The sequence below is a fragment of the Sarcophilus harrisii genome, chromosome X (assembly GCF_902635505.1).
Source record: "Sarcophilus harrisii chromosome X, mSarHar1.11, whole genome shotgun sequence".
Taxonomy (NCBI): Eukaryota; Metazoa; Chordata; class Mammalia; order Dasyuromorphia; family Dasyuridae; genus Sarcophilus; species Sarcophilus harrisii.
The window spans coordinates 53,814,995-53,936,185 of NC_045432.1; the positions used below are offsets into that span (position 1 = coordinate 53,814,995).

The 121,191-nt window shown below is 40.5% G+C and overlaps 1 protein-coding gene across 7 annotated transcripts; it reads right to left on the minus strand.

The window, feature by feature from the left end:
• Positions 1-60,066: 60,066 nt before the first annotated feature.
• ZNF185 (zinc finger protein 185 with LIM domain) lies at positions 60,067-117,946 on the minus strand. 7 transcript variants are annotated; one of them, XM_031944479.1, is made up of 25 exons: positions 117,824-117,945; positions 110,337-110,474; positions 93,677-93,749; positions 92,665-92,785; positions 91,912-91,977; positions 89,448-89,486; positions 88,563-88,637; positions 87,241-87,333; positions 85,530-85,613; positions 85,229-85,270; positions 84,893-84,976; positions 83,724-83,816; positions 79,873-79,965; positions 78,885-78,983; positions 77,420-77,506; positions 76,937-77,035; positions 75,531-75,629; positions 71,967-72,062; positions 71,580-71,669; positions 69,075-69,161; positions 68,683-68,880; positions 67,746-67,850; positions 63,591-63,693; positions 61,484-61,582; positions 60,140-60,300 (listed from the first exon to the last, which is right to left on the minus strand). In XM_031944479.1, the coding sequence occupies exons 3-24, from the start codon at positions 93,702-93,704 to the stop codon at positions 61,484-61,486; spliced, it is 1,980 nt and encodes a 659-aa protein (XP_031800339.1). In that variant the 5' UTR covers positions 93,705-93,749; positions 110,337-110,474; positions 117,824-117,945; the 3' UTR covers positions 60,140-60,300. The 7 variants fall into 7 exon arrangements, with proteins under 7 accessions (XP_031800342.1, XP_031800339.1, XP_031800340.1 ...); XM_031944480.1 differs by having other exon boundaries at positions 93,677-93,861; XM_031944482.1 differs by lacking the exon at positions 63,591-63,693 and having other exon boundaries at positions 60,067-60,300; positions 117,824-117,946.
• Positions 117,947-121,191: the final 3,245 nt, after the last annotated feature.

Below are 121,191 nucleotides of genomic sequence, written 5' to 3' on the forward strand. Positions count from 1 at the left end.
CTTCCTTCCTTCCTTCCTTCCTTCCTTCCTTCCTTCCTTCCTTCCTTCCTTCCTTCCTTCCTTCCTTCTTCTTCTTCCTCTCTCTCTCTCCTTCTCTCTCTCTCTCTCTCTCTCTCTCTGTTCTCTCCTCTCTCTGTCTCTCTCTCTCTCTCTCTCTTCTCTGTCTGTTCTCTCTCTCTGTTCTCTCTCTGTCTCTCTCTCTCTCTCTTCTCTGTCTCTCTCTGTCTCTGTTCTCTCTCTCTCTGTCTCTCTCTCTCTGTCTGTCTGTCTCTCTCATCTCTCTCTCTGTCTCTCTCTCTGTGTCTCTGTCTGTCTCTCTGTCTGTCTATCTGTCTCTCTCTATTTCTCTCTGTTTCTCTCTCTCTCTGTGTCATTCTCTCTCTCTCTCTCTCTCTCTCTTCTGCTGCCTCTCTCTCTCTAGCTGTTTCTCTCTCTCTCTGTGTGTCTCTCTGTCTGTCTCTCTCTCTCTCTCTTCTGATTTTTGTTTGTTCGTAGTCTCTGTCCCTGTTCTTCTGTCTTGTCCTCTCGTCTGTCTCGTCTCTCTCTCTCTCTCTCTTCTCTTTGTCTCTCTCTCTTCTTCTTCTCATTTCTCTCTCTCTCTCTTCTCTCTCTCTCTATCTCTCTCTTCTCTCTCCTTCATCTCTCTCTCTCTCTTCTCTCTTTCTATCTCTTCTGTCTCTCTATTTCTTCTCTCTTCTGTCTCTCTATTTCTCTCTTCTCTCTCTCTCTGTATCTCCTCTTTTCTCTCTCTCTCTGCTCTCTTCTTCTCTCTCTTCTCTCTACTCTCTCTTCTCTCTTCTCTCTCTCTTATCCTCTCTCTCTCTGTTTTCTTCTATCTCTGTTTCTCTCTACTGTCTTCTTCTCTCTCTCTCTCTTCTGTCTCTGTGTCTGTCTTCTATCTCTCTTCTACTCTCTCTCTCTGCTTTCTCTCTTCTTCTGCTCTCTCTTCTCTGTCTTCTCTTTCTTCTATCTTCCTCTTCTCTCTCTTCTGTCTCTCTCTGTCCTTGTCTGTCTCTCTCTTCTCTCTCCTGTTTCGTTCTCTGTCCCTCTCTCTCTGTCTCTCTCTCTCTCTGCTGTCTCTCTCTTCTCTCTGTGTTCTCTCTGTCTGTCTGTCTCTCTCTCTGTCTTCTATCTCTGTGTGTTGTCTCTGTCTCTCTTGTCTCTCGTGTTCTCTCTGTTCTCTTTCTCTCTCTGTCTCTCTCTCTTCATTTGCAGTCTTAGTACTTCTCAGTCACTCTAAAATATCTAATCTCTGAGGCCACATTTGAATTCAGTTCCTGTGAATTCCAAGCCAGATGTTCTATCCACTGCTGCCCTCTGGCATCTTTGTATTTGATCCTGGAGCATGAGTCCTGCTTTCAGTTTGAGTTAGATGAGGTACATTTCTCGATTTCATATAACTATTGTCTTCCTAATGCAGTTGAGGTAGAAGGATTTCTGACCTGTTTTCAGTTCTTTGAACCTCCATCTTTGAACAAAGTCCTCAGTCGTCTCTGGAGGTCCTTCATATCTCTACTTGGTATTTTCTATCATGTAGTCTGAATATTTTCTTCCTTCTTGCAGACTAATTATGTGTGTGTGTATGTGTGTGATGTTCAGACCTGAACTTTAGGAAAATCATTTTTTAGTGGCTGACTGGAGGATAGATTGGAGTAGGGGAGAGACTTGAGACAGGTGACCCACCCGCAGCTATTGAAATAATCAAAGCACAAGGTGATGAGGGACTGCACCAGAGTGGGGGTAATTTCAGAGGAGAGAAAGGGACACATTTGAGAAATATTGCAAAATTGACAGGCCTTGACAACAGTTTGGATATGAGGGAGGAAGGTGAGACATAGTGAGGAATTCAGAATGTAAGGTGATATGCTTGCAGGAGTGGGAGGATGGTGTTGCTCTTCAGAGTAATAGGGAACATAGAAGGTAGGAAGGGTATGGAGGAAAGATAATGAGTTCTGTTCTGGACATGTTAAGTTTAAGAAGTCTACCGGACATCCCATTTGAAGTGTTTGAAAGGCAGTTAGAGATGTGCATTTAGAAGTCAACAGAAAGGCTTCTGGAGGATAAGTAGATTTGAGAATCATCCGCATAGAGCCAAAAATTAAATCCATGGGAGCTGATGAGATTACTAACTAAGAAAGTCTATAGGAGAAAAGAGCCCAGAACAGAAACCTGAGGGACACTTACAGGTAGACAGCATAATCTGGATGTGGTTCTGGCAAAGGAGATGGAAGAACTTTCCCACAGGTGGGAGGAGAACTAGGAAAGAGGAATAGCCTGGAAACTTAGAAAGAAGAGAGTATCAAATAGGAGAGAATGATCAGTGAAGTAAGAGAAGTCAAGGAAACGGAGAATTGTGACAAAGACGTTGGATTTGGGAATCAAGAGGAGTAGCACAATGAAGTAAGAAGTCAGATTATAAGGGGTTAAGAAGAGATAGAGAAAGGAGAGAATGTGTGTTGTTGCCGTAGGCCTTTTCAAGGAGTTTAGCCATAAAGGAGGAGAGTTAGGGGAATGGAAGAATCAAATGAGGGTGGGTTTTTTTGTTTGTTTTTCAGGATGAGGTAAATACGAGCATGTTTGTAGGCAGTGAGGAATGAACCAGTAGGCAGGAAGAGATTGAGGATAAGTGACAGTGAGGATGACAGAGGGGGCAGTCTGTTGCAGACAATAGGATGGAATGAGATCAATTGAGCAGGTAGAGGGGTCAGTCTTGGTAAGGAGTGAGGCTTCCTCTTTAAGTGACACAGGACTGAAGGAAGAGACAGTGGAAGAAGGAATCTGAGTGAAATGAGCAGAGGAAGAGGAAAGAAGAGGAAGCTTATGGAAATAGCCTTAATTTAGAGGCCACCTGGAGGACCCTCATTTTATAGAGATGGATCCTGGGGTACAGGAAACTGAAGTGATTTACCATAAGCCTCACAGGTAGGAAGGAGTAGAGCTAGCATTGGAACCCAAGTGCTCTTACTCAGAATGAAAAGACTAGAGGTTCATAAACCCTTTAAAAGCTTGAAGGTATTTGTGTTATCTGTTTTTACTTGAAAGGTTGAAAATGGGCAGTTTTCTTTAAATTTGCATCTTATGAATGGGCCTCGAGAACCCTGGGGAATGAGGACCCTTTCCTGCAAATGTTCAGGTGTAGACTACTTGTTACCCTAATGCAGTTGAGGTAGAAGGATTTCTGATCTGTTTTCAGGTCTGCCATCCTCTGTCTTTCAATATAGTCCTCAATCTCTTTTCGTGGTCCCTCGTATTCTTTAAATGTTTGGTAGAATTCACTTGTAAATCCATTTGGCCCTGGAGATTTTTTCTTAGAAAGTTCATTAATAGCTTGTTCAGTTTCTTTTTCTAAAATGGGATAATTTAAGTAATTTATTTCCTCCTCTGTTAATCTGGGCAATCTACATTTTTGTAAGTATTCTAGATGGTGGATTTAAACAGAATGGAAGAGAGGGATTTATGCACTTGAGTATCTGATCTACACAGATGGTAGTCATTGGAAGCAAAAACTTAACGGGTCAGTTTGGTGAAGGCATCTGAAATCTTCATAGGGATCGATTCAAAGCCTCCCATGTGGCCTAAGATGGCCTAAAATGATGGTTGCCATGGAAACAGACATGCCAGATCTTTCCTTTGATGAGAGTCCTTTCCAGTCTCCTTCCTCATACTTCCAAAAGTTTCTGTTCCCATGGTTCCACCTTCTTGACTCTCCATCCTCTATCTTAGTTCTTTCCTTCACTCTTTTCGTCGTTGAAATTTTTTTTACAGTTATGGTAGTAATTAATATTTGTATTCCACTTTACAAGTACAAAGAATTTCGCATAATCTCACTTGATGTTCACAACTCTATACAGCAGTTAAGGTAAATTGTTTTAAAATTTTTTATCTCATTTTTTTGTTGTTGTTGATACCTTTTATTTTCAATGTAACAAATTTCTGATATATTCTCTCTCCCTTCCCTACATAGAGAACTATCCATTGAGCAAAGGTTAAAAAAGATAAAGAAACCAGAATATATGAGAATAAATGAGAATTTCACACCCACAATTCCCCACCTCTTCTGTGAGGGGAGAGAGGTACATTTGCTCAACCCTTTTCTGAGACCAACCTCAATAAAGTTCCTAGTCCCCTTTCTCTACCTTCCTGAATAAGTTGCAAAATGCTTTTCCGATGTTATCTTACTTGATAGTCAAAACAACAGCCCTATGAGATGAATTTTGCTGTTGTCAACCCTTCTACAGATGGGAAAATTGAATGCTTTGGATCAGACAGCTTGTCAGTATGTGCTGTGGGATTAGAAGTCAGATTGCCCTGACTCTAGTAAGCAGTAGTATGCTTGTCAGTTGAAATGAGTTTATTATGCTGTACTGATATAGTCATTAAAAGCTCAGCCTGAGACTATGGGAGGCACTCAGGCCAGTGACATAATCTGTGGGCAAACAGAGGAAATGCAGGTGAGATGGGAATAACATTACAGTAGTTTGCCGTGGGAGTTGTTGAGACCTCAGTAGAGGAAACCTTAGAACAAACTGTGAAATATATATGTGTATATCTGGCACACCTGCTTCCCCATCCCCATACCTCAGTAAATCATACTGGCCCCCTTTACCCTATTCTCCCATCAACACTAACTCAGTAACTTTTACATGTTCGTTAATGGCAACATATAAAGTTCTCACAACACTTTCATTAAGCTTAGAGTATAAGAGGAGGCATGATTTTTGAACAAAAAGTTTAATGAAAAATAATGCATGGCAAACTCTTGCTGTATCAGAAAGGGAAGAAGGAAGGTTACCTGCCATTCTTACATAAAACTGTACTCATCTACCAGTTATATCTTCTGCATGATGCTACCTTGACATTAATTTTGCTTTCATACTAATGAGTTTATGTTTTTGAAAACATAGTTTGATCACTCCTACCACAAAAGCCAAGAAATTGTTGAAAATGTCATAGTATCAGTATGCTCTGGAAGAGACATGCAGTTACTTAAAATATTTGGTTATCTTCTCGTTTACTTTCTCACATGATTGTTATTTTTCCTTCATTGTTTTTGTTCGGCCTCTTTCACTTTGCATCATTTCAATGAATTTTTTCCATATTTGTTTTTCCTCACACTTGTTAATCTTAAATGGATTATAGTATTACCTTACATGAATATACCACAATTTATTTAACCATTTCCCTATCACTTCTGTTTAGCTCAATTTCTTGGCAAATTTTCCCTTATATTGATCTGAAATCTACCTCCTTATAGCTTTTATCCACTACCCCTAGTTCTGTCCCTCAAAGCCAAACAATGTCTTAAAGACAGCTATCATTGCCTACCCCACCCCCAATTCTCTCTAATCTAGATTAAATATTCCAACTTCCTTCAACTAGTCCTTCCTTGTATGGTGTTGTTTTGAGTTCTCTCATCCTTCTGCTTATCTTCTTCTTGGGGGCATTCCAGCCTGTCAGTGTTTTGATTGATCTTTGATCTCATCAATGTTTATGCTTCTCCAACAATGCAAATTGTGGAATCTTTTTAATATCTTTCTTAAAATGTAGAATCCAGACCTGAACATGACAATCTAGTTGTGGCCTGGCAAGCAGTGTACAATATGCCCACTACTTACTTTATTCAGGACATTGTCTTTTCATTGTTTCAACCTAAGACCACATTCCTGTTTAGTAGAAGGCCAGGCCTGAGATTTTTGTTTGTTTGTTTGTTTTTTGGGTTTTTTTGGCAGAGCCAATTGGGGTTAAGTGACTTGCCCAGGGACACACAGCTAGAAAGTGTTAAGTGTCTGAGGTCAAATTTGAATCCTAGGGTTAGCGCTTCAGGGCTAGTGCTCTATCCACTACACCAACTAGCTTCCCCCATCTTTTTCTTTTCTTCTTTCACATGAACTGCTTTCTAGTCTTGCATAATTTCAGACTAGTTACTGAAAAGAGAATGACCACAGAGGAAGAGCAACAAAAGCCCCAGGAGACAGCAAGCTTCAGTGAGAGCATCTCATTGGGAAGGGGGGATGCAGGAAAATTCCCTACAACAAGGAGGGGATGTGGGAAAACTGGGACATTGATGCATTGTTGGTGGAGTTGTGAACGAATCCAACCATTCTGGAGAGTAGTTTGGAACTATGCTCAAAAAGTTATCAAACTGTGCATACCCTTTGATCCAGCAGTGTTACTACTGGGCTTATATCCCAAAGAGATTATAAAGAAGGGAAAGGGACCTATATGTGCACGAATGTTTGTGGCAGCCCTTTTTGTAGTGGCTAGAAACTGGAAACTGAATGGATGTCCATCAGTTGGAGAATGGCTGAATAAATTGTGGTATATGAAAATTATGGAATATTACTGTTCTGTAAGAAATGACCAACAGGATGATTTCAGAAAGGCCTGGAGAGACTTATACGAACTGATGCTGAGTGAAAGGCAGGACCAGGAGATCATTATATACTTCAACAACAATACTAGATGATGACCAGTTCTGATGGATCAGGCCATCCTCAGCAACAAGATCAACCAAATCATTTCTAATGGAGCAGTAATGAATGAACTAGCTATACCCAGAAAAGAACTCTGGGAGATGACTAAAACCATTACATTGAATTCCCTAATCCCTATATTTATGCACCTGCATTTTTGATTTCCTTCATGCTTAATTGTACAATAATTCAGAGTCTGATTCTTTTTGTACAGCAAAATAACGTTTGTCATGTATACTTATTATGTATCTAAGTTATATTTTAATATATTTAAATCTACTGGTCATCCTGCCATTTAGGGAGGTGGGGTAAGAGGTAAGAAAAATTGGAACAAGAGGTTTGGCAATTGTTAATGCTGTAAAGTTACCCATGTATATATCCTGTAAATAAAAGGCTATTAAATAAAAAAAAAATAAAAATAAAAAAAAAATAAAGAAGGGAAAGGGACCTATATGTGCACGAATGTTTGTGGCAGCCCTTTTTTGTAGTGGCTAGAAACTGGAAACTGAATGGATGTCCATCAGTTGGAGAATGGCTAATAAATTGTGGTATATGAATATTATGGAATATTACTGTTCTGTAAGAAATGACCAACAGGATGATTTCAGAAAGGCCTGGAGAGACTTACACGAACTGATGCTGAGTGAAATGAGCAGGACCAGGAGATCATTATATACTTCAACAACAATATTATATGATGACCAGTTCTGATGGATCTGGCCATCCTCAGCAACGAGATCAACCAAATCATTTCCAATGGAGCAGTAATGAACTGAACAGCTACGCTGAGAAAGAACTCTGGGAGATGACTAAAACATACATTGAATTCTAATCCCTATATTTATGCCACCTGCATTTTTGATTTCCTTCACAAGCTAATTGTACAATATTTCAGAGTCTGATTCTTTTTGTACAGCAAAATAACGTTTTGGTCATGTATACTTATTGTGTATCTAATTTATATTTTAATGTATTTAACATCTACTGGTCATCCTGCCATCTAGGGGAGAGCGTGGCGGGGTAAGAGGTGAAAAATTGGAACAAGAGGTTTGGCAATTGTTAATGCTGTAAAGTTACCCATGCATATAACCTGTAAATAAAAGGTTATTAAATAAAAATTAAAAAAAAAAAAGAAAATTCCCTACAAGATATAGAAGGGAAATATGAGAGTATGTGATCTTCAGCTTCTTTGTTTCAGTCTCTAAGAAGATTCCTCATATTGCTCATATGTGGGCACATTTCTCTAATCCCAACAAACTACATAAAATTGCTTCTCCCTTTTGTACTTTCCTTAGAAAATCCCAGAAGTCTCAGCATTTCCTGACATGCAAGAAAAACTTTAGATAATATCCATTCACTCTCTTCAACCTAATCTTTCTCTGCTGTCTATCCCTTATTCCTCTCTTCTATGAGCAAGGGTATGCTGGCAAATGTTTTGGCTGTACGACACTTTTAATTTTAAGTTTAATCTTCACTATTAATATTTTTTTCTATCCTGCTTATGGGGTATAAAAATGCTCCGTATCTCCCAATTCCAGACCCAGACCTAGATCTTACTCTATCTAGCCTAATACTATGCTCTCTTCTCTTTGCTTTTGTTCATGTTATTTTGATTTATTTTTTACTCTTAATGTCACTAACATTTCTTTTTTATTATTTTTAATTTTTATAATAGCCTTTTATTTTTCAAAATACATGCAACAATAGTTTTCAACATTCACCCTTGCAAAACCTTGTGTTCCAAATTTTTCTCCCTTTCTTCCTCCCTCCCCTCTCCCCTAATCAGCAAGTAATCCAGTATAGGTTAACATGTGCAATTCTTCTAAACATATTAACACATTTATCATACCGTGTAGGAAAAATCAGATCAAAAGGGGGAAAAATGAGAAAGAAAAAAAAAAAGCAAGCAAACAACACAAAAAGGTGAATCCATATTCAGTCTTCACAGTCCCCTCTCTGGATGCAGATGGGTCTCTTCATTACATGTCTATTGGAATCACCCTGAATCACCTCATTGTTCAAAGTCCATTACAGTTGATCATTACATAATCTTGTTGTTGCTATGTACAAGGTTTTCTTGGTTCTACTCACTTCACTCAACATCAGTTCATCAGTAAATCTCTCCAGACCTTTCTAAAAGCAGCCTGCTGATCATTTCTTAGAGAACAATACTATTCCATTACCTTCATATAATATAACTTATTCAACCATTTCCGAGCTGATGGGCATCCACTTAGTTTCCAGTTCCTTACCACTACAAAAAGGGCTGGTGCAGACATTTTTAATGATCTCTTTGGGATATAAGCCCAGTAGTAACACTGCTGGATCAAAGCGTATGCACAGTTTGATAGCCTTTGGGCATAGTTCCAAATTGTGCTTCAGAATGGTTGGATCAGTTCGCAACTCCCAACAAGAATATATTTGTCACTAACATTTCTACCTGGTAAAGAATAGTAGGAAAAAGAATCACCCTTGTTTTTCTCTTGTATTTTGGGGAAAAGCTTCTAGTGTTTTCTCATCAAAATGATGCTAGCTCTTGGTTTTATATATATATAAAATCATATTAAAAATGGGTCTTTGCTTTATATAATCTGTGCCTTATAAGTTTTTTTAAAGCATAAATGAGTGCTCTAATTTTTCAGACTTTTCTGTCTTCATTAATGTAATCATGTGTTTTTGGATGTTTCTGGTTTTAACATTACTAATTATTTTGGTTAGTTTCTTGAAGTTGAACTATTCTTAGTATAAGCCTGAATAATTTTTGATATGTTGTTACAACACTTTGCCAGGACTTTATTTAAGATTTTGAGTAAATATTTTTTAGTAATTGTTTATATCTTTATGGGTTCCCAGATATTTTATATATTTTATTACAAATGGTTTTTTGATCACTTACTCTTGATTTCTTTTGTTGGTTGTATATAGAAAGGCCAATGATTTTTATGGGTTTTCATTGTATTCTACTACTTTGCTATTTTTTTTTCACTCAGTTAATTTTTTGATCTGAATGACTTGATTTTTCTATATACACAAGCTTATTTCTCAACTTCTTTTTCATAGCTTATTGATTTTGCTCCTAGTGTTAGATTGGAGTAATGTGACTGGGCAACCTTTCTTCAGTCAGACCGCTTCAAATGTTTTTCTAATATTATATATAATATTAGCTCACGGTTAAGGAGATACTTTTAAATCTTACATTTTAAAATAAATGAATGTTGTATTTTAACTTCACATTTGCTGTTAGCCTTGGTTCATGAGATGTTTTTTTTTTTGGTTGAATTGCTTTTTTCTCTTATTTGGAAATGAAGATGATACAAGCTTAGCTGCTCCAGAAAATGCTACATATAGTTGGATATAGATAAGACTTTCTCTTTATCACAGAATCCCTGGGATATATGCATAGTGGGATCCCTGTCAAAAAGTATGGTCATTTTAATCACTTAGCATATTTTCAAATTGCTTTCCAGAATGGTTGGACCAATGCTTAGTTCCACCAATAGTGCATTAGTATCCCTGTCTTTCCTTAACTATTCTACCATTGACTTAGCTTTTGTTTTTATTTTTGCCAATTTATTGAGATAAAACTTTAGAAATGTTTAGATGTGCATTTGTCTTATATGTAATAAGGATCATTATTTCATTTTCTTTTTTAAACTATTTATTGGAGAATAGCTTCTGTTATAATATATTTGTGTAAGTTCCTTATTAATTTTGGATATTAGACCCATATCAGAGATATTTGATGCAAAGATTTGGGGGTTTTTTTGTTACTAATTGACAACTTTTCTTACAGTAGTTGTATTAATTTGATTCATTTGTAACCTTTCTCATTTCATGTAATCAGTTATCTATTCTCTCCAAATTTCTCCATTCAAATTAGTTGTGACACAATTTTTTCAGTCCCTCAGGCTAGAAACCTGTAGCTTTCCCTCCAGTTTCATCTTCAACACTGCAGTGCCAGTGCCAACTAGCCTAGTGATTTTGGCTGAGTAACACAAGCTTAAGGGCATGAAAATTTAAGTGTTAAAAGTATACTCCAACAAGCTAGGTTGAATAATGCATAATACATGTACATGGAACATAAAGTCATATTGCTATATTGTTTATGAAACTGAACTTGGTGGGGTCATTTTTACTGTTCGATACCACCTAACCACATATATGGAAAATCTTAACATTTATTTGCCCTCCCTTTAGTTCTGTCAGTACAGATTTATGATTGCCTTTATAAAGATGATGTGTTTGTCTGACCAAGCTAATACTGAAGCATAAAATGTTTCTTCTTGTGTGTGAGGTTGCTTTTTTAATAAAGTTTCTGTAATTTTTTGTAAGCATATAAAAATTTGAATGAATTTTATTAGTTTATCTTGTATCTTGCAACCTTGCTGATCTCTTATTGCCTCAATTATTTTATTGAAACATTTAGATTTCTAGGTGTACTGTTGTGTTAACTGTCAATGGAAATATTTTGAACTTTGTGTTTTCAGTGTTAATTGCTCATTTTTCATCTTTTATTATAATTGCTAGCAGTACAAAAGTGGTGAAAATGGTACCCTTGTTTTCTGCCTGTTAGTTTCGAGTAGATACTTATTATATTGAATACAAATCTTTTGTAAACGAGCATGAATTTTATCAGTCATTTTCTATATCTATGGATACATCAATTCTTGATTTTTAAGGTTTTTTAAATGTGTGGATGTATGCATGTGTAAAATCTTTAGTCATTTTTTTCTTATATTCAATCAGCTTTGCATGCCTAGTTTAAATCTTGTTTGGCCAGGATGAATAATTTTTAAAAGTTATACTGTTATATTTTCTTAACTACAATTTTATTTAGTATTTTTGCATCTTTAGTCATTAAGGGATTCTTTTCTATGATTTTTTTTTAGTATTACATTTTCAAAATCATATTAAAGATATTGGGTAGCCTTCAGTCTCTTATCACATGAATAATCTATATTTTAAAGTAATTATTTTCCCCTTAAAAGTATAAAAACATTTACTTGTGAACCCATATAGTACAGGTTTTTATTTTTTGAGCTTTGGATTAAACTTGGAATGGACCTTGGAGATTTGGTCAGTTGAACAAACATTCCAACTTTCTCATTTAAAGAACAGGAAACTGAGAGCTAGAGAGATGAAGTAGCACACAAGTTTGATTTGTCTAATTTTTATCTCTGAGATATGCCCATTTTGGTTCTCAATTTCCTATTGTGATAATTTGTTAAGTTATAGTTTTGCAAATAATTCTCAATTTCTTTTTTTTCTTTTTTTATTATAGCTTTTTATTTACAAGATATATGCCTGGGTAATTTTTCAGCATTGACAAATGCAAAACCTTTTGTTCCAATTTTTCCTCTCCTTCCCCTCACCCCCTCCCCCAGATAGCAGGTCGACCAATACATGTTAAATATGTTAAAGTATAAGTTAAATACAATATATCTATACATATCCATACAGTTATTTTGCTGCACAAGAAGAATCAAACTTTGAAATAATGTACAATTAACCTGTGAAGGAAATCAAAAATGCAGGTGGACAAAAATAGAAGGATTAGGAATGCTATATAGTGGTTCACACTCATTTCCCAGAGTTCTTTCTCTGGATGTAGCTGGTTCTATTCATTACTACTCTATTGGAACTGATCTGGTTCATCTCATTGTTGAAAAGAGCCATGTCCATCAGAATTGATCATCATATAGTATTGTTGTTGAAGTATATAATGATCTCCTGGTCATGCTCATTTCACTCAGCATCAGTTCCTGTAAGTCTCTCCAGGCCTTTCAGAAATCATCCTGCTGGTCATGTCTTTTTTTTTAAATTATAGCTTTTTATTTACAAGGTATATGCATGGGTAATTTTACAGCATTGACAATTGCCAAACCTTTTGTTCCAATTTTTCCCCTCCTTCCCCCCATCCCTTCCCCCTGATGACAGGTTGATCAATGCATGTTAAATATGTTAAAGTATAAATGAAATACAATATAAGCATACATGTCCTAACAGTTATTTTGCTGTACAAAAAGAATCGGACTTTGAAATTAGCCTGTGAAGGAAATCAAAAATGCAGGTGGACAAAAATATAGGGATTGGGAATTCTATGTCATGGTTCATAGTCATCTCCCAGAGTTCTTTCACTGGGTGTAGCTGGTTCAGTTCATTACTGCTCTATTGGAACTGATTTGGTTCATCTCATTGCTGGAGAGAGCCACATCCATCAGAATTGATCATCATATAGTATTGTTGTTGAAGTATCTCATGATCTCCTGGTCCTGCTCATTTCACTCCTGCTGGTCATTTCTTACAGAACAATAATACTCCATAACATTCATATATCACAATTTATTCAGCCATTCACCAATTGAGGGGCATCCACTCAGTTTGCAGTTTCTGGCTTGTGGAGGTCTTCCTGGAGGCAGCCTTAGTCTCAGTTGAAATAAATAATTACTCCAAAATCGCAGCCAGCTGGTAAAAATGCAAACATTTATTTCTCCTTCCAGATTAGCCTGGTTAGTTCAGAGACCTATCTCTCTGCCTGGCTCCAAGAGATCTTGCAGCTTTGTCCTTGGCTTCTGCCTCTGCTTTCTTCAGCCTCCAGCCAGCACCAAGTTGGAAGATGCAATGAATCTCTCTGTACCTCCAGTCAGTTCCACCAGAAGAAGTAACTTCAAGCTTCAAAAGCTCCCTATATTTATGTGATCTCCCAAAGGTTAACTCCACCTTCTGGAGGGAGAGGGATTCTGGGTTATCTCCCAGAGTGCTCTCTGGCCCTAAGAACTTCAAGGGAGGTGTGAATTCAGACTAAGCCCTACATGTGTGAACTCCATTGAGTACTTAGATTCTTATGCGCTCTCTAAAAGTGTGAACACAAGCATTGTTCAATCAGTTCCACTTAGTACCTAGTTTCAAGTTCTGGCCCAAAATATCTTCTTCTAAGATCAAATCAACTCCAATGTCTTAACACTTTGTAAAGATTCCAACACTGGCCACTACAAAGAGGGCTGCCACAAACATTCTTGCACATACAGGTCCCTTTTCCTTCTTTAAGATCTCTTTGGAATATAAGCCCAGTAGAAACACTGCTGGATCAAAGGGTATGCACAGTTTGATAACTTTTTGAGCATAGTTCCAAATTGCTCTCCAGAATGGCTGGGATGTATTCACAGTTCCACCAACAATGTATCAGTGTCCCAGTTTTCCCACATCCCCTCCAACATTCAGCATTATCTTTCCCTGTCATTCTATCCAATCTGAGAGGTGTGTAGTGGTATCTCAGAGTTGTTTTAATTTGCATTTCTCTGATTAATAATGACTTGGAGCATGTTTTCATATGGCTAGAAATAGTTTCAATTTCTTCATCTGAGAATTGTCTCTTCTTATCCTTTGACCATTTATCAATTGGAGAATGGCTTGATTTCTTATAAATTAGAGTCAATTCTATATATATTTTGGAAATGAGGCCTTTATCAGAATCTTTGACTGTAAAAATGTTTTCCCAGTAATAATTCTCAATTTCAATGAAGTTATTTAATTTTTATGTATGTATATGTTTATACATATGTATAAACTCTGATCACGATCTTGATTTGTTTTTGTTGTGATCTATCCTAATTGACTTCAAATTTTGGTGATTTGCATTTTCTCTTTCCTCTTTTGATTGTTCTCTAATAGTTCATGCATTTTATTGGTCTTAAAATAAGAATCATTTAAACACTTAATTATGATACTTCATTTTAAAATCAACTTGTGTTCTTTCTTTTGTAATTGTGAAAACAGAAGTTGAATCTATGCCTTCTCAACTACAAATTAAGCACTCTTTTTACTATATGACTCACTTTTCTAATGTCTTCTTTTTATTTTTTTATATATCTTTTCATTTTTCAAAATACATGCAAAGATAATTTTCAACATTCACTCCTGAAAAACCTTTTGTTCCAAATTTTTCTCTCTTTCTCCCCTCCCCACCTCTTCCCTCTCCTGGACAGCAAGTAATCCAATATAGGTTAAACATGTGCAGTTCTTCTAAACATATTTCCACATTTATCATGCTGTACAAGAAAAATCAGATCAAAAGGGAAAAAAATAAGAAAAAAAACAAGCAAACAAACAACAACAACAACAAAAAGATGAAAATACTATGCTGTGATCCACATTTAGTCTCTATAGTCCTTTCTCTGGATGCAAGTGGCTCTGTCCATCATAAGGCTATTGGAATTGGCCTGAATCACCTCATTGTTGAAAAGAGCCAACTCCCAGTTGATCATCACATAATCTTGTTGCTATGTACGATGTTTTCTTGCTTCTATTGACTTCACTTAGCATTAGTTCATGTAAGTTTTTTCAGACTTTTTTGAAATCATCCTGCTGATCATTTCTTATAGAACAATAATATTCCATGACATTCAGACACCATAACTTATTCAGCCATTTCCCAGCTGATGAATATCTACTCAGTTTCTAGTTTCTTGCCACTATAAAAAGGCCTCCTCTAAAATTTTTGTACATATAGATTCTTTTCCCTTTTTAATGATCTCTTTGGGATACAGATCTAGTAGAGACACATCTGAATGAAAGGGTATCACAATTTGATAGCCCTTTGGGCATAGTTACATATTGCTCTCCAGAATGATTGGATCAGTTCATAACTGCACCAACAGTGTATTAGTATCCCAGTTTTCCCTCCACATTTATCATTTTCTTTTCCTGTCATCTTTGCCAATCTGAGTGGTATGAAGTGGTACCTCATAGTTGTCTTAATTTGCATTTCTCTAATAGTGATTTGGAGGATTTTTTTCATATGACTAAAAATGGCTTTAATTTCTTCTTCTGAAAATTGTCTGTCTATATTTTTTGACTATTTGTCAATTGGTGAATGGCTTGTATTCTTATAAATTTGATTCAATTTTCTATATACTTTAGAAATGAGGCTTTTCTGATATCTTCTTTAACCAAATTATTATTTACTGGGTTGCTGTTTTTTAATTTCCTTGTAGTCTTTTATTTTTGTTATTCAGGTTATTGTTTATTTTTAATGGTATCACATTACAGTTTAGAAATTCATTGTGTATAATTTACCATGGATTTCTCTGTGCCCAAGTATTTAACAAATTTATGTGGAAATTCTCTAAAATCGTGTGTTTTTTTTTGCTTCATAAAGTTAATTCTCTCTGTATATCTATTATTTTTAGTTTTTAAAAAGGGTAGCATTTTAGGCCAGTGACTTCTTTATTATTAGTCTCTTTATTTGATTAGCCACATTCTGGTAATGATGAGTTGAAAGTCACCAACTGTTGCATTTTTATCTACTTATTTTCCTATTAACCCTTTTATGAATTTAGCTATCATTGTTTGTTATATGGAAATTAGATTTTATTAACTATCCATTATTTATTGTTCTTTTTACCATTATATAACAGTTTAGTTCCTTTTATGCTTAATATTAATTTTATTGGGTGCCAAATTATACTTTATTTCATGTTCATCCTTAGATACTCTTGGTATGGCTTTGCATAGGTCTCTTACTATGCTTTCTTTAAATTTGTTTTATCTTACACTGCTTCTCTTTGATTTATGAGGCAATACTGCTCATAAACCATAACTTTTATTCTCTGTAAAATCTCACAAATGAGTAAATATTCAAAAGAAAGATTGTCTGTCTTCCATATTTCTCAACTTATCAAGTAAGACAAGTGTTCGCTAAGATGCTTTTTATTTATTTATTTATAGCAATTGATCTACACTGGTTAAACTTATATTTGAAATTATTATATTATAGATGGTGGCTGTGCTTTCTACTAACCATGTCTCATTTGTTATGATCAGTAATTTCTTTGAATAGCCAGAATTGCTTTCTTTTGATTGCAATGCTATCTTTTCCTCATTTTTAGTGTTTTGTATTTCTACTCATTTTTATCTTTTTTCTAATAAGTCCATGGTCTGACTGAACAAACAGCTGATTCAGTAATTATTTCCACTTCAGTAACAAGTCATCTTCTGGCTGTTAAAATATAATGAATTTCATTTTTTGGAAGTTTCTTGGTGTTTGCATGTCAAGTACCTTTTCACCCCAAATAAATCCCTCTTCCTAATTTTCTATTTTTTCCCAGAACACAGTGATTCTTTCAGTCACCGAAATTCACAATCTCAGAACTGTCCTTGACTCTTTCCTCTCCCTTATCTGTCACCATTCATCAGTTGTCTATTATTCTACAATGTCTCACACCTGTCCTTTCTTCACTCATATAGGTTCCATCCTAATTCAAGCTCTCATTCCCTCTTGTCTGAACTACTGTCATAGCCTCCAAATTGGACTCTTTTCCTCCAGCTTCTTCCCTTTATAATTCATTTTCCACATAGCTATCAAAACAATAATCCTAAAAACACAGATCTCACCATGTCACTCCCCTGCTCAGAAAACTCCAGTGGCTCCCTTTTACCCCTGAGGTAAAATACAAATTCTTCATCTTGACGTTTAAAGCCCTTCACAATCTGGTTCTACCTTACATTTCTTTATTAGCCATTATTCTCTTTTACACTCTGCACTTCAGCCAAATTAACAACTCGTTATTCATTGTATAAGACATTCCAACCTTGTATTTTCTGTAGCTTTGCACAGACTGTCCCCAGGGGCCTAGAATATATTCCCTCTTCACCTTTACCTCTTGACATTCCTTTTTTCAAACCTCAGCTCACCTTCTACATGAGACTTTCCCAAATGTCTACCCCTTCCATTGCCTCCAACCCTAGCTACTAGTCCCTCCCCTCCCCATAAAATGATCATGTATTTACATTGTATGTGCTTGCATATATACATGTTGTGTTCCCCAATAGAATATGTGCTTTTTTGAGGGCAAGGAATATTTCATTTTGGTTTATATCTCCAGCATTTGCCATAATGAGTGATATACTGGATGCTCAATAAATGCTTGTTGACTGATTGATTCTGATTCTTTTCTTTCTTTTTTTGCAAATTCTTTTTTTCTTTTTCTTTTTTATAATAATAGATTTTTCTTTTTCAAAATACATATAAAAATAGTTTTCAACATTCATCCTTGTAAAACCTCATGTTACAAATTTTTCTCTTCTCCCCTATACAGCAGGTTAAACATGTGTAATTCTTCTAAACATATTTTTACATTTATCATGCTGCACAAGAAAACTGATTTTTTTCTTGAAGGAAGAATTCATGAAGTGTATCCTTGATGGGGCTTCTGTGTAGTCTACCAATCTTTGGAGGTTCTCATCCCTTATTCCTAATTCCAATATATCTCTTCTCTTCCTCACTTATTCTCACCTTTGCATTGAAATCACTGAGTAAAAAAGTGTAGGTTGACTTAACTTTGAGAAAGTTAATGAACACTTCATAGAATTTCTCTATCTTTCAATCTTCTGTGCCTATACTGCAATTAGTTTTTTTTTTTGCAAATATCTTTTGTGAGTACCACAATAGGAAATATCCAAATGTTTCATGAAATATTTATTATTTTTGAGTAAGAAATACACCCAATTCCACCATCTTTCATTTGCCTAAGGATAACCTGTGATTTATCTTTCTACTTAACCATAACTTCCTTCTTTCTCTGTCAATGATGATTCAGATTCTGTATTTCTATGTTCACTAGTTGATCTCTGGACAAGGATTTTGTATTTAGAATGCTACCAACTAAGCCAAAGTTTATAGAAAATCTTAGAACTTTGTAATTTTTATTGCCCTCTGCCACGATTTTACTGCTTTGCCAATGTTACTGTTTTGTGGTTTTTTTTTTTTTTTTTTGGCATCCCCTATGCTTATCATGGTACACGGCAAATAACAGGAGCTTAATAAATGCTAGTTGATTAACTGACTGTCACTGCAGAGGTCAGTGAAGTCTAGAGGCCTGAAAATCATTTTACATTCTTCTTAATTCCAAAAAATTCATTACACTGTGCCCATCCCACTGTAAATGACCGAGACTAGTCCACAGGAAGTAGTTTTAATCTGTTGCCAAAATAATGCTCAAAGTCTTCCCAGAGTAATAAAATAGGTCAGAGAATACATTCTACTGACAAAGCCTTCAAAAACCCAGGACCACTTTGAGTACTTGTAACCCATTTTATATCATAAACACTTTAAGATTTTTTTGAAAAATATGTCAGCAGAGAGCCTAGTTCAATCATCCTCTGTTCATAAATATCAGGTAAGACATAAAACACAGCAATGTGTTTTATAAAGATGTTTGTCACTGTCATGGAGGACTAAACTGAAGGAGTATTCCATATGGATAGAGAGGTCTTCCAGATTCTTCATTTTGAAAATGGCATCTTGTTGGTTGTAGTGGGTTTAGGAACATCATAGACCCTCCTGAAATATGTCAGTAACCATTCACTGGCTTTCCTGAATGACCATCCCTATAAGAAAAATTGTAGTTCAGGGAGTTTGGCTGTCGTCCAGATTATGACATACAGTTCTATTGACATTTCATCATTAGTCCACATATACAAATACACACATTTAGACTTACGTATATTCACATACACACACTCACACACATACACACACCCCTTGAACATAAACCATAAGTGCATTAATTGGTTTCAGAATTAAACAAGAAGAGGAGGAGGAAAATTAGATGTATTGCCTTTAGGAGATTGCAAAGCTCATTTAATAACCCCAAACTTTTCCTCAGAAGCAATGGTTAGAAGCAACAAGTAGATTTCTATACTAAGCGAAAGGGAAGAACAGAGATGGTTTCTTAATCTAAATTTGCTATTTCTCTCAGTGGACACTTAATACTTACTTAAACTGAATTGACAACAGGACATGATAGCTGTCTCTAAATATCTGAAAAGCTGTCATGGGGAAGAGTGAGTAAATACTTGTTTTATCTATTTCCTGACAGCAAGGCTGAGACTTCTAGATGGTAGACCAATAGGAAAATGATTCTGGGCCAACATAAGGAAGGCGTTTTATAACAGAACTGTCCAAAGGGAAAATGAGTTCTTTCTAAGTTAATAGACATGCTTTACAATTCAAGTAAGGATCTGGTGACCATCTATCAGGGATAATATGGAAGAGATTCTTTTCTAGGGTTAGAGTGTTTGTTTTTAATAAAGTATTAGAGATTTATTAACCATAGAAAAAGCAGCAAATATATCAGAAATGTTAAACATTTTAACCAAAATGAATTCTAGTGATAATAGAAGAGACACTAAGCTGAGAATTAGTAGAAGTGGTGTAAGCTACTGATTGTTTATCAAAAAAAAAAAATAAAAGAATTGATTTCCTTCAGAGGTTTGAAACAAAGATATAGAGAGATTTGTGTTCTTTATGTGATAAGTATGTCTGTATACTCACACAGTACATGTTCGTTGGTTGGTTGTTGTCCTTCATTCTCGAAGAGGACCAATGACATCACTGTGTTGGGGTCAAGATGCAGTATGTCCAACTGTGGCATCTGACCAATCTGGTCAATATGAACTCAGAATGCTCTACCTCAAGTTGGGCACAAATAGTCCATATGAACGTTTGGGGTGGATTCTCTAAATTTGTGCACTTCACATCTCTTTTGAGCTATGGCAATTCTGCTTTGCACATAGAGCACAGTACCTTCTCTGGTGAGGGCACGTCACATCCTGTGCCAATGTCTCCCATGTCATGTGATCAGTTATCAAGTTCTTTAGAGAAGTGGATATGGTGGAATAGTAGATATAGAGATGGCCTTGGGGTCAAGAAGGCCTGAGTTCAAGTTTTACTTCTGGAACATACTGGCTAGGTAACTTTAAGCATGTCACTTTTAACCTCTCAGTGTTCTAGGAAACTCTATATAGCTTATATTAAAAGTTGCAGAGCAGACACTGATCTGTATTGACAGATGATAGTTTCTTCTCAAGTGGTTTGTCATACCAATGAAATGACCTATCCTGGCAACAACAACAACAACAAAAACATACGTGTTCTCCAAAGGAATTATAGTTCTAGAGCAGCTAGAATGTATAGTAGAAGGAATGCTGAATCTAGAGTCAGGAAGACTAGGGCTGAAAGCCCTTTTCCCGTACCAGCAAGTGTAGCATTAAATAAGCCAGTCAACCTCCCCAAGTCCCCATATTCTAGTCTGTAAAATAGCAATAACTCTGCCCAAAGTACCCACCTTATGAGACAATCCCTGCAAAGCGCTTCCTCCACAGAAGCCAAAGCACTTACCAAATGACAGCTGTTAGCACTATTACTATAGCTGCTTAAAGTCTTCTCAAGATCTCAACTCTTAATTTCCTGTGATTCTTTGAAATCTAAGAACTGCAAGTAACCTGTCTGCTGATTCTACATTAGCCTGAAGCAGATTATAGACATATTAATTTTTTCTGAGGTCAGCCCTGCCAACTCTGGCTTTTGAGGCCTCCAGCATTTTGCTTTACCTGGAGCTTTCAAATCAGCTGAGGTTGAAAGGTATATATCAAATGGTTTTAGCCCACATCTTTAAATTCAGATGGGGAATTTCTCAAAATATGGATGGGATTCAGGACCCCATTTGGTACCATTTCCTGTTGTTGGAGTCTCCCTAGGTGATACAACAGATGTATACCACTCATTGGAAGAGTTAGGAAGTGAAGGATTTGCTTTTGACTAAAAAGATGAACAGATTCAAGTGAAGATGCTTGGCCATAGGCCAGACCTATCTTCAGTGTTTAGAAAGTTTCTAGACTTTGATTCTTGGAAATTTTTCAAAGTAAGTCCAGGTGAAGCTTCCTCCACATTCATTATATTTCTAGGATTACTCTGTAAAGTAGTTAGTGTTGGAATGAAGAGCTAAGTGAAGCTTATATATACTAAAGACTATAACTTCTGATTTCCCATAGTCATAAGAATTCATTCCAGCATGGGTTCTCCAATGTTTCCTGAGGTGTGTACTCTGGCTGAAGGCTTTTCCATGTTCACTCCATTCACAAGGCTTACTTTTTTTCTTTTTTTAAATAATTATAACTTTCTATTGACGGAGCCCATGCCTGGGTAATTTTTTTACGACATTATCCCTTGTACTCACTTCTGTTCCGATTTTTCCTCTCCCTCCCTCCACCCCCTCCCCCAGATGGTAAGCAGTCCTATACATGTTAAATATGTTACAGTATATCCTAGATACAATATTTGTGTGCAGAACCGAACAGTTTTCTTGTTGCACAGGAAGAATTGGATTCAGAAGGTAAAAATAACCAGGAAGAAAAACAAAAATGGAAACAGTTTACATTCATTTCCCAGTGTTCTTTCTTTGGGTGTGGCTGCTTCTGTCCATCACTGATCAATTAGAACTGAGTTAGATCTTCTCTTTGTCGAAGAAATCCACCTCCATCAGAATATGTCCTCATACAGGTATTGTTGAAGTGTATAATGATCTCCTGGTTCTGCTTATTTCACTTAACATCAGTTCATTTAAGTCTCTCCAAGCACAAGGCTTCCTTTCAATATGACTTCTGTCATGGTTAGTAGAGGATGAGCTCTGGGAGAAGATTCTTCTACACATACCATATCAATATGAGTTATCTCCAATATGAATCCCCTGATGTTTGTAAGGAATAAATTCTAACTGAAGGCTTTCCCTTAATTACACTGATTACTTTCATTAGGATTTCTTTTCAGTATTTGAGAGGCAGTGTGGTAAATTATATAGAATGCCTCAGTTTCCTCATTTGTAAAATGAGGATAATAAGGATCAAATGAGATAATTTAAGTTAAATGCTAAATAAATGTCTATCATTGGTTATTCTTGATTGTAATTCTTGGTTGCCTTCTGGAATATTATATTATGAGCCCTCCATTTCTTTATAATGGGGGCTACTAAATCTTATGTGATCCTGACTATGGCACCATTGGCATTTGAATTATTTGTTTCTGACTGCTTTCAGTATTTTTTTTTCCTTGACTGGAATTTGGCCATAATATTTGGGAAGTTTCCATTTGGGGATTTCTTTCAGGAGGTGACCAGTGGATTCTTTCAGTTTCTACCTTACTCTCTGGTTCTAAGATATCTAATTTCTAAGATATTTTTTATAATTTCTTGATATAATTTCCTGGGCTCTTCTTTTGGTTCATTGGGTTGAGTTAGTCCAATGATTCTTAAATTATCTCTCCTTGATCTATTTTTCAAGTAAATTATTTTTCCCATGAGAAAGTTCACATTTTTTTCTGTCATTTTAGTCTTTTGACTTTGTTTTATTATTTCTTGATGTTTTGTAGAGTCATTAGCTTCCATTTGATCAATTCTAATTTTTAGGGAGTTTTTTTTTTTAGTAATGTTGAATACTTCTTTTATAAAACTGATAATTCTCTTTTCAAAACTTTCTTGCATAGATCTCATTTTCTGTTTTTTCCTCTATAGCTCTTATTTGGTTTTTAGAGTATTTTTTTTTTGTTCTTAAAAAAAATCCCCAAAACCTCTTTAACTCTTCTAGGAAATCTTGTTGGACTTGCATCCATTCTGCATTTTTCTTTGAGATTTTGTGTGTAAATGTTTTCAAGTCATTGTCTTTTCTCTCTGTGTTTTGAGCTTCCCTGTCATCATAGTATCTATTTTTGGTTGGGTTCATTATTCCGGTCTACTTCTGAACTTTGGACTTTACATTAGACTTGGGTTCTGTTCACCTTTGGGGGAGATGTCTGACTTGAGTTTCTATATTTTTATGTCTTTGTGCTGTTTTTACAGCTCAGTCTAGGAGCCTGCAAGTTTTTGGTGGTTCCAAGGTGATATGATTTGGTGAGAGGTTTGTTCACTGCCCTCCTGGTATATATGAGCTCTACAAATTCCTGACCAAAGTTTGAGTCTATTGGCTTGTATGTGGTTGAGTTTCCATAGAGTGTTGCTGGACTCAGTCACAGTTAGCCTGTTGGGAGGTTCTGCAGATTTGCAATGAACTGTTTTACTCAGGTTAAATGTTAGCCCACTGAGTCCCACTTCTGCTCTTGGGCTCAGAGTCACATTTAGTTCAGAGCTCAAACTAAGCTAAGGCAAAACTTAACTCTAAGTTTTTGGAACTTATTCTTTGCTCTGTGCACTGTGACCTGAAATTAAATAAGGAGTGATAGAGCTGCCAGTGTTGGTTCAAGGAGATCTCTTTTGGCCCCAGTGTTTCCAGCCCTGGTGTTTGATCACAGCCTTTTTACCTTTCCTGGGCACTAGAATGTTCCCCCTTGCTGGTTTCCTGCATCCTGTGCTACTGCTTCCATTACTTTTGTGCTGTGTTCCTGGCCAGCCCCCACCCCAGTGTATGCAGGCTTCTCTATCTTTCAAAGCTATCCTGTGCTGGAAAATGATTCACAGTGACTTTTTCTTGGCTTCCCTCATCAGAAATTGGTATAGTGCAAAACTAGGTTGTTCTGGGAGGGGGGGAGGTATGTTAGTAAGCTTGGCAAAAATGCTGAACCTCATTCTACCATCTTAACTTTACTCCCCCCTTCCCCCCAATTCTTGAATTTTCAATGAGTGAGGAAGAGGAAGATAGAAGGAGATAATATGGAACAGAAAATAAACTAAAATTGAATTTCAAAAATATCTACTCTTGTTATTAGGATTCTTACAAGGTGCTGTCATTGGAATTGATAAGAGACAATGATTATGTAAATACTTACTATAATTCCACAAGATTCACACCTTTAAGAGAGCATATATAAGGAGGAGCTTTCAGGGCCAAAGAACAGAAGCCCACTAGAAGCTCTGAGCCTCAGCCAGGGTTCAGTCAAGGAGATTCACAAGCCAGAGAAGGCAGTTTAAGCTCTCGGAAGCAAGGAGAGAGGCCTCTATTAAAGCTAACCAGGCCCCAGGAAAAGAGACAAGACTTTGAAGGAGAAAATAAAGGATTTGGACTTTAACTCCTGGTTGCATTTGGGGTGATTACATTGAACTGAAAGGACGACTGCCTCCAGAAGCCCCCCAAGAAACCTGCTCCCAGAGAACATTATATTTTAGAGAAGAACATTACAGTTATTATAAATGATTTGATGGTTGGGTAGAGCTGGAAAGGGCCTTAGAGGTAATCTAGTCTAGCTCCTTATTCTATAATTCAGGAAACTGAGGTCCAGAGAGGTTAAATGATGTGGAGATTAAAAGAATCCCTCCTACAATAAGAGAAACTGAGGCAGAGGTTTGAGCCAATGACATTTTATTAAAGGGTGCATGGTCCCTGCTAATGAAGTGGATCTCAGATCTTCCTCACGATCTGAGATGTCACCTCTTTCCATTTATAGGGCTAGCCATAAGGCTAGGCCATAAATATAGTCATTTATAGGGCTAAATGTCCAGTCATTCCAGAACAGCTATGCCAAATATAGAATAATTCCACTGATTAAGCACTATGTCAGCAGGGTCACAATGTGGGTGAAGCAAAGAATATCTTCACATGAGATAGGTTTCTCCTTAATTTGGGTAGGAGGAAATGGTATAAGCCATCACAGTCAGTAACCTGAGTGGTCATAAGATGGTCATTTGCTCCTATGGGACAATGATTGGTCTGGAGAAACACAAATGTTTTAGGGGATTTTCCATGTAGTTTTCACCTCTGCCAAGTTGGGCTTGGTCATCATTACAAGGCAAAACAAGGGCAGAGGACCTTTAGCTAACTTCCTGTAGTTAAGCAAGTGAACTTTGAATCTGCAGCCTGGGGCCTTAACTCAAATTGATTAATATTGATTAATATTTTGTAATAGAGTAGGTGTCCAAAATGAATTATTTCTCTCAGTGACTTGACCAAAGTTGGTAATTAGTAATTATCTAAGGCAGAATTTTGAACTCAGATCTTCTAGGATCTTAGTCCAGTGCTCTATCTACTATTTGGCCTACTCTATTTCTTATCTGGGCTGTTGCATCCCTTGCTCCTTTAGCTCACCTTACTGGCACAGATTTAGTACAGGAATGCAATCAGCTTAGCCCAATGCATATTCAAGAGATCCATCAGCCTTCTCCTTTCTGGTGGTGGAGATTTCAGATGTAAACTACCAAACGTGGCCTTCTTGCATTTTTATTGGCTGTTTTCCATGCCTAGCAAGCTTTCCTTCTTCCCTTCTTCAATTCTCTGGCTTGTTTCATGTCTCAGCTAAAATCTGACCTTTTCTGGAAAGGAAGCCTTTCCTGATTTCTGCAATACTCTTCCCCTCCTGCTCAATTTAATGCTTTCTCTCTGAGATTACCTCCATTTTATCTTGTCTATAACTTGTGTGTACATTGCTGTTTGCATGGTGTGTCTCCCCCATTAGAATGTGAGCTCCTTGAGGTCAGGGACTGTTTTTTCTTTCTTTGTATCCCCAGCACTTAGGAGAGTGCCTGGCACATAAAAAGCAGGTAATAAATGAGTATTGGCAATTGACCAACTGATCCATTGGAGCAGATGAGTTCATTGAGAAACATGTGTAGAGAAAAGAGAAGGGAAGAGACCTGAATCAAGTTTTGGTGAACACCCATGCCATATATTGGTCCAGCAAAAGACCTAATTTTAGCCAGGTTAGAGGAGAACAGAAGCCAGTGGAGGAAAGGGGAAGAGCTGGGGAGAAACTCGAAGATGGAATATGAAGATGACGGAGTCAAAGGTAGAGGACAGTTATATAGTTGAAATGGTCAGTCATAGCCAGGGCTGTACTTTTTATTTTCAAGGTGTACTCAAGTGGGCAAAATTTATATGTGATTCAGATAAAACATGCAAACTGAAGAGACTCCTCACTCTTCAATGAACTACAACCCAACAGTGAGGATATATAGATTTGCTTCTCGTGGAGGCGTCAGATAGCATCTACCTACCACCAGCTAAGGTCACTCAAGGGCTGGGATACTGAAACTTCTGATCCTTTATCCTTCCCCATATTTGGGGATTGGATGTGCAGGATTTTTGCCAAACATTTCTATGAATTGTTCAAGGGGAACCAGTGGATTTCTATATCTGTTTCTTTAAAATCAGCTACTCTTCCATTGCTTAGGAGACAGCATGGCAATCTAGTCTGTGGTCAATTGGAGCTCTTGCATAATCGAAGCAAATCAAATTCATGATCTTATAGAGTAACTTGGTTGTGTTCAAAACTAACTCTTCCAGCCCTCAACCAGCTCCCTACATACCCAATGCCCATATGAGCCTGATGGACTTGTGAGAATGCTGGAATGAAAAGTCTGAAGTTCAGTGTCATAGTAAAGATGAAGAGAACAGATTTAAGAAAAATGGGGCAGAGGAAAAAAATTTGAAGAACTGGAAATTATGATCATACAAGAGACATTTCAACATTTTAAGCCATAGAAGTTTATGAGTGATGATGAGATCAGAGGCATGGCCATCCCTTTGGATGGCTGAGTCATGAGAGGGGAGAAGCTGATATTTTGGGAATCCAGGGTGTTTGGGTGTTTATGGCTTCTTAGTAAACACGGCATACCTAGGAGAAGTCGAGACAGTAAACACTTTTTTATTCAGTACCTGCTGTGTACTATGCATTGTGTTAAGTGCTGGAAAAAGAGCACATAATACTGAAGAAGGTAGCCAGGGCAGCTGCTTCTTCTTTTGTTTGTACCAGTAGGCACATGTAACCTGTATTGAATTGCTTACTTTTTCAATGAAGCAGGGTGGGGAGGAAGGAAGGGTGAGAATCTGGAACTCAAAGTTTTAAAAGTGAACATTAAAAATTGTTTTTACATGTAACTGGGGAAAAATAAATAATATAATAAATAAAAAGAATACTTGTAAATGTAAAGAGTGAAATGAAGTTGAGGATGAAAGTGAGTTTTATAACAGTAAACATGTTTTCTGGAGAGTTTGATGGAACTGGAGAGCAAAGAGGACACAAATTCTGGAGGAGTGGGGCTGAGATGACTAGAGATGAGAGCCTAGAGTAAGGGAAGAGTGATTTTCTTCTGTGTAGGTAGATGTTGATTCTTGTTCACGGGGATAAAGGAAATGGGGTTTGCCTGCCACAGTATAGAAGGAAAACCAGTTGATCCTCCCCCGCTCCAATCCCAGCCTTCCCCCTTCTCTTACCTCCTGCTCCCTATGATGACTGAATACAGCAGTAATGCAGGGGCTGTAATGCTAGCTTTCCTGACTAGCCACCCCAAATTCGGGAGCTGGGGGCCTAGGCAGCAGGGATTTATCTTAATGAATAAAGGACTATTATTCCTGGTTATACTGAATTCAAGGTGGCACCAACCCCATAGTTGCCTTACATGATGGTATACACATTAAGAAAACTTAGAATAAGCTATATCTACCTTATAGTTTTTAGTTCCCAGAATCATAGATGTGCCTTGGCACCATGAGACACAAGATTTCTGAAAGATACTTTTCCCCTTCTAAGAGGCTTTCTCCTGATTTTGGTTCTCTGAAAAAGCTTGGGATCTGTCTTATTTCTGAGATAAAATGATTATAGATGATCACTAAAGAGAATAAGTCTGAAAAAGCTAGGGTGAATTCATGAGAATTGGACACCAGCTTTATCACTTCATTCCAAGACAGCAAAGGATGAGCCATAGGAGATGGGAGATGTAAGACACCCCATTGCTGAATAATAACCTCCTTGCTTTAAACTTCAGCCAACTGACTTGGATCACTTAGTGACTCTACTTGTTCCTGATGTTAGTGTATCCTCTCTTTACAATAAATTTCATGATCTTCAAAGGATATCATCCCTACACAGATGAACTCACTCTAATCTCTATTATCTATTTATAAAATTTGATTTCATGTTTAATATGATTGTCCATGTATAATCCTTATCAGATTGCTTGCTATTTTGAGGATGGGGAGGAAAGGGAGGGAAGGAGAAAAATGGAAGTCAAAATCTTATAAAAGTTGAATGTTGAAAACTAAAATGATTTAAAAACCAGATCTAAACAAAAAAAATTCCATTTTATTTCCACAAGAACCTTAAAGATATACTTGCTTTTCAGTTCTACAGCTACTTCTGCTAGACCCTCACTCACCATCACCTTGCTCTTATGACTGTCACAAACCCCCCAACTCTCCACCCCTGTAAATGTATTCTCACTTGAGCCCTTTTCACAAGGAGGCACTGCCTTGGTACAGTTAAAACCTAGGAGTGAACAGATGGATGTATAAATATTTACATTCACTTTATCTATTCTTGTTCAAATATTAAAATACTTATACATGTTAATGTTAGACAAAATTTATCGATAGAAATAAGGAAAGAGAAAATCATGACAAAATGAATGCATGTCATGAATCCAAGTCCTTAATGGCTTTCAAAACAACATTGAAATATAGGAAGAAGGATAAAAAAATCAAACAGTACAAAAGGAAGTCAATGCTCTCCCAGTGGGTCCATCCAGTACTTAGGAAGGGTCACCATGAAAACAGATTAAACAGAGATGGCAATGACCAAGTGAATTGGGCTGGGGTGGGGGGGTGGGGGGAGCTGGAAGTGGTCAGGAGAGAGAAGCTGTTAAGGAATGTATGGCTGAAAGAAGAGGGAAAGAAAAAATGGCTGGTAGGGACTGGGTATGAGGAGGATGATGGTTCATAGCATTATTATTAGAAAAAGGGGTACCCCAAATTACACAAAAATACATAAAATGAACTAGTTCAGAGGGAGCTTGGGTGGGCTCCTGCAGATGTTGTGTCCACAGCTGGTCCTCCTAGTTCTCCCAGGCCCTTGGCTCAGCCTCTTCTGGTTCTTTGTATACCTGGTGATTTGAATTATAAAATGATTAGCCTGAGGGTGGGGAAAGTGGTCAGAAATATTTTTCTAGCTTGAACTGCCTGCAGATCCCTTCCTTCAGTTCTAGACTCAGTGATTGCAAAAGGGAAGTTGTGTTGTAGATCCTTTTTATTCCAGTATTAATGTGCTTTTAAGTTTTGTTTATTAAAACAGTGTTTTAACCTTGAACCTGCTGGATTAATCCAAATTTAGGTATATCCCACAATAACTAGAATTTCTGAACTCAAAAGGTAATTGTAATGTCATAGACATCACTTAGAGATGACTGGAGAATGTTAACTAAAAAGGTATACTTTGTTCAGATAAAAGAAGTGATGAAATAATATTCATACTAGGATAAGTACTGGACCAGTGATTTCATCAACATAAGGAATTTCCAAGTGAGAAAATGACCATTGACAGTTAACACCTTCTCTGCAATTTGCCTACAGTCCCACAGGTCACCCATATCAGAGGTAGGGTTCAAGGTCTTCTAAGCTTTGAGGACAGCTCTCTATCCACTACACCACACTACCTCTCTTAGCCTTGTATTACTGTTATGAAGAAAGAGAATCACTGAAGGGGTGCTGCCTCAGTCAAACTGAGACCTATTGAAAACCTTAGCTTAAAAAGGCTGAGGTCTCCTACTGCATCCGGGGCCATCTCCAGTTATCCTGATCTATATCTGGTCACCAGACATGGCTCCAGAGGAAAAAGTGAGGCTGCTGACTTTGCACAGTCCTCCCTCCATTATATCCAGTTCATTCACTTGTCATGGCATCACTTCCCTGATGACATGGTTATCTTCAAGAATGAAGGACAAACAAAATGAAGAAAGCCACAAAGGAAGGTGGCAGTAGGTGGGATGGGGGACATGATGAAGAGTAGTTGAAGATCAGTGCAAAGACAGTGTTGGACTATATACTATGATAGTTGTAAGTAACATAGTAGTCTGGGAAGTATGTTATACAGTCCTCAGTCACTTGGAGTAAATGGATGAAGAGTTCCAGAAGCACATTATATGAAAATATGCTTGTATGGCTTCACATGCATAACTGACATCATTTCAAGGATGAAGGAGAGGCAGGTGGGAGGGAGAAAATTTGGAACTTAAAATCTTATAATTTTGTTTTTCCAAATACATGTATAGATAGTTTTTAATATTCATTTTTGTAAGACTGTGTTCCAAATTTTTCTTCCTCTCTCCCTTACTTTTCCCCTCCCCAAGACAGCAAGTAATCTGAATTAGATTAAACATGTGCAATCCTTTTAAACGTATTTCCACATCTGTCATGTTTTGCTAAAAAAAATCAGACCAAAAGGGGAAAAAAACATGAGAAAGAAAAGTAAACAAACAAACAAAAACAATGAAAATACTATGTATCGGTCCATATTCAGTCTGCATAGTCCTCTCTCTGGATGTGATTGGCATTTTCCATTCCAAGTCTATTGGAGTTGTCTTGAATGATCACGTTTCTGAGAAGATCCAAGTCCACCACAGTTGATCATCACATAATGTTGCTATTATTGTGTATGCAATATTCTCCTAGTTCTACTCACTTTAGTCAGCATCAGTTCATGTCAGTCTTTTCGGGCTTTTCTGAAATCAGCCCGCTCATCATTTCTTATAGAACAGCAATAGTCCATTACCTTCATATACCATAACATATTCAGCCATTCCCCAACTGATGGGTATCCATTCAATTTCTAGTTCCTTGCCTCCATCAAAAGAGCTGCTACAAATATTTTTGCACATATGGGGTCCTTTTCCCTCTTTTATGATATTTTTGGGATACAGTCCCAGTCATATGCTGCTGGATCAAAGGGTATGCACCGTTTTATAGCGCTTTGGACATAGGAACTCAAAAATTTTTTTAAAATGAATGTCAAAATAATAACTTTCAAAACTTAGGCAAATGCTTTGCAGAATTTTCATTATGTGTGTGTGTGTGTGTGTGTGTGTGTGTGTGTGTGTGTGTGTAAATACCCCAGCATAGAAAAATTAGTAGTGACAGAATAGTGAGTTAGGACTCAACTATTGGGATATTTAATGGAGGTTTCTTTCTGCTCAAGCATAGTACCTGATAAATTCTTGACTTTATAACTGTATTCTTTAAAAGGTGAAGGAAACAATGTGGAGAAGTGCTATTCTGGCCCGGATTCAGATCTATAAGGATGAATTAGCTGCCAAAGTAAAAAATGATTGGAATCTTGAGAGGATGTGACCACACCTTAGAGTCAGTGAGAAGGAGGGCAAAGCTAGGAAAATAGTCTGACACTATCCTTGATATTGAGAGGGCAGATTTCAAAGAATTTAGAGAAAATGAAGGTAGGAGCCTCTTGACTATAGGAGAAAAGGCTAGAGATAGGATTCTCTCAAGAATGAAATTCTGATGAAACAAACAAATAATTTCAGTGAGGAGAGAAAGGAGGAATGATTTAAAGACTTAAATGGGACCAAACAGAGATCTCTGGTCAACTAATTTAGATTTCAAAAAGCCATATACATAGAATGAAGTACAGCATAGTTACATATAGAATGAAATAAAGGGTAGTTAACAGGATGAGCTAGTGTTCAGGAAATAGCCACCAATAGGGTTACACCTAGAATCCTAGGCCACTCTTCTGAGTCCCAATCTGTCAGTGGCAGGGAGCTCCACAGGATTGTTACATTGTATTTTATTATTTTTTTCTAATTAACAAACATTTATTTTCTCTGTTTCCCATCCCTCCCCAATAGAATGATAATTTTTTAAAAAGAAAAGGGAAAATGGTGAAGAGAGCCATCTACACCCACAGAGAGGAATGTGGGAACTGAGTGTGGTTCACAACATAGTATTTTCACTGTTTTTGTTGTTGTTTACTTAAATTTTTTTTGATCTCTCTCTTTTTTTTAATGGTTTGATTTTATTTTTCTTGTGTGGCATGATAATTGTATAAATATATTGGATTTAACATATTTCTACCATGTTTAACATATATTGGACTATTTGCCATCTAGGGGATGGTGTGGGGGAAGGGGGGAAATTGGAACACAAGGTTTTGCAAGGGCTAATGTTTTGAAGATATTTTCCAGTTTGTTGCTTCCCTTCTAATCTTGTTTGCATTAGTTTTGTTTGTACAAAAGCTTTTTAATTTGATGTAATCAAAATTTTCTATTTTGTGATCAATAATGGTTCTCTAGTTCATCTTTGGTCACAAATTTCTTCCTCCTCCACAGGTCTGAGAGATAAACTATCCTATGTTCCTCTAATTTATTTATAATCTCTGTTCTTTATGCCTAAATCATGGACCCATTTTGATCTTATCTTGGTATACGGTGTTAAGTCTGGGTCCATGCCTAATTTCTGCCATACTAATTTCCAGTTATCCCAGCAGTTTTTGTCAAATAATGAATTCTTATCCCAAAAGTTAGGATCTTTGGGTTTGTCAAACACTAGATTGCTATAGTTGACTATTCTGTCTTGTGAACCTAACCTGTTCCATTGATCAACTAATCTATTTCTTAGCCAATACCAAATGGTTTTGGTGACTACTGCTTTATAATATAGTTTTAGATCAGGTACAGCTAGGCCACCTTCATTTGATTTTTTAAAAATTAATTCCCTTGAGATTCTACACTTTTTATTATTCCATATGAATTTTGTTGTTATTTTTTTCTAGATCATTAAAATATTTTCTTGGAAGTCTGATTGGTATAGTACTAAATAAATAAATTAGTTTAGGGAGTATTGTCAGCTTTATTATATTCTCTCGGCCTATCCAAGAGCACTTAATATTTTTCCAATTATTTAAGTCTGACTTTATTTGTGTGGAAAGTTTTTTGTAATTTTGCTCATATAATTCCTGACTTTCCTTTAGTAGATAGATTCCTAAATATTTTATGCTGTCAACAGTTTTTTGAATGGAATTTCTCTTTGTATCTCTTGCTGTTAGATTTTGTTGGTGATGTATAAAAATGCTGAGGATTTATGGGGATTTATTTTATACCCTGCAACTTTGCCAAAGTTATGAATTATTTCTAATAGCTTTTTAGTAGAAACTCTGGGGTTCTCTAAGTATACCATCATATCATCTGCAAAGAGTGATAGTTTGATTTCCTCATTGCCTACTTTAATTCCTTTAATCTCTTTCTCAACTCTTATTGCCAAGGCTAGTGTTTCTAATACAATATTGAATAATGCGCCAAAATGTTTGTGGCAGCCCTGTTTGTAGTGGCTAGAAACTGGAAAATGAATGAATGCCCTTCAATTGGAGAATTGTTGGGTAAATTGTGGTATATGAATGTTATGTAATATTACTGTTCTGTAAGAAATGACCAGCAGGATGAATACAGAGAATCTTGGAGAGACTTACATGAACTGATGCTGAGTGAAGTGAGCAGAACCAGGAGATCATTATATACTTCAACAACGATACTGTATGAAGATGTATTCTGATGGAAGTGGATTTCTTTGACAAAGAGACCTAATTCAGTTTCAACTGATCAATGATGGACAGAAGCAGCTACACCCAAAGAAAGAACACTGGGAAATGAATGCAAACTGTTTGCATTTTTGTTTTTCTTCCCAGGTTATTTTTGCCTTCTGAATCCAGTTCTCCCTGTGCAACAAGAGAACTGTTTGGTTCTGCACACATATATTGTATCTAGGATATACTGTGACATATTCAACATATATAGGACTGCTTGCCATCTAGCGGAGGGGGTGGAGGGAGAGAGGGGAAAAATCGGAACAGAAGTAAGTGCAAGGGATAATGTAAAAAAAATTATTCTGTCATTACCCATGACAGAACATGGGTTCTGTCAATAAAAAATTATTGTAATAAAAAATAAATTTTTTTAAAAAGAGCTAATGTTGAAGAATTGTCCACACATATGTTTTGAAAAATAAATATGTTTTAATAAAAAAATTTTTAAATTTTTAATAAAAAAATTTTTAAAGAAATACAGGCACATATTAGTGTTCCATAAGAAATGACAAAATGGACAGTTTCAGAGAAAACTAGGAAGACTACTATGAATTAATGCAGAATAAAGTGAGCAGTTGCTATGTATAATGATCTCCTGGTTCTGCTGATTTCACTCAGCATCAGCTCATGTAAGTCTCTCCAGGCCTCTCTGAGATCATCCTGCTGGTTGTTTCTTACAGAAATATAATATTCCATCACATTCATATACCATAACTTATTCAGTCATTCTCCAATTGATGGACATCCACTCAGTTTCCAGTTTCTTGCTACTACAAAAAGGGCTGCCCAAACATTTTTGCACACGTGGGTCCATTTCCCTCCTTCAAGATCTCTTTGGGATATAAGCCTAGAAACACTACTGGATCAATGCGTATGCACAATTTGATAACTTTTTGAGCATAATTCCAAATTGCTCTCTAGAATGGTTGGATTAGTTCACTATTCCACCAACAATGTATTAGTATCCCAGTTTTCTCATATCTCCTCCAATATTCATCATTCCTATCATCTTAGCCAATCTGAGAGGTGTTTAGTGATATCTCAGAGTTGTCTTAATTTGCATTTCTCTAATCAATAGTGATTTAGAGTACTCTTTCATATGAATGGAAATAGTTTCAATTTCTTCATCTGAAAATTGTCTGTTCATATCCTTTGACCATTTATCAGTTGGAGAATGGTTTGAATTCTTATAAATTTGAGTCAATTCTCTATATATTTTAGAAATAAAGTCTTTATTAGAACCTTTGTATGTAAAAATGTTTCCCCATTTTATTGCTTCCCTTCTAATCTTGTTTTCATTAGATTTGTTTGTACAAAACCTTTTTAACTTAATATAATCAAAATTATCTAATTTGTGATTAATAATGATCTCCAGTTCTCCTTTGGTCACAAATTCCTTCCTCTTCCACAGATCTGAGAGGTAAACTATCCTATGTTCTAATTTGTTTATAATATCATTCTTTATGTCTAGATCATGAACCCATTTTGACCTTATCTTGGTATAGGGTTTTAGGTATGGGTCAATTGTGCCTGTCTTTCTATAGCCCCTCCAACACTGACTATTCCTATCATTTATCAACTTTACCAATTTGCTCTGTAGCTGGTAGAACTTCAGAATTGTTTTGATTTGCATTTCTTTTATATTTAGTGAATTGGAACATTCCTTCATATGAATGTTAATAGTTTTCAATTCCTTGGGGAACTGTTTATTCATATCCTTTGAATACTCATGTATGTAGAATAGTTTTTGGTCTTATACATTTCTCTTATTTCTTAAATATCTTGGATAGCAGACCCTTATCAGAGATATTAGATACAGTTTTTTTTTAACCAATTGATCTCATGTCCTAGATGTATTAATTTTGTGCAAAAGCTTTTCAATTTCGTGTAATCAATTACCAATTTATTTCATTTATTTATTTATTTATTTATTGCTAAGGCAACTGGGGATAAGTGACTTGCTCAGGATCACATAGCTAGGAAGTGTTAAGTGTCTGAGATCGGATTTGAACTCAGGTCCTCCTGACTTCAGGGCTGGTGCTAGCTGCCCCTCAATTTTCTTTTTTAATTATTTCTAGCCAGAGGTGTGCTGGATCCAGTGCCTACATTCTTGTAAGGACTAATGTTTAAATTTTCAACGTGAGCATTTACACTTAAGTAATCTGACATTAAACTTAATATTAGAATTAGGGTTTTTCTGGAGCGAAAGTCTAGGCTGGTCCTGTTGCTGCTTTCTTGGAGGTATTGAATGTTATGTTATTCCAGGCTCTCAGGGACAGCTCAGGCTGGGGATCTGTAAGGTTTCAGTGGTTTGATGCAGAACAAAGTCAGATTATTGCTCCTCTGGTCTGAGCTCTCCAAGGTCTTGACCTTGTTTTGTTTCTGAGCAATATGAGACAGTCTACTGCTAGATTTAGCTACTATCAGCCATCTAGAAAGCTCTGCTGATTCTGAGCTACAGACCTGCAGACTTCCTTTTGGTCTGAGATTCCTATCCTGGCATGGGTCTGAGTCTGGGACCTCATATTACCTGGGCCATTGAGCACTCCACACACAGGCACTCCTGGCCAGACCTTATCACTAGTGTCCAAAAACCTTTTTATCTCCCTATGCTGACCTGAGCTGGAAAAATGATCCATTCTGAGTTTTTCGTGAATTTTCTCATCAAGATTTGTCTGGTATGTTTTCTACATCTGTTTGGGGAATTTTTGGGGGTGGGAGGAGCTCACTATTCTGTTTTTTGCTACTCTACCACCTTGGCTCTGCTTCTGAGCTTATGCTCCAATGGAGGAGGCAAATCTATATAAAATAACAAATACATAATGAACCTTGTGGCCCACAGCAATTCATCATTCTCACTTCAATGAGTGAGGAAAGAGAGAGAAAAATTTGTTGGTTGTTTTTTCTATATATACTCAATTCATGTTCAGTATCCAATTAAAAGGCTCTTCTTTGTCACACGATAAGCAGTCAGGAAACAATTATAGGATACCTCCGCATGCTCAGAAGTTCACATGGAAGATTTATTGGGCGGAGCATACTGTATATGATCATAAAGATTGAGCTCTACTTGCCCAATCCCTTGTTTCAAATAAAGTCTATATAAAATGATAAGTAATTAAAAACACAGTAAAAGTAACATCTAGGAGGTATTTAAGGATCTCCTATCAAAAGTGCTGGCTTCAATTTGGTGCACTACATTATAGTAAGGACATTAACAAGTTGTAGCACATCCAGCACATTCATATCTGACAGTCACTATCCTCATTTGAATGAGGATAGTGACTGTCAGATATGAATCAGTGGAAAAAACTATGAATGTTTACCCTGGAGAAGACTCAAGGGACATATGATAGCTGTCTTTATTTCAAGGGTTGTTATATGGAAGAGAGGTTAGTATGTTTTATTTGGCATAGAGGACAAAACTCATATTAGTGGGTGAGAATCATTTCTCTTTAGATCCATTGCCAGAACTCCTTGAAACACTCTTCCCATCAATATGTGCTTTTGCACCTGTTCCAAGAGTCTGGTGACCTTGAGCAGTAGTGCATCTTGGCTGATTGGACTCAGCAGTACATTCTTCCAGGTCTTTCTTTGGAAATATGAGGGTAAAACATGAAGAATGAAAATCTATATTGGGACAATTTTAGCTCAAAGGTAAAAATACAAATCATTGTTCATCAAAATGGGATTAGGTTCAATCAGATAGTATTGTGCCTATGGGACTTAGCTTTAGCAGCTCACATTAAATTGAATACAGATCATCTCTAGCAGAAAGGGAGATGGAGTGGTTTAAAATCAGAAGAAAATAATCTTACTGAATAGTGGGGACAGAAGGGGAGACTATAACCTGTAGGTAAAGTATAGTTGGACATACAGGACAGAGCAAGAAGGGTAGATTTCCCAGTATACCCTTGGATGGTTCTTTCTGAGAGATGGTAAAGTTCCTGAATGGTTAAAAATAGCAAAGGTCTGAGCCTGTTGGTCCTCTGAAAGCTGGAGAATGAAAGAGCAGAAGAACAGAAGCCCCACTGAGTTCCTCTCCAAGCCAGGAAAAACAAATCAAAACCCCAAAACCATGTAAGGCCACCCTTCCCAAAATAACAAGCAGGGAAAGAGAACAAGAGAGAAGAGGTAATAAAGCCTGCTCTTATTCTTCAGTTTCCACAACAACAGGGTATATAGATGTCATTGTCACCACTTGCTTTCTGATGGATAGGGACTTGGAGTATGTTTTGTACCATCATAAGACTTCTATTTGTTCATTCTTTCTGAACATTTGTTGCATTACAAATCACATAAATGTACAAGAAAGAATTATAGGTTGGGTATTTCCTAAGGAATGGGGAAAATAGGACATCCTGTGTAGACATTCTGTCTATTATCTTCTAGATTCTGGTGTGGGAATTACAAAGTGACCTTGTGTGGATTTGCTAGACCTAGTTTTTTAAAATCCCATTTTGATCCTGGGTAAAGTTTGATTTTAGAATTGTCATTTCATTCAGGATGATTTCATTGCTATTCAGGGGACATAACTGTTAAGCTTTTAATCAACCCAGCAGATATTGCCCATTTCAAGGTTGGAAAACAATGGGGTCTTGAGAAAGTCTTTCCATTACTTTCCTGAGGTAGGTCTTCTAAATCACCGCTCCTAGATAGTCACCTGTGATTGATCCAGTAGCCAAACATGGCACACAGAGTCATTGTTGAGGCTTCAATTTGACCCACAAGCTCTAGAAGCAATGAAGAGAAGTTGATAAGTCAAATTTCACTCATAATAAGGAAAAACTTCATGATAATGACAGTTTCATAGAGGGAGGGACCTCAGAATCCGACTCCTACCTGAATAAGAACATCTTCTATATCCTACTCAACATATTGTCATCTAGCCTTTGTTGGAAGACCTATTACTATAGGGAACCAATTATGTCCCAAGGTGGGCAGCCTTGAGGTCTTCAAGTGAAGATTGAATGACCATTTCTTCAGGATCAGTAGGAAATGGGAAAAAGAAAAATCCCTGCTTCTGATTGACCAGGGCAGTGACAGTACCTGTCTTAGCATACCTGATACACATTTTAGAGATGTCAACTCCTTACTGAGTGGTCAGATTGTCAATTCCTTTAAATTTCATCTGATTAATCCTCACTCACTGGTCTAGCTATGTGCTTCTTATTCTCTTCTGCTTTTTGACTTTCTGCAGATTTAGTATTTGTGACTCTAGCTTCAATTTGGGATATAACTAGAAACTAGAAGCCCTGTGCATGAGTCAGGAAATGAGACATCTGTTTATCTCCTGTCAGACAAGGCCAAACAAGCCTGAGCATCACAACTTGCCTTGGGCTTTACTGAGAAAATTGTGACCATTCAACTGAAGCTCCCTGTTCTCCCCACTTCTATTAATTCAACCTTTGGGGCTCACTTTTCTCCTTGCACTAGGTTCCCAAGAGGCAAAGTGATCCCTTCTGACAGAGGGGATGGACTCATGATGCAGAATGAGGCATATATTTTTTGGATATGGCCAATTCAGTAATTTATTTTGCTTGCTTAGGGTTTTTCTTTTCTTTTTCTTTTTCTTTTAAAGGCAGGAGGACAGAAGAGGGAGAGAAAAGGTATTTTTAATTAGGAAAAGTTAAAGAAAACCTAAAAAAAGAAAAGATGATCTTTGCCCTTCCAAGTCCAACTCCTCTATCCACGTCCCAGTTCTTGTCTCCTATTTCTGGAGCATTTCCAAACCATGCCACCTGTACTCAGATACTCCTCCTCATCTCCCTTCCATTGAATTCTAGAATTTGCCCAGACTCAGCCCTTCTAAGTGAGCTTTTGCCTTATATGGTCCTGAACCAGGCATTCCACATCCTGGACAATTCCAGATCATACTGCCATGTGTGCCTTCCCCCAATTCTGGTACCCCTTTATGTATTATTTCCCCCTATCAGAACGTAAGCTCCTCAAGGGCAGGAACTGTCTTGCTTGCTTATATTTGAATCCCCAGAAGCACTTAGAATGATATTTGGCACATAGTAAACACTAATAAATGCTTTTTTTATTTATTCATTCATTCATTTGATACTGTTAACTACTCCCTCCTCCTAGACCTAGACATTCTCTCATTCCCAGATTTTGTGACATTATATTCTCTTATTTCTCCTCTTGTCTGCTTGTCCTCAGTCTTACGTACCATCAGGATCTAGAGTCTGGTCCACAAACACTCCCCATCTATGCTAAATGAGCAGGACTGGTGTCATTCTTCCTTCAATTACCAGCCAGAGCCATAAAAAAGCCTCAAAGGGATTGTTTGTTCATCATTTTTATGGCAGGACAAGTATGAGGAAATGGTTTTTGAGGTAAAACTTCACGTGAGTAGGGAACAATTTTTAAGACCTATCATCTATTCATGAGCCCAGATAGGAACTAAGGCTTTGATCCCTGGAAATGGATTTTGACTGGGGAGAGAAACTTCAGGGAGAAAGGAAAGAGTACAAACTTTGTGATATAAGATGACACTTAGGAAGAGAAATTTCTCATTCACTTAGATATCAGGAACATAATGACCATTCTCGTCACTCCTTTAGAAAGGGTAATCTGGAGAAGACAGACTGGAGAGAGAATTCTTCCCATGATGCCAGAGATAAGAAGCAGCCCTTTCATTTCATAGGACCAGAGAGAAAGGCCATGAACATTAGTGGTTGGAGTTCCATTTTCCCCCCAAATATCCAAACTTACTAGTTCTTCAATCGACTCAATTGCCATGACCTATTCCTCTGCTCCATCTCAACTACACAGAGAGATGGTTGATCAGTTTACAGTATCTTCTACATTCAAATCTTTTTTGCTCCATTGTTCCAATTTTTTTCTACCTCCCTCTCTTCCCTCCCTCCTCCCCAAGACAACATGCAAATTGATATACATTATACATGTACAATCACATGTATTTTTTAACACATTTTTTAACACATTTCCATATGAGTCATGTTGGGAAAGAAAAATCAAAACAAAAGGGAAAAACCATGAGAAAATAGCAACAACAAGATGAAAATAGTATGCTTCAATCTACATTCAGTTTCCATAGTTTTTTCTTTGAATGAGGATGGCATTTTTCATCCATACTCTATTGGAATTGTCTTGGATCACTGTATTGTTGAGAAGAGTTAAGTCTATGATAGCTGATCATCACACAATCTTGCTGTTACTGTGTACATGTTTTCCTGGTCCTGCTCATTTCACTCAGCCATTCCCCAATTGATGGACATCCCCTCAATCTCCAATTCCTTGCCACCATAAAAAGAGCTGCTACATTTTTGCACATGTGGGTTTTTCCCCTCTTTTTCTTTTTAAATGTGAATGATTGTATATATTTTTCAAATATGTATAAAAAAATTTTAATGTTTGTTTTTTAAAATTTTGAGTTCCAAATTCTCTTCTCTTCCTCCCTTCCCTTTCTTTGAGAAGGCAAGAAACTTGATCTAGATTATATATGTGCAGTCATGAGAAATATATTTCCATATTAGCCTTGTTGTGAAAGAAAACACAGATCAAAACAAAACAAAACAAAAAAAAAGAAAGTGAGAAAAAGTGTGCTTTGATCTGCATTCAGACTCTATCAGTTATTTCTCTGGGTGTAGATGGCATTTTTCATAAAGTCCAGAATTGTCTTTGATCATTATATTGCTGAGAATAAGTCATTCACAGGTGATCATCATACAGTATTGCTCTTACTATGTACACTATTCTCCTTGTCCTGCTCACTTTATTTTGCATCAGTTAATATAAGTGTTTCAAGGTTTTCTGAAAGCATCCTATGTTGTTATTTCTTATAGTACAATAGTATTCCACCATAATCCTGTACCAAAACTTGTTCAGCCATTCCCTAAATGATGGGCATCCCCTCATTTTCCAATTCTTTGCCACCATAAAAAGCTGCTATAAATATTTTCATACATACAAGTTTTTTCCCTTTTTAAAAAATCTCTTTGGGGTACAGATTTAGTAATGGTATTGCTGGATCAAGCGATATGAAAATTTTTTAGCCCTTTGGGCATAGTTCCAGATTGTTCTCCAGAATGGTTGGATCAGTTCACAACTCCACCAGAGGTGCATTAGTGTCCCAATTTTCCCACATCTTCTCCAACATTTGTAATTTTCTTTTTCTGTCATATTAGGCAATTTAATAGGTGTAATGTAGTAACTCAGAGATGTTTTAATTTCCATTTCTCTAATCAATAGTGTTAGAGGTTTTCTTTTTTTTTTTTATAGGACTATAGATAACTGATTTCTTCATCTGAAAACTGTCATTACAGTCTTTGACCATTAATTAGGAAATGATTTGTATTATTATGAATTTAATTTACTTCTTTATATATTTGAGAAATGAGGCTTTTGTCAGAGAAACTTGTAAATTCTTCCCCTCCCCTCCCCCTGCCTCAGCAATTGTCTGCTTTTTTCCTAATCTTGGCTGCTTTAGTTTTGTTTGTGCAAAATCTTTTTAATTTGATGTAATCAAAATTATTCATTTTATATCCTGTAATGCTCTTTGTATCTTATTTGGTAATAAATTTTTACCTTATCTATTTGCCAGATAAACTATTCTACTTTTCTAACTTGTTTATGATCTCATCACCCTTTATGTCTAAATCATGTACCCATTTTGACCTTATCTTGATATACAGTGTGAAATATTGGTCTAGACCCTAGTTTCCACCAAATTGCTTTCCAGTTTTCTCAGCAACTTTTGCTGAATGGTTAGTTCTTATCTTCAAATCTTGGATTTTTGCATTATCAAACACTATTACTATAGTTTACTAGATAAGATTACTATAGTCATGTGTTACTGTTTATTTTGTGTCCAATCTATTTCACCAATCCATCATTTTACTTCCTAGCTAGGACCAAATTGTTTTGATGATTTCCATTTTGTACTACAGCTTGAGCTCTGGTACTGCTAAACCACCTTCTTTCACATTTTCCCCCCACTAATTCCCTTGATATTCTTGAACTTTTGTTCTTCTAGATGACTTTTGTTATGATTTTTCCTAGCTGTATAAAGTAACTTTTGGTAGTTTGATTGGCATGGCATCAAATAAGTAAATTAATTTAGGTAGAATTGTCATTTTTATTATATTGGCTCAGCCTACCTACGAGCAATTCGTGTTTCTCCAGTTGTTTAAATCTGACTTTGTGTGAAAGTGTGTTCATATAGTTCCTGGGTTTCTCTTGACAGGTAGACTTTTAAGTATTTTATATTGTCTGCAGTTATTTTGAATGTAATATCTCTTTCTATCTCTTGCTACTGGACTTTGTTGGTAATATATAGAAATGCTGATGATTTAGGGGGGATTATTTTTATATCCTGCAACTTTGCTAAACTTATTAATAATTTCAACTAGTTTTTTAGTTGATCCTTTAGGGTTTTCCAACAAGACCATCATATCATTTGCAAAGAATGATAGTTTTACTTCTTAATTGCCTGTTTTAGTTCTTTGATGTCTTTTTCTTTTCTTGCTGCTATAGTTGGCATTTCTAGTATAATATTAAATAATAGTGATGACAATGGGCATCATTGTTTCACTCCTAATGTTATTTGGAAGCCTTCAGCTTATCACTATTACAGATAATATTTATTGATAGTTTTAGATAGAGATACTACGTATCTTAAATACTACTTAATCTTAAAATGTTAAGAAAAGCTCCTAGGAATGAATGTTGCATTTTGTCAAAGCTTTTTCTGTGTTTATTGAGATAATCATATGATTTTTGTTGTATTGTTATTTATATGATCATTTATGCTTATAGTTTTCCTAATTTCTAACTAACTTTGCATTCCTGATATAAATCGTTCCTTGTTATGATATATTGTGGCAATCTCTATACTAATATTTTATTTAAAATTTGTGCATCAATATTTATTAGGAAAATTGGTTTATAGTTTTTTTTCTCTGTTTGAATTTTCCTTAGTTTAGGTATCAGCACCATGTTTGTGTCATAGAAGAATATGATAGGACTCCTTTTAAATTTTTTTTCAAATAGTTTATGTAGTATTAGAATTAATTTTTTTTTTAATGTTTTGTAGAATTTACTGGTGAATCCCTCTGGCCCTGAGGAATTTTTCTTAGGGAGCTCATTAATGGCTTGTTCAATTTCACTATTCTATTTATTCTTCTGGTAGTCTGGGTAATTTATATTTTTGTAAATATTCATTTATAAATTAGATTGTTAGACTTGCTGGAATATAATTGGGCAAAATAGCTACTAATAATTGCCTTCATTTTCTCTTCATTGGTGGTGAATTCATTTTTGATATGAGTAATTTAGTTTTTTCTTAATTTTTTAAAGCAAATTAGCCAATGGTTTATCTATTTTTTTTCATAAAATCAGCTTGTAGTTTTATTTATTAGTTCAATAGTTTTCTTCCAATTTTATTAATCTTTTCTTTGATTTTCAGGATTTCCAATTTGATGTTTAATTGGAGATTAAATTGAGGATTTGTTCTTTTTCTAACTTTTTTTTAGTTGCATGCCTAATTCATTGATATGATCTTTCTCTATTATATTAATGTGAGCATTTAGCCATATATAATTTTGCCTAAGCACTGCTTTGGTTGCATTGCACAAATTTTGGTATGTTGATTCATTATTGTCATTCTCTTTAATAAAATTATTTAATGTTTCTGTGATTTGTTTTTAGATCCATTCGTTCTTTAGGATTAGATTATTTAATTTCTGATTAATTCTTAATCTATGTTTCCATGGTGCTTTATTGAAGGTAATTTTTATTACTTGTGATCTGAAAAGGATACATTTAATATTTCTGCTTTTCTACAGCTGGTTTTCAGGTTTTTATGCCCTGATACATGGTCAATTTTTGTGAAGATGCCATGTACTGCTGAGGAAAAGTTATATTTCTATGCCTATTTTATCACACTTGGCTTTTCTAAAATTCTGTTCATCTCCTTAACCTGTATCTTGCTTTTTTTTTTTTAGCTAGATTTATCTAGCTCTGCAAGGGAAAAATTGAGGTACCCCACTAGTAAAGTTTTACTGCCTATTTCATCCTATAATTCATTCAAGTTTTCCTTTAAGAATTTGAAAGCTATGCCATTTGGTATATATATGTTTAGTATTGATATTACTTCATTGACAACAGCTTATTTTAGCAAAATATCATTTCTCTGCTTATCTCTTTTAATTAGCTCATTTTTTGTTTTGGCTTTGTCTAAGATCATGACTGCTATCCTTGCTTTTTTTTCTTCACCTGAAGCATAATAGATAATTTTACAGCTCCTTACTGTGCTTGTGCCTCTCTGCTACAAGTATGTTTCTTGTAAACACGGTGTAGGATTTTAGTTTTTAATCCACTATGTTATCTGCTTCTGTTTTATGGGTGAGTTCATCCCATTCATAGTTACAGTTATGATTACTGTATATTTTCCTCCAACCTATTTTTCCTCTGTTCATCCTTCTCTCTTTCTCTTCTCACCCAGTCCCTTCTTAAAAGTGTTTTGCTTCTGACCGCCACCTCCATCAGTCCACCCTGTCTTCTATCGCCCTGTTCTCTGGTCTGTGAGTGACCATAAACACCATTTTCTAACCTGGAAATGTGGCCAGGGCTACCTCTCTTGCTCTTGCTACTTTTCGTCCAGGAACTGCAACCTAGAACCAAATATAGGCAGTGCAGTAGGGTCTTGCTCCCAGTGCCAGCAAATGGTCCCCTGTAATTTCCTTCTGATCAATTGTCCTACCCCCTCACCATTTGTGGCCTGAAAACTTCAGATCACTGAAGCAGCCAACCCCATGGCCTGCTGCTGGTTTGTACTTATACCCCAGTGAGATCAACCTTTCCTGATGATCTCTGAATTTAGGGTTAGGATTGTTTCATCTTGATCCATTGTTCGTTCTTCCTCTCCAGAATTTGTTTTCAGGCATTATTTTAACATTGTCTGGAGGGGAATTTGGGAGAGCTCTGATGAGTCTCTGCTTTTCTCCACTATCTTCGCTCCATCTCCTCTTACACTATTTTCTAAACTTCTCCAATCTAACATACAAATTCATCCTCCAACTAAAACCGCTCTGTCCAAAGTTACCATGAGACTGACAGTTTCCTTATTATCTTCATCTTTCTTAACCTCTCTCTAGCCTCCTACCTGTCTTATTGATTTTTTGCACAGATTTTGCTGAATCTTTCTCTAGGTCATGCAATCTAATGGGTCAATGGCTCCAACATTCTGTATCTTGGGCCTTCTCTTTTGTCTTTGTATCTTTTTGCCTAATGATTTTGTCAGCCCCATAGATTTAATTATCATCTCTAGAGCAGATGATTCTCAAGTCAATTTGTCCAGGCCACACTTTTTTTTTTATTGACCTTCAGCCTTGAACCACTGCCTCTTGGATATCTCAACCTGGATGTCCTGTAGACACATCCTTAGACACAACTTTAACATCCAAAACTGAATTCTTTACCTTTCCCCCAAGCTCTTCCCTCTTCCTAGTTTCCCTCTCACTCTCAAGGCAATCACCATCCTCCCAATCATCTAGTCTCAAGCTCTAAATGTCATCTTCTGCTCCTCAATCTCTCCAATCTTCCTTATCTCATCATTTCTACCTTCACAGAATCTTTTCTATTCACTCTCTTCTTTTCTCTGAAACTGCCAGCATTCTGCTCCAGGCCCTTATCAATTTATGCCTGGATTATTACAACTCCAGTTCATCCTCCACTCAACTGTCAAATTAATTTTCTTAAAATATAAATCTGATCACATCACCTCCCCCCCTTTCCCATCCCACCCCCTATTCAGTAAACTTCAATGACTCCCTATTACTTCCAAGACTGAATATCACTACGGGCTGGTACCACTTTTGACTTTCTTAAGCATAGTGCCTGATATATAGTGGGCACTAAATAAGTACTTGTTGATTGACTTTCTTCTCTTTAACACCACTTTTCTCCTCTGTCTCTTAGAAGTATTCTTGATTTTCAGAGTATCGGTGTGAGAATGAAGGGCTGAGCAGTGGGCAAAGCCTGATGCAGGAGGAAAGTTTCCAAGGGGTCCTGTGTGTGTGTGGGGGGGGAGAGGGGATACACATCGGGACAAGGCCAGCAGCACACAAAATAGTAAAACAAGTGAAATCTGCTTTTACTTTTTCTCATCATCTTTCATGTTTAGGCCCATCCTCTTTAGCTTAATGTTCTTATTCTCCTGCCTTCTAGTCCCCTATCCCCTTAGTGCTGACAACGTGCTTTCCTTAAGGGATCCCATGGAATCCATCACCTTAAATCCCTTCTCAGAATCAAAACAGAACAGAATCAGATAGCACTCATTTTAAATGTGCTTGACTGCCAACACTGATATAAATTTGTCAGTGTTACTTCATACTATGCATTGTCTAATTACTGCCTAAAAGACTTTGTCCCCTGTTGAAGTAAGGATTATTTTATCTATTATCTTTGCATCCCCAGTTCTTAGCACAGTACGTGTCACTTAAGGGAACTTAATGAATTCTTGTTGATTGATTAAAGGAATTTCAGGCTTCAGCAAACAGGTAAGGAGATTGGAGGGGAGGTGCTGAAATCATTCTATTCCTACTTGGAGGACTAGCTCAGAAGATAAACCTGCTCAACCAGCTTTACTCCAAGTGGCTTGGGGTTGGGGGGGGGTGGTGGTGGAGAGGAGTGGAAGGCATCAGTAAAGGTAGTGTTCAGTCTTTTCCCTTAACTGAATCCCTACTTTGCTGGGACTGATCTTACTCGTGTATTCTAGCAGCCCCAACTCCTTCAGGATCTTGGAGTCTGGGCTGCCTTACCACAGCTCTGTCTGGCACACCCTATTCCCTCAAAGCTTCCTTGTCTTATGGGAACAAATCTGGCTAACTTCCCATCCCCGCCCCTACCTCACCCCCAACCCCAACAACAGACCTCATTGTTTTAGCTAGTATTTTATTATTTCATCATAAGTCACTTTCCTGCTTGAGAAATGGAAATAGCTTCCCACCTTAAGATCATAGATTTAGAGCTAGAAAGGATTTTGGAGGTCATAGAGAGAAATCCAGAATCTAACCCTCTCATTTTATGGAGGAAGAAACTGGGACCTCAAGAGATGAAGGGCCCTGCCCACTGTGGTATGGTTAATAAAAGGCAGATCCTCTGCCTCCCTGACCAGCATTCTTTCCATTGCAATGTGATTACTATAATCCCTTCACCAGTCATAATGCCCTTGAGTGAATACTAATGCCTTACCAGAGGCATCATTGTGAAGGAGGGTTAACAAAAGAAGCCTCTGGTCCAGCATTGCTTATCTTGGTTACTGGGTGGTTCTCAATGTTCAATACTCAATGATGCAGAAGTATTTTACTAAAATGAGTGAGGTAGATGATGGATGTGTGTGTGTGTGTGTGTGTGTGTGTGTGTATTTAAAGTAGGTCATTATTTATCTCACTTCATCTACTATATATGTATACATACATACATACATATTATATGTGTGTATGTATACATTTCTTTTGCTTCCATTAACAAATACAGGTATTCAAATCAGAGATTCCTAAACTGGGATCTGAACTCATTGTATTTCAATAGGATTGATTTCCTTTGTAATCCTTTACATTTTATTTTATACTTTTAAAAACATAATTCTGGGAAGGGGTTCATAGGCCTCAAAATACTGCCCAAGGGGTCCATAAAGCCTAAGAACCCCTCAAACAGAAGAGTTAGAACTCTTTTGTGGAGGTGGGGGTAAGGTGTAACTCCACTGACCAAGAGGCCTCCCAAAGGGGAGATTCCTCCTAGCAATCTGTAGCTTCTTCCTCATTCCTCCTGGAAGAGGTTTTCTGCTGACTCTTTAATAGCAGTAGTGATCACCACATTGTCTTTGTTTTCTTGAACTTTTTATTTTAAGAAAATTATTATTGACCTTTTTTTTTTACACATTGCTTTCACTTTCCAACCTCCATTCCCCAACAGAATCTTCCCTTTTATCAAAAAAATATGGTTAAGAGGCAGAGGTGAGGAGGGATGAAAGCGTGGCCTAGGAAAAAAGCATTGAGACAGGAGATTGAAAAATCTAGTTTGAGGACCATTTATTAGGAAAATAGAGTGTGTGAAGAGGAGTAATATAAAATAAGACTAGAAGGGGAAGGGGAGGGAATAAGTATTTATTAAGCAACGACTGTATGCCAGGGACTGTGCTAAGTATTTTGCAATTTTTTTTTGTCTCATCTGATTTATACAACAACTTTGTAAAGTAGGTCCTGTTGTTATTCTCATTCTACAGTTGAGTAAACTGAGGCAGACAATGGTTAAGTGACTACACTGCTAGTAAGTTTCTGAGGCTGGATTTGAACTCGGGTTTTCCTGATTTTAGGCCTTGCTCCCCAGCTATCATGTTACATAGAACCAGATGATGGAGGGCTTTAAATGCCAAGTTGAGGAATTTATTCTACATTATAGGGGCGGTAGGCAGCCATTGCAGTTTTTTGAGTAGGGGACTGAAGAGAGATAAAAGACTGGATAAGGTAGGGAAGGGAGGGAAGGGAGGGAAAGGAGCCAAGGAGGACTTAACAGCCTGTGAATCTGAGGAATTGAAAGCATGGTGGTGCTCTTGATAAAAATAGAAAAATTGGTTTGGTTTTTTGGTTCTTAAACAGTGAGTTTTGTTTTGGGCATTCTGAGTGTAAGATGCTTGTGGGTCATTCAAGACACTCACCAGGCAGTTGGCAGTGTGGGAGTAAAGCTTAGGAGAGAAACTAGGGAAGACATTTCAATATGGGAACTGGAAAGATCACTAAAAGCTGGGGAGAACCTTGGAGGCTGTTCCCTGGGAACAGGCTATGGATGCTGATCCAGCAAAGGGGCTCAATCTTATTTTTAAGGTTTATTTTATTAAAGCTTTTTATTTTTCAAAACATATGCATAGATAATTCTGCAACATTAGCCCTTGCAAAACCTTGTGTTCCAGTTTTTCCCCCTCTTCTCCCACCCCCTGACCCTAGATGGCAAGTAGTCCAATATGTTAAACATGATAGAAATATATGTTAAATCCAATATCTGCATACATATTTATACAATTATCTTGCTGTACAAGAAAAATCAAATCAAACCAGAAAAGAAAATGATGAAGAAAATAAAATGCAAGCAAACAACAGAAAGAGTGAGAATGCTATGTTGTGAACCACATTCAGTTCCCACAATCCTCTCTCTGGGTGTATATGGCACTTTTAATCACAATACCATTGGAACTGGCCTGAATTATCTCATTGCTGAAGAGAGCCATGTACATCAGAATGATCATGTAATCTTGCTGTTGTTGTGTACAGTGATCTCCTGGTTCTGCTCATTTCATTTAGCATCAATTCATGTAAGTCTCTGCAGGCCTCTCTGAAATCATCCTGCTGGCCTTTTCTCATAGAACAATAATATTCCATAACATTCATATACCACAATTTATTCAGCCATTTTCCAACTGATGGGCATCCACTCAGTTTCCAGTTTCTAGCCACTATAAATAGAGCTGCCACAAACATTTTTGCACATGTGGGTCCCTTTCCCTCCTTTAAGAATTCTTTGGGGTATTAGCCCAGTACAAACACTGCTGGGTCAAAGGGTATGCGCAATTTAATAACTCTTTGGGCATAGTTCCATATTGCTCTCCAGAATGGTTGGATTCACAGTTCCATCAACAATGTATCAATGTCTCATTTCCCACATCCCCTCCAACATTGTATTATTTTTTCCTGTCATCTTAGCCAATCTGACAGGTGTGTAGTGCTATCTCAGAGTTGCCTTAATTTTCATTTCTCTGATCAATAGTGATTTGGAGCACCTTTTCATATGACTAGAAAGTTTCAATTTCTTCATCTGAAAATTGTCTGTTCATATCCTTTGACATTTATCAATTGGAGAATGCTTTGAATTCTTATAAATTTGAGTTAATTTTTTATATATTGTAGAAATAAGGCCTTTATCAGAACAAAGGGCTCAAATCTTAAACACTTATTAAGTGCTGGTGATATGCTAAGTGCTGGGTGATATACTGAAGGCAAAAGTCTTTAGGAATTCTAAAGCTAATGGGGGAGAGGACATGCAGACAACTATGTACCATAAAATTGCCAAATACAGAATAAAAGGAAATCATCTTCAGAGGAAAGGTACCATGGGCTTGGGAAAGACTTCCTCTAAAAGGCAGAATTTTAGCTGAGATCTGGAGGAAGCAAGTAGGCAGAGATAAGAAGAAAGAGCCTTGTAGGTATAGAGAATGACCTGTGAGAATGTACATGGAGCACCTTGTTTGAGAAACCGTAGGGAGACAGAGTCACAGAGCAGAAAGAATACCAGTTCTGGAATGAGAGATTTGTTGTTCATTCGAGATGTGTCTGACACTTTACACTGCCATTTGGGGTTTTCTTGGCAGGGATACTGGAGTGATTTGCCATTTCCTTCTGCAGTTCATTTGACAGATGAGGAAACTGAGGCAAATAGGGCAAAGTGACTTGCCCAGCATGATGCAGCTAGGAAGTATCCAAACCTGGATTTGAATTCAGAAAGAAGAGTCTTCTTGACTTCAGGCTTAGGATTCGATCCATTGTACTAACTAGGAGAACCTGGGTTCAAATGCTGCCTCTTACACTGTGTACCTTTGGACAAGTCAACCTGTCTGGCCTTTCAATTTTCTTTATTGTAAAATTAGGAGCTTGGCATAGATAGCATCTGAGGTTCCTTTTAACTCTAGAGCCCTGATTCTAGGGAACCAAACTTCTAGCGTGACAAAACATCTACTCTATGGAGAGTTACTAGGAACAAAAAGTCAGTTCTTATAAGAGACATGGGGCCTCAGTCACACAAACCCACCCTAGAGCCCTGCAGAAGGGGCCAAGTGATCTTGGAACATATGAACAGCTGGGTGCTATTGTCAAGCAAGTTAAAATAGCTCAGCCTAGTTAAGCCAACATTCAGCATTACATTCTAGGTAGTTCTGATACAAGTCTTGAGTACCAGTCTCCACTTCCTTGTTCCATCACCTAGGCAAATGAGTGTGGAGATGATCCTGGCCTCAAACCCATCACACAATCTTGACTGGACTCATGTTTTGCCGGTGTGGTTGACTTTGTGACTCTGTCATTCCCCTTAGAATATTTTAACATCATACATGATTCTATCATTTCTAATTTATTCCCCACTTGAACTATGTCACCACCATTCATTAGGTTGGTATTTTTTTTTCATCTAATTTGCATTTGTGATTGTCTGACAGTTTTCTTGAACTCTAATGCACACAGACATGTACGCAGAGGCACACACAGAATTCGGGTCTTTTTCAGTGGTGGCAAGCATACAGATTCTGCCCTGGGACAATAGGAGGGGAGAGCCAGATTAATTCAGGTTTAAATTTGGCTGGTGTGCTATGTGATCTTGCACAAGCTTGAGTTTGGACAAGTCAATGCTTACATACAAGACACTTAATAAATACTAGTTGACTGACAACTTTTGGGTCTGCTTCCCCCTTTATAAAGTAAGGTCTCTTTCAGTTGAAAATCTGTGATCCATCTATTGGATAGAGGAGCAGATAACATAGTGTAGTGGAAAGATGGATGCGGTTCTGAGAACTCCCTGAAAGGGGCTCACAGTCAAGCAGGAACTCCACCAACCCAGAAGCCACGTGAGCCAGGAAGGGATGAGATGACCCCCTCCCCCCCTCGCCTTTCTCTCCCACTGCATCAGGAGGGACCAAGGATTGGCTTGTCCTTGGAGGGCGGAGGGAGAAGAATCAGCAAATCTACTAGCATTTATTGAGCATTTTCTGTTTATCTGAGTTCTGGGAAGAATCTTAGGTGCCCCCGCATCCCCCACGCCCCTCCTGCTTTATGCAGGGTTGAAGGTATGAGAAGGTAGAGGAAGGGGAAAAGGCAGTTCCCCCATGGAAACCTCAGGGAGAACAAAAGACCACATTAAATATTCATAGAGCACATCTACATTACTACCAGGTGTTTTTCACACAGGTGAGCCTCAAAACTACCCTATGCGGCAGATATCCCCATTTTATGAATGGAGATACTGAGGTACAGAGAGGGGAAAGAACTGGCTCTGAGTTACACAGGCACAAAGTGCCTGAGATAGGATGCAAACCTGACTCTCACCTTCAGCGTTCCCGCCCCTCCACCTCCTGGCGGTCATGCCTTTAACTCTCTTTACGTCTTGTCTCCCCCATTCACCCCAACTTCTTTCCTCCAGTTAAATAATTGGCCTCAGGCTCCTCCTAAAGACCCGCCCAGGCTAAGGTGAGAGGATGTTGTGGGTTCTTACGGCATTGAGGTCCCGGAAATGGTGGTGGAACAGGACTACGATTCCCAGAAGCCTCATGGTGCCACCGTTTCGACCTCTGGCCGAAGTTCAATCACGATTTGGGGGACTATGGGAAGTGTAGTCCCGATTGGCGGGCGCCGAGGCTGTGGGATCCCCGGATCGGGGAAACACATTCCCAGGGTGGGTTCTGGGAAACAAAATTTGGGAGTCAGAAGAAAGCTGAGGAGCCAAACTCGGAATCTCCGAGGCTAGCAAGAGGGAAGACAGAATCATTAATTTCTCTCGCGCTTCACCCCAGAGCCGGGGAAACGATGAAGCCAGGATACGTGGGTTGCATGCGCAGCCTCCGAGTTGCGTTCACCCTGGGGGCATGAGGTTTGTGCGCATGTGCGCGAGTCTACGGTTCTTCTTTAGAGGCATAGCTTGGCGGAACGTCATGATGAAAAGGGCCTATGGAAGGGACCTGGGGGGAAACGGGGTATGGTGGCCTTGAGGGAAGAATAAGGGGGCGGGACTTTGTGTACAGTGAGTAGATCCTGGGAGTCTCGAAGTACCTGAGTTCAAGTACCGCCCCTGACGCTTCCTACCTGTGTGAGTTAAGGAGCGAGTCATTTAGCCTCAGTTCCTGCTCAGTAGAAAGGGGAAAGGACCTACTGTGGTAATGCCCTTAGAAAGCTGTGGCCTTAGTGAGCCTAGCGGATCCCTCAGAGAAGAGGGGCGGGGCCCGGCACGCGCTGCTACTCTCCCCATTTCCCCTCGGGGGCAGTCAACAAACATTTAGAGACCAGGAAAGCAGTAATAAGGATGTTCCAAAAGGTGCGGAGGGAGAGGATTCTAAACTAGGGGGACTGCATGGTGCAAAAGCTTGTTCTCAGTGAACCATAAGCCCAACAGGAGCTGCCATTATGATGTGACTACCTCAAACTGTTAACTCAATTGTAGGCTTAATTTATAGGTCTAGAGATCATATGAAGTAATAGTCCCACCCTGCAAAGTGAAGTTGGAGTTTTGTGTGCACAATTCTGATCATCTCATTTTAAAAGGGAGGAGTACAACTGCATTGGATCACATAGAATCATAGTCCTAGTACCGTTAAATGTAGTGATTTGCCCAGGGCAAGACACGTAAGAAGGGAGCATTCCAACTCAGGACTCCAGATTCAGTGCCGGGCTGTAGGTCGTCTAAACAGCCATAACTTAGATACTTAAGGAACTGTGGGTATTTATCTTGAATAGAAAACTGAGGGCTAACAGAACTATAGGACTTAAATAAAGTAGCTTCAATTAGAGAAGAGATTACATGTTTTTCTCAGGGATACTCATTTTGGCTCAGCATATCCGAGAACTTTGTAATAATTCAGCTGGGACGGGCAGCCTTTCAGTAGTGAGCTCCCTGACACCATTTAATCAAGAAGCAGCTAGATAACCTTTCTGTAGAAGGAATCTTTGTAGCACTCGGTCTAAATTGGGACTAGCTGATTTCTAAGGTCTTTTCTGATTCAAACTTTTTAGGATGCAAGGTGGTTTCATTTCCTTTGCCTGTTTCGTGGGGGGATTTCTTTCCCTTTGTTCAGGCTGATTCTGACTGCTTGTGTACTCCGGCAGACCTTTTTTTTTTTTTTTTTTTTAATTTTTTCTGAGGAAGCTTTCTCCTGTAAAATGTCGAGTTTGGATTCAGATGGGGCTTCATCATCTTTTGTATGTCCTGGACTCCTTTGACAGTTTGGTGAAGTCTATTGGACCCCTTCTCAGAATAATGTTTTAAATATATAGAATTATAAAGGAAAGACTTTTATATAGAAATATAGTCTTTTTTTTTTTTTTTGGCAACCAAGATCATAGGCCCCAGGTTAACAAACAACCTTTGGATTGGATGATCTCAAATCACTTGGGTTTTCTCCTGGAAAGACTCTTCAGGAATCATTTGCCTCATGTTAATTCTCACTTACACCCCCCCCCCCTCCTGCAGTACTAGGTGAATCTTTGCTTTTGCATGGGAAATGCCTTTAGCTCACTGTTGTTAGTCATTTCAGCTCTAACTCTTCATTACCTCATTTGGGATTTTCTTGACAAAGATATTGGAGTGGTTTGCCATTTCCTTCTCCAGCTTATTTGAAGCAAGCAGTAAAGTGACTTGCCCAGCATCACACAGCTAGTGTCTGGAGCCAGATTTGAACACCTGGAGATGAGTTTTCCTGATTCTAGGCCTGGCCACTCTGTTCACCCCACCACCTAGCTACCTAGCTGCCCACCACAAAAGTCTATCACAGTCAATTAGCCTTTTTGTCAAAAATAGCAACAGAGACAATAAACCTGAAACCTGAATCTTTATTAGAATTATGATATGTGATTACAGTAAATATAATAAGCAGCAAGCATGTTAAATGAGGGTTCACAGGTGACATTGAACCAGTATAGCAGGTCCTGAAAACAGATAATAGCAATGGAAAAATCGAACTTCAAAACCCCCATCTTGACAAAGACTTGTCCACTTTCTGAACCTGTCTGAAGAGAGCAGAGACCATCAAGAAGACACCAAAGCTCCCTACTCCTTGGCCCACGTGGGCTACTCCTTCTGAAACTTTCCTCCAGGGTAACTGCAAACCTCTTGGTGAGTACAGACAGGGATCTCCAGCAATAATCCTTCTTCCTAAACCATCTCACCCTTTAGCAGGTTAAAAAAATTCTCCAAATGAATCTGCTTATTTCTTCACCGAGGGGGCAGGACTGGGAGAGGAGAAAGTGTGCTGCATTTGGGTCCCTATTCTGAGCTACTCTATCCACCTGTCCTCCCTTCACACTCCTCGGTTCTATCCCCCTTGAAGAATACCCACTCTCACCTCAAGGGAAGTCAAGCTTCTGGGTTAGTACAGTGAAATACAAAATGCTGCGCTCAGTCTATGTCTGTTGTGAAGGGGACTTATCATCCCCTGGTGTGATGGATAACCAGCCAAAATCATGAAGAATTCTTCCCTGGCATGTATTTTCATACATGCTGCTCAGAAGTTGTACTTGCTCTACTATGATATCTTAGAGAAAGGCTGTCTTTCTGTCATGGAGATATAGGAAGCACAGAAATATCAATAAAGACTATGGGGCTCGTTGGCTTCAGGAGAGGCAAGATGTCTTCAGCACTCAGCCCAGGTGGTAATAATAAGTCTTTATGAATTCTGGACCACACTCTTCTCCCTCATCAGGCTTCAACTTACTAGAATCCTTCAGGTTTCTGCATCTACCAACTGTCTACTCTAGATAATTCAAAAAATTAAAAGTAATTTTAAAAAAACTGAATAAAGGAAATTCCAAAGCTAATAAAAGCAGATAATTAAAAAAAAAAAAAAAACAAGACTAATAAAAAAAGCTGGATAATTCAAAATACCAAAGTTAATAAAAAGCTGGATAATACAGAAAATCAAAGCTAATAAAAATTTGGATAATTCAAAATACCAAATTAATAAAAAGTTGGATAATACAAAAAATCAAAGCTAATAAAATGCTGGATAATACCAAAAAACCCAAAGCTAACAAAAAGATAAATGCAAAAAACCAAAACTAATGAAAAATTAAAGAAAAATCCCAAAGCTAATAAAAAGTCAGATAATACAAAATAATCAAAAGTAATAAACATATCACTACCATACTCATCAATTTAAACTGATATGGAAAAACAGGACCTAAAGGCCAAGTTAATCTTCACAGCTCTACATCTGCTATTAGTTCAATCCAAAAATGACTTGCAAACAATCAAAGTTTATAAAAAGCTAGATATATATAATGCAAAAAAACAAAACTAATGAAAAATTAGATAAAGAAAAATCCCAAAGCTAATAAAAATCTGGATAATACAAAATAATTAACAGTAATAAACATAATTGCTACCAAACTCATCGATTTAAATTGATATGAAAAAACAGGACCTAAAGGCCAAGTTAATGTTCACAGTTCTATGTGTTCTGCTCATTAGTTCAGTCCAAAAAGGATTTGCAATCAATCAAAACTAATAAAAAGCTAGATAATGCAAAAAACCAAAACTAATGAAAAATTAAACAAAAATCCCAAAGCTAATAAAATATTAGATAATACACAATAATCAATAATCAAAGGTAATAAACATATCGCTGTTGCTACCATATTCATTGATTTAAACTTATATGAAAAAACAGGACCTAAGGGCCAAATTAATCTTCACAGTTCTGTGTTCTGCTCATTAGTTCAGTCCAAAAAGGATTTGCAATCAATCAAAGCTAATAAAAAGCTAGATAATGCAAAAAACCAAAACTAATGAAAAATTAAAGAAAAATCCAAAGCTAATAAAATATTAGATAATACATAATAATCAATAATCAAAGGTAATAAACATATCGCTGTTGCTACCATATTCATTGATTTAAACTTATATGAAAAAACAGGACCTAAAGGCCAAGTTGATCTTCACAGTTCTATGTGTTCTGCACATTAGTTTAGTCCAAAAAGGACTTGCAATCAATCAAAGCTAATAAAAAGCTAGATAATGTAAAAAAACAAAACTAATAAAAAATTAAAGAAAAATCCCAAAGCTAATAAAATGTTAGCTAATGCACAATCAATAATCAAAGGTAATAAACATATTGTTACCATACTCATCTATTTAAAGTGATAGGCCTATAGGCCAAGTTACTCTTCACTACTCTAAATCTGCTATTAGTTCAATCCAAAAAGGACTAGCAATCAAAGCTAATAAAAAGCTAATTAATGCAAAAAACCAAAACTAATCCAAAAATTAAAGAAAAATCCCATCCCAAAGCTAATAAAAAATCGGATAATCCAAAATAATCAAAGGTAATACATTTATCACTACCATACTCATAGATTTAAACTTATATGAAAAAACAGAACCTAAAGGTCAAGTTAGTCTTCACTACTCTAAATCTGCTATTAGTTCAATCCAAAAAGGACTAGCAATCAAAGCTTATAAAAAGCTAGGTAATGCAAAAAAACAAAACTAATTCAAAAATTAAAGAACAATCCCATCCCAAAGCTAATAAAAAACTAGGTAATACAAAATAATCAAAGGTAATAAACTTATCACCACCATACTCATAGATTTAAACTTATATGAAAAAACAGGACCTAAAGGCCAAGTTAGTCTTCACTACTCTAAATCTGGTTTCATTAGTTCAATCCAAAAAGGACTAGCAATCAAAGCTAATAAAAAAGCTAATTAATGCAAAAAACCAAAAGTAATCCAAAAATTAAAGAAAAATCCCATCCCAAAACTAATAAAAAATTGGATAATCCAAAATAATCAAAGGTAATAAACTTATCACTACCATACTCATAGATTTAAACTTATATGAAAAAACAGGACCTAAAGGCCAAGTTAGTCTTCACTACTCTAAATCTGGTTTCATTAGTTCAATCCAAAAAGGACTAGCAATCAAAGCTAATAAAAAAAGCTAATTAATGCAAAAAACCAAAACTAATCCAAAAATCAAAGAAAAATCCCATCCCAAAGCTAACAAAAAGCTAGATCATGCAGAAAACCAAAACTAATTCAAAAATCAAAGAACAATCCCATCCCAAAGCTAATAAAAAACTAGGTAATACAAAATAATCAAAGGTAATAAACTTATCACTATCTTACTCATAGATTTAAACTTATATGAAAAAACAGGACCTAAAGGTCAAGTTAGTCTTCACTACTCTAAATCTGCTATTAGTTCAATCCAAAAAGGACTAGCAATCAAAGCTAATAAAAAGCTAGATAATGCAAAAAACCAAAAGTAATCCAAAAATTAAAGAAAAATCCCATCCCAAAACTAATAAAAAATTGGATAATCCAAAATAATCAAAGGTAATAAACTTATCACTACCATACTCATAGATTTAAACTTATATGAAAAAACAGGACCTAAAGGCCAAGTTAGTCTTCACTACCTAAATCTGGTATTAGTTCAATCCAAAAGGACTAGCAATCAAAGCTAATAAAAAGCTATAATGCAAAAAACCAAAACTAATCCAAAAATAAAGAAAAGCTAGATCATGCAGAAAACCAAAACTAATTCAAAAATCAAAGAACAATCCCATCCCAAAGCTAATAAAAAACTAGGTAATACAAAATAATCAAAGGTAATAAACTTATCACCACCATACTCATAGATTTAAACTTATATGAAAAAACAGGACCTAAAGGTCAAGTTAGTCTTCACTACTCTAAATCTGCTATTAGTTCAATCCAAAAAGGACTAGCAATCAAAGCTAATAAAAAGCTAGATAATGCAAAAAACCAAAACTAATCCAAAAATTAAAGAAAAATCCCATCCCAAAGCTAATAAAAAACTAGGTAATACAAAATAATCAAAGGTAATAAACTTATCACTACCATACTCATAGATTTAAACTTATATGAAAAAACAGGACCTAAAGGCCAAGTTAGTCTTCACTACTCTAAATCTGGTATTAGTTCAATCCAAAAAGGACTAGCAATAAGCTAACAAAAAGCTAGATCATGCAGAAAACCAAAACTAATTCAAAAATCAAAGAACAATCCCATCCCAAAGCTAATAAAAAACTAGGTAATACAAAATAATCAAAGGTAATAAACTTATCACCACCATACTCATAGATTTAAACTTATATGAAAAAACAGGACCTAAAGGCCAAGTTAGTCTTCACTACTCTAAATCTGCTATTAGTTCAATCCAAAAAGGACTAGCAATCAAAGCTAATAAAAAGCTAGATAATGCAAAAAAACAAAACTAATCCAAAAATTAAAGAAAAATCCCATCCCAAAACTAATAAAAAATTGGATAATCCAAAATAATCAAAGGTAATAAACTTATCACTACCATACTCATAGATTTAAACTTATATGAAAAAACAGGACCTAAAGGCCAAGTTAGTCTTCACTACTCTAAATCTGGTTTAATTAGTTCAATCCAAAAAGGACTAGCAATCAAAGCTTATAAAAAGCTAGGTAATGCAAAAAACCAAAACTAATGAAAAATCAGATGAAGAAAAATCCCAAAGCTAATAAAAAACTAGGTAATACAAAATAATCAAAGGTAATAAAAAGCTGGATAATGCAAAAAATCAAAAGTAATTTTTTAAAAATTGGAAAAAGAAGAAACCCAAAGCTAATAAAAAACTGTATAATATTAAAAAAATCAAAACTAATAAAAATCTGGGTAATCCAAAAAACCAAGGCTAATAAAAAAGCTGGATAATCCAAAAATCAAAGCTAATTAAAATGCTGGATAATATAAAAATCAAAGCTAATAAAAGGCTGGTAAAACTAATTATCTTTGTGGGGCACATTTTCAACTGGGTTAGATGGGAAGAGATAAAGGAAACAACTGGGAATTAGTAATAAGGGGAAACAGTAAAATTGGAGATTTAGGAAGATGGGTCCCCATCTTCATGATGACTCTTAGCAGGCTGATCGAAACTGTAAGAAAAAAGAAGAAAACATGAGATTTGAAATGTGGGCCTAAGAGGAAGCTATTTCTTCCTCTAGTCAACACCAAAGCTCCAGAGCTGAAATGGAATGAATATTGTATACTGGGGGGAGGGGGAGCAGTAGAGGGGAAGATCCAGAAAAGCACCAGACCAGTATTTTATTTAAAACTGCATTCACAAACTGGACCAAACCTTGAAAGCTCACAGAGAAATTCAAATGGCCTCATGGAGGAATGCATGGCATTTCTTAGGACAGTGACCCCATGACTGTACTAAGAGTGCTTTGAATGAAATTGCCTTTGCCTGTCTCATTACTTGTAGAAATAGTTGGGGGCTTTCCCTCACTTAAATGCTGTTCTCTTAGTTTATTTTATTGAGCCATTGTTAATAATCCTTGTTGGGTGATCAATACTTTTCAGTATAGACATCTATGTATGCCGTATAGATGTTGAAAAGTGGGAGTGGTTAAAGCTGATATTGTGTGTGTGTGTGTGTGTGTGTGTGTGCAGACATGTGAGCATATGTTTTAGCTCTGCTATTCTATGATCTATCCCCCAAAAAGGGGAACCTGACCTCAGTTCAAGCTAATCAAGTCATCTTGATCACTTTTTTTTTTTCCTGAGGCAATTGGGGTTAAGCCACTTGCCCAGGGTCACACAGCTAGGAAGTGTTAAGTGTCTGAGATCACATTTGAACTCAGGTCCTCCTGACTTCAGCGCTGGTGCTCTATCTACTGTGCCACCTACTGCCCATAATCACTCATTTTTAATGAAGTATGTGCCAATGGGTATACATACCTACCTCCTCCAGTGGGAAATCCAATCAAAGACCCAGACAAAGGCTTGCTACCCTATAAGCTCATCAAGTTGAATCCAGGACTTCCCAGATTATCCCTTACAGTAAGATTCACTTCAAATGAATGACATGTATACAACCTGAGGAATAGGTACACTATAAACTACTAAGAAAGACTGGGTGGATTTTCTATGAAGGATTTATGGGGAAACATGACCCTGAAACCCATGGAATGAAAAAGTCCAATCAACATAGGCAAAGGGAGCATCTGCACTGATAATGCATTATTCCAGCATCCAAAGTGCTCCCCAAATGACCTCCCAGGAACTTCATGTCCTCATGTTCTGGACCCAAAAAATGGGGAGGGGTAGACTCACCTAGAAGAGTCTTGCATAACACTGGTCACAGTGTATGATTCCCTTATGGATGTACACATGATCCAGCATATTGCCCATTTTCTTCTTGCAAATTCCACACTGCAAATGAGATGAAGAATGACTATGAGGTTAGTGGATATCCAGCCTTATTTTCTATATGAAAATGGTAACTAATCAAATTTTATACCATGTGTTCCACAATCATATTTTTTTTGGAGGGAGTAGAGTTGAAATATTTTTAATGATAAAAAGATGCATCCACCATTTATGTCCTATATTACTGCTGACCCTGGGTTCCTGTAAGAGGTGCCAGATGTAAGTTTTAGAAAGCCCTACCCATCCTGAGCCTGTTATCCAAGAATGAACATATTTAAGTGAAAAGGAGCTAGATTCCCAAGTAGTGGGCCCCCTGAAGCCTCAGCTACTGATAGAGACCAGCTACCAGACCTTTGGGATAGCAGCCACTGATGGAAATCACCCCCCTTTTGAAGTACTGACCATGAAGGGAAGAAAAGGAAAGAAATGAAAGCAGAGGTTTGGGGGCTCAGGGATAGAATACCGTAACATACTGCCCTAGTTAGGTCCTCAGATGGAAGTTCTGTCCTTGCCTCCATGTTATTGGAAAAAAGGGTTGGAAACATTATGTAGTAGCCCAAGGATTTGGGAGTGATTAGCTCCTTGTAGTTGAGCTTCCCCTCACCATTTGATTGAAACATCTCTCATACATCACCATTGACATCTGATCTCCTGATTGTTAAGCCCAAGGTCTTTTGATCAGGTCTATTCCTCCTTTATCTACTCTGTGGTTTTTGACTAGTTGATTCCTTTTGTCTCTTTCTTAGGCTTCAGAAATCACACTCACTATCCTCTTTTGGATCCTCCCCCTTTCTACTTCCTCTGTCTCCATCTCTGCTACTGAATATCATTTTCCTGCCATTGGACTGTGGGTATATCTCAAGGTTCTGGCCTTGGGCTTTAGGGCCTTGCCTTCTGTCTGTCTCTCCTTCTTCCCCATAATCTGGTAGTTAAAATCAATACCATAACTTCACTTCCCACTTATTTTCAGAAAACTCTCAAACCTGAGCTCGTGCCTTGACATCTCTTGTCAGCTCTAGGCCCATATTGTAGTCAAACCAATCTCTCTCTCTATCCCATTGCTTTGGCCAGTCATAGTGATACTTTACCTTGCCTCCTCCTCATCCATTGATTCTCACAGCTCTTTTGCCACATTCAGTCTTCCCAATACCACCACCCTTCTTGAGACCTTCTTTTTAAATCTTCCATATTATTTGATCTGCATCGCCAGTCTCCTTATTCTTTAGTCTAGTCTAACTATACATCAACCCTTCCGTCACTGCACTATGACTATCCCCATGCTCTCAAATTTTGACTTGACATTCATCACCTCCAATGCCAATCTAACCCTGCTCAATTTTTAAGCTTCCAAAGCTCCCTATAATCTATTTAGGGGAGTCTTCCAAATGTCCCCACAAGCCATTTATGTCTTCTTTGCTCATTCTATTCCTTTCAGTTGTTCCTGCTCAAATTCTAAGTTTTTTGGGAAGCTCCCTATCCCCCCTTGCCCAGCTTAGCCTGAATGGCAGCCTCTTCTTGGAGTACTTCAAGTCTGTATCTCACAACCAATCCTGCAGTCATTGCCTAGGTCCTAACTTGTATTTTGATCTTTATTATAGGGAGCTCCTTTCCCCTCAAGGCAAGGACTGTGCTTTTTACTCCTGCAATCTCCACAAGCACCCGAGACACAGGGCTTGATTCATGATTGGTGACTTTCTGAAGTTCTGTACCTCTTGCTCTCATGGCCAATATGATTTGCCCCTATCTGGGCCTCAGTTTCCTTCTCTGTAAAATAAAGATATCTAAATGATTTTGATGGTTCTTTTCAGCTATGACTTTAATGGCTGTAGATCTTGAAAGTTCTAAAACAAATAGTTTGTGGATCTACTTGGGTGTATCTAGTTAGACTAAAGGCCTCAGCTTTGGATAATCTTTGGAATTTGAATAATTACCATGTTTTCTCAATGAGAGGGATGAATAGGAGAAGAAGAAAATGTGGTTTTTTTTTTAAAACAGTAAAAACAATCTTTACCTTGAAGCACCACTCATGGCAGCAGATACCCAAATGCTCCAGAGTAATTTTGGGCCCAGATCTGATCTCTTTGCAACAGTAAGTGCAGGTAGCACCACTTATCCTAGGGACAAGGAGGAAATCTTGGTGAATGGCCAAGAGGTAGGGACAGACAATGCTGGGTTAGATTATTGGCTGCAGATCGTTCAGAATCCTGGGTCCGGCCACAGGCTCAGTGCTAGGATAACAAAATCTACCTACTCTCCCTTCCCCCATTTCAAGATGGCCCGAGGGTAGTATCCTATAGGTGGGCCAGGAATTGGCATAAAAATTTCTAATTGGAGGACCTAGGATTTGCTGGCTCTCCCCAAATCTAGGGATTGATCATAGGGCACCTGAACACACAGTTCTTCTTGGAACCACCCTCTTTCTTCCTGTCCTACTGCCTGTCTAGTTGTACAGCTGCTGGCTGAAGCCTTGGATATTACAACCAACACTGCTGTGCCAGATAGACAGCAGCATTCCACCCAGCTTGAAATCTCTGAAAAGGCATATTTCAGTTCACTCCCTTAAAATAATTTATTAGCTTGTTTTCTCAAGGTTTCCTCTCCAAGGTTAGTCTAGCACCAAAGGCCTTCATTTCACCTTGAGCACTTTTACTGTGCAGATACGGTGACCACTTTTATATATCTATGTCCCATTTACTTATTCACTCTATGAATCATCTCCACTCTTCCTTCCCCTTGAAAGACATAATTCAAAAGAAGCAGGTCGAGGGGTCATCTATTAGGATTCTCAGGTAAAAGACAGGTGAAGACTACTACCCACTCCCAGTGATTAAATAGCTGCCAAGGATACAGCCCAAAGCACTGATAAATGTTTGCAACATTTGTAAGTGCAATTAGCAGTAGCCTAAAGATTTGGTCCATTCTTCTAGCCTGTCAAGTTATTTTGGGATTTCCATTTTGTTAGCTATCATGCCATCCCTCTCTTTCACATATGTCATCTCCAGATTCAGCAAAATATATTTGTATGTGATAGAAGAGTAATAAAACACTCCATTTCTTGGCTTAAAGAATTTTCTTTGGTTGTCTTCCATGCCTGGAACAGTCTCCTTTCTCTACTCCAACTACTGACCTCCTTGGCTTTCTTTAAGTTCTAGCTAAAACCCTACCTTCTTCAGGAAGCCTTCCCCAAATTCTCAATCCCAGTACCTTACTTACTTATTTTCTCTTTATCCTGTATATACTTTGATTTGTGTATGTTTGTTTGCATGTTGTCTCCCTCAGTAGATTATAAGCTCCCTGAGGACAGTGACTGTCTTTTGCCTCACTTTGTAACTCTGGTGCTTAGATTGCCCAGAATAGGAATAAGGACAGAGACCTGTGGCACTTACTTTAGTTCTTATTGGTCACTTGGCTCCTATTAAACCTAAATATGTATTTATGGACCTCTCTGGGAAAGAAGAGGCATGGTGGGGTTAGACAGTTTACTAGATCAGTCAGAAGAAAGGAGAATTCTGGGAGCCAAGGCCCAGGCCTGAGAATCACCATCTTCATAGAAAGAAATCTTATCTTGGTAGACTAAAAAGCTAAAGCATAACACTGCCTGCCCTCCCAGCGATGGGGATTCTGAGAGATACTATACCAATTCTAATCAAGTATTTATCAACCTCCATGGGGATTCTGAGGGATACATATACCAGTTCAAATCAAGCATTTATCAGCCTCCTGCTGGGCACAGATAGTCCCTGCTCTCAAGGGGTTTTATAATCTAAAAGAGGAGATGAAATAAAGGCACCTGTCGTAGCTACAAAACAAGTTGAAAAGGGATGAAAATGCATGAGGATGAAAATGAATGAGGGCTGTAAGCGAGGGTGATGAACTGAAGGAGAGAAGGGTTTTGAACTGGGGAACATCTTAGGAAAGCTTTTTAGAGGAGCTGATATCTCAGACAGGTCTTGATTCAGGAGTTGAATAGGTGGAAATGAAACAGAAAAAGGGAAAGGTGGAGTCCCTTGAGTGAAAGCAAAAGCCCTAGTGTTTTATTCTTCAAGCCAATAGGAATTTAGTGAAGATGTGTGAGTATAGGAGTGGTGCATCCAACTTGTACATTAGCGAGGTGGCCAGATTGGAGAGGAACCAACCTGGAAGCAGAGGGCCAAGCTAAGACATGTAAAAAGGTGCACATTTGGTAAGGAACTGACTGAAGGGTGTTTGAAAGGCAGAAAGTAGATGACTGGTTAGTGCCTCCTCAGGACACCAGAAATCTCAGACAAGGACGTCTGGAAGCTGAAACCCATGAGATTAAAAGGGACTTCTCTTATTTGCTGAAGTGTGAGGGGAGCCTAGCAGATGACAACTCTTAAGCATTTATACATTCCTGCATGAAGAGCATCTCTTTACTACACAAAGAGGCAAAGAACAGAAATGTGGGCCAGAGGACTCAGAGCAAGGAAGAATTGAGAGAAAAGACACACTCTCCCTTGTGCCAACTGTTCTTGGAAGAGCTTGCGCATTTCTTTTTGGGGGTCTAGCAAATGGCATAGATCTTCTCTCTGGAATCCTTTGCTATGATGTCAAGGGTATAACATCCAGCAAAGCACCAAATAAGCAAGGAGCAAATACTCTTGTCAGTTTGGCCCCAACATTCCATCCCCAGTGAGGTGAGAGGAGAAATGAAGAAGTCAGGTTCTGGCACAGGTCCATGAAGAGTGGGCCAGATTGGGAAGTCTGGAAAGCATCTGACCCACCTCTGGATCAAAGAGGCCCAACAGACAGATAGGAGTCTTGACTACTGGGGCAAAGCCAGGGATTAAGATTCTTTCTAACTCAATACTGTTGCAATTGAGTACTTATTACCATTATTTCATCATCACCTTTGTGTTTTGAGACCTCATATTTATTTGCTCTTTTTAAATCTGGTTATAGTTTCAACCTTGGATGTAAATTCTCTCTCTTGGTCTATTAGTTTTGTGAGTATTTAGATTGGCTAAAAAATACAGTTATGTAAAATAGTAAATTTCTTATTGTTGAGCTATACAAATAGAGAGAAACAGACATACACGCGTGCACACACACATACACACAGAGAAATAGAGAGAGAGGTAGAGAGAGAGACAGAGACACTTTGTATAGATTTAGGGATATTGGAACAATTGTTCATTCAGTCTTATCTTAGTTTTAGAGGTGGACAATGTTTTGTCAAATAACTCTTTGATTTTATAGCTCTTATTGCTATAATATTACCCTTTGTATAGTACCTACGTGAATATGTCTACATACTTTTAACTTGTCAGTAGAGTGAAGAAAAGTTAGATTGATCATAGAGATAGCACATTTTGTACAAAACTATTGTTTGGTTGAAATGTTCACATTGCAACCACATTGTTACAATGTTGCCTATTACTACCGTATAAAAATCGATATTGGCTACCTTAGCATCTAATTTTTCTTGGATAAAGTTCCAAGGTGGCATGGGCATTTATTTTGGAAGGCAGTTAGTTGGATGAATGTGCCTCAGTAATATAGAAGGGATCTTCCAAGGTGAATTTGGTGACATGTTTGGAATTAACTGTACAAATTTCTTTAAGCTTTTGAAGCCCTTTAGCTTGCTGTATATAAGTGTTGCATCTGTTTATATGATCTGTGAATGGTGTTCTCTAAGTTTATTTATACGTCTTTGCTATGTTTTCTCTGCAATTGAATTAAAATAATACTAAAAGAGAGAGAAAAAATATTAAAAAATCCCTTCTAGGGGAAGACCAAGTTAAATGATGAAAGACCAAAAGGATACCACGATTTTGCTTTAGAGTAGACTAAAATTGTTCAATCGAGCTGTTAGGTTATGGCTTTTCTTGTATAACCTTTTTTTTTTTTAACCTGGAATAGACCCTGAAGAATTGTCTTGGACAAGAAATAAATTCTCTTCTACTAAGCCTAGCCTAGGTAAGGCCCATGGGCCTGGAACTGAACCAGAGCGTGGATGGACCTTCATGTGGATAAAGCCACCAAAGGGTGTTTCCACTCACTGATCTTGGCAAGGCAGTGAACTAGGCAATAGAAGAAGCTAAAGTATTTGGTTCTAAGAAATCAGCAGGGGAGCCAAAATGGCTAACTTTTCTCCTTCCTTATGCCAGGAGAACAGAGACCCTGACCAGCCCCTCTCCTTTCTTACTTGGCAGAGCTAGCAGGTGGTTCACTGTCTGAGGCTGAAGCACTGTCTCGAGAGCTGGCAGGCATACCGCCCATGGATGGTCTGTCCCCCGTAGCAGAGGCATATCTGAGAAAGAAGGAGAGGCATTTGTGAGCACAGAGACCAGGACTTCCTCAGCACAAGACTTCATAGCAGTAAAAGAGTGAAAGCCTCCACTTGATGATTCTCTGCTGGTTTAAAGATGATAATGGCCACTAAGTCACAGTAATACCATATCATTTGTGGGTAATGACCTCTAGGTTTTACTTGAGGGATTTAAAAATCCTTTTTGAGAGTCTCAATACAAGCTTAGGAAAATACTGCATGGGAACAGTTGCAAGAATGGCCTAACCTCTAAGAACCAAAATAAATGGGGGCATATCTACTCTTCTGGAAGAAGCTATGACTCCTGTTCAGGGTGAGAGACCCTACACTGCCTCAGGGAATCAGCAAAAAGAGCCAGAAAAGAGAATGAGCCACCTGAGCTTCCAAGGCTGCAGAAGGCACCTGGGTTGCCTCTCATAGCAAGGGGGAGATGCCTTGAAAATGTGCCCACTGTACAGCTCTCAAAAACAACAGCACTTTTGCAAGGAGGCACAGCCAGTGACCATTCTCTGGCTCTAGTCCTATGATTTTCTGAGCTTCCAAAATGACCTGCGTCACTCATTGCCCTCAGCAGCTCTGTCTGGGCTCTGAGTCCTGTGGCTACCCAAGACTCACTATAATGATCTAATAAGATCCAACATCCTCTTCTGCTTCCCTGGGCCGTGTGAGAATAACAATATGATAGATAGCAACTACTGCTACAAGTACGAGGTGGGGGAAGAAGCAAGTTCTGGCAAAACATTTTTAGTTAAAAGCAATTGAAACCTACATTTCAGCTATCTTTTGGATTCACCAATCTTGCCTTGCCCCTTACCTTCTGGAGCTGTACTCTTGGTCACTGCCCTTCAGGGGCAGCTGGTGAGCAGAATCTGGAGTGATGACTCGATAGCTACTGTAGTGAATATTTGGATCCGGGCGGGTGTCTCCCTTGGCTCCAGCATGTGCAGTTTTGTCCCATCTGGCCTCCCTGACTATGGTAGTAACACTTCTCTCCTCATAACCAGAAAGAGAGCTAGGAAAGAAGGAAACCATCCATGGAGCCCACACCCCACACTACACTAACATGAATTTAAGATTTAATTTATAAATGAAAACCACTGTCTTCATAGTTTTAAGGTGCATGGAATTTCAAGGAATCCCCTCTTTTACCACTGTTTATTTTGCTGACCATGTGAATAAATAGAATCCCCAAAGTTCCCGGCTAACCTCCTGTGGTCAGATGTCAACATTTCATCCACGCTGGGCAGGGTTCCAAATCTTTGGTCAGTGGAGCCGATAGTGGATGATGCAAATCTACAAAAACAGAACAGGATGTGAGATCCAAAGGGACCTTCGAAGTCATCTAAGCCAACCCTTTCATTATTCCAATGGGAAAACTGAGTCCCAGAAAAGGGAAGGGACTTGGTCAGAAATCACACAGGTTATGGACTAAAGTGTTCATGTAGGCCACTTATTGTTCAGTTGTCTGTCATGTCTGACTCTACATGACACCCTTTGGGGTTTTCTTGGCATTGGAATGGTTTGCCATTTCCTTCTCTAGCTCATTTTGACTTGCGACAGTCACACAGCTAGATTTGATGCTAGATTTGAACTCAGGAAGAGAAGTCTTTCTTACTCTAGGCCAGTAACTCTATGAATGGCAGCACCACCTGGGTTGTATCTAAGCTAACTTCCATCCTAAAAATAATTCCTCTGCTAGTATCTGCAATTGGTGGTCATCCAGTAGTTGGATGGGGACATAAGCAATGCCTTGGCCAGAAATTTTTCTCTCTGGGATCCAAGGCAGGTGGGAAAAGGGGACAATTAGAGGAAGAGACCCCTGGGCATCTCAGTAGCCTGCCCCTGCTTACATAGAGACCTTCGCCTTGGTTGTTTTTCTCTATGGAGGTGCCAACTCATAGACTTGGAAGGAGCTTTGGGCCTGGGAGGTCATAACATCACTTCTGCTCCTAAGTCTTCATGTGAATTCTGGTCAAGTCACATAAATATATATATATATATAGTCTTGAAGTTCTCAGTAGATAGATGTCTCTTTGGGTATATAGCAAAATGGCTAAATAGTATTATGAGAGAGTGCCTCCCTGTAAGCCTCAGTGTCCTTATCTATAACATGGAGGAATTAGACTAGACAATGTCTAAAGTTTAATACGCTGTATGGACTGATCATGTAGATTGGCAGAGTAAAAAGAACACTAGCTTGAAGTTGGAAAACCTGGTTCAAATTCGCTCTGTTACAGCCTCTGTGACCCCAGGCAAGTCAGTTCCCCTCTCTGGGCCTCAATTTCTTCATTTGTAAAGTCAGAGAGTTGGAATGGATGGCATCTAATACCTTTTCTGGCTGTCAGGTTAAAAAGAAGAGTATCTTTCTGGGGAAAGATCCATGCAGGATAATCCTGGGCCACTTTTGCTACATATTACCCTGAAGGCTCTGGACAGATTTTTCTTTTCCTTTCTGGGCCTCAGTCTCCCCATCTCTAAAATGAAGAGTGAGTGTGGGACCAGGTTATCTTAATAAATGTCTTTCCATTCATTCTTTCATCTCTCAAGTCCCTTTTCACTTATTCAGAGGTTCCTCAGCCTAGAGTCCATGAACTTGCTGTTGTTTTTTTAATAACTTGGCACTGTATTTGAATATAGTTTGTCATCCTAGGTGTCATCGGACTTCCAGAGGGGGCCAGGGCATAGGAAAAATTAAGAAGCCTTACATCTAAATACATTTCTGCTCAACTTTAATTCTTTTATGAGAAAGGAGTGCCATCTAGTGTCTGGAAGAACACTTTACACCAGCCTTCTAATTGGCTAATGCAATATGGCAACAATAATAACAAAACAAAACAAAAACCCTTTCATTTCCCACCCCTTTTGTGATTGCTGCTGGAGGAGTTGTCCAAATTGGTGGTCCACGGTGGGGAGGGAGTTGGGGTTACCTAGATATGCAGGAGCCCTGCCTTTAACCCGCCATCTTTTTTCTCTCCTCTCCCTCTCCTTTTCCCTCTCTCTCCCTATCCTTCCCTCCCTTTTTCCCTTCCTCGCACTTCCACATTCAGCAGAACTGAATTCATCAGTGCAAAAAAGGACCTCTCATCCATCATTAGGGATCCTGCCTTTTTCAAGGGCAGGATAGGATATAGGAAGCAGTGAGAAAGGGATATAGGATATAAGGTTAGGCGATAGAAGTCTAGGCTCAGCTCTGATATTTAGATCTGGGTAACTGAACAAGTCTCTTCCCTTCTCTGGACCTCAGTTTCCCCATCTGTAAAATGAGGGAATTGCATTTCCAGCTCATAATGATGAGTCTCTAGGTTACAAACTATTTGACTTCTTTCTTGGTCCCAGGCCAAAAGAGAAGACAGTGGCTAACGTGGAGGGGACCTTCAGACTGGAATGTCCTCCCTTCTCCCCTTGGCCTCCTTCCTACACGAAGCTTTTCCTCATCCCCTCATTTCTCTTGCCCTCTTCCTTTCTAACTCCTTTGGCTTTATTCTGAATATATTTAAAGAAAACAGGCATTCTTGCCAATAGAGTATCTATTTCTTGAGATAGCTTCTTTTTCTATGTGTTCCATCTAGCATTCACAAGGAAGCTAGATGGGCTAAATGACCTCTGAGGTTTCTTGGAGTTCTATGGAGTTGATCCTGTAATCCAGGGCCATATGTTGTTTGTCTCTTCCCCTTCAACTGAGGCCAGTCTTGACAGATCCTCCTTGCTTACCTCCGGGTTTCAGGTGGCAAGAGATCATCTGAGCTGACTGAACTTCCATATCTCTTTTCAGTGGTGGTAACAGTAGAGGCAGAGGAATACCTGCAACCACAGAAACAAAGAACCTCTGAAATGAAAGGAGTCTTTGGAGACCAATTAGTCTCCCTTTCATTCCCTTTCACTTTGTATATGGGACAAACTGAGACCTAGAGAACAGGGACTTGGCTAAAAGCACTCAGATATGGGGAGGCTAGGCCTAGCAACAGGGTTCCCCCCCATTGTAGTGCTCTTTGCTAAGAGAGAAGAGGGCCTATGCATTGTACACTGCACTAGCATCTGAATTCTTCCATCAAAGGTCACCATGAAAGTGGATGGGCCCTCATTATTGTCTTTTCCTACTTGGTAGTGTTCTCTCCAGGCATGCAGTATTGCAGGTTCATGGAACGATCAAACTGGTCTTCTGGAGAAAATATAGCATGTTCTTCTGAGCCATGCCTAGTAAAGACAACAAATTATAGGTTACCTGCCTTAATGCATGGACCTAAGTTCCCCTCAGAGAGACTTAGGAGGAGCTGATGAAAAGCACCTTGCACTAGATGGTTTGGATTCTAGGCTAGAATCTGTAACTAGCTAACTAACTGCAGGAGTCAAATCGTTTCCCTTTTCTGGGCTTTACCTTTTCTCTCTGGAAAATGAGAGGGTTACATCAGAATGGCAAAATTGACAAAATGGGAAAATGATAAATGTTGGAGAGGCTATGGAAAACAGGCACATTGGTGCCCTATTGGTGGAATATGAACCCTAAATTCTAGCCATTCTGGAAAGCAATTTGGAATTATGCCCTGTAAGGTACTGAACTATACACTCTTTGATCAAGCAATACCACTACTAACTAGGCCTACATTCCAACAAGATAAAAAAGGAAAAGGTTCCATATAAATGAAGTGAGCAGAATCAGAAAACAGTTTAAACTATAAATAACTATGTTGCAAGCATAAAAAATTTGGCGAGATTTAAGAATTCTGACCAATGTAATTCAAGAAGATCTATGAAGAATGATACTTAGCTCCTGAAAGAAGAGGTAATGGACTCAAGATGCAAAATAAGATACACTTATGTGGATGTGGTCAGTAATTGGAAAAAATAATTTAATTACAAATTGAAAAAAGAGAAAGAAAGGAACTGTAAATGAAGGGGTTAGCTGGGCTGCTATCTAAGGGCCTTGTAGCTCTAGCATCCTCACAGTTCTCCACCTCTTGGAATGTTTTGACTCATTCAATTCCACTGGCTCCCTATTGCCTCTAGGATGCCATAGCTTTCACAGTCCTTTACAAGCTAGTCCTAAGCTATCATTCTACCTCTTCTTCCAGGCTGTGAGCTGGCCAAAGTGGCCTTCTCTCAGTTCTTCAGTCCTCCAGCTCCCATCTTTGTGCCTTGCCCCATCTGTTCATCCTCATCTCCACCTCACAGAATCAGTCTCTTCCTCAACCACCATTTTCTACTTGAAGCCCTTTCTGATCACCATGATTGCTGCCAGTGTTTTCTCTCCTAAACAAACCCCGCTGTGTTTAAACTAGTATTTGATATTGTTCTGTATATACTTATTTGTATACTTTTATCTCTTGACAGAATGGGAGTTTCTTTAGGTCACTGACTGCTTTTATCTTTGCACCTAGCATATATAGACCAAAGCTCGTGAATAAGTTTCAAGGGGCCTGGGAACTCATTTTTCCATGGCCACATCTTTAAGTGCTGTCTGGCTCTGGGAAAGTAAGGGAGCCAGAGGGTACTCACTACATGTTCACTAGCCACTGACTGAAATATAGCATTATCTTCAATGATTTACAAATATGACTGATAAAGAGTCCTTAGGGGACCTTCAGCAGACTGACTAAACCAAAGGGGCCTAGGACACAAAAAAGTGAAGCATTTCTGGGCTAGACCTTCCCAAAAGGGTGTCGGTTGGTTGATTGATTTTCTGTGTGTTTGGGTGATGGCACCAGGGATCAGGGAGGCTTTACAAACAGACACATATAGTATATTAAGAGGAGAGGGGAAAGGTTGAGGAGATGGAGGCCTGCATTCAGTTTCCCCAGAAGAAAAGAAAGTCATCCCATAATCAAGATAACTGCTCATTTGTAGGTGTCCAAAAAGAAGCTCCTTGTTACTCTAATAGAGACAGAGAACATTAAAGCTGGAATAAACAGACTTGGCTACCATTTTACAGATGGGGAAACTGAAAGCCAGAAAAGGAAAGTAACCTGCCCAGTGTGACACTGCAAGTCTAAGCAGAGCCAGGATTTGAGAAGAAAGTTCTTGAGTCAGGGTCTTGCACTTTTCCTATACTACTACTGGAGTTTTTTCTGAAGCTCATTTAACCATTTACACACGGATGTGATTTACATAACAGAATGGGAAAGTTTTAAGTCCCTTGTAACTGGGAAAGTCTGTTTTCCTTGTGGATCACTTAGCAGAGAGAGGTGTTTTAACAAAGCAAGTACCTGACTATCTGATCAAAGGAGAGCTTTAAGAAATGAGGGCCGTGTACTCCTGTGAACTGGGACATCCTCCTAAGGACCCCTTGCATTGGTATCTCAGGCCCTTGTTTAATGAGTGGTGGGGTTCATGCATCACTTGTGGCATTCAATAATGTATGCAAAGGCCACTTGCCCTCTGTAGGGCTACTTTAGAGCTGCCAGCCCATGAAGTGAACAAGAATTCCCCAAGAAACACGCCTTACATTCCCTGCTAGAGCAATAGAGAGGTACATTCTTTTACCAAGTATAAAACATGGATGGGATCCATTGGCTCCTCATTTAATTCTTCTGGAGGCCCTGGGTAGGAAGTACAAATAACTGGAGGCCACATTCTTATCAAGGAGCAATGCTATGCTTTTTCAAGTTTGCTTTTAAGATGGCTTAGAACCAAAGCACTCTGGGTCAGGCAGAGGTAAATGAGAACAAGCTGACCTTCCCAGGTTCCACTATGGCACTTGCATTCTCTGCTTGAAGTTGGAGCCAAAGGAAAACCTTGAATAGGGCTCTGTGGGGTATGCATGTCAGATCCGATAAAGGGAATGAGACATGAGGACCATGTATTGGGATTACAAATATCTTACTTCTCTCTGGAAATCTATGCTGAATCTTAAAGATCCACTATTTTGAACTATTTTTGAGGAAATCAGCTTTTTCCCTCATGAGAGCTCATCTCTGTATTTCAAGTGGAAATGTACAGTAAAACAATTGGATATGCACATCTCGGACATAAAGATTTTTCTGGCATATAATGGGTTATGTGAGGTCAAGAGGCCCTGGTATAAGATGAGGAAAAAACCTGCTGTACTAGAAGGCATGTGAAACATCAGGAGATACGGTTTTGAGTTCTGGCTTTGCCACAAATTTCATAATACAGGATTATTGTGAGGATCAAATTGGGTAAATATAAAGTGCTTGGCAAACTTCAAAGCACTATAGAAATGCTAACTATGAGGACTGATGATGATGATGGAACTAGTCAAGTCACTTCCCTTCTCTAAGCCTCAGTTTCCCTCATATGTAAAAGGAAAGAGTTTGGAGTTGATGAACTCCAAGGGCTCTTTCTAGCCCCATTGCTCAGTTAAGTATTACTTCCCCCCATTTTGTAGTTTAACAAATCAAGGCACAAGTGGCCTACATAGGGTCACCCAAAGAATCAAGAATGATGGGCAGCCAGCTGGGAAGTGTAATTAACATACTTCTTCCATGTTTCTCCATTTTCTCCATCTGGCTTTAGAAGATGGGACTCTCAGTAGGAAACATTATGAGCAAAATTAGCTATTGTTCATATGGAAAAGGTCTTTTTGACTCTTTGAGGAGCCATTGTGGCTCTAAGGCCACAAGAGAGATCAAATGGTTGTCTGAGGCTAGGAGATCTTGGATCAGTGAAGAGCAGGGTGAGTACTCTCTCATTGTGGGAGTTCCCTACCTTGTTGGATTCCAAAAGGAGGGTCTGTAGTCTCTGGGCACAGGTGGAGCCAAAGGTATCTCTCGAATACCGCCTTCTTGAGGATGTGGATCAGGTCGGCTAAAGACAAGTAAATATGCACCAGATTGACGAATACTTGATTCCTCTAAGGAAGCTTATTTTGTGCCTTAAAGGCTCTGATTCAGAATAGTTATTAGTGAAATGTTTCTCAAAGTAAATATCACTGCCAGCTGGTCTCAGATTGAGTTTCCTTCCAGGGTACACTCATTTCTAAATGCCCTATAGCAAAGTCATCTTCAGATGGCATTAAGATACCACATTCATTTACTGTCTATCCTCCCCAGCCAGTGTCTGGTACTACCTAATTGTTTCTTCCTTTTCTTTCCACTTTGCCTTACAATTAAAGAGGCAGCAGTAATTTGGTGGGCAAAGAGCATTGGAACGGAGTCATTTGCTACTAGATGTGTCCATGGTCAAAAGACATTAAATCATGATGCTTTTCAACATAAATGCAACTTATGGATGATGACCTAAAACAACTGCTCAAAATCATCAGTGATCATAAAAGTAGAAATCAAAACAAGTCTGTGGGTAGGTACCATTTCAAATTCATTGAGTCAGCAAAGGTGCTAAAAAAAAAACGGAAGAACTAATTAATGAGGGCTTTGGGAAGAGAAGCATGCTAATTTAGTGTTAATAGAAGTGTGAATTGATTCAGACATTTTGGAAAACAATTTGGTCCTACAGCTAGAGAGGAAGGTTTTGAACCCAGACTTTCTGATTCTGTGTTCTATCACATTTCATGGGCTTCCAGGTTCTGTCATGAAATGAGACATGAGGGCCCATGTGTCAGGATCACAAATATTTTACTTCTCTCTGGAAATCTATGCTGAATCTTAAAGATCCACTATTTTGAACTATTTTTGAGGAAATCAGCTTGTCTGAAATCCACATACTTGATTTTCCGGTTTAACTTGGAATGCTATTGATGCTCATGAATTTCACAATTAAGGGTATACCTGACTATAAGTCATTGCTGCTGCAAATGCCTGGAAGAATATACTTCCTTCAGAGGATAATGATGTGTACACCTCATGGTTAGAAACTGAGAGCATCCTTACTGTTCTGCTGTCATTGGCCCATGAAGAAAATTGCCACACCGTGATCAGATTGAATGTGAAGTTGACTTATTGTAACAAATAGTCTGCTCTGATGCAAGGAAACCAATTGCGGTAGGAAACAGACACATTTTTCCATCTAAGTTCTAGTCTTGGCTGTCCAGTAGTTTTATTGTTGATCTTGGATAAGTCACTTGCCCTCTGAAAGCCTTTGTTTCTTCTAGAAAAAAACTAGGGGCCTGGACAGGCCAGACTCTACTGAACCTTGGAGTCCTCTGGCCCCCTTACCTTGGTTTGTTGACTTCCACAGGTTGCTGTTTACCAGGGCCCTCATAGTCTTCTCCATGAATGCCACTGAGGAAGTGATCACCATAGCTGAGGATAGGTCTGCATGGGAAAAGAAGAACACTTGAGTCCTTTCAGCAGGATGTGGGGTTAGCTAAAGAAATGCTGAGGTCCATGCTGAAGAATCAGGCTGTGTGGGTTCTGGCAGCAGCGTCCATTTAGGCCTGCTGAGGAATCTGCAAAACAGCCTGCGGTCCACTGTGGAAAAGCTAAGCAAACCAAATGAAGAGTCGACACATTTTCATCGCTTCTGGTCAAAGGCCTTTGTGAAATGTTCTCAGGGCTCTCCTAGGCCTATATCTGTTCTCCTAGTTACTTGCCTGTGGCTGGACTGTTTCATCTGCCCTGTCTTCCCTGCTATGAATGCTACTATATATTAAGGCCAGCACTCACCAGGGAAAGGTCAAGCTCTGGAGCCAGACTTACCCTTTCTTAGAGGGAAGGTCTACTTCATCCAGATCATTTTGTGAACCAGTAGAGCCATGGTTACTGTCAGTTGACCAGGTACTTGCCCTGTTAGAGGCAAAGACCCATTAGAAGCCTCAGGACTCTGCATCTGGTTTTCTCTAACCACAAGTACCCACAGTTAAGACATTAAGCATGAGAAATTAGAGATTGAGTTCCTTGTGGCAGTACTCATGGGTGTCTCAGTTTCCCCATCTGGAAAATTGGGGTCATTCTGGACCCAAGTTCCAATTCACATTTGAAATGTCTGCATCAGCTAAATGCAAGCATGAGAGAGCATCTGGTCACATGAAAATTACAAAGCCAGATTCAGGCTTCAAGACAAAGTCCTAGCAATTAGAGTCCTCTAAAAGAGGAATTCATGATCTGGGGAGGTAATGAGCTCCCTCTCACTGGTGGAGGAAGTCTGAGAATCTTCAAGCAGAGGTTGGAAACCTTTTGTTAGGGCTCTAGTCAGGAATGAGCTGGATAATGTCCCAGGATTCTAGGGGGATAAGCCCTGGGATTCTTGCCAAAAATTGAGCAATCTGAAATTTGATTTGATTGCAAAGCATTTCCTTGTTCCAGGCCCTGGTTTCTCCATCTGTCAAATGAGGGAGATGGACAAGTTTATGTCTAATGATGGTCTCCAACAGCTCTGAAATGCTCAGGTTCTCTCACTCCAAGGTGCAATTTCATCAAGTGTCATGGGCTAGAGTGAAGCCAATCCAGCATTTATTACATGCCAAGTGCCGAGCACTGGGCACCAAGGATAAAAGCAAAACAATCCTTGCTTTCTAGTGGCTCACATTCTTTTTTTTTTTTTTTGGGGGGGGGGGGGGGGAGGACTTTCTGGATAAAAACCATGGACAGAGATACCAAATCTGTATATTGTGATGTGGGGAGGAAGGTACCGGCAATCTGGTATGGCAAGAAAGGTCGCCCCTAGAAAGTAGCATTTGAGCCAAATGGAGTAGACTAGGTCATTCTAAGAGGTAATGATGAAGAGAGAGTGCATTCCAGACAAGCGAGACAGACAGCCAGTGCCATTAAAAAAAACCCAAACAAAAACTCAGCAACAACAAAAAAAGAAACAGAAAATGGAGTGCCACAGATTAGGAATGGTGAGAAGGCTGGTGTGAATGCATTGTAATGTATGTGAAGGAATGTAATGATTAATAAGGTCAAGAAGGTAGATTCTGAGCAGATTGTGAAGGGCTCTAAATACAAAAGTTAATTCATATTTGTTCCAAGTGGTAATAGGGAGTCAGTGGAATTTCTTAAGTAGAGGAATGACAAAAAGCTGTCAACATTTCTGTGAGGAATATCAGCAAGAATGTCCAGAGGCTAGCTCAGAGCAAAGGACATGGTGCGGAGTAGCCCTGAAGCTGGGCGTGAATCCCGGATAACCTAGAAGAGTCAAAGTTTGCCCCCTAAGCCTCAGTACCTGTCAGCCTCATCAGGATAGGTGTCTTTGTCCTCTTCCTCTGTGGGAATATCCTCTTTAGTGCTGGAAATGTTTCTTTCCTTATGTTCCAAAGAAGTTCTAGAGAGGAGACAATTTGTTCAGAAAAGACGCTGCTCTATCTCATGGACATTCATCCTTTCCCAAGGAACTCAAAAGCCCCTCAGAGATTTGTTTAAAGCCTTGGTTTTTAGGTGCTAGTCATCTCCCTCCACTCTGCTCTTCCAATTTCTGCACACACATACACAACACACAACCCTGGGCATGTAACAACACCACTGAAATTTCAGAAGCAGAGGACATAGCATCTGGCAACACACACCTATTTCACATCTGCAGTGTGCTTCCTACAGATCTTTTTAAATAAGTCTCAACCCCTCACCCCCTAATAAGTCTGAGTGATTTTCATAGACAAGAGTCTACTCTGTTGGAGGAGCATAGATACCACAAAAGAAAAGATCAGGGCTCACCAATCCATTTTGTACTAGAAGAAACTGAGAACCAGAAAAGGTAGCATAGCAAATAAGTGACAGAACTGGGAGCATAATCTTGCTTGGTTCCTAGACTCCCAGCCCAGGGTATTTTCCATTCTACTTCCATTGCCTTCTAGGAAAAAAATGACTAATATGCTTGAAAGTGACAACTTCATTGAGACTCCCAGGAGGAATCAACATTATCTTTAACCTGGGAGCTTGACCTGTTAAAGGAACATAATTCTGTGCTGTTAGGCCTCTCTCTCACTGTCCTTGGGGCAGAAGCACATAGCAGGACCTGAGTAGGTATAACTACCTCATTTCCTGAAAAAACACTTTCCATGCTTACACACACACACACACACACACACACACACACACTCACACTCACACACACTCACACATGTGTGTGTCTGTGTGTGTGTGTGTGTGAGAGAGAGAGAGAGAGAGAGAGAGACTGCCAGATCATATCCTCTGCCCAATCCCCATCATTTTACCTCTTCTGACTGGTCTCTGAGGAAAGGTCAAGAAGACTGGATTCCATTTTGGGCTCCTGGGGTAGCAGAGTGTGAGTTTCTTCTTTCTTCGCACTAATGAAGGAAAAAGAAAGTATGATCAGACCCCTCTTCAATCTATCACCAATTATGAATCACTGAGGACCAGCCAACAGAGATTCAGAAGTGGAAGGGACCTCACAAAGGTCCCAGAGACTGAGGGAGAGAAAAGGCCTTGCCCAAGATCATTTAGAAAGGTAGAATCTGAGCTAGGATTCACACCCAGACCTTGGGCCTCAAAATCCATTGCCATGTGGCTTCCCCACTTTTTACTTTGGGGCTAGATGAAAATATGGTACAGAAACTGGCTCTGGGTCTGGAAGCAGAGACTGGGTTCCAATCTTGCCTCTGATTCTTGGGGAAATTGCTTTGTCTCCCCCCCCCCCCAGGCCATATTTTCTCCCCTGTTAAAAAAAAAAGGGATTGGACTAGATGATCTTCCTACTACTATGGGAGTCTAGAGACAGTATTCTGTCTCTATGGCAACAGCTCTGCAGTAGCTACTGGGACTTATCAGGCGACCACAGTTCGATAAAAACATCTATTGAGCCCACTCGGCTCCCTCTGCTCTGATTCTTTCCTTGTCACGTAGCCGCAGCTTTTAATGTGGCTTCCCTGCTGGGGTGAGAACAGGCTGGCCACCCGACAAGAACATCTTGGTCTGCTTGGCAATTACGCTTATTTTTGGAAATGAATAAATTGGCTTTCTGGACCACATCAGCCATATCTGAGTCATTTCCCCAGAGCCTGATCCTTAGCGGGGGAGCTCAGGAAATGAAGTCTTTCTGCCTATCATGCTGAGGGGCCAGCTTCTGCACTAAACATCAGCCTACTGGGGGTCCAGCAGGCCTGGTTAAGCTTTCCTCACCACTATCACCCCTTTAGAGGCCTCTCCCATATTGTTCCTCTTCTTGGGTTTTTTAAATCATATGTGAGGGTGCATGAGGGCAAAGGAACATGGCTATATATGTGGGTAAATGAGGGGGAGCTGTGAGTACATTAAAGGTGTATGTGTGCATGAGGGGCATTGGGTTATGAGAGGTTGTATGAGGGGAACCCAGAAAAGCCTCAAAAATGAGGGGAATAAGAGAAATACACCATATATAAATGTATGACTTTTTAAGTGTGCGCAGGCAACATGTGGCTAGAGAATTAAAGGAGGAGGGAAAGTAATTGCTTCTGCTGGTTTATGTAAGTCGACCATTGTTTAGGTGTGGCAATCATAACTGACTCTCATAAGCCTTTGTTACATGGTTTATAAGCAGCTATGTGAAAAAGTCAGTCCTCCCTTTTTTAAGTGTTTTGGTTGTACTTCACATATGTGCTGGCCTTCTGAGAAGGCAATGGGACAACTGGTACTTTTGGCTTTCCTCTACTCCTCGTCCTCCCAGATACCTTGGTGCCATGATTTTTGCCCAGAGGTAGGATCAGCTCACCAAAAGGATGAGTCTACGTGACATGGTAGCTTAGATTGAGCCTAGATGCATATCTTCAAAGGAGATCAATGGGAGAACCTGGCCTGGTCCCCTAGGATCCTATTTGAGGATCTTTGGTGTTATAGTTCCATCAGCATAAGCATTTGTAAACTCTTACCTTTCTTCTGTCACCCTGAAGGGTATGTTATCAACTATCTAGAGATTTGTGAAATAGCTGTGTGAATTAGACTATGCCTTTTAGGCTAGGGTCCCAGCAAGGGTGGTCTACTTATATTAGAAAGACTGTCCTTAAAGTGCCACTCATTGTGCAAATTGGCAGCAGTCCCCCTCCCCTAAGCCCCCTACAATCCCACTATCTGTCCTAAAATGCATCCCTGGCCAATAGGAGCTAACACTGAAACCATGGCCTCTCCCCTTTTGACAGATTAGGTATGAGTGATCCTTAGAAGGGGCCCCTTGAGAATGAACAGCTCCTCTGATGGGAGATGAAAGCTCCCTGGTGGGGAACTCTCAACAGTATAAGGTGGGTTCCTGATAGTCTGAGGCTAGACCCCCCTCATTGCAAGAAGACATGAATGGTACGGCATTAACCTATAGCACTGACTTAATATTAGCAGGATAGGTGGGTTCCCTCAGTAAGGTTCATCATGCATAGCATTTGAACATTAGTGGGGCCAGAGCAGCCTAGCCTTAATCAGAGCTTAGGACAGGCTTGAAACTGGGCCACAGGATGCCCATCAATTGGGGAATGGCTGAATAAGATATGGTATATGAAGGTAATGGAAGATTATTCTTCTATAAGAAATGACAAGAGGCTAATTTCAGAAAAGCCTGAAAAGACTTACATGAATTGAAGCTGAGTGAAAGTTTTTTTTCCATCCATTTAATCTTTCCTTTTTTTCTTTTTTTATTATTAAAGCTTTTTATTTTAAAAGCATATTCATAAATAATTTCCACACTCATCCTTGCAAAACCTTGCATTCCAAATTTTTCCCTCCCTTCCCCATCCCCCCCAGACAGCAAGTAATCTAATCTGTGTTAAACATGTGCAATTCTTCAATACATATTTCCACAATTATCACATTGCACAAGAAAAATCAGATCAAAAAGAAAAAAATGAGAAAGAAAATAAAATGCAAGCAAACAACAAAAAAAGAGTGAAAACACCATTTGTGATCTACACACAGTCCCCTCTGTCCTTTCTTTGGGGGAAGATGGCTCTTTTCATCACAAGACTGTTGGAACTGGCCTGAATCACCTCATTGTTGAGAAGAGTCGCGTCCATCAGAGTTGATCATTGTATAACATTGCTGTTGCCGTGTATAATGATCTCCTGATTCTATTCACTTCACTTGATGCTGAATAAAGGTAACAGAACTAAGAGAACATTGTACACAGCAACAAGATTATGTCATGATCAACTGTGATGGACACGACTCTTCTCAACAATGGGGTGATTCAATGCAATACCAAAAGATTTGTAATAGAAAGTAATATTCGCATCCAGAGAGAGAACTATGGAGACTGTATGTGGATCAAAGGGTAGTATTTTCACCTTTGTTGTTTGTTTGTTTGTTTGTTTTCTCATGTTTTTCTCCCTTTTGAATTGCCTTTTTTTTGGCATAGCATGATGAATATGGAAATACATTTAGAAGAATTACCCATGTTTAACCTATATTGGATTGCCTGCCATCTAGAGAAGGGTGTTGGGAGGAGGAAGAAAAATTTGGAAGACAAGGTTTTGTAGAGGTGAATGTTGAAAATATATCTTTACATGTATTTGGAAAAATAAAAAAGAAATTTCTTTAAAAAAAAGAAATTGAGCCAGAGGTGAGTTCGAGCCTCAAGTCAAGGGAACCTGGAGCTAGCAGCCATTGGTGAATAGCATCCTGTCTGAAAACATGGAAGGCCAGGAAATCTGGGGAGGGGGCAGAATTCCTGGCAGTCAAGCCTTTTAAGCCTAAGTACCTGGCCTGGGTTAAAAAGGCTCAGGACAAGAAGGTACAATTTGGTCCTCTGACTCTCCCCTTGGCAGAACTTGTGAGGAGGAATAATGAGAACTCAGAGTAGTCATGGGTATCAATCAGAGCAAAAATCAAGATATTCAGGAGGAAGGTACAGGAAGTCTTTTATGCAGGAGCATACCTATGATACTGTGTTCTGTTCTCAGCTTATACTCACCAGCTGGAGAGCTTGGGGTCTGCAGGCAGTCTACAATAACAATTATACTTATAGCCACACTGTAGTTGCCATGCTTTGCTTTCTTTGATCACTATAACCACTCTGGGAGAAGGGGTACTATGGATATTTTATTGCTATTTTAATTTTAGACACAGAGAAACAGAAGAGTTCCTTTACCTGTACTCTTGAACTTTGGGAGTTGAAAAGAGATTCCTGGACACGTTTCCAGACCAAGATGAGGAGCTTGGTCTCTCTCTGCTTGAATCAGAACTATAAGAGATGGAGAGAATATAGAATCAGACCCCCTTAACAAGCCCACATGCAGATGTTGCTGGATCTGGGACTGTGAGAAAGTCCTAAACCATTGAGAGGAGGTAGAGAGGAGGGCTCAGAGGTCAGGAGTGGGGAGAGCCAAAGAGACGGCACTATAAGGAAAGGCTGGGGGTGGGGGGGAACCTTTTTTAATTTCCATTTTTCTTTTTCATTTGTGAATTTAGCAAAGAGCAACAAACACCAAGATTTAAGTATACAAAGAAAAAAATAGAAAAGCATAAACTGTAAATGTCTATTGTGTACAGATTTTTTTAAAGTGTATAAGAATTTGAACATGATAGGAGCAAAACTGCCAAGAAAGGGTGGAAGATTTGAAAAGCTTTTGGTAAAGCCTCTTCTCTAGGGTGAAGGACATGGAGATAAAAAGAGGAGGCCCAGCTGCTTGGGACACTTAGTCTCCATCAGGGGAGAGGAGGCTAGCTTTGGAAGAGGGAACGTGGTGGCAAATCCAGAGCTTTATATGACCCCAAGCAAGGCAGCTAATCTCTTGGGGCTTGTCTAAAAATGAGGGCTTAGGCCAGATGCAGTTGTAAATCCACAAATGCACATTTTCCCCCCAGCATGGTGACTTCATAGGTGTAAGAAGCACCCAGGGAGGGCACCCCTTCTACCAAAACAGGTCTGCACCTCCTTTACAATTTCCCAGTTTCAAGAGTTGCCTGGGCCACTGAGAAGTGGCATGCCTTGGGCAAGAGCAGCTAGAATTGTGGGCCTTGAGCTCAGGATTTTCAGCCTCTAAGGCTTGTTCTCTATCCACCAAGCCAGGCTACCTCTCATGAACTAGACACGGGTAAGAAAATAATTCAGCGCATGGGGGAAGTCAGCCAGAAAAGCCTAATGTTGAAGCCTTTCCCTCTCCTTTGCTGTGCTCTATTCCCGAGGTAGGGGGCTAAGGCTGCTGCCTCAGCAAGAGATAAAAGAATCCTCTCAAGCCTATTGCTTTTAGGGAAACCGAGGCTATCAGGGGAGGTCAGAGCAAAGTGAAACGATCGAAACAAATAGAAAATGACTACCTGGCGAAGTTGAAAAATTGTCTTGCCAAAGATGGCAGCGTCTGACTCTTCTCAGAAGGGACTTCATCCTCTGTGATTTCAACCCTTCAAGGCAATAACACAAAGATATTCTCAGTAAAGAGATGCAAGGGGTCACTGTGCCAGATATCTCCCTAATTTATAATGCTGGTAGTTCCCAGTGAAACCACCCAAGCAACAGCTCCTGCTTTCCTAGGCCAGGAGAGTGCAAGGTCTTCTCTTCTAGCCCACCACCGTCTCAGGGGAGAAAAGCCCAGAGGAGACCTTCTCCTCAGTCCAGGGAAGGAACTGCTAGAATCCTTGTTGCTCAAACCTTACCTCTTAGCCATGTAAGCAGGTGCTGAGTCCTGAGCAGAACTCCTGCCAGAGGGATACAAAGAACAAATTAGATGCTGGCCTGGGGCAGTATAAAATAAAGTGTGTATGACCCAAGACTGCCTCATCCGTTGCTAATCTCCCGATCAAATTCACATCCTTTATAACCTCGCACCCTTTAAGCCAGCCCTGTCCCAGCTCCCAATCTCCACCTCTTGGTCTCTTTCCTCCACCTCCCATTCCTTAGCACAAGGTGTACAGCCCACAGCTCCCTCTCTCCCCTCCTCCTGGGACATGTACTCACTCTGAGTTCTTCTTGGCAGCAGACAGCACATAGGAGCGCCCCCAGGTGGCAGCTCGTGGAAGCTGGCCGGAGGCAGCTTCAGCTCTAGAAGAGCAAGAGTGAGCAGGAGGAAAGGTCAGAGGTCAGGGCTCTGACCATCCCTCCCTCCCCCACTGCACTCCCTTGGGGACATATGGCACATTCTTCTAGCCTGCTCATCTGACTTCTTGCTGCTTAGGGGACATACAGGGTGGCTTATACAGAAGAATAAGGAGTCTTAATTCTTTATCTACTCCATGACAGCACACCTGTGTTTCAATCAAGCAAGCAGGGAGAATGGGGCCCATCACCATTATAACTTGCTAAGACTTGAATTCTTCCTGAGAGAGAAAACTGCCCAGAAACTGGGGGTCATCCCTACAACTCGAGTTCAAATACCCCTTAAGGGTCACCTCTCCCTTTCCAACCATTGCCATGCCAGGCTGGGGGTGCAGGGCTTGTTACGACAAGGAAGCTGAAGCTTAGAGACTTAAGATGACTGGCTTCTGACCCACACACCTAAGAACAGAAGTCTGGGCTTATTCCTAGGTTTCAGACTTCTAGCCCAGGTATTCTTTTCCACCATATCGAGTTCTCTCTCAATCCCATTATGTCCGAATAAAATCAGTCTCATTAGGTGGGAAATTGTTTAGGGGAATGAGAAATGAGAACATAGAACAAGAGAGCCTATAAAGAGGACCCCTCCCCATTGCCCAGATTTTCCCTTTCCACCATTTCTATCACGTTTACACCTTAGTAGTACAATGGGGGAGGGAACCTCCCCTGATTTGGAGTCAGAGCATTTGTTAAGTCTCAGCTTTTCCTTTTACTTTGGGCAGTGCTCCCCAAACCTAGTTTCCTCATCTGTATAACAAGTGGGGAGTCAAACTAGATGACTAGCCCTAAATCTAGGTTTCTGTGAGATCTACCAGATTTTTTAACTGGACCATGATTTCATGAGGAAACTGAAGCAGACAGAGGTTAGGAGATTTGCTGAGGGTCACACAGCTTATAAGTGTTTGAGGTCAAATTTGAACCCAGATATTCCTGACTGTGTGCTCAGCATTTATCCACTGCTCCACATAGTCGACTGCCAGACACCTTTGATAGGTCATCTGATCTGATCTCATTTCACAGAGGAAGAAACTGAGGGGGAAAAGCTTACGTGGCTTGTCCTCTTGACTCCAACCTGGCTGAGCTCTTCGCTGTCCTCTAAACACAATCTTTCATAGACTCTTAAGGCTTGAAAGAACCTTTGAAAATCTAACTCTCCTCATTTTGCAAGTGGAGAAACTAAGGTCCAAAGAGAGGGAGGAAGTTCCTCTTGTAAAATTGGTTTTTATTTTCACTTCCAAATTCTCTCTCACCCATTGAAAATACAAGAAATGCAATACTTATTACACATATGGTCATGCAAAACACATTTCTGCATTAGCATTCATGAGAAAGAAAGGAGAAGAGACAGGAAGAGGGAGACAAAGAAGAGAAGGGAGCTAGAGAGAGAGCCAAAGAGACAGAGAAAGAGACACAGAGACACAGACGGAGAGGAGAGGGAGACCAGAGAGACAGGGAGACAAAATCCTCTAAATGCAGCTGCGCAGCTCATTGTACCACATACCAAGTGACCTCGAGAATGCCTTCTAGCATGGTACACAAGAAAAAGAGAAGAGGGTCATTCCTAAAGCACACTCACATCTTCTTGTTGTATTCATCAGGAATGACTTTATAACCAGAGACCATGTGTCGGGGCAGTTTGCTACTGGCAGATTTCCCTGGAATTATAGAACTGGGAAAGAAAAGCAAACTCAGTTAGTTGGTGCCACACCCAATATATAACCACAGGCCTGTGGAACTGTCCAGGGTCCCAAACATCTGAAATCTTGGCTTAATCAGATCCACAGATGGCTCTAAGAGACTCTTTCCCTACTTCCTCTTTCCTTTTAGACTCGGCAAGGCCCATGGAGGAAAGTACTGAACTCAGCCTTTTGTGAATGGAGGTCTTGGGTTCCCCTGAACCCAGGAGAGTGGGGTACAGGGTTGATGGAATGCCTACTTAAAGCTCTTTCCTGAAGACTTAGTGTGAGATGCCTCTCTAGCCAAACTCACATTGAGGGATATGGTACTTTGTAACCGTATTGTGCTATAGCAGTATGAACTATTCTGCTTGGGGCTCCACTGATATGCTTCAAGGAGGATAGGTGGCTCGCTGGGCCGGAGCTTCAAGCTCCAGCAGGCCTGAGCAATGAAGATAAAGCAACCTGTTTTCTGTGGACCAGCCTTACCTATGTCTGGACAGGCTCCTCACCAGGGGGATGATGGCTAGAGGAGAAACTAGATGGGCCCCAATAACTCAGGAATCCAGCAAACAAATCATTTGTATAAATTGTGGGGGAAAAGCTATCAGCACCAGCAAAGGGAGTTTCTACCTTCTCCATGAATTTTCCATGTGAAGTGCCTTGGGAATCCAAGGCTAGATATCAGCTGTCATTATGGGGATGCTGTGAGGAGCCAACTCAAACAGGTACCTCTAAAATGCTCAGAAGAGGATGCTGGATACAAAGAAGGGTCCCAGACTGAGATCTAGTATCTAGCATAACGTGTGGCACACAGTAGGTGCTTAATAAATGCTTATTAAATGACTGATCGAGCTCCTCGACACTAGCCAACAAAGCTCCCATTTGCATCAGCTATGTGTGTGGAGGGGAGGGGATGAAGAAGGAAGGAAGTGACTGCCTAATTCCTAAAATACAATTAATCTGACTCCACTTAAATTCATTGGGAAAGATCTGTCATATCTCAGCATTCACTAGTCAACTACCCACCTCCCAAGGAGCTGTTGGCTGCTTCCTGTCCTTGCCCCACCACTCCATACTTAACAGTTACTGGCTGAACTGGCAAGAGCCTCTTGGCAGGGCCTGAAAGAGGCCATACTGGCCATGGGCAACAAGACCACTTGGTACTCTTAATATGTGTTCTTTGATGATATTTCTACTTCTTGCCTCCCATCAGACTAACCTTTTGGAAGTTTCCGCAGGTGGGAATTGAGTCTGTGGCAGAGATGTGCTATCGACAGGCTTGGTGAACACGCCCCTGTATGAACCCAAGGAGGAGACATCTCATTAGTACCCAAAGCGATTTAGAATAGTTGGCAGAAGAAATCCATTCAAAGAGAGCACAGCCGAGATGATCCTGGAGGTGGACTGGGACAGGTTTGCCAGAGACACAAAGCCACTCCTTACAGGGGTCGTAAGCGGGTCTGCCCATGCACCAGGATTCTAGAGAAGGCATCTCTTCAAGTTGGACCGAGGTCATATCAAGCCCATTAAGAGGGACCCTCCTTTCCTATGGCATGATATTTTGCCTAGCTCAAGCTAATCTTATGGCCCTGTGGCTGTTACGCTACACCCTGGGGGGATGGTAGGTCTGTCTTGGATCCTTCCATCTCAGGGGTTTTGCTTACAAAAGGAAAACCTCTCTTCTCCAAGTATTCATCATCCTGGAAAGTATCTGCTGAGGCTCTAAGTTGCAGCATAGTCCTTCCTGACCAGCAACCTTGCTCCTAGCTCTGATTTATGAGAAGTTAACTTTCTAGGCCTTGAGGGAGCCTTCTGAGACTCACTCAGACAGACCATTCTGAAACGGGCCTACCACAGACAAGGACCCCAGCCAGGTGGTGAGTGCTATCTTCTTCTAAAGCTCCAAATGTACTTTCTCTGGGTCAGTTACCATAAATTGGACCCTGTTGTTTCCTTTGCCCAAAAATCCCAGATGGAAGATTAGGGACGATCTCACTAAATATACTATCAGTCTCCGGGCTAGAGTCAATCACTGGCCTTGGCAAGAATCCAGAGCCCCACCATTCTCCTAGTTTTTTCAACTCTCCTGACTGTTAATACCCACCTGATAATGTAGCCTGGTGAAGCCTTGGGAGGTGGAGTCCTGCACAGAGAAAGAAAAAACCAAGAAGTCAAGAGGTGCTGGTTTCAACACAACAGAGAGGCCAGGCAAGGATAGTTTTAAAGGCCCCGAAGGAAAAGAGCCACAAAGGCAGGCAGGACAAGGCTCTGTCCTGTAGCCCATACTTGCCCTTGCCATCCCCAGAAGGCAAAGTGATGCATGGGAGGCAGCCTGACACTAATGGAATAAACAGTGCTAGACTGGGAATCAGAAAACTGGGTCATCCGAGAGAACTTGGGCAAATCATGTCTGTTCTAGGTCTCCTTTTCCTCCTCTGTAAAACCAAGGGGGTTTCTAAACAAAGTCAAACTGTACCTAACAGTTAGTTTCCAATATTAGCTTCTTTCTGATTCTTTTAAAATTGAAACAGTTTGTTGGCTATTGCTAAATTCACGATAAAAAAGAATTTTTTAAAGACTGATAACATTTTGTGAGCCTGGATCACAACACATTCATATAGATGTCATAAGAATGGAGAACGAGAGGGTACAGAGACTTTGTGAACTCATTTTACAAATAAGGAAAAGAGGATCAGAAAAGGGAAGAGAATAAGCATTTATATAATACTTACTACAGTAACTGTGCAAAGAACTTTTTTTTTTAATAGATATTTCATCTGATCCTAGATGCTGTTATTAAACCCATTTTATAGTTGAAAAAATTAGGGCAAAGGAAAAGTATAGTAGAACATCCACAATGTTACCTTATGGTTTTCCAAGTCAGTATACAGCCTGCAGGAATCCTGATGCACATCTGGTGGGCTCCGTTTCTAATTTTGACCCCAATAGTGCAAAAGTCCTTTGAGATTCTCAGTCATGCTCTACTTTTAATCTTCCATTGAGGATCCAACTAACATGCTGGAGACCCACTGTTCTCTCCCGGCCTTTTTTTTTTTTTTGGCCTCTTTTTACATCTTGACAATAACCTATGGCGTTCTTGGGCTATCCTCTCTCACTCTAGACTTAGAATCAGAGGGTCCCCTTCTTCCCCTCACCTTCCAGCAGAATCTTAGGCTAAGGGAAAGCTTTGGAACTGGTCCCTGACATAGACAGTAGGACTTAGTGGCAAACTCACTGAACTTGGAGTAAGGCCAATTGATTGACCTGTGCTGTGCACCTTGAACCAACCCCTTCCTCTCTCTGGGTCTGGACTCCCTTAATGGATAGAGTACTGTCTAGAGTAGAGAACCTAGGTTCCAATCACAGCTTGGGTGACCTCAGACAAGTCCCTCAACCTTTCCTTACCCAGAAGTTAGTGAGTTTTGATTACGTGGTCTCTGAAGTCCCTTCCACTCCTAGTTTTCTGATACTTTGAAAATAAAGGGGGTGAATGGATTACTAAGATTTCTTCCAGCTCCAACATTTATGACATGCAGAAGTGAAGAGCTACCCTGAATGGGGCCTATTATCTAGTTCTGGGTGCCTGCTGTTCCTAACTCGAAGGAAAATCATAGTATAATGTCCATATGTTGGGAAGCTCTCAGGACACACAACTGCTGGCCCAAGTTAATAACAGATGTGTTCAACTCTCTCCCAAGGAGCTCTAAGCATTTCCAAGATATTACTATCAGGATGCTTTGCAGGACAGCACCTTCACCCCAGTTTGTAACCAGCATACACTATGTTTGGCACCAAGAGGCTGACATGTCTCACTTAGTGCCTGGTTTGTACTGTGCTAAGTGCGGGGGATACAAAAAGAAAAAGCAATACAATCTCTGTTCTCAGAGAACTCACATTCCAATTGGGGAAACAATGTATAAAAGAGGCTTGACCTCAGAGGGCATAGAGAGGCCTGGAATTCTGATAGGTCCATTAGCAGGGCAGATGGCAAGATCCCGGAGTCCTTAGGATGCATGTCAGTCAAATGACAGTGCCCAGGCATCTAGGCACACAGGCCTCCAATTTTATAAAAGAGGAAAACTTAGGCCCAAAGAAGAGAAAGTGACTTATCCAAGATCCCACAGCTACTAACTGATAGAACCAATTCTTTATTTTGGGTCTTCTGACATGGCCAGTTTCCTCTTTACACAGCCCATCTCCCTTTCAGAGTTAGGGCAAGAGACATGGGCTAACCGAGAAAATCCTCTCCCTGGCATGGAACATCCTCCACTCTATGATCATTGGCTGACAAGCCCATTATCTTGGCTCTAACATTGGCAGGAAGAAACCGACTATGTTCCAATGAGTGAGAATCTCCCACAATGCACAGAAATGTACATCACTTCTCTTGTAGCATTTGACCCCACTGCCCACAGGGCTTTCCAAAACATCCTCATCCTCGGCATTTCTACCACCCGTGTGGTGAGAAGTGCTGGGCTAGATGAAAGGGCTACCCTCTACCTAACAGGCCTTGCTCCTACCTCAATGAAGAACAAGCAAAGGAGTTTGGAAAGGTGGCTTCATCATACCTCTCCTTCTGAGTTGTTACAGGTGGAGGTTCAGGTGCAGACTGCTCCTGGGTGGGAGGTAACTCTCTGGGGAGAAAAAGGTATAACTTTGTTGAAGGTCTCAGGCAATAGTGGCCCCCTCAGAGCTACATTCTTGAAGGGAAAAGCAAGTCCATCTTAATCTTTTGTCCCTACCCCATGTACTGCACCAAATCTGCCTCATGTACTCAGCCAGTCTATGTTCTCCCAAGTTGCCACCCTCTTCCACTAAATACTTCTGTCTGATACACCTAGTGGCCTCTGGGACACATTGATAGGAGCTCTTCCCTCCTCATTTAGTTAAGTGGTGAATGAATGACAAAGAATATGACTTAAGATATCTGACAGTTCAATCACCATTAAGTCAAGAGTCGGGAAGCTAGGTTCACCACCTGAAACTAAGAAAAAAAAATGTCTCTAGCTAGCATTAGGACAGGGAAAAAGGGTATTCAAGGACAACCAGGGTTAAGGAGCACAAGGAAGTAGTCATGGTCCTATCAAAATCTCTGTTCCTCCTTGTCCCTCCCCTCAATCCCTGTCTAGTGCCTTAGGCTTGACACTGGCATGCTATTAGGGCCTGGATCTTGGCCAAACTGAGCCTCTCTCACCATCTTTATCAGGGCCCTTTCCTTCTCTGCCCTTTACCATTTCTTCCCCACTTCATTCACAGGCAGAGAACTACTAGGGAATGCAGCATTCCAAAATCACAATCAGGAATTTCTGTAGAATACTCACATGGTTTGGCCTTCTGTATCATCTGGTTTGTGAATCCAGCTCTTGTCACCTTTGATGAGGTTTCGGACTTTAATTTGTTTGATGACATTTTTTCTATCATCGTCTCCGGATTGAGAACGTCCTATAAAGAAAGTATAGATTTCTACTTTCAAAAGGAAAATGGAATTGGGAACAGGGAGAAGTAACCCTCTCTTGGGTGAGTATGAACTGGATCAGTGTCCCTCAGTAGTCAAAGCTTATGAGCCCATTTGTTCGAAGGGTCTATAGCTAAGTAAGATTCTATGCCTGGGTCATCATTATCATGGGTGGGTGGGTGGGGGTGGTTAATCAATAGATCTGTACTTAATCCTTTCAACTATTAGTCCGGCTCACTCAAGGCCACAAATGAATATAGGAAACCAAAGGGATCTTTACCAACGGTTACAGTTGAAGCCTAAGATCTTCTTTCCTGTTCTCAATTACACCCAAATTCAATCTTTATCTGTGACAGATGTCCACTGTCTACTCTAGGGACAGAAGTAGAGGCAGTTTTGCCCATTTCCATTCTAGAGAATATTTGCAGTCCAAAGATCCTTCCTCCCTAGCTTCTTTACAGCTAGAGGGGAAAAAATGGCTTACAAAATCTGTACGGTGAGTCCCTGGCAGTTTCAGCAGCATCGCTACAGTCACTAGAAAGCCTTAGCTATCTATGCACAGCACTAGAGAGGGAAGAAGATATGGCCTTTAGTTGTTAGGGAGCCTGTTTAAGATAGATAAGGATGATGATGCAGTTAATGGGATTTCAGGATATGAATTAAGTAAGCAGCTGTACTTTAAAGTCACCTAAGTGACTTCATGGAATAGAATGAGTGAGGACTGGCCAGAGGGTCCCACGCATTGGAAGGGATACAGAGTCTAGTATGGCATTTTCAGCCCGACCCTCTCAGCTGAGAAGTTCTCAGAGAGCAAAGGAGAAAGGCAGAAGTCGAAAGAAAGAGATAGGGATCTGAGAAGCAGAAGCCAATAGACTTACCTTTGAGATTTTTTTTGAAAGGCATCATATTGTGGTCGTGTATTCACGGGTCAGAACAATACGGCAAATGGTTCTGGGGCAAACAAGACGATGACTGTTGTTACAGTGGCAGAACTGGGGTCAGTGCCCCAAATCCCATCACTCCCAGAGAGCTCTGCCAAGCAGCAGTGGCTTCTTTTTTACATCTGTGGGTAACGAGATTAGCAAGGACCCTGGAAGCTTTAAGCAAATGAATATGCCCAGCAAACTAATTTAATCCAACAAAATCCCAAGAAACAATTCTTGTTCACTAGAAGCTTACATTCTGCGGGGAAGAGGGGGAAGCAACAATATGCAAGTAGCTCAGTATATATGTGATAATTGAAGGAGGAGATGGAGAACACTAACCCCAGGAGCTGAGTCTTAAAGAAAACCCCATGGAAGATCATGGGACCAAAATGGCAAACTGGAAGGGACCATGGACATCAGTTAATCCAATTTCCTCCTTTTATAACTGGAAAAGGCGAGGCCTAGAGAGATCAATTGGCTTGTCTGAGATCACAGGCACATAAGAGTTAAGCAGAATGTGAACCTAGCTCTAGTAACTGCAAATCCACTCTGCCACTAATACAATGTATCTAGAAAATATCCTTCCTCCTCCATGCTGCTATTTTCTCTTCTGCTACATACTATCCTGGCATGAAGAAGACCAACAATAAAGAAGAAATTAGAGCAATAACTAGGAGCTACTTTGCCCAGCTGTATGCCAAGAAATCTGACGATATAAGTGAAATGGAGGAATATTTACGAAAATATAAATTGCCCACTTTAACAGAAGATGAAATAAAATTCTTAACCCCATTTTATTTTAAAAAATAATAGTAGCTTTTTATTTTTCAAAATACATGCAAAGATAGTTTTCAAAACTTTTTGTTCCATATTTTTATCCCTCCCTCCCTATCTCTCCCCTTCCCTAGACAGCAAGTAATCCAATATGGTCAGATTGACTAAGATAACAGAAAAAGAAAATGATAAATATTGAAGGGGATGTGGGAAAACTGGGACATGCACTATTGGTGGAGTTGTGAACTGATATAACCATTCTGGAGAGCATTTTGGAATTCAAAACCTTGCAAAAATGAATATTGAAAACTATCTTTACATAGTAACTGGAAAAAATATTATTAAGTCGAATAAAAGAATATAAGTACTCCCTAATTGATAAATGGTCAAAGGGTATGAATAGGCAGTTTTCAAATGAAGAACTCAAAGTTATCTATAATCACATAAAAAGTTGCTTTTAATCACTACTGATTACAGAAATGCAAATTAAAAGAACCCTGAGGTACTATCTCACACTTATCAGGTTGGTTAATATGACAGAAGAGGAAAATAATACATGTTGGAGAGGATGTAGGAAAACTGGAACACTAATTCATTGTTGGTATAGTTGTGAAGTGATCCAACCACTCTGGAGAGCCCGTCTTTCTTTCCTTCCTTCCTCCCTCCCTCCTTTCCTTTCCTTTCCTTCTTTTTCTTCCTTCCTTCCTTCCTTCCTTCCTCTTTCCTTCCTTTCTCTCAAGTTTCTTTCTAAATATGACTAATATGGAAATGTTTCACATGAATGCATATGTATAATCTATATCAGATTGCTTACAGTTTCAAGAAGGAGAGAGGGAGATAATTTGGAACACAAAATATTTTTTTAAAAGCATGTTAAAAATTGTTTTCCCATGCAATCAGGGAAAATAATGTATTATTTTAAAAAGAGCTAACACTAGCACCAAAATAAAAATAAACATAAAATGTTCAAGAATACAGACTCAGATCCCTGGAGGACTTTTTCTAAGGAGATATAACCTCACTATGGACTGAGATGCAGCCATCTCACCCTTTCCAAATTCATTTAAACATAAAGGTTTATACACTAATTCACATCTCCATATTGTCCATACATAGAGCAGGAACAACTTGGGTAAATGCTCGGTTAAAATCTAGGTAAACTTTTATTTCCAGTACTTTCCTCATCTATCAATCAATGCCAGTTGTCATGACCTGTTTGTGAAGAAGTCATGCTGGTTTTCTCTAATTAAAAGCTCCCTTTTCTAAAGGTTCATGAACTGTCCCCTTAGTAAGATGTGTGAGACGTTTGTCAGGAATTGAAATCAAGTCCATTGGCCCATAATCGGCAGATGGTTTTCTCCTCTTATTTGAAGTTTGGAATACTTGCTCTTTTCCAACCTGGGGTTAACTTCTCCTGTTCTTCAGAATACCAATAGAGGCTTAGTAATTACATCAGCTAGTTTTTTCAGTATGTGGGTATTTGGTTCTTCTGGGCCAAGTTACAAATACTTTCTTATTATCTGCCTATTTATCTTGAGTTTAAAGGCATTTTTATTCTGTGCTTTCTAGTCCAAAGATCAAAGATCCCTGGCAGAGAAAACAGAATCAAAATGAGAGTTTTGAGCTACCTTTCCTTGGTCAGTGAACCATCCTATCATACCACCGCCCCCATTCCCTGAGCAATAATGTTCTGAGCCCCTCTTTCATCCTCTTTTCCTCATTATAACTGAAAATGAAAACAAATGAATCCAAACTTCCAGGAGAAATTAACAGCCCATGTACAGTCAAGTCCTGGTGGGACTGTATAGCCATTAAGGTCGGGGCTTGCTGCTGAGAATTGCCTTCAAGTGTCCAGTGCCTAAGGGCTGATCCTGATGAGGGTGGGAGATGCCTCAGCCCTCTATAATTGCTTGATTTCTAGGGGTTTGTTCATTGAAAGGGTCACTGAACCTCACCTGATTCGTATCAGTGCTATGTGAACTTCGAAAGGCAGCAGTGGCCATATTTTTTTTTTAACAGGGATGCATGTCAATGAGTTTCCTATCCCTCATAGAATTATGCTGTTGTCTAACTGATCGGGAATTACTACAGTCAGGTACAGTGGAAATTTTGTCTCCTGGAGGACCTGGGTCCAAATCCCAGTTATGATACTAGCTGTGTCACCTCTCTGGGCTTCAGCTTCCTCAATTGTAAAATGAGGGGGTTTGACTAGATGGTCTGATGTTCATTCCAGTTCTAGATTTATGATCCCACAAACACTATGATGCTTAAGAATGCTTCATCCATTCTTGCCTCTCCACTATGGTCCAAAGCAGCCTGATGTAGTGAAAAGAATAGTGAGCTGAGAGCTGGGAAACAGGCATTTTAGACCTGGCCCTTCCATTCATTAATTATGTGACTTTGGTTCCAATTACTTTGCCTTTCCAACCCTCAGTTTCTTCAGGTGTACAAATGGTGGCACTGAGCTTCTAAAGCCCTTTTGCCATCATTTTCATTCTGTTCAGTCTGAACCCACAGATCCCATTGGTCATTTCGTTCTCTTCCTCCTTCCAAACACATACTTGCTGCATTTGAGCCTGTAGTGAGCAGTTATTCTACTGGTTACAGCCACCTTCCCTTAGATGACTTAAAAATTGGATTCCAAACTTCTTGAAAAAACCACTTTAGTTAAGGCCACCCAGAAACCACCTACTTTGTGCTATGTGTGTGTGCGTGTGTGTGTGTGTGTGTGTGCGCGCGCGTACACATGTGCCTCCTTAACCCCAACCATGTTGGTTCATCCTTTAGACCAATCTGGGAATCCCTGGCCTCCAGGGAAGGCCCTCCTACACCCCTTGTGAGCAAACCAAACCGAATCAATAAACACTGAAAAATACCTACTATGGGCAGAACCTCTTTAGTTTCCCAAACTGGTCCTAAAAGAGAATCCTACTTCCAGGGGAGCATTTGTTGAACTGTGGGTTTCCAGTGATCTTTCAGGCCAACTCAGACTGATCCCTGGAAGGCCCCTACAGTGGGGCATTTAGTCCACCTCTCTCATTTATCAGATGAGAGGACTGAGGTTCAGAGAATGCTCAAGACAATGCCCATGGCAGAAATGGCAAGTGCCAGTTTTGCTGAATACCAAATCTGTTGAGGAGATGAATTAATGAGGGCACTAGAATCATAGAATCTGAATGTGGGAAAGGAGCTTGGTAGCAATCCAGTTGAAACCACTAAGAAAAAAGAAATCTCTTTCCAATATACCTGGTGATTGGTAATTCCCCCCTTGGTTTGCAGATCCCCATTGGGGGCAAACCCCGTTCCCTCTCCTGACAGCCCATTCCCACCTTGTGCTCCAGGTGGGAAATGGTAGAGAGCAGACTTGGGCCTCTTCCCTGTGAATGCCAAAATCATTGCATAAGTCCTTCTCTTTGTGGTGCTTGAAGTGGTCCTCTTAGAGGAGACTCTCTTGAACCTGGCTCCATATTTCTCAAAGATGGTTTACAGCTCTGCCTGTGACAAGAACTGTCGCAAAGACTTCCTGAACCAAATTATGGGACAGCTTTGGAAGTCAGAAAGGGATTAGCTCCTCATTATCACCCTCATCATCCCCATCAGTAGGGTGCCTCCTATGGGCCCCACTCCAGGCCCATCCTGGCAGGGCTTGCTGAGCCTGGGGTGTGGCAGGGCCTTTGTAAGCAGCCTCTCGGGTGCCCTAGTGGGGCCTGCTAGGTTGGGCTGTGGGAGGGCTGGCAGCAGTTACCCTCGGCTTGTTTTTATAGACCTGAATCACTTGGCTGTAGTTCTCCCGGGCAGCCGGCTCCAGCCTGTCCTGTCCTAACAAACCCTACTCGTTGCTGCAGTCTCCCATTTAGGTGGGAACCTATGGGCTTATGGCTCACTCAAGCTAGAGAATCCTGTGGAAGAAAGATGAATACTAAGCACACCCAACCTGACCAGTATTTTCCAAGCATCTTCATATCCCCAATGGGTCCTCAGGCCTGCCCACTGGAGTGGAGGGTCTAGAAGGAATCTTTTCTCTCCACTCACTAGGTTATCACCCTCATCCAGGACCTCATCATCTCCTGCCTTAACTTTCCCAAGGCCTTCCTGATCAACCTCCTGGCTTCCATCTTCTTTCCATCTGCCAAATCATTTTTTTCTAAAGCATAAGCATGACCACATTACCCACCCTGTTCCCCCTCTCCATTTGTCATTTAGCCAGAAAAATAAACCCCCATCTCCCTTCACTATGCAACGAGGTGGACCCCCTTTTCTTAGGGAAACATATCTATCCTCCAAGGCCAGGCTCAATGACCACCTCTTCCAGGAAGTCTTATTGGATTGTCCTCCAGCCAGTAGGGAATGGGGAAAGAAGCAAGAAGCACTTGTATAGTTCATTGATGTTCACTTACATACAGTCATAGGTCTCTCTCCCTCAAGTGAACTCATCAGCCACATCCTTCAGACTTTGCTTCTATTCTTGTCACATTTTGTCCATTCTGTGTTTGAATTATTTTTGTACATTTCTCATCTCCTCTGACAAAGTCATTTCTCTGAGGAGTCCTGTTTCTTCTCCTCGAAGCCTTGCAGAGGGCAGGGGCTCAGTAAATCCTCACCTAGAGGTGAGGCACCTGGGGTTGGATCCTGAAACTGAGGAGAAGGAAGGAAGAAAGAGAAAGGGAAGATACAGCAAAGAAGTTGATAGGGAGCAAAGCAGAAGAGGCGCCATAGCAAGGACGGACCTGGGGGTGTAGGAGAGGGCTGGTGCCATTGGCCCAGGGGGGCCATGGGCAGAGGGTGACACAGGGTTCATTGTTCAGCTGCCTCCTGGAGATGCCACAGGGTCAGGCCTAGCTCTGCCCCACACAAGACAAAGTTAGATCTCTCTTGACTGATGGACTGGGCTGGTGCCAGGACAACCAGAGGTGATGATCAGCTCAACCAAGAGCAGCTGCTTTGAGGGCGGCTCTGCTGCAAAGGAGGAAAAAAGAGCCAGACACCCTTCTTCTGCCTTGGTGTCTCCTAGCACAAGATGAGTTGGGACGGCCTGTGTGTGTGGCTGTTTGGGCTTGTGGGCACTAAAGATATATGCCAATGCACAACCTCAATTCCTGTGGACACTGACACTGCAAGGGGTTCATGTGGCTGAATGGTCTGTTGTTTGGGGTTCAGAACAGGGCTGAGCACAAGGATGGAACAGGCCAGTCTTTGAACTGAGCACAGGGATGGGGCAGGTCAATCTTTCTCTAAAAGCCAGTAAGAACCCCCCTGCCCAAGGTTCAAAGTTATCCTAGTTTCTTCTCATAATGTTATGATTTGGCTTACTTGTGTCCAAGCTAAAGCAGGCTCAGCAGGGGACTATGGAAAGAATGCTGAACCGGTCGGAACCTGGGGGTCCTTGGCTGAGGAACTTAAAGGCAGCCGTCAGATGATGGCCTGGGACTCAGTGACCTTGGAGGTCCCTCCAATTTTAAATTATGATCCTATTTTATACTGGAAATTCCTGGGGCCTCAGTTGGCTTGGCTATTTGTCCTTCTTGCTAGTAAGGGCAGGGACTGGGAGCTGCCTCTCCCCTGGAGATTTATCAGCAGTGATTTTGTTATTTCTGACTGTACTGTCCTTATTCCTTAGAAGTTTGACTTGGTTTGGGTTGCTGGTATTTGTAACAACCCCATTCAGAGAAAATAGGCCAAACTCTGTCATGGATTCATCAAAGCTGGAAGGGACCTCGGAGGCTCTCAAATCCAATCTTTCTAAACAAGAAGACCCTCAAATACATCCCTCTAAGTAGGAAACTCACTCCCTCCTGAGCCAGATCATTCTACTTGTAGGCAGCTCAAATTGTAAGGGAGTTTATTCCCCTGACTTCACATTTGGATTTACACATCTCTTAATAACACTGCCCATTGCTTCTCCTTCTTTTCTCTGAGGCCAAGTAGACCAAGGCTAATCCCTCTTCCACTATCATGGTTTCCCCAAGACTTCTCTTCTTCAGGCAAATCATCCCCAGTTCAACCTGGTCACCTTTGGCTCTTCATCATCTTGTTTACTCCCTCTAATTTATCTCTGTCTCCCCTTAAACATGGTACACAGAAATAAACATACTATTCTAGATGAGATTCAACTATCACCTCCCTAATCCAGGACATTCTTCCTCCCTTAAAAGAGTCCAGGCTCTTATTAGCCTTTTTGGCTTCCTTATCAAACGACTAATTCATATTGGGTGTTCAGTACACTAAGACTCCTAGATCTTTTTCGAGAATCCCTACCGTCTAGCTACACCTCCCCAATTTGTGATTACGAAGCTGATTTTGGGTACCCATCCATGTCATGGGACACCATCCGCAGAAGGGAGGTCTGCCACTTAGAACACAGCTCAGTCCCATCAACTCTCCCCTTTCTAGGATTTAGCGAGGGTCTGTGACGGTAGGCGCTAAGGGCAAAGAACCCTGGGCTGACAGTTCGGGAAATCTTCAGTCTAGTCCTGGATCTGCTACTGAACTGGTCATGTTATTCTGGGACAAAACATTGTCATAGGGCCCAGAGTTGGAAAGGATCTTACTTAAAGGCCATGTCATACAAAGGAAGAAACTGAGGCCTCGGGAAGAAAAGTGACTTGTCTAGTTAGTAAGTTTCAAGGGTTGGATTTGAACCCAGGTCCCTGGCGGCACATCCACTGCCATTTGTACTCACCCCATCTATTTTACCCCTCTGAGCTTGGGTTTTCCATTTATAAAATGGGCACATTAAATGGTGGCACTTTTGTTGGTTTAAAAACTAGAAATAAAGTGGACATCCATCAACTGGGAAATGACTAACCAAATCAGGGTATCTGAATACTCCTGCCATAAGAAACAATGACCATGAAGAACTCAGAACCGCATAAGATGCCTATGAACTAGTGCAGAGTGAAGAAAGCACAGCCAAAAGAATTATATCTAAAATGACTACGATCATCAAAAGAACTTCTCTTCATGATAATGGCCAGTCTTAGACGTGGGGAACCAAAGATGCAACAGGATTCCCTTAGCTTAGTGGAATGGTAGTGGACTAAGGAGCAGAATGTTGTATACACTGGCGGGTTGGCTGGTTGGACTTAACTTTTTTTTTTTTTTTTGCTATAAGTAAAGTGTAATGGAGGAATAGGGAATTTCTTTTTTATCTAGCTTTTCATTTTCCCAAATACATGTAAAGATAGTTTTCAACATTCCCATTTGTAAAACCTTGTGTTGCAAATTTTTTCTTCTTCTCTCATCTCCACTCCTTCCCATAGATAGCAAACAGTCTGATACAGGTTACACACTTGCACTTCTTCTAAACATATTATAGGAAATGTCTTTTAGTAAATCTGCACACATTGGAGTATGGAATCAAGTAGGACAGGGCCACTGCTCTTGTGACTGTCCCTCCACATCTCAAGAATGGACATCCCAGATGTGGTTTCCCAAAACCACATCAAAGGGCATCAATAAACCGATACAAGTCACGGTGTCCTTTTGTGAAAAAAAGGAATTGGAAATAACAAAGATAACAGTATGGTGACATGTCTCCATGGGCAGAAATCAGGGGTAGAAGCTAGAATGAGACCCAATTCTCAGCCCATGTAGATTCTAATGCTTGGATGTATTCTGCTTATTACTACTATTTGATTACTGCCAAGCAAATTCCTTCATTCCTCTGTCTCTGAGGGGCATGTGGTATGTATGCCCTTCCAGGGGAAAAAATGGTAGACGTGGCTTCAGATCCTACTTCTGCCACCACTGCTAGATTATGACATTCTGGAGGGCTGGGACTATTTTTATAGCCTTTCTTTGTATCTGTGGAGTTTAGCACAGTCCCTGGCATACTGTAGGAGCTTAGTAAATGCTTCTTGTCTTCCTGTGGGATCTTGAGCAAATCACTAAACTGCTCTGGGGACTAAGTTTCCTCAACTGTAAAGTGAGGAGATAAGGCAAGATGGTCTCTGTGGGCCATCCAGCCTGAAATCATTGGTGTGATTGTAGGGATTGGACTGTCTTTTCTCGGGGCAAGACAACCCCCCAGTGGCCCTTGGATCCAGACACACCGATGATTTCTATCCTGCCCTACTGGCTTCCATCCCAGGTCCTTTGGTAAAAGGGGAGAGGGGGCATGGATGCGTGCCATGTTCTTACGACTATCTTTCTATGTCTTCTGGCTCACTGTTCTCTGCTGTCGGTCGAGTAGCTCACTTTTGTCATAATTCCTCCTTTCTTCCCTCCCTCTCTTTTTTTCTGAGGCAGTCGGGGCAATATGGCTTGTCCAGGATCACACAGCTAGTGAGTGTCTGAGTATGGATTTGAATTCAGGTCTCCCTGACTGCAGAGCTGGAGCTCTGTCCACTAAGCCACCTGTGGTCCTTCCATTCCTCCTTTATGAAAGGTTGCCCATGTCCCTGCATGCAGGGACCCTTCCTCACCTCCCAGACTGTGCATCTGAGACCCTGTGCTCGGAGCTCTAGGAAGCAAGAATTGCTCGGGCCTATCTGTATTTCTTTGTTTGGGTCTTTGTCAGGCCTTTCTGGGCTTGCGCAGTATCAGGTTTCCATAGCAATAAAAGCAGTAGGAAGTCAGTAAGAAGGAAGGAAGAGATTACTATGGACATAGACACCCGCTGGTTTTTTTTTTTTTTTCAATGTTTACCTCAGTTTCTGTATGAGTTATCCTTAGCATTCGGCCACTCAAATAAACACTCTGTCTTGGTCACAAGTCCTCACTACAAAGGGGTATACCAACCCGGTAGTCCTATGTTCCCATTTAGCTTCCAAGGAACAGCCCATTATGAGCCCACAGAGAAATGGCCTTCTACCCTTGGTCTAGCTGGTATCTGAGGAGGAGTAGTAGTAGTAGTAGTAGTAGTAGTAGTAGCAGAAATAGTAGTAGAAATGGTGGAAGTAGTAGTAGTAGTAGAAGTAAAAATAATAATTTTTATTAGAGCTAACACTTTATTGACATTATTTCCTTTGATCTTCACAATATCCTGCAAGGTGGATGCTACTATTATCCCCATTTTATAGATGAGGAAACTGAGGCTGAGAGGTTAAATCACACAGCTAATAAGTTTTTCAGCTTAGATCTTCTTGACTCTAAGTCCAACATTCTAACCACTGTGCCGCCTAGCTGCCTATTAGTAAAACATACAGCGGCACAAAATGTACTGGCCTGGGAATCAGGAGCTCTCGAGTTTACCCGAGTCTTCAACTGTGTCACCTATGTGTCAGTGTTCCCTTGGCCAGAAAGAGGAATAGCTTCCTTTTGTTTTGTAAAAAGCATGTTCCCCTCACTAGCCTTCTGCCTTGGGTGGAGCAAGCACATTAGCCGTGTCCTGGAATGAAGAGTGGAGTCACTGGAGGACTGGGCGAGAATCCTACCTCTGACACTCCTAGGCAGGGAAATCATGGGCACATTCTCTCAGTCATAGTCATGGGGCAGAGGCCAGCTTCCTTCCTTGTCTTCTTCTCTTGACAGGTAGGGAGGGTGGAATCACTGACAGGTGTATTTTTGCTTCCCGGTCTAATAGGCAGCAACTGGCCCTTTGGGTGGAAGGCCAAGAAACCCAATTCTATCAGCCTGGGGTGCAACGTTAACGTTAAAGTCAGATGCTCATTCCAGAGACTTTGGAGTTTTCTCCGACGGGGTTTTGGGGTGTCTTCCCCGGGCTTTGCACTCTGAGCTCAAGCATTCCATAGCCCGCAGCCCTCAGCTCTTCTATCTAGGCTCCCCATCAATAGACTATATGCCAACCTGACTATGAGGGCAAGTTTTCCATGTGAGTGGGCTGGGTGAGTGACAGGGAGGGCACCAGATTCGAGCTCAGACGATCTGGGCATTAACAACCCACTCCTATTACTGAACTTCCTCAGGCCTTAGTTTCCCCCTTTGTTTAATGAGAGGGTTGAGCTGATTGGCTTCTGAAGGCCAGATTTCCAGCTGTAACTTGATTAACTTGGGACTTAGGAGGTGTGGTCACCAATGTGCCCTTGAATCTATTTATTTTCCTCATGGGAATGTATTCTGAACGAGCTTTGAAAAACAAAAAGAAGGGAGGAGAGAACTACGTGTCCGCAGATGTTCACAGCAGCCCTATTTGTCATCACAAAAAGCCAAGAAGCGAGAGAAACACCAAACAACGGACGATGGATGGTTCGAGAAAGTGTGGGATGCTCTCGTGCCACTAAGATTGCTAAGGCAGGAGGAATATTAAAGAAACAGGGGCCAAGGTAGAGCCAGAAAAAGCCGGGACACAGTGGCTGTGACAGGAGAAGGAAAAGTCAATGAGGATTAGTGGACAGAGAATGCCAATGGGGCCAGAGAGGAACAGAAAGGGTGGAAGCAGATTATTTATTAATTATTTGGGTGAACAGCCCCTTGTGTTGTCCCTAAATGGTGACCGTGGACTCTTTCTGAAGAGCCGGGGCCAAATCTTGCCTTTTACGTGTCCTGGCAAGGGCATCACAAACAAATCTCCGAAGCTCTCTGGACCTCGGTTTCCTCATCTGTAAAAGAGGGAGCCGGGCTAGCCGGCTCCTGGGTCCCTTCCAGCTGCGAGTCCAGGGGGCCTCTAAGGTGCCTCCACAAGGTCAGATCAACAACTCGTCTGTAACCTAGACTACTACGGTGAGGTTCAAGAGCTCCGGGCACTGAGTTCCCCTACCCAGTGAAATCGGAGGGCTGGACAAAAATATCATTACCACTATAATAGCAATAGCAATGATAATAAGCTCTTCTTTCTATAGTGTTCTAAGCCCAAAAAGTGCTTCACATATCATAACTGTAACTTATATATTAAGGTAGGTGTCATAACTTTATTTTCCCCCTTTTACAGATGAGGAAACTGAGGCTGAAAACAATGTGAGTAACATTTTATGGGTTGAAATTAATTGAAGTATAAATAGTTTCCAAGAAAGTTTAAAGGGTTGTGTTGATGTTTGATATTACGTATCATGTTGTCTAAAAAGGGAGAGTAGCCATTTTGAGAGGGCATATTAAGGTTTATTGGCACAAGGAAGGAAGTTAACATGGGACCAAAGGCCCTGATTGCTTTCTATCTAGCTTGGTCTGTGATGATCAAGTGAGGTCTGATGTAGTTGGTCAGAACTGAAAGGGATCCTGGGACCCCAGGATCACAGATTTAAAGCTAGAATAGACCTAAGTGAGGCCATTGTGTTCAACTCCCTCTGAAGAAACTGAAGCCCAGAGAAGGATGAGCCTTGACAAGATCACACATATGAAACTAGCTGGACCCCATTCTTTTTTCTTTTCTTTTTTTCCCCTGAGTTAATTGGGGTTAAGTGACTTGCCCAGAGTCACACAGCCAGGAAGTGTTAAGGTCTGAAGTCACATTTGAACTCTAGTCCTCCTGACTTCAGGGCTAGTGCTCTATCCACTGCCCCACCTAGCTGCCCCTGGACCCCATTCTTAATGTACTTCCTGTGATACCCTCTTGCCTAGCAGCAGTAGCAGCTTGACTACTTCCTCCTCCTCCCCAGCCCCAGACGTACATGATCCTGGCTCCTTAGTGGCTAGTGGGGAAGAGGACTGAACAGCCGAGCTGGGGGCTGCTAGCCCCTACCTTCGCCCTGTGGGAAGAGTCCCCAGCTTTACGTGCTGGGCCTCAGTCTCAGCCTTAAGGACTCCGCCCCGTACTCCGGTACAGTATTACTGAACAACTTCTCCATATTTGATGCCCATATATGAAACGATGTCCTGGTGAGCCTTTGGGATTGGAGTCTGAGGCCTGACTCTGCCACTCTCTGTGTGATCTTAGACAAGGTACTTCCCCTCTCAAGGCCTCAGTTTCCCTCTCTGCAAGACAGGGAGGTTGAACTAGATGCCCTTTCCTGGCCAACTACCCGCTATTGGCCTTGGTCAGGAGTCAGTAATTTCAGTGGGATTATGGTCTGGAAATCTAGTTACTTGCATGACTATTGCACAAAAGCCCAACGTGGGTTCCAGACCCAAAGGATGGAACACTCTCAACTCTCGATTCTTGCACTTCCCTTGGCTCCAGGGCACATTTTCCTTCTCGGCGAATGTGTCCCAAGCTATCCTCCGATTAGCAGAGAGGCCTATTCAGAATAACAGCTAGCACTTCTAGAACACTGGCAGGTTTGCAAAGTACTTTCCATGTTACCGTGTTCGGGCATCAGAACCACCCTGAATGGAGGTGTCCTATGAGTCCCATTTCACAGAAGAGGAAAGTAAGGATCATCACAGATTAAGTGACTTGGTACCTAGGACCACACAGATGCTAAGTCTCTTAAGCCAGATTTGAAGTCACATCTCTTCCTGACTTGAAGTGTGCCATACCATCTAGTTACCCAGCCTGCGTTCTCAGATTTAATTCTGAAGTGTCAGAAAAACACAGGAGGTCCCTCTCCTCACCTCCCCCACTCCCCCTGGCAGAGGGTCAGGGTCACCAGAGCCCCTGGCTCGGCTGTGGCCTGAGGACAGATGGGAATTCTCTCCCTGGTGATAAAGCCAAAGCCGGGCGTGTGCTATTTTCTGAGCAGGAAGTACCCGCTCCTCCTGCTCCAGTCACTCCTTGAGATATCCAGGAGCACACATGACCACGGCATCATCTGACACCAGCTGCCTCAGTGTCTTTGCTGGTGAAACCAGGAGCTGGATTTTCAAGTCCGGTCTCTAAAGTCTCAATCTGAATCACAAGAAACCTCCGAGGCTATCTAGTTCAACCTGTATTTGAATCCAAGCACCCTCTGCAAGAACCACTCCTAGGTGAACATGGGCAACTTGAGAATGAGGACAGCTAGCATTTATTTCTTCTTGTTTCCTTGGAAATTCTATACGCTTCATACTGTGCGCTTAAAAACATTATTCTGAGATCGTAGCTAACATTTATACAGTGCCTACTATGTGCCAGGCTCTGTGCTAATTAGAATTGCTATCTCAATTATTCTTTATAACAATCCTTGGAGGTAGGTGCTATCATGACCCCTGTTTTACAGACTAAAAAAAAAAAAACCTGAGGCAGGGATTAAGTGACTTGGCCAGGGTCATATAGCTAGTAAATTTTTAAGGCAAGACATGAACTCACTGGCGTTCAAAAATATAACTTTTTTTCTTTTATTTTCCCTTTTCTACCTTCCTGAAATGGGTCTCTTGGCTCCCCTCTTCCTACTTCACCATGTCCTTTGACCTAGAGTTCCCATCTAGTCCAGGAGGTGTGTGGACGTTTAGAACTCGGGACTCCAGTTCACTGCCCTGGGTGTCAGGCAGGATTGTGAGTACCCCCACCCAGGGCTGGGCACTCAGAGATGAGAAAATGGGATAATGAGTGTGGGTGAAGAGAAAATTCTGGAACTTAAATTCCACTGAGAATGGGCACCCTGCAAGAGTAGGGCCTGTTTTTGATCCCAGTCCCTAACAGTGCCTGGTACATCAGAGGTGCTTAATAATATTAACGCCAAATTTTATGAGGACAGGAAATATACCCTGTCAAAACTTGGTATCTCCCCCAATGCAGCAGGTACGGTACAGTACACAGTAGGTACTCAACAAATGCTTTCTCATGGGTTGAAGAACGATGAGATGGTCCATCGGAAGGAAGTTTCTGAGCTAGTCCTTCACCTCAGTGCCACCCAGGGAAAACAAAAAGCAGCCGCTATCTTGTCCTGAAACGTTTTCTTGCCAGTCTCTTTGGCACCTTGCTGCTACTTCTTCATCCCATAAAGAACTTTCCCTTGTAACAGCCAGCCAGAGTTAGATGGCTACTATTTTCTCCCTGACGGGCTCCTGTGGCTAGGAAGAATACACCCCATTCTTCAAGACATCCTAAAGCGATGGCCCCCAAATGGAACTGGGAAAGGGAAGCTCCGTGGACGATGGAAAAGGCTGAGGCCACGAATAACACCCGAAAATGGCCATTGGAAGCTGAGGACTCGTCTTGACCAGGGGAGGACATTATTTTACACACCAGGGCAAGGGGGGGGGAATCAGGATTCCAGGTTTTGCCTGTCTCCCACCCCCCACATCCTTATCTGGGGCCTCACAGCTAGAAGGCCCATTTAAGCCTCTCATTTTACAGATGAGGAAATTGAGATGCAGAGGGGCAGGGACTCAATGGCCAAGCTTTCCCAGGTGCCAAAGAAGAGAGGCAGGATCCAATCCTAGGCCAATATGTAGAGGCTTCAGAGAGCACCTAGTCTAACCTTTACCTGCACAGGAATCCCCACTACAGCCCACCCAGAAGTCACCTGACAATTCCTCCCCCAAACCACTGTAGAGAGGACTCTTTGCTGTTCTAAGCACATCCTACTGAATCTTTGGCTTTCATGTCTTTGCCTGGGATGTACTTCCTTGTCTTATCCTCTGCAGGATCCCTGGCTTTGTTCTACTGCCACTTCCTCCGAGGGGCCGTTTCTATATCCCCACCCGTCCATATGGCTTCCCTTTATTAGCTCCGTGCGTGATATCTGGCAGAGGGAGTCCGCAGGCTGGGGGAGCCGAACGGAGGTCTGGAGGGCTAGCTAGTTCCACTTCTTTATGGGGCTGTGGAAACTGACGCCCAGGGTCACTCACTGACTTAAATGGCAGAGCCAGGTCTAGCTCCTAATCTTCCACCTCCCGGTCTGCTCTACTTTCCATTCTCGGCCTTTGCTTCCCACACGCCGGCCTACCACTGAGAATCGAGTCCATCATTAGGAGTGACAGGCCCTTGGCCCTGGCCCTCTGAATCTCTGATGCCCTTGGAGTATGAGAATGGGAGGGAAAGAGGCATGCAGCTCCCCCACCCCACCCCAGCCAAGGCCCAGCCTCCCCCACCCATTACTTCTTTCTGTTAGAGGGGCCAAAGCTGCCCTGGCATGAGGAATTCAGCTTCTCTTTCTTCAACGCTGGCTTGCCTCCCTCTTCCCCAAGGAGATAAGACCACGGCCAGCTTTGCGGAGCCGGAGCTGAGCCAGGTCCGGCCCGAGCTTCCCCACCAGTGAGCAGAGAAGCCCAGCTGGAAGCCCTTAGTCTAGGGGTCTTATGCTCCACACCTCCGGCTCCTCACCAAGGTCCCATCCTGAGTGTGCTTCCTCCCCAAAGGTCACCCCAGCTCCTACTGGCTATTAATGAGATAATACAGACTAAATCCACCACTACCACCATCACTACCACCGCTACTACCACTGCCACCATTCCTGTCCTGCTTTACCCAGAGTCTCTGGTGTGAGCATCTCGGCAAGCACTTGAGACTTCCTACGGTCGTCCCATGAGATTCACAATCGCTAAGATACCAAGTCATACCCAGGGTCTTGGGACCGAGTCACACAGGCTGACTAGGCTCCGTCAGACCAGTCACAGCACAATTGTACTCTCTCTTTGAGAAGGAGTGAAGGTAAAGGTGACAATACCCAAGTCTAAAAATCAGGCCATTTTCACACTGTTGACTGATCATTTTAGGAACAGAGCTGTAGAATGTGGCCTTTGAGCTCCTCTCACACCTCATCGCTAATGCAAAGAGCCAGAGAAGTGAATTGATTTGCTCAGAGTCACACAGGTATTTACAGAAGCACAGGCACAATTTGAACTCGGGTCAGCTTCCCACCGGGCCACGCTAATAGAATACATTCATAGTGACTGCTTTCCTTTTTAAGGTTCCCATTATGTTAAAATTGGACCACAACAGTGAAATCATTTGGTACAATCCCCTGGCTTTACAGATGGGGAAGCTGAGTCAGACACAGTGAAGGGACTCACTTAGCGAGTGAGTGCTAGAGCAAGGACTAATCTCCTAGCTCAAAGCTGGCATTGTGTTCTCTGCCTGCCCCCAGAGCTCCCCCTTGATTCTACCCCCTGCCAGGGGCTGGATGGCTAAGGCCAGTCTTACCTGCTAATGCTCTGCAGTCTCTGCTAGGATTCAGAGCTCAGACTGTCACTCAGAAAGTGACAGGATCTGGGTTCTGCTGGGCTCCTCCAAAGGAAGAGCTAGATTGGGTCTCTGGGGTCAGCTGGGCTAGTCTCCTGCCTGCACAAAAGAGAAAGGATACACTCAGGAGAGAGGAACTGTATGGGAGCAGAAGGCTGGGTGTGTTGTGCCCTTCAGGGGAACAAACAGGTTTATCTTCGCACATACACACACACGCACACGCAGCACCTCACCTGCCTGCTCTCCTGCCCTCCCTCTAGCCCCAACCCACCTCCTCTCCCTGGCCTCCATCCTCCTTTCTCCTCTCTCCTAGGGGAGGAATTTACTCCCTGGCTATTGCCCAGGCAGGGGGCAGCAGCTTGCCAGGCTCGTTCCTCCAGCCAGCCCCTCTCGGAGCTCCCCTAGCTGCTGAGCAGACCTCCAGAGGCTAGTTGGAGAAGTCAAAGCCGTGAGGCCGGGTCCCTTTTCTGCTCACCTCTCCATCACCCCCGCAGGGGCTGGGGGCATGGAGGACCCCGGACGTGAGGCCCCTGACCCCCTTTTCTGGTCAGGGACAAGAGTTCTGAAAGCAGCCCCAAAAGGGAAAGGAATGACCCCCCCCCACATCCACTGAGCTCATTTCCCTGGTTTCACACTGGGCCCGAGGCTTCCACAGATACCTTCCTAAGACTGCCCCAGCTGAAAGCGCATTAGTGGGTCCATTTTACAGTTGGGAAGCTTAAGCCCAGGGCAGAAGCCCAATAGAAAAGTTCTTTTTGGTGTAGAAAGAAACACTTCCTTTCTTCTTGAGGTAGTAGTGATGGAGGGGTATCTCTACACTCTCTGCCAGTGGGTAGCTGGAAAGGCAACTGAAAACCACCAAATAGCAATGAGAGGAAATGACTAGCACAGGAGGACACCGGACCTAAATAATGGTGCTTGGAGTTCAACCTTCAGCCTCTGACTTTAATCCCCTGCCTTAGAGGGGTCTGGGATACAAGGCTCCTAAAGGTCCTAGGGACCCCAAATGCTACTGATGGAGCATGCCGAATGCTGAGGGTCCTTCCAGTAGCAGGGTTTTGTGGTGTCAAAGCCAGCCTCGACACTGTTTAAGGCCTGCTCAGAGGCATGTGGTGGCTAGGTGATCGGGCTAGTCTCTGTACCATCTCTGGGTACCTCAGGGCATCTCTTTTAGACCAGAAATGGTAGAGCAGGTAGAGATGTGCATGGGCAAAGGGAGCCCCCCCACACCACTGAAATCCCAGATCTGGTCTCCGGTAACATGAAAAAGAAGGATTAGATGGGAGATGTTGACTTCTCCCCCAGGCCTACTTATAGCTGGCAGGGATAAAATCCAGTTGTCTTTCCAGCTACCCACTGGCAGAGAGTAGAGACATGTCCCCCCACCTCAAGAGGAAAGGGAATGTTTCTTTCTCTACCAAAAGTACCTTTTCTAAGCTCCCCATCTGTAAAATGGGCTCAGCAACAAGTCAGCTGGGATAAGCTTAGGTATTTCATTGTGAGTTTGATACCACTGGGCTACGTGGTTTCTGATCTATAATCCCTTCCCCTCCCTCCAGGTACCCACAATTCCATAATCACACGGGAGCCCAGGAGATGGCAGCTGACAATTTCTTTCTGCCAGCTAGGGGAGGCCCCAGGGACCCGCATGGCCCTGAAGTTTCCCCAGCCCCAGGAAGGCCATGACATGGGGTGGAAAGAACATTAAGTGAAAGAATTTAAAGGTCAGTGTTGATGCAAGGACCCCACTCTGCGAATAAACCTCTCTGAGCTTGGCTCTCTCCTAGAGGCGACCAATCACCAGGCACGTCTTCGCTGCCTGCTATGGACCAGGCACCGAACTAGGGGAGGGAGATGAGGTTTAAAGCTGGAGAGACCCTAGATATCACCTAGCCCATTCTCTTCACTGTACACATAGAAAACCGAGGCCCTGAGAGAGGAAGCGACTTGGTCAAAAACTGGCCTTCCCGAGGCAGTAAGTAGAAGAGCTGGATTTGGATGGGAGGGGAGGCACTGGCAAGTCGCTTGATCAGAGCCTCGGTTTCCTGTTCTGTATAAACATTCCCAACTACTCTTCTCCCAAGGAGTGTGGTGAGGGTCAAGAGAGAGGACATGTGCAGAGGTTTGCACATCCACTAGTTGCAAATGGGGTAGGAGGGATACCCTGTCAACTCCAAGGACTTCTAGAAGACAGGGTGCGGTGTCTGGTGGTCGGACTGAGGTGAGTGGGACAAGTGTGGAATGTGCTTGCTTTCCCCAGTCTTGTTTCTTTCTTTTTCACAGCCAGAAAAACAGTCACAAAGCTGGTCTGTTACCCCAGCGTTCACCCCCTTCTCCCAACACCTGACAAGCAGTTTCTGATGAAGAGATTATCTCTGCTCTGGGGAACAGAATAATTCTCATGTGCCAACTGGGGAGCTTTCCAAGCTGGGGAGGTGGAAGATGGGTGGGGCTGAGAATAGTGCTGGTCTGCTCCTGAGGAGGGGTGGGAGAAGGGGTTAGATGCCCAGTGGGCCCGGCCATGGGATCCACGGCTAGACTTCCAACTCTTGCCTTGTGGTGGAAGCAAGGCAGGGCCTATGGCCACAGCCAGGGGCTGATGAGGGAGCTTAGATCATGGAGCCCAAGGTGGATGGGGAGTAAGAGGGGACGGGTCACATTTCAGGCTTGAATTGCCCTGGCTCATCTTCCCTCTCTACCTTAGGCTCCCCTCTTTCAAAGCCTGGCGGAAGAGCTCTGCTTGAGCAGAGTTTCCCCCTTCCGCTTCTATCAAGCTCTCCCTGGCCATGCCCCAGCCTGTTCCCTACCTCACCAAGGCACACTGGGCCTTCAGCTTTCTAAAAGGATCCCAGGAGGCACCAAGGATCCCCCTTGATGCCCAATCACTTGCTCCAGAGAATCTTTTTCTAAAAACGTCAAGCTAAATGCCCAGGAGCAACCCTGGATCTCTCCTTGGTCCTCCTCCCCTCTTCAGATAGATTATGCTTCATTTCTTCAGACCCTCCTTTGGCTGGCTGGCTCCCTTTCCATATTGACAGGCAGAATTTTTAGGGTGCTTTAAATTCTGTACCCTTATCTTAGTGAGAGGCTCTCTCTTTCTGTGAGAAAAGCTTTGGAATGGTAAATCGTTGTTTGTTTTTCATCTAGACCTTGGATTGTACTGGTATAGAGAAGCCCTGGTTTGGAACATCCCTTCTACAATACAGATCAGCAATTCAGTCCCGGAACTATATAGTTTTAGACAGTTTCCTAAGGGCTTTTAGGGAGTAAGTGATTTGCCAGAGGTCAGAGCTAGGAGTCATTGAGCCAGAATTTAAGTCGAGGACTTCCTGACTCCAAGACTGGCCCTCTAGCCAGCCTCCGCATTTAGGGCAACGTCTCTCTGAGATTTTAACACGGACACACGCGTGCTCACGCGCACACACGTCACCAAATTGTATAGCGCTGGAAGATCCCTTCTGGAGTAGCTAAGCCTAGGAAGCTGCTCAAGTGCCCTGAGGAGCTGCCTGCCCCCTCTAGTGGCCACTCCTGAGTTCCACAGCTCTTCAGGGAATTGGGGCTAACCCTGATCCCAATCCTGTGAGCCACCACCAAACAGGAGGGAGCCAAATATAGGACTGAGAAAGAGCTGCCTTGACTCCACGCCTGGAATCAGGAGGGAAAGTCCTGAGTTCGAATTCCATTTGGGACACTTACCAGTTAAGGCCATGGGCCAATTACTGAAAGTCAGAACTAGAAGGATGCCTTGGAGACAATCTAGTCCATGTATAGACTCCTGTATAATCAGTCCCAAAAAAACTCTGAGAGAGGTTGAAACTCTCTCTCTTTTGGAGGTGGGGAATGGAGTTAGAAAATTGTAAACTTTTAATTAACAAGCATTTATTTTCTCCCCTCCCTCAAACTGGAAAAAAAAAAAAAAAGGAAAAAGGAAAAATAAAACCCTATATAGTCAAGCAAAACAAATCTCCACACTGGCCATGACCAAGAATGTATGTCTCAATTGACACTCAAGTCCATCCATCTTTCCATCAGGAAAAGGTCAGCATGCTTCATCACTGGTCCCCTGGAATCACGGTTGGTTACTACATTGCTCAGAGTTCTGAAGTCTTTCAAAGTATTTAGCCTTTAAAATGTTGGTATTATAGAAATTCTTCTGGATCTGCATCCATTTAGACTTCCCAGGTTTTTCTAAAACCATCTGCCTCATCGTTTCACACAGCACAATAGTCACCATGATACCTAGCGTTTATATAGTGTTTTAAGAGCTTTACAAAACTATAAATATCATTTCATTTTATCATTCTGCGAGGTAGGTGTTATTATCCCCACTTTATAGATGAGGAGAGTAGGCAAGTCAGTTATTTTCCTGGGGTCATAGAATTACTAAATGTTTGAGGCTGGAAATGAACCCTGGGCTCCTTGTCTCTAGTTCTAGTTCTTTATATATTGGGCCCAGCAGCTGTCTTGGGATGCAATAGTATTCCAGTCTATTCATTTATCATAATTTGTTCTGTTCCCCAATAAATGGACACCCCCTTAGTTTTCAGTTCTTTACCATCACAAAAAGAATTGCCATGCATATTTGAGAAATATATATGCTCTTTTCCTCCTTCTTTTGTCTTTTTGGGATATAGACCTAGTCTAGTACATTACTGGGTCAAAGGAAATGCAGTTTAGTGACTTTTTGATGCCTTGTTCTAAATTGTTTTCCGGAATGGCTGGACCAATTTATAGCCCTTAAATGGACACTGATATGCATTTTCTTACTGCCCTTTCAACATTTGTAATTTGACTTTTTTGTTATTCTTTGCCAGTCTGATGAGTGCGTAGTAGAACTTTGGAGTGGCTTTCATGTACATTTCTCTACTTGGTAGTGATTTTCATAAGGCTATCGATAGCTTGGATTTCACTGAAGACTATATACAGGTCTATCTTTCATTTATTGAGAAATGACTGCTTTCTTGTATCATTCTTGTAAATTTAAATCAGTGCCTTATACATCTTGGAATTTTCATTTTTTTATCCCTTTTATTTTTATTATTATTATTATCCCTTTTAATTTTAGCTGTAATGGGTTCAAAACCTTTTTAATTTCATGTAATTAAACCTGTTTAGTTCACCCCTGTGATCCTCTATTCCTTATTTGGTCATGAATCTCCTCTCTCCATAGATATAAAAGGCAATTTCTATCTAAGCCATGTATCCATTTCTAGTTTATCTCAGCATCTACTATGTGAATTATTGGTCTTTACCTAATTTCTACTAGACTACTTTGCAGTTTTCCCAATTTTTTTGTACCTACTCTGTTCCACTTTTCAACCTATTTTTTTTTTTGACAAATACATATTTATTTAATTATAATAGCTTTTTATTTTTCAAAATGCATGATAGTTTTCAACATTCCCTCTTGCAAAACTTTGTGATCAACCTCTTTTTAATCAGTATCCTTGAAGATTTCTGGTGAGGGGAAACTCACTATCTCCTAATGTAAAAGCCCACTTTGAGTTACAGATGAAGTAACTAAGGCCCAAGGTGAGATTAAATGATTCTAAATTTGAATCCAGGCCTTTAGCTGGAAGGGAGGGGCACACAGAAGACAGAGATGCAGAAAGCAAACTCCAGGGGGCAGACAGCGGAGAAAAAAATGTGCAGAGAGATAAAAGGAAACAGAGGCACAGAACAGAGAAAGAGGCAGTGCACTGAGAGCACCAGCGAGGGAAAGAAAGGAGAAAGGAGCGCTGAGGTGGGGGGGAAGAAGCATGGAAGAGAAGGCGCTGGGGGGGGGGGGGGGAAGACGAAGACATCAGAGCAAGACTGCAAAGGAGGGGTGAGAGCAAGGGAAAGGACTGCAGGATGGGCGGGAGCAAAGAAAGAAGACGGTGAAAGGGGCGGGGTTAAACGCCGAGATTGCGGAGCCCAGCGCCGAGATTGCGGACGAGGCGGGGCGTAGGGTTGCGGAAGGAGCTAAGCATTCCGTGCGTGCGTGTGACGGGGATAGGAGGCACGGACTGATGGCGCTGGGAGCGTAGGGTTGCGGAAGGGGCTAAACGCAGAGGGGGAAGAGGCGGGAGCTAAGAGAGGAAAGGGCGGGGCTAAATGAGGAACTGAAGTTGCGGAAGAGGAAAAGCGAGTGAAAAGATGGGGTCATACGCAAGGAGGAGGGGCTAGAAGGAATAGAAAATAGGGAAGGGTCTGGAAATGCGGAAGAACAGCTGGGAAGGAAAAGGGAAAGGAGAGCTGAGGGAGGGGCTCGGAAGGGAGCGAGAGGGGCGGGGCTCGGAAGGGAGCGCCAGGGTTAACGGTTTTTTTATACAGTGGCTCCCATTCCGCTAAACCCATACAGGGTTAATTAATAGAGTCTTAATTCCTGGCAGTCAGCACCCAGCAAACGATAAAGCAAAAATTAGCAGTAATAATTTTTTAAAAGCATTATTATTTTATAGAGAGATATTTAATAGTTTCATAATTATCTTCCTCAATAGCCCATAAAACAAACTGCCATTGGGTCATTCCAAGCTTGCCCAGCATCTCCTTGTTCCCTGAGAGAGCACGCCCTCCTCCTCTTCTTCCTCCTCCTCTTTTACCTCCTCTTCCTCTTCCTCCCCCCTTTTCCTCTTCTTCCTCTGCTTTTCCCGCCTCCTCTCCCCCTCCCCCCCCCCACTCTGGATTTTCCCATTCTCTTCTCTATTTTCCTCAGGAGGAAACAGCTAGTCCACAGCAAGCTGATGGGCCTGCTTTGTCCCAGACCCTGACACAGCCAAACCAAGCCCAAGCCTCAAAGGTAGTTCCTGTCTTGGACTGCCAGTAAAATTCCTGCCCCATCAGCCAAGATGGTCCCCATAATAGTTAGCAGCATTCCTCTACCAGGTCTCCATTGTCCGACATCCCCAGTTATTTTCTAGACGATAAAAACGGGCAGACCGGGACCCAGAACAAATACAGGAAAAGTAATTCTCATAAAATCAAGGAGAAGAAGCTGTACTGACATTCTTGTAGCAATGTATAGATTTACAAAGCACTACTCACATCTCACTTAATTTTCACAATAATGAGGTAACTTAAGACAAGTATCGCTATAATCAATTTATAGGTGAGGAAAATGATAACTAAATGAGCTGAAGAGGGACGATTCAAACCTAATATTCTCCTCCCTTTAAGCCCAATGCCCTTTCTACTATTTTACCAAAATAAAATTTAGGACCATTAATACCTTTGCTGAGGATCAAAGCTGTAAAATAAAAACAAGAAGTGATCTAGAAATGGACCTTGGTATTTGGGAAGCTTTTGAAAAGCATCCACATTTCCCAAGGTGGCCAAGTAAACCCCCAATAAAAGTTACCCAATTAATGGTCCACCAAAGTTGGCCCAAGATATACGGGGAACTGAAAAGCCCACATAAAGCCCGTCTTGCCAAAGAGAGAGGCCCTCTAAAATATATTAACACTGACCTGAAGCAGAGTCCAACTCAAAGAGAAGGGAAGGTAGCCTCGATCGAGCCGATCAAGTGAGAGAGAGAGCAAGGTGGGCAACGCCAGTTATTGCCTGGCACGAGAAAGGCGTGTTCAGTAGATCCTCCCTTCAGACTCTACATCTACCAATCATACTGTAGTTTGATGTTTAGATACAAAGGGGGCCCAATCATTGATGGAGTTCCTTTTTTTTTTTTTTTTTTTTTTTTTTTTTTTTTTGAGCAGCTCATCGGAACTGGGAATACAGGGAAACTTAGTTTCCAATCCATCTAGGTTGTGAAGGTTGATTAACATTCTTCCTGGACTAGTAGAAACTTGGTTTCAAATCACTGTCCTTGTGTAGGTTGACCAATAGTTACTTTTGGACTAAGGAAGGAGGCCTAGAGGTTATCATCTCTAACTCCCTCATTTTATAGATAGGGACAGAGGAACAACACAGAGATTAAAAATATTGACCAAGGCCACTAAGAGATAGTTTTTATTCTTAGAGGCAAACTCTGGGATTTTTAACCCAGTTTCTCTGGCTGCCAAGGCCAGTCAGTTTGCCCCTATATCATAAATCGAAACCTCAACAGCTTCCACCTAGAATTAGGTTCAAATGCTAATTTAGTAGGTAGATGTGTAGAAAAATGGCATCTAGAAAATCTCTGGCATGTCTTAGATATTGTGTTCACTTGCCCAGCACTTTTTCCATTAGTCACCCCCCAACTTCATATTTCTGTAGTGTTTCAAGGCCTGTGCTTCTTTCACTAAAGTTCTCTGCCAGAGCATTGTGCCATGGAGATTAGTTCTAGTGAGCAAGACTAAGCCCCAAAGGTTTCCATTATGGTCCTAGTAATGGATTCTGGGCTTGCTATCTAATGACCTAGAAAACATCCAAAAAACCAAAACAGTGGTTAATATTTCCAGAACACATTACATTTTCTAAAGCACTTTACACCTATTATCTCTCATTTGGTCCTCCCAGAATCCCTGTACAGTAAGAATGCCATTATTAGAGTCATCGTCCCTATTTTACAGATGAAAACACTGAGGCAAAGAGCACTTAAGTAACAGGTAAAAAGTACACAGAAGAAAAGGAGCAGAACAAAGATTTAAATTTTGGTCTTCTGACTCAAGTCCAGTGTAAACCTGAGCTGCTTTCCTCCTGACTTACAAAAAAAATCTATCAAATTCCTATCTACAAAGTCAGGGCTTTTCACAAAGGGGCTAGGATCTAATGTCAGTGCAGGTTAGATGTCAGATTTAGGTTACTTAAAGTTTCAAAGCATCTTCCTCACCACATCCAACCCTGTAAGGTAGGTTAGCATTATCATTAATTATTTTTATTCTTATTAATATTATTCAAATGAGGCTGAGGTTAAAAACTTGTGTGAGATAGCAGAGGTAGTGGATGTCCAAGGCATTCTGGATCAAATTGACTAAGAACCTTGTACGAAAAAGAACTTGGCAAGTAACCAAAGACAGAAAGGTTAGGCTGGGACTTCCCGAGGGGTTGGCCCCTATCAGCAGGGCAATGGTGACTGCATAAGGAAGAATATGGACTGGAGGCCCTCAATAGATAGTATTTGCTTTGGTGTCCCACCCCCCAACCAAAATGGAATCTAAATTAATGTGGTGTGAGTGAGAAAGAGTTTGACCCAGACACCCAGACACTGCTCCTGATCCCATAAGTGAAGGGTTTTTTTTAACTTTGGCAGTGCCCTGGACCTTCTTGGTCGTCTGGTGAAGATTTTGGACCTCTCCTTGGAATCATGTGTTTAAAAGAAGAAAAATAAAATATGTAGTACTACAAAGAAAATCGAAGGTTAGTAAAAATAATTTTTTTTTCATATAAGTTCATGAAGAGATAATAATATAGTCTCCTAAGGGGTCAAGGCTGTTAAGGCTTATTATTTTGTTTTCAATTATCATAAATGTATTTCCTTTTTCTCTCACCATCTGCTTTGTTGAAGAAAAAAGGAAACAAAACATTATAACAAGTCTACATAATCAAGCAGAAACAAACTTTCTATTTATCTACCTCTCACTCATCATCTTGACCTTTCAGTCAAGAGGTGGGTAGTCTGCTTCATCACTGGTCCCTCTGGAATTGTGATTTGTTACTGTGATCAATAATTACAATTCTCAAGTATTTTCAAAGTTGCTAGTCTTTACAATGTCACTGATACTGTATAAAATTGTATGCATTGCTGTTCTAGCTCTGCTGCCTTTATTGTTATCAGTTCATAGAAGTCTTCTCAGGTTTCTCTAAATCAGACTTTTTGATGGGAAACTTCTCTTTTCAGTTCATTGCCATGACAAAAAGAGCTGCTATAAATATTTTTGTATATATGGATCCCTTTGCTCTTTTAAACAAAAAAAAAAAATTCTTTATGTTACTGGCCTTGTAGTGGGACCATTGGATTAAAGGGTGAGTTAAAGGTTAGTGATTATTTTGAGTATCATTGCAAGTTACTTTCTAAAACATTTGGATCAATTTGTAACATCACCAGCAATAGTGCATTAATGTACCTGCTTTCCTTCAGCTTTCCCAAAATTTGTAATTTTCCTTTCTTTTGGTCATCTTTGCCAGTTTGATGGGTGTGAAATGAAACTCCAGTGTTGTTTTAATTTGCATTTTTCTAATTATATGAGGTTGTGCTATTTTTGCACATGGCTATTAATAACTCAGATTTCTTCTTTTGAAGCATGCCTATTCAAATCCTTTGACCATTTGTCACTTGGGAACAGTTCTTATTCTTCTCCATTTTTATTGGTTTCCCTATGTATCTTAGAAATGAGACCTTTATCAGAGAAATTTTCCCCTCAGCCACCTGTTTCCTTTCTACTCCATTAGTTTTGTCAGGGTAAAAACTTCTTAATTTCACGTAATCGACATCCATTTTATCTTCTGCGATCGTGTCTATCTCTTGTTTGGACAAAAATGCTTCCCCATTCACAGATCTGAAAGGAAATTTTTCCCCTTTGGCTTAGAAAGTTATCCTGTGTGTTCATTCATTTGAAGTTTATCTTGGTTTAGAGTATAAAGCAAGTTTATGAAGCAAGTTTATCTCAAGATATGAGTTACTGGGCTAACCTATATTCTACCAGATAGCTTTCCAGTTTCCCCAAATTTCTAATAGTGAGTCCTTACTTCAGTAGCAGGGGGAATTTGGGTTTACCAAACACCAGGGCCGTGTGTTTGCTTCTGTATGCTGTGTGCCTAATCTGTTCTGCTGATCAACTTATCTATTTTTGACCCAGTACCAAATTGTTTTGATGATTACTGCTTTGTAGTACAGTTTGAGATCTGGTACTTCTAGGAAGGGTCTCAAGTTTCGAGGCTGATCTGAACTTCTTGGGGT

What these genes read in the sequence shown, in the direction of transcription:
- ZNF185 (XM_031944479.1), bottom strand. Translation starts at nt 93,704, where the DNA reads ATGATGCCTTTCAAAAAAAATCTCAAAG. An exon ending in GATACAGAAGGCCAAACCAT is followed by an intron (nt 91,978 to 92,664) that starts GTGAGTATTCTA and finishes TTTTCTCCCCAG; the next exon opens with AGAGTTACCTCCCACCCAGG. An exon ending in GACCTTCCCTCTAAGAAAGG is followed by an intron (nt 77,036 to 77,419) that starts GTAAGTCTGGCT and finishes TTTCCCATGCAG; the next exon opens with ACCTATCCTCAGCTATGGTG.